The sequence below is a fragment of the Balaenoptera musculus genome, chromosome 10 (assembly GCF_009873245.2).
Source record: "Balaenoptera musculus isolate JJ_BM4_2016_0621 chromosome 10, mBalMus1.pri.v3, whole genome shotgun sequence".
In the NCBI taxonomy this organism is placed as follows: Eukaryota; Metazoa; Chordata; class Mammalia; order Artiodactyla; family Balaenopteridae; genus Balaenoptera; species Balaenoptera musculus.
In genome coordinates, this window is record NC_045794.1 from 69652496 (window position 1) to 69796674 (window position 144179).

Consider the following 144179-nt stretch of genomic DNA (forward strand, 5'->3'; position numbering starts at 1 on the left):
ACATTTCATATGCCTAATAAACAGCTTTTATGTTAGCTTTTATGTTACTGAGATAACCATTTTAAGGCCAATGCCTTAAAACAAGATGCCAAATTTATCAGAAAATTCTGAATAAAATAATTTTTTATTCGTCTAATACTCCTAAATACAAAATGATACCTTCAAGCCCTTTTATATAAATGTGTAACTCTCTGTAAATGTAATAGGAAAATATGAAAATTGTAGAATATTGTTCCAGTGAAATCAATAAAAAACACAAAAGCCAGCTAATCTGCCACTATAGATTTTAAGATCTAGCCTCTTAGCAATTTTGAAGTATATAATACAGTACTGTTGACTATAGTCACTATGCTATGCATTAGATCTTCAGAACATATTCATCTTCTAGAGGCAAGATTATACTCTTTAACATCTCCCCAATTCCCCCACCATTATTGATTTTAATACATTGTATGAAAACACTGGAATAAATGTGAATCTATCAATCATGTCTCTATGAATTTACCAAAAATAATCCAAATTACCTAAATAAGTGTCTGAATGTTTTTAACATACTATATAAAAGGTGTTTTGGATGAGTTTTTGCCATAATTCCATCAAGCAGTCAATATTTTTGAGTACTTACCTGTGTAGACCTGTACAAAGAAGAGTTATTAAAAATGAAAAAAGTTAAAGAATGATAGAGAAACAGAGCACAACCATAAGAAAGAAAAACACAAATGGCATTATTAAAAAAAAAGATTGAGACTGGCATTTGGAAAGAATTAGAAATAGAAAATAGGAAGTTATGAGATTAGAAAGTTTAAAAGGTAAAAACAATGAAATCCAAATTAGAACCAGCTTTTCCAGAATGAAATGAAATCCAAGTTACAAGAGGGAAAGAAAATTATGAAACATGTTTATAACAAACTGAAATCCATCATAGGGCACTTAAATTTGAAGTCCAGTTGACATAAGTGCTTAGTAGACAGATGACTGTAGTTAAAATTGGAAAAAATAATTAAGATTGAATTTAGTTAGAATATAAGTGTAAATAGACTCATAAAATAAAATCAAAGGTAAGGGGTCTATAACAAGTTGAAATAGATCGGGCTTGAAGTATACCACTTCCAAAAAGCACAAATTGGTATTTGACAGTGTAAAGATATTTCTCACTAGACAGATGAAAGAATACCATTTGACATTTGTTGCTTTCCAAAATTCATCCTTATTATAACATATTTCCCTAGTCTCATGTATAAAACTTAAATAAAAAACACACACTTTTTTTTTCATTTTTTTTAACATCTTTATTGAAGTATAATTGCTTTACAATGGTGTGTTAGTTTCTGCTCTGTAACAAAGTGAATCAGCTACACGTATGTTCCCATATCTCTTCCCTCTTGCATCTCCCTCCCTCCCACCCTCCCTATCCCACCCCTCTAGGTGGTCACAATTCATTTTCTGTGAGAACTTGTGATTCATATATATTTGGAATGGAGTTATAATTTTTTTAGCCTGTAATGTTAAAGTCTTCATTCCCAGTCCTAAGAGAATTGAATGAAATTTTTTATCTTGAACTTGCAGAAATGAATAGTCAAATAATAAAAACAATAAAATGAAATGTGTTCCATTTTGAAAGAATCTTAGAGACGTCTTGGTTCTCACCAAAAAAAAAAAATTATTGGCATTTATATGTGCTCCTACTATCTCCTAGTTACTACTGTCTACATATGATTCATGGACCTGCCTTAGATTCCATTATCTAGAGTAGATAAACTATGTAATAAATGATGTAGCTTCATTTTTCAGTGTGATTTTTAGATAAGAGCAATGTAGCAAAGAAAGATGGTAAGGGAGAAACTTTCAAAGATAAAAATGAAAGTTATATTTACTCTAATTGTTTCTTTTTTTATAATAACTGAAGTAAGTTATCACTATTCTAGGAAATAATAATAAAAATAATAAGTGTTTACATTTAAATTAGTAACTAGGCTAACAGATATTATTGCATATGTAGTATATCTTATATAGTACCCTATGCTGCTAAAGAGGCTGAGCTCTGGGGACAGATGTTTTGTTCAAATCCTGTCTTCAAATGTTTTATCAAATTATTTAGTTTCCTTATGTCGCAGCCTTATATCTGTACTATGGGGATCGTGATGTTACCTTTTAGGTTTATTGTAAAGTTAGTATATAAAAAGTGCTTATAATAGTGCTTCCTATGTTATTACCATTATAGTTATTTGTATATAATACACAAGGAAGTGGAACTCAAAATTAGAAACTATGAATATTATGAACCATTGAGTGTTTACTTATCAACCTTTTCTGGTCTCATTATCAGCATGTGATCTTTGAAGCCAAGAGTAAGAGATGAGGCATGTGGAGGGATATCTGCAACCACAGAGGATTTTTTTTTCTCAAAATAGATCTGCCTTAAAGCTATATAAAGCTACAAAATTAGAATTCAGGTCACGGGTGAAATTGAGAGGAGAGGTAAATCTTGTCTGTCACCCTCTCATCCTCAACCTTTGAAAGCCATTTGTCCAGGATCTAGACTCCTGAATGACTCACCCAGAGGCTGCCTGATGACAGTAACTATGACAGTATTAGGCTTTTCTCTAGATGTATATAACACTTTCTGAAGTGTTAGTTCCATTTTTGTGTGTGTGTGTTAATTTGGTGACGATTTTGGGTTCTCTTTGTGTGGTTATTTATGAACTTTTCATCTCTTCATTTAACAAAATAATTTGTGAGCCTATCATGAACCTGGCAAAACAAAAGAAGAACAAAGTACACTTCCTGGCTTCACAATAAACTGGGAAGAAAGCCTGAAACTCACTGGGGAGAAAGTCTAAATTTTTGAAAAAGAATAGAAGGCAACTCTCCAGCTAGGCTTTCTTGAAGGTAGGGTTTACTTAAGAACTGGGTTTCAGGTTAAGGTCTAAGATGAAGAGAGTCTACTTAAGCAGAAGCCCAACATTGTGAGAGAATGTTTTCCCCTGGGTTCTTGGAGATCTTAGAAGCAACAGCCATGAGAATCTCAACAGAGTAAAGAGAAAGAGAAGGAAATGTTTCATTATTTCTATGTTGCAAAATACACAAATATTCTTAATTTAAAAGAACCTAACTAATAATTTGCTAACTTTCCACTTACTTTATAGCCCTGTTGGCATTGGTCTCACTTGTTTCCAGTAGCTTCTCAATCTTTCCCTGCATTCATTCACATTCTACATGAGAAGCCCCAAATGTCATCCCTGTCCGTGATCTGTGTTCATCAAGAAATTGAGCGTTTATCTACCAAGATCATTTAGTCCCCAAATTGGAACAATTTACTTTTTTCTAAATACTTCCCATGCTTGATCTTATGTGTGACCCTTCCTCACTCTTCCCTCATTTCTCCCCAGCCCTACAGGTTAATCCTACTTACACTTCAAGGCCTGGTTCTCCTTCTGTGCTCTCAGCAGCCCTCTGTTCCTTCTTTATGATACCTCATATTGTATTTTGTCATAATTTATTGTTACCTGTTCCATTTTTATGCACTCTCTACCAGATCTATTCAGTAATTACATTCCTACAAAATTCAGTGTCCATTAAAATTATGCAAAACTGTCCTTTGTGTTTATATATAAAATGAACGGAGGTTCTAGTCTCAAATAATTATAAGTGAGTTTTTCCACCTGCAAGATTGGCTATGGAAATATTTAAAAGTCATTAGGACACAGGAAAATTATTTTTTAAGTGGGACTCTCTCCCACATTCCAGGATTTCTTGCACTCTGATGTAAGAGTTCTGAATGATAGCAGTACAAAATGATAGTGACACCCAAAACCCTACTCCACAACATTCCAACTCCTGCCCAACTCTCAGGAGTTAATGTGATTTTTAATGTATCCTATATTAAGATTAATTTTACTCAGGGAGAAGTACCCTACCAACACCATCACCATCCAGGATATAGTGAAAATATTTCTTAGTGATGGGAAAGTGTTTGAAGAACTCACTCCTTCCTGTTCCCTAGGAACTAATTTTTAGACGATTGTTTAATGGACCATGAAGGTATAATTTGACAGAAAAATACCTAGGGAGGAACACAAAGAATGTGGGGCAGAACTCCAGCACAGCTTCCCGAATTATGTTCCAGAAAAGAAAGGAGAGAAGTGGAGTCCTGCTGTTGGTGAAGAGAAGGGAAAACGGGGCTTGCATTTATTTATGTTTATTTTTAATTTAGGGGCAGGTTGTCTCTGACCTGCTATCCAAATGATCCAGGTCATAAGACATTTGATCTGCCTCTTCCAGGCTGACAACAGGAGGGAACTATTCTTCCAAACCACCATATCTCACCTGAGAACTGCACACCTGGGAAGTCAGGCAGCCCAGAAGATTTTGCCCTGACACTCTCTGTCTACCACTGAGTACATATTCCACAATGTATGAGAATGCACATCGGCCTAAAATGAGTTTCTGAGTGTGTAGCAGTGCAGTTCTGGTGGGGTACAATTCCCATATCTGCCTTTGACAGAGAGTGCTAGAGTGAGTGAATTGAGACCTTGGAGGTGGTCCTTATAATTAATAAGGATTATAAGCCCCTTGAAGGTGAGATGATCATTTATCTTTGTAATCCCACCCCTACCACCACAACCACCACGAGATCTTAACACACTCTGCCAAAGATATATTCCCAACACATTTTTTAATTGACTCCTATCTCTTTTTTCATTATTTACTATTCCTTTGCAAAGAGGGTATGCTTTTAAAGTGTTGCCTCTTCCTAATACTCCAGGATTTTTCTAAACCCAAACTGTTTATAGCTTTCAAATTTATGTGTGTATAGTATGCAACTAATAATTGGTCACACCAACTGTGCGTATGTACAGGTGTTATATTTGGAACACAAAACGAGTACCTTAAGAAATATTTGTCGAATTGGATTTAAACTCATTACACTCACTACATCCATGATCCTTTTTTCTGTTTTTTTCCCATATTTTGCATAATTAGAATCGTTGAGGTTTGTCACTAAGTGCTTTGCACAATATTGTGTACATTATAGGATTAAGTAAAACTTATTGAGTGAATTAATAAATGAATGACTGAATAAAGTGACTACTAATTGTTAGGCAAGAGGTGTAGCCAGAGACCCAAAATGATCTGCATTTAGCTTCTATCTTGTCAACTCTGAATTGATTACTTTGATTTTAACCATTCTTGTAATTTTGGAAAATAAGACTATGGGATTTTGAAGCTGAGCGTGGAGTCTTGTCTTCTTTCCTATAACTACTTGTGTTTGCAATTACATCAAGAACAACAAATACACAACCATCTTTTCATCTTTTGAGTGTGGTCTCCTGTGCCACAAACTACGTAAATAAATCACAACTGGATGGCCTAGGTCAGGGAAGAGCACACAGGCACCAGCTTCAATTCTGTTTAGCCAGTCTAGGGATCAATGCCTCGTATATGCCCTGTCAGTGTGGGCAACCTCTGCAGCTACGGGGTTGCTGAAGTGCTGTATAATGGAAACTGTAGACCCTGTTGGACCAAAAGTAAACAACGATGAAATAGTGAGCTCTTGAGAGACCACAAGTGTACTTAAGTAGAAAAACAGCATCCCACCATGTGATGACTTTAGCCAGCTGTGTGAATTTTCCTTGGGCTGAACCAGACTTTTGGCAGTGCCAATTCCTCATTAGTAGAACTCTGGGCATGCACCTTTTGGAGCCAAGAAAATGAGATGGGGTGGGGGGAGGGAGACTCTGAGTACCTGGGTGCTTTTTGGCAAGCAAACCAACTGGACACAATCATAATCTAAACTTTGCTTGGTCATAGCATAAATGTTGGGAATAAACGTCTAACTGATTTGTTTACCCTTGCTTGCTTGAATAATAGAGCACTAAATCAGCCATCAACACCAGACAATGTTTCTCTATCCGGAGAAATGTAAAACAGCAATTATTCATTACATTATAGCAATGCAGAGAAGCTAACATATCTTTATACTCCCCCCTTTTTTAAGAGTCAACAAATATTTATTACCCATCTACTCTGTGCTAGGAGGTGTTATGTTTGCTAAGTACATACCTCTGAAATAATACCACTGTCCTTAAAAAATTTATGTTCTAAGAATAAACTCAAAAACAAATAAAAATTATGTATGTGTATACATGTGGAGAGAGAGAGAGAAGGGGAGAGAGAGAGCATAAGGAATATATAAGCTAGTGTAATAGGCTACTGTAATAAAGAGGGATGAAGATAGGAAGTTTGAAGGTGGGTACTTCTTTTACTGGGGCAGTCACAGAAGACCTCTCTGAAGTGCCACCTGAGTTTATATGTTTTCATTCATTTATCAAACACATGCTATGGTGTAGGAATTTCCTATCAGTTTGGCAATATCTGTGAACAAAGATCCCCTATATCACTACCTTCTAGTGATGGTAAAGAGGGGTGAGAACAGAAATTGATTAGTAAACATAATAAATAATGTGATAGAATGTGATATGTGCTATAGAAAAAGTGATGCAGAAAAGGAAGATCAGAAGAGCTAGTGGCAAGTTCTCATCTGAATGGGGTGATCAGAAGGCTTATTGAGGAGACAATATTTGATCAAATACTTGAAAAGGTAAGAGATCTGCTAAGGGATATTTGGCGTGAAATTATTCCAGGCTGAAGAAACATTTAGTGCAAAATTTGGGGGTGGTTTGCTTAGGGATTTTCAGAAACAACAAGGAAGCCAGTTATGACCAGAGCAGAGTTGGGGAGGGGAAGAGAATTGGGAAATGATTTCAGAGGTCTCTGGGTTTAGTTCTCAATAATGAGGCTGTGACAATGTGTCAGATTTTTACCTCACCAATCGGTACTTCTCTGTTTGGGAGGAAAGAAGCTTTGAGAGAAGGAGGTTCACCTGCTCCGAATAAAACTCTCTTCTTTCTTGATCTGTAAAAAACTTCCAACCCTAAACCCCATCCACCTGCCTCCCCAACACACACCTATACCTGTGTGCACTCTGGGCAGAGAGAAGCATTTGTCTAAGCCCGTGGTTCGCCACCTTAGCAGAGACTCAGAATCAGCGGTGCAGCTTATTAACTGCACAAATGTCAGTGGCCCACTGGGTGATCCAGATTCAGATCTGTGTTATGGCACAGGCCTCCCTTTTGGTGTAGAATCTCCCCGAGGTAACTTTGATGGGCAGTCAGGCATAGAATCCGGTGCTCTACGTGTACTCGGTGTGTGGTCTGAGCAATGTGAGTGTTATCTGGGAGCTTGTTACAAATGTAGACTCTCAGACCTCATCAGAGAACTGTGGAATCACAACCTGTGTTTTAACAAACTCGAGAGATATGTATGCACATCCAAGTTTGAGACACACATCTCCACATCATTGCCTTAATTCTCTATTCTCTTATACCTAGTCTGTGTAGATATGCCCAAGTACTTCAAACCTGTTTCTTAGAGGGAAGTAAGCATAGCCCAACGAAACAGAATAATCTTCCCCCCAAGAGAAACTCTTCATGGGACTTCCTGTGTAAATCTGTTCTGCTCACAGTATTTTTATAACCTGGAAACAATTTGTAAAATTGTGTATGTAGCCAGAAATCCATCATACTAATTATATGTAATTTGATATCATAATAATATAAGTATTCGTTAATTCATTGGTTAAACATTTTTTATAAAGTTTTTCAGAAGTATTCTTAAAATTGAAAATGTCTTTTCTCTCAGCTTGAAAGTATGAATAGGGTCTTCTGAATGTGTGAAATTAGAAAATGATCAAATTCATACAAAAAATTTATGGGGTACATTTTCAGGGTCTGGTAAACAATATAAGTTTTCTTTTTCAGTTTTTTTCTCTCTCTCTTTGCTTTTAATAAGTGGACATGAGTATTAAAGCTATGGGCTCAGAATTTCTTTATGTAAGTTTTTAAGAATAAATAATAGCCTATAGATGAAATAAAATATTTTTAATTAGAAAATAAATCAAAAGTATTTAAGGTCCTTTCTTCATATATATGTGTATACATATATGTGTTAAATGCAGTAACACATCCAACAGAAATAATAAACTTCAAAACCACATATAATTATGCCCACATAATTTCCACAGCAGTAACAGTAATATCTCATGAACTCCAAAACCACCACCAAGGAACAAAATAAATACATCAAAGGATATTTTTCTCTTTAGGTTCATGGCAAAGAAGATTTATAATTCGATTCAAACATCACATCTGAAAGTGAATGTATTGCAGAAATAGGAACCTGCAGTATCAGCTGTGGTTGACAGTGAATTGAAGCCATTCCCAATGACTCATATTTTTTATTCTGCACCAGCAGTCAGTTGAAAAACTGGGTAGTCTATTTAATATCTAATTTTGAAGCTAGATGTGTTTCCATCATTAAGGGTCCATGCTTTATGGCATGGGAAAAACTTCATTTGGAAAAGGGCAAAGCTGATTTGTTAAATGATATTTAGTCCAATTCTGTATGGTACACTAAAGAATATCAGCCTTTGGTAGGGTCACCTCTAATGATGAAAGATCATTAATTGAGCCACAAATCAGCAAAACAAGTCATTTGTTCAGGAGAGCAAAGTAAGTAAAATACTTTGCAAGGAACATCAAAGCACTGTCACAAATTTTAACAACTAGGCTGTGTCTTCTAAATCTAAACTTGACTTAAACCTTTGTCAGATAAAATGTACTGCATATAAAAAGTGTTATTGGAAAACAATTCATAGATTTCATGTACAATATTTCATTTCAGCTACACTATAATTCTGTGAATTCAGAAGGACAGAAGTTTGATTGCTTCTCAGAAAACCATTTATTAACAAATCTTCCATCTAAATGTACACATTTCTGAAATAACTCCCTTCTCTAGTTCTTTCCACATCTTCTAAAGATCCAGTGGTATAGGAGGCATGGAAGGATGAGAGAAGGCATAACAACTGTAATATGATCTATTGGCGTACTGAGGATTCAGGAGGAAATGCCACTATTCCATTTTTAATACTACAGAAATTGTTCATTATAGTTAAATTAAATTACCCTTATTTTAACTAAAACCATCAGAAAGTCTAAGACACAGTCATGATAGCATAAATTAGAAAAAATATGCAGTTTTCAATATGCTATTAAAGTAGCTTGGATAATTCAGGCCAAAAAAAAAAAAAAACTTTTACTGAATTATCTTGGTAAAAGAAAAATATGGGTTATATCTGTTTTCTTGAGTTGCCTGGAAATTGGAGAGACTAATTAAAGATGACTTATTTTTAGCAAATCTAAACAGTAATATCAAATCTTTCTTCAAAATGGAGCCATTGCAAGATTAAAAATATATCAATTTGAGTCAATTACAATCAAAAGGCTGTCATCTGGGGAACAAAATTCTGGAAAGAAGTTCAAATATTTTGAAAACTATTTTTAAAGGAAAACAACTTCTTAGGGACACCCTCATCTTTTTGTCCTATTTCAATAATTCCCAAACTTGGCCACACACTAGAGTTACTCGTGTTATTTAATAAAAATACAGAATTCAGAGGTTAATCCCTGGAGATTCTGACTCGGTGGAGAGAGTTCTGGAAGTGAAAAAATTGTTAAAAGGCCTCAAGAGACTTGGATGGAGCTAGTCTAGATACAAGGATTTAAGATCAATGCCAACAGATACAAATATACAGGATCATGTTAAGGAGACTATAAACAAACCAATCAACAACAAAAACAAAAACAGGTAATAGGTAAGGATTGGCTAAAAGTATACCAGTATTGTATTTAAGTGCTGTTACTAGTCGAAGATTTAGATAAATCACACTTTTTCTATAAACTATTAAATCTAACTTGCTTTAAGCATTTTATTGTCTCAGAGATCAACCATATTGACCACTAAGTGCAACTGGGCATCCATACCAATGTCCTGTGGTAAACAGAATCATTTCAGGCAAGAAGAAAACCTCAAGTAAATGTCTCGGCTGTTATTATATTCCACGCTCCATTATGTCATGTTCACTCTTACTAGTCTTTCCTATGCGAATGCTTGGGAAATAAAGGAATAATGTGATTGCTGTAGAGATTTTAGGGTTGTTGAGAAAAAGTTTATTAAAAACTTTTCCAGATTATTTTCTGGTTTGTGGTATTATGGGTGATTTTATTTACTTTTATAATTTTTCAGTATTTTCCAAGTTTATATACTATATATAAATTACTTTCAAAATTAGAAAAAATAATATTTCAAAAATATACCAAATGGGAATTATAAGTGGAATGAATATTGTTATAATGATCAAAGATATCAATACCAGTAGATTTACTCAGTAGCATGATAATATATTGTGTTGATAATTTGTGCATTTTCATTCTTGTTAATTTCTTTTTATTAAGTCATGACTTCGGGCTCAAAAGCAAAGCAAAAGTTCCTTGCAACCCTGCTATCCTACCCTTCTTTCACACAGAAATTTTAGTTCATGGAGGGTATAGACATTCAGGGCTTGAGGAGAAAGAAAGCAGAGAAAGTGTCTTTGCAAGGGGAGAGAATAAAAGAAAGCCTGTGTGGTGGATCTAAGGAAGCCAGATTCTTTCAACACAGGTGTTTCACAGTGTGCTGGAGCTAAGAGCATTTGTTAAAGTTTGAAATAATTTGTGCATCTGAATTAGTGGAATATGACATCTATTCACTACACTGTTTGCTTCATATATTTACACTCGATGGAAGAATATTTCTCATAGTAAATGATGCAGATCTTTTGTATCCAGATCTGCAAAAATATTCATTAAAAATAATGTCGATCACTGAGTCCTTCCCAGACTTATTAAATCAGAATATCTGAGGACTAGAAAGTAGTAATTTAAATAAGCTTCCTAAGTCATTTTAATCACAGTAAAGTTTGAATACTATAATTATAAAGGCATAAATTAATATTTATTAAAGACTTTTATATTTAGAAATTAGCATTTATCATATCATTACACATCTAATTTTAACACTGGGAACAAATCTCTCATATTTCCCTCAAACAGAAAGTCTCCTTTGGTCCACAACAAGATGGGAAAAGGAGGATCAAGCAGTGAATATGTAACTGAGACACCATGCTTCTCCCTTCCCTCATTCTTGACCCACCAGAGAATTGATTCTGATGGACAGAAGGATAATAAGTCCTTCTTTTACCCGGTTCACTGACATCCATTTGCTTCTATCTAATCTAAGGTAAGTAAACATTCTTTTTTCTTCCAAAAGGACTTTTTGTGGAAGCAGATACCACAAAAGACAGATGCTTGGAAAATGCACAGCAGTTAGCACTATTTTTCATTGGCCCATAGCCCTCTGAATATGGTTTTGGAATTGGGAAGAGGATCGTAGGCGTGACTGATAACACTTTGGTATCTACAGGATAGGCAAAGTAGCCTAGAGAGAATAGAGTGTGTTTAATATGAATCTGGACGACAGTCCCCCTGAATGATTATTTGTCAGGGTATATGTGCATGTAAACATTTTACACGAATTTTCCACTAACAACCACCCATCTCCAGTCCATCCTAGTAGAGAGTCCTCAGAGGATACTGAAAATCAGAGCACCAAAATCTGACCCAGACCTGTGAGCTACACCTAAATTCCCATGTCTCACCCACAACAGTTCTGTTAAAGCCTCTTCTACACTTGCTATTCATAGGTTGTTTTAAACAGAAAAACAGACCCGTGATATTTACTCAGGTTCTTTTATTGAGTCCCCCATATTGCACTAGTGGAGGGGAAGAACTGATTCTAGAATGAGACTGGAATCTACAGTTTTGAGTGGAGTTTTCTAAGAGGGGGCTGGAGGGAATGGACCCTAAAAAGGAGAATCTCTCAGGAGATGGACAAAGAAACAGGGTTTGACATAGGGGAGCACGACTTGCTTCCGGGAGTCTGGCCATGGGAAACGGGATTCTTCTGAAAATCTCTTGGTTAAATAGTTTATAGTAGCATGAAAGTTTCCCTAATACTCATCATAAAAAGAAAGACATTTTTCTCTTATTCTCACAAGGTAGAGATGAGATTAGGAATGTCTGATTATTAACAATAACTTTAATATCTGCGTGAACTTCAGCAAAAAAAAAAAAAGATAAATTAACCATAATACAAGCAACATGTAATGATTCCTTGCTATTCTAATGTTGTTCTTAGAGAACAGAGAGGGACCACATGTTCATTGAATCCATCTCAATGAAGTGATAGAATTATGATTGCCTTTTATCACGACTCATTGTTTCTGCCCAAGAAGAAGTAATAAAAATGGCCAGAATCCCTCTCCCCTTTGCAAGTCACCCATTGTAAGCAAAATCCTCTGGGGACATTCAGAACTGCTCAGAGTTTTAGAAAAGAAAAGGAGTCATTTTAATTAGGACTAAGGGATGAAACCTATGGGGATAGAACCTAAATGTGTTTAATACTGTTTGAGGGTAAATAGTAAGAGGCACAGTGGATTCGTCTCTGCCTTTATGTAACCTGTTTATTTTAAAAGGACCAAATTAAAATTATATGCTGTCTGAGATTTGCTTTAAAATACTCCAGAAAAAAAAATAGTTGTGAAATAGATTAAACAAGATTGGCCAATCCTTTAAAATTATTCAAGTTGGGTGAATGAAATACATGAGGATTTATTATATCTTTCTCTCTTTTTTGTGTATGTTTTAAAATTATATAATAAAAAAATGAATTGTGTTTTAGCCCAGAAAATGGTGCTATCTCTGATTTTCCACACTGAACTAGAAGAAACTATATTCGGTGTGCAGTTTTTGTATTTTTTCTTCTATGCTTTCATGGTTAAATTTCCTGGTTAACCCTGATTTCTCAGTAAAGCCGTATTAACTCATAGCCTTTAATGGACAAATGCAGCACAGTAAAGTCTGACCTTTTGCATATCAACATTTCTGTTGAAAATATTGTAGCATTATCCTGGGGAGGAAATGGTCCTGAAACTTTAGACCATAATCAGCAAAGAAGTTGCGGTGCGTGGCAGTCCATTTTAGAAGTGGGAGAAAGTAATTGGTACACACACACACACACACACACACACACACACACACACAACATGCTTAGGAAAACATTTATAACTGCTACAGCGCTTGTTTTTGTAATAAGCCATGAAGTCATAGTTGACGTCAGGCCCTGACTTGTAGCATTTGCTGATTTTTGTGCTGTACATGCTTCCAAAGGCTGATTTCCAGCTTCCAAGGTGACGTCGCAGATGCAGAGCTGAGAAATGAACCACATGGTTCTCAGGAGCCCACATGCGCCTGCTCCAGCACACCCCTGCTTTCATAGTACCGGAAGCTGAGACTGTACCTTGCTAGTTTGCACTGGGCCATTTTGCATTCCTCATGCCACTCAAGCAAAAGGCAAATGGGATAGAATCCTGGTGGGGGTGATAAATCCTAATTAACAAGGATAAACTGTGGTTGTTGCTACACGTCGGGAACCTCTGGGATGCTCATTACTTCCATCCCAATCAGCAAAGTTAATGGAAAATTAGGGCAAAACAAACATATGAACAAACAAGTCGGCAAACAGACAGATAAACGAGGCAGGTCCACACATGATTTAGACCCCTTTGGAACAAACCTTTAGGTCACTAACAGGTAAAGAACTTCAGCCAGCTCAGATCCTGACAGTAAGCAAAGGGCAGTGGAATGCGCAGTGGATCAAGATCATTGACTATTAATTTTTGTGCCCCCCCAAACCTAATAGAGTTTCTGACACATTTAAGTGCTCCATACATCTTTGGCAACTGAATAAAATTTATCTACCTGGTTAATTATGTAAATTGTCTTTAAACCAAGTGCTGTTTCTGAACTAAATTATCAAGTATATTAATGACTTTGGGTTTGAAATTCCATTGTTTGTCCCCCATAAATGTATACTGAAGCATAACAAAATTGACCTAATTAACTTTGCCGTCTTGATAAAAATCTTCTGGGTAATCCTGATTAGAGATTCCCAAATTCCTCACTTTGCTTTTCATTATACTGATATAAGGAATTCTGGAGAAGTAAAAGCAAAATATTCTCCTTCAACTGACTTTAATAGCAGGTGCAGAGAAATAACAAACCGTTAATTTGGATACTGAGCTCAAAGAAAGAAAAACATCCATCCACCCGTGATAGATATGATTTGCTAGTTCTCAGTACCATCCTTGTCCTTCAAACCTCTCTCCAAGACTGCGGGGGAAGAAAACTAAAAACCATTTTTCCCAGACTCCCTCACCATCTGGGAGGTGAAGAAGGACAGGAGGAGAAGTTAGTATCGCACAGCAGCTGCAGACAGATATGTGGGCATGAGCAGTCAAGCAGCAGATGAAGGGTATTGTCGGCAGCCACTGGAATTTCTCCTGAGTATATTCATTTCAGTGCTCTATGCCTTTAAGATCATTACTGGAAGCTTCCCAAGGCTTTCCCGAGCCATCCCGAAAAGAACCCACTGATACGGCAAGCAGCCAAGATCACTCGTGTTGATTTCCCTGTTCCTTCATTTCTCCGTTTCCTGAAGGTGTCTTTACTGACCGTCACATCCTCTGCCCTTGCAATGGTTTGGAAAGCCTCTAGTTACCCATTTAAATGCCTTTCCTGTCTCACACTAATGTAGCATCACCTCTGAATAATACACCATCCTATCCCATACTTTCTTCTTCATAAATGGCACGATGGAGAAGGATGAAGCAGAAAGAAGAAGCGAAAGAGAAGGAAGCAGAGATCAATATTTGTTGATTTGTCTTTGAAACTAATGCAAAGATTTCCTAGGCCCACGGATCCTTAGAGAAGGATTAGATGAACGTTTGTCAGAAAATACTGAAATAGCGTATTTCTTTAGGAGTCTAGTAGTCACTTCTAAAATTACTTTTAATGCTACAATGTTGTCTAACAGTCACTTCTGAAATTACTTTTAATGCTACAATACTGTAATTCTATGAACCATCAGGTAGCAACCAAGGAATGGGAGTTCTGAATCATTATGGAATTATTATCAAATTATCTAAAATGTGATAGAATAATAGCAGCAATCACATTGATAGCGCACATTATCACTTAAAAATGCTTCAAGGTACAAGCCTGCATAATTTCCTCATTAAAGCATTCATTATGGAAGCTTTATTCTATAATTATGTCCACTTTTCTAATAATTTTCAAATGATATAAAAATTATCAATCAATATATATACAATATACATTGAATATGTAATGTATGCCAGACCCTATGCTACGCATGTACTTTGGAACATACCAAAGAGCATAATTTATATGCTCCCTGATTTTACAGAGAACCTGAGTCATCCTTAATCCCTTCATTCAATCCATCAGCCTGTAGCTGTAGGTTCTGGCTCCAAAATACATCTCACATCTATCTACTCCTTTTCATCTACATCACAGTTGCATGGGCTAAGCAGTCAGTTTCTCCCAGGAAACTGCCTCTTCACTCCTGCTTCTGCATTTCCTCACCACCACCAATCCAATCTACACTCAGAACACACGGTGTAGTTTTTAAAACATAAATCAGGCCATGTCAATTACCTGTTATACAACTTTCAGGACTTTTTCTTTCTTTTACAATAAAAATTAAATGCCTTTAGACAGTGAAGCCCTGCAATATACAGCTCCTGCATCCTTTTCAAGCCTCACCTGGTACATACTACACCCCTTCCCTCACTGTGCTAAGCCACCCAGCCATTCTTTCTCTGGCCCCCTTCTCTGTTCTAGTGCCTTAGCTTTTACTGTTTTCTCTCCCTGGAACACTCTTCCCTAGTGGGTTTTTTTTTTTTTACTTTTGATTTTAAAATAATTTCAAACATACATAAAAGTCATTGGATAGTATTAAGAGCTCCCATGTACCCTTTTTCCAGATTAGGACACTTGCTTTCATAACCCTAGGAAAATGATTACAATCAGGAAATTACCGTTGATCAAATATTGATTAAATATTACTATCTAATCCACAAACCTCATTCAAATTTCACTGATTGACCTAATAATATGCTGTAAAAGACTAAGATCCAATACAGAACTTTATGATGCACTTAACTGATATGTTTCATTAGCCTTTTTAAATCTAGAACAGGTCCTCAGGTTCTTCTTGTCTTTAATAGATTTAAAGAATAGATTACAGTTACTTCATAGAATGTTTTACATTAACTGTGTTCTCCTCAATACATTATATTAGAAAGTACACCATAGATAATTGCTGTATTACTGGTGATATTGACTGTCATCATTTGGTTAAGATGGTGCCAGTCTTCTTCACTGCAGTTAATTACTTAATGTATTTATTAATAATAACTTTAAAGTATTTTGTAGAAATATACTTTGATTCTTCATGTTAATATTGTCATTAGCACTCTTCAGATTTATGTTCTTCAAGAATTTATGTATCCCCCAAATCATTAACTACCTGAAGATTTTTTAAAAAGTATAAACTTACAACACTGAAAAATATTGCATACTTGTGAGCAGATTATACGAAATGTGAGTAAATTTATGTTAGTAGACTATTTCAAAAAAGTACTATTTATTTTTTAAAATAATTCATGGAATTCTACACACACTAATACACACACATGTAAAAAATGTCTAAACAATGATGGAAAAATTGGCTAATATATTTTAACTATTGTTATTTTAATAAAAGAAAAATATTTTACTAAAGTCCAAAATTGTTACTGGACTATCAATATATAATTTTCTTGATAGTTGCTTTAATTTAGGAAAACAAGATTTTTTTTTTAACATCTTTATTGGAGTATAATTGCTTTACAATGGTGTGTTAGTTTCTGCTTTATAACAAAGTGAATCAGCTATACATATACATATATCCCCATAGCTCCTCCCTCTCGCATCTCCCTCCCACCCTCCCTATCCCACCCCTCTAGGTGGTCACAAAGCACTGAGCTGATCTCCCTGTGCTATGTGGCTTCTTCCCACTAGCTATCTGTTTTACATTTGGTTGTATATATAACTCCATGCCACTCTCTCACTTCACCCCAGCTTACCCTTCCCACTCCCCGTGTCCTCGAGTCCATTCTCTACGTCTGTGTCTTTATTCCTGTCCTGCCCCTAGGTTCTTCAGAACCATTTTTTTTTTTTTTTTTTTTAGATTCCATATATATGTGTTAGCATACAGTATTTGTTTTTCTGACTTACTTCACTCTGTATGACAGACTCTTGGTCCATCCACCTCACTACAAATAACTCATTTCTTTTTATGGCTAATATTCCATTGTATATATGTGCCACATCTTCTTTATCCATTCATCTGTCAATGGACACTTAGGTTGTTTCCATATCCTGGCTACTGCAAATAGAGCTGCAATGAACATTGTAGTACATTACTCTTTTTGAATTACGGTTTTCTCAGGGTGTATGCCCAGTAGTGGGATTGCTGGGTCGTATGGTAGTTTCACCTCACACTGGTCAGAAAGGCCATCATCAAAAAATCTACAAACAATAAATGCTCGAGAGGGTGTGGAGAAAAGGGAACCCTCTTGCACTGTTGGTGGGAATGTAAATTGATACAGCCACTATGGAGAACAGCATGGAGGTTCCTTAAAAAACTGAAAACAAGATTTTTAATGATTGTTTATATGTATTTTGTTTTGAAGAATCAATTATGTTGGTCTTTTTATATTCTTATAAAGGTTTTATTTCTATAATTTTTTTTTTATTTACATGGTAATAGAGGTATAAAAAAATAGAGGTATAAAAAAGAAAGCTTTAAGCCATAAAAACAAGATTTTAACATAAACATATGCCTTCCAAAGCACCAATTATTACTGTCAATTTAGTGGAAATAATGTGAATGAAAATAGTTGAAAACCTTCTATTGATATAGAAATGTACTACTGCCCCCTTATGGAAAATACTTTAATGACCCTCAGTGGTTTTACACATCTCTTTTGAAATGGAGAGAAATAGTAACAAGATTTTAAAAATGATTCAATTCACAAAACAACACAAATTTTTTTATTTGTATAATTTTTGCCTTAAGCTAACCAATATAGAATTTCTACAAATTCCCTTCTCACATAGTGTCCTTTGAATTTGTATCAGAATGACCGTAGTAGTATATTTAATGGAAAACTGAAATATAATAATTGACCATTTAATTTTGAAGGTGGATAAAAATACTCATTTTAATATTTAAACTATTATTGGTTAGCATGTCTGGTTAATCTAGATGGAAAAACTGAATAAGAAAATGTTGAAAATAATAGTTAACACTATGTAACATGTACTATTTAATATGCGTTAGTCTAGGTACAGAACATTCTACATATATTAACTCACTATATCCTCACATCAACTTTATGAGTTAGGTACTGTTATCATCCCTCATTTACAGATGAGAAAAAGGAGGCATGGAGAAGTATGTGAATTACTCAGTCACTTGGATACTAAGTAGCAGAGCTGGTATTTGAACCAGGCAAACTGGTTCCTTGTTTTTAACTCCAAAACTCTATTGGTCTCGATGATCAAGATAATTTATTAAAAGATTTTATACATTTATCCATGATCCCTGAAAAAAACCTAGAAATTGCCAGCTCATTATTTGTTGGATCTTTTTAGCAAATGGAATGGGTAGACTAGTTTGATCCTATTTAATAAAAGTGTGGATGTTTAGATATGGCCTTGTTTATTCTCCTCTAATGCTTCTTCCTCCTTCACTATCTCCTTCTCACCTATTTCTCCTTCCTTAAAAAAAGAGGTGGGGGGAAGGAAGAGGAGACAGAGAAGAAGGAGAGAAAGAAGAAGAAATTGCATGTCCATTCTGTGCCAAGCACTATGTGAAGTCCTGGAAATACAGTTCTAAATAAAACAAAACATCTAACATTTGGGAGTGTATAAGCTAAGGTGGAAAACAGAGAATCTGAATATAGTGTGATGATGTTATTCCAAAGATGACAGAGCACATAAGCAGGGCAAACAACTCCACAAAGGAAAATTCCTTCTAAACTGAGAACTGAAACCTATGTTGATTCTAGCCAAAGATAAAGAGGAAGATGGGGAGGGATGGAGAGCAATCCGGATACATAGAACGGTGTGTGGAAAGAAATGGATTAGGAGGGATTCAGAACATTCGAAGTATAAATACATCAGTTACATGTGGCTGGGGTGTAGAACGTGCCAGGAAAGAGATGAGCCAGAGGCGAGGCAGAGACGTATTGCAGAAAACCAGGTCTGTCTGCCGTCGCAAGCAGTCTGAACTTTATCCTGAGGGAAATGCAGAGCCTTAGACAGATTTTTAAGAGAATAATCAGAGCAGAATTACGCTTTTAAGTGCTCTACTTATCTGCCTTTTTCTCTAGAAATGAAGGAAAATAGTGAAGTCTATACTTTGTTATTACTCTCAGCAGCATTAGATTTATATTCACCAGAGAAGCCGAACATAAATGAACACAGCTTCAGCCTCCTTCGTTGTGGGCTGAATGAAGTGTGTTCTCCAAAAGGCTATGTTGAAGTCCTGATGCCTGGCACCTGTGAATGTGACATCGTCTAGAAATAGGGCTGCTGCAGATCAAATTAAGTTAAGGTGAGATCATATTGGACCAAGGTGGGCCCTAATCCAATAAGACTGCTGTCCTTATAAAAAAAAAAGAAAAAAAGAAGATACACAGACAGGTGAAGAGAGAACACCATGTGACGATGAAGGCAGAGATTGGAGTGAGGCATCTTTGCCCAGCACCACTGGAACTAAGAAAAAGACATGGAAAAGACACTCCTCTAGAACCTTCAGTGAGAGCGTGGCTTGATTTCAGACTTGTAGCTTTCAGAACTGTGAGACAATAGATTTCTGATGTTTTAAGCCACCCAGTCTGTGGTACTTTGTTATGGCAGTCCTAGAAAAGTAATACACCATTCCTCCTAGGTCTGCCCTTAGGCCTTCATACGGGGGTCACTACAGAGCACTACAGAATTCACCAAGTGATAGGCAGTTGGCTTATGAGAAAAGGCCATCATTATATTTGGCAAGACATTTTTACATATTTTCCTCTCTCTAAATTTTCTATATGGGTATGTCTTTAGGTAAATGCAATTGTCTAAGCACCCAAGAAGTTTCCTAAGTTAAGTGTAGTGCCTTCTCATTCACCCACCAAGATAATAGTGCATGTAGAAATACTCCCTGGGCAGGTGATTCCCAAGATTTTATATGGATGCCATGACGGTAGTAAGAACAAATGAGTTATTGCATGTGGATGTGGTAGCAGACTGGCAGCTTGTTAGCAGAATCTGGCTCTTAGAATGTGTTATTTCATTAGAACATATGTTTCTTAATTTTTTTAACAATCGTTTTGAATGAATTTAGATGAGGAGCCCAGTTTCCAACATTCCCTCCTGCTCTCTAGATTCTCAAATGTGTTTAACTTGAAGGATCTGAGTTTGTCACTATACACTGTCCACCTTGCTTTGCATATATTTACCTGCCATCTGGCTATATTATGCTTATAGGGGGCAAGAAGGGTCTGCACTGATCTGGTTCTTCTAAGGCAGTACAACCAACCATTGCTATCCCCATGTGAAGAAGATTTGGGTATCCCTGTTCACAGTCAAAGTTCTGGTCCCTCAGGCTTCATTCTTTCCTTTGCTTCTTAGTTCCCATTTCTTCCCTCGGTCCCTGACTCTTGACTTTTGGACTACATTGTCTATATTCAGCCCTGCATTCATTGATTGTATCTTATATTTGGCTCCTCTAATTTGGCTGTAATTTACAAGAGGCATAAGCTTGGTAAATATATGTGGAATAGAACAGAGGAGAAGTATATAATGTCTTGGCCATTTCTAAATCAAGAAGCTTAATTTGTCTTGGCATCTCAGGGCCAGTCTTACACACAGGAAAAATAGGAAGTACTTATATGTGGTTTGATTTTTGTGGGTTCTGGAAAGCCTCAAGCTGGTAAAGAATCATCTTCAGCTTTTGGAAAATGCCTGAATATAATGTCCACTTAATATGGGCCAGCAACTGTGCTGAGCATTTTATCTCATTATCTTCTTTAATTCTCATAAAACCTCTATATGATAGATATTGTTATTAATCCCACTTTACAGATAAGGAAACTGAGCTCAGATTGGCGTGATAAATTATCTAGAGTCACATAGTATTAAGTGGTAGAGCTCATATGAAGAAAAAATTAAATCCAATTCCAGGACCAAAGTCTTCTTTTTATATATAGGTTCTTATAAACTTAGAACTCATTTTTTAATAAAATGTTACCCAACCTAAAAACAGAAAAAAGTGATGCTGCTTTAGTTGAATAGAAAGGAGGGTGGAGTAAGTAAAAACCTAATGCACTGCCTTCCCAAATACTAGGGCTCTGTGGATTAAGGGTGGAATGGATTTAAGGCTGCACTCTCTATTAAACGGTAGCTGCCACAGAGAGTGGAGCTAAAGCCTAAAACTTCTCCTAGTCATTCATTCCTTGACTAATAGCTATGAATTAAGGAGAAAAGCACAGAAAAGAGCAGAACACTGCAGCTGGAAATGGGCAAGGAGGGAGGAAAGAGCCGAGAGAACCTGGTTGACATGAAGCTTAAGGCTACCCAGGTAAAATTTATAAACACCTAGCTTAAAGGGTGTTAATAAAGAGCAGGGATGCAATAGATAAACTCTCTATACCTAGCTGCCCAGACCTCAATATTGGAGCTCTTAACAGAACTGATTACATTTCACTGTTTCAAAAGTTTGGACTCTAATTTTCAGTAGCCGAGTCTCCAGATTTTCAAATCCTAAAACATACTGTGCTTCTTAAAACATGAGTAATGTGCGGAAACTACTTTTCTTTTTTTAAAATTAATTAATTAATTAATTAATTTTTTTGGCCACACCGTGAGGCATGTGGCAGGCATCTTAGTTCTCCAACCAGGGATCAAACCCTCACCCCCTGTACTGCAAGCACAGAGTCTTGGACCACCAGGGAAGTCCCTGGAAGCTACTTTTCTAAAATTTCCATAGTTTATGCTAAGCAATAACCCTCTCCCAATTAGTTCCTTTGTGCGTTTTAAGATGGGGCTGCTGTTAGGGCTACATTCTAAGGTGAGAGTTCCTAGTATTTCCTTTGTGTGAAATCAATGAGACAAATCTGAAACCTGTACAGCACAAGGTTCCAAGTCAGCCTTGAGAGGTAATCAATAAGAGCAGGTGAGGCTGCCATGCCTGGCTGATCAGTGAAGGATATCACAACCTGGGAAAGGAACACAAGGTCCCACAGTCCACTCCTCTACCTAGTGCACACAAGTAAGCTCTTTGGCCAGAAACATCTCCCTATTTTTTTCTGAACAGACCAGAATTGTTATGCTTTCTTTAATGATATTACACAGGCAATGCTTTTTTTTTCTGTTAAAAGACAAAAACTCATTCACATATAAATTACTTTCCTCTCTGATGACTAGGATGATGACGTAAAGACAGAGATTTAGAATTTTATTCAGACTATTGTTAAATAATTATCTTCATCATTTTCATTCAGAAATAGGATCATGTAATGACAAAAATATTTTCTCTCTATCCCAAAAGCATTCTTAATGGCCTTGACATTACCTGAAATTATTTGGTCACAGTAAAGAAATATGTATGCCTTAATCATACACAACTATTGAATTCCTATGAAACAAACTACTTGTGAAATTTCAGGTACTTTTTCATTTAATCATGACGAAATCAAGGCAAAATCTCTGAACTAGTGCTTGTCATCACTATATGCATTATAAAGTTTAGTTTTGTAATAAGAACACCAAAAAATGATGCTTCTATCTATCACCCCCATTCTAGAGGTGTTATGCTCACTCATCTGCCTGAAAATAGAGAACCAGTTTTAAAAGCCTTATTTTAAAAAGTTGGAAATGTGAAAAATTAAAAACTTCGAAAAATTCAAGTGGAGGATATGGACTACTGATTTTTAAAAGAACACAGAAAGGTGTTCTGAAAGAACACCACAAAGTGATGACAAAAAGGGTGTGTTGTTTTTGCTATTGAAATTCAGCTGTAAAATTCAACAGGAAGGTAGCTTAATGTACTTGTTGGGATTGGGATGTGTTTGAATATAAATATTTTATGAAGAGTGGCAAAAAAATAAAAATGAAAAAGTTTTGAATGAGAAAATGCTCTCTGTTTAGTGGATATGAGCTATAAGGATGAGTTGAAGGTAAAAATAAAATAGTAAATTTCATATCATGATACTACAGTGTATACTATGTAAATAAGCAGATTTATTCTACTGAATCTAAGTCCTAGAACCAGTTTATCAATGACCTCACTTGGCTAAAGAAATGGGGAATAGCCGTTTCTATTTAGAATGGCTGGTTGGTTGTTCGTTTAGTTGTCTACATCAACATTGCAGTACTTCATACAGTAGCTCAGAAAAAAGGATTGAGATGACTAAATCTCATAGGATTGTTTATAGAAGGGCTGAATAAACATAATTCTACCTAAAAGTGTATTAATAAAGTATATAGTGGGATTAGGAACCAAGATGGCAGAGTAGAAGGACATGCTCTCACTCCCTCTTGCGAGAACACCAGAAGCACAACTAGCTGCTGGACAATCATTGACAGGAATCAATAGCAGAATAACTGAGGCAGAAGAGTGGATCAGTGACCTGGAAGACAGAATGGTGGAATTCACTGCTGCGGAACAGAATAAAAAAAAAAAAAGAATGAAAAGAGATGAAGACAGCCTAAGAGACCTCTGGGACAACATTGAAGGCAACAACATTCGCATTATAGGGGTCCCAGAAGGAAAAGAGAGACAGAAAGGACCAGAGAAAATATTTGAAGAGATTATAGTCGAAAACTTCCCTAACATGGGAAAGGAAATAGCCACCCAAGTCCAGGAAGCGCAGCGAATCCCACACAGGATAAACCCAAAGAGAAACACACCGAGACACATAGTAATCAAATTGGCAAAAATTAAAGACAAAGAAAAATTATTGAAAGTAGCAAGGGAAAAACGACAAATAACATACAAGGGAACTCCCATAAGGTTAACAGCTGATTTCTCAGCAGAAACTCTACAAGCCAGAAGGGAGTGGCATGATATACTTAAAGTGATGAAAGGGAAGAACCTACAACCAAGATTACTGTACCCGGCAAGGATCTCATTCAGATTCAATGGAGAAATCAAAAGCTTTACAGACAAGCAAAAGCTTAGAGAATTCAGCACCACCAAACCAGCTCTACAACAAATGCTAAAGGAACTTCTCTAAGTGGGAAACACAAGAGAAGAAAAGACCTACAAAAACAAACCCAAAACAATTAAGAAAATGGTCATAGGAACATACATATCAATAATTACCTTAATGTGAATGGATTAAATGCTCCAACCAAAAGACACAGTCTCGCTGAATGGATACAAAAACAAGACCCATCTATATGCTGTCTACAAGAGACCCACTTCAGATCTAGGGACACATACAGACTGAAAGTGAGGGGATGGAAAAACATATTCCATGCAAATGGAAATCAAAAGAAAGCTGGAGTAGCAATACTCATATCAGATAAAATAGACTTTCAAATAAAGAATGTTACAAGAGACAAGGAAGGACACTACATAATGATCAAGGGATCAATCCAAGAAGAAGATATAGCAATTATAAATATATATGCACCCAACATAGGGGCATCTCAATACATAAGGCAACTGCTAACAGCTATAAAAGAGGAAATCGACAGTAACACAATAATACTGGGGGACTTTAACACCTCACTTACACCAATGGACAGATCATCCAAAATGAAAATAAATAAAGAAACAGAAGCTTTAAATGACACAGTAGACCAGATAGATTTAACTGATATTTATAGGACATTCCATCCAAAAACAGCAGATTACACTTTCTTCTCAAGTGAGCACGGAACATTCTCCAGGATAGATCACATCTTGGGTGAAAAATCAAGCCACAGTAAATTTAAGAAAATTGAAATCATATCAAGCATCTTTTCTGACCACAGCGCTATGAGATTAGAAATGAATTATAGGGAAAAAAATGTAAAAAACACAAACACATGGAGGCTAAACAATACGTTACTAAATAACCAAGAGATCACTGAAGAAACCAAAGAGGAAATCAAAAAATACCTGGAGACAAATGACAATGAAAACACAATGATCCAAAACCTATGGGATGCAGCAAAAGCAGTTCTAAGAGGGAAGTTTATAGCTATACAAGCCTACCTCAAGAAACAAGACAAATCTCAAATAAACAATCTAACCTTACACCTAAAGGAACTAGTGAAAGAAGAATAAACAAAACCCAAAGTTAGCAGAAGGAAAGAAATCATAAAGATCAGAGCAGAAATAAATGAAATAGAAACATAGAAAACACTAGCAAAGATCAATAAAACTAAAAGCTTGTTCTCTGAGAAGATAAACAAGAATTGATAAACCATTAGCCAGACTCATCAAGAAAAAGAGGGAGAGGACTCAAATCAATAAAATTAGAAATGAAAAAGGAGAAGTTACAACAGACACCGCAGAAACACAAAGCATCCTAAGAGACTACTACAAGCAACTCTATGCCAATAAAATGGACAACCTGGAAGAAATGGACAAATTCTTAGAAAGGTATAACCATCCAAGACTGAACCAGGAAGAAATGGAAAATATGAACAGACCAATCACAACTAATGAAATTGAAACTGTGATTAAAAATCTTCCAACAAACAAAAGTCCAGGACCACATGGCTTCACAGGTGAATTCTATCAAGCATTTAGAGAAGAGCTAACACCCATTCTTCTCAAACTCTTCCAAAAAATTGCAGAGGAAGGAACACTCCCAAACTCATTCTATGAGGCCACCATCACCCTGATACCAAAACCAGACAAAGAATACTACAAAAAAAGAAAATTACAGACCAATATCATTGATGAATATAGACGCAAAAATCCTCAACAAAATACTAGCAAACAGAATCTAACAACACATTAAAAGGATCATACACCATGATCAAGTGGAATTTATCCCAGGGATGCAAGGATTCTTCAATATACGCAAATCATTCAATGTGATAAAACATATTAACAAATTGAAGAATAAAAACCATATGATCATCTCAATAGATGCAGAAAAACCTTTTGACAAAATTCAACACCCATTTTTGATAAAAACTCTCCAGAAAGTGGGCATAGAGAGAACCTACCTCAACATAATAAAGGCCATATATGACAAACCCACAGCAAACATCATTCTCAATGGTGAGAAACTGAAACCATTTCCTCTAAGATCAGGAACAAGACAAGGATGTCCACTCTCACCACTGTTATTCTACATAGTTTTGGAAGTCCTAGCCACGGCAGTCAGAGAAGAAAAAGAAATAAAATGAATACAAATTGGAAAAGAAGAAGTAAAACTGTCACTGTTTGCAGGTGACATGATACTATACAAAGAGAATCCTAAAGATGCCACCAGAAAACTCCTAGAGCTAATCAATGAATGTGGTAAAGTTGCAGGATACAAAATTAATGCACAGAAATCTCTTGCATTCCTATACACTAATGATGAAAAATCTGAAAGAGAAATTAAGGAAACACTCCCATTTACCATTGCAACAAAAAGAATAAAATACCTAGGAATATACCTACCTAGGGGGATAAAAGACCTGTATGCAGAAAACTGTAAGACACTGATGAAAAAAGTTAAAGATGATACCAACAGATGGAGAGATATACCATGTACTTGGATTGGAAGAATCAACATTGTGAAAATGACTATACTACCCAAAGCAATCTACAGATTCAATGCAATCCCTATCAAATTACCAATGGCATTTTTTACAGAACTAGAACAAAAAATCTTAAAATTTGTATGGAGACACAAAAGACCCCAAATAGCCAAAGCAATCTTGAGGGAAAAAAATGGAGCTGGAGGAATCAGACTCCCTGACTTCGGACTATACTACAAAGCTACAGTAATCAAGACAATATGCTACTGGCACAAAAACAGAAATATAGATCAATGGAATAGCATAGAAAGCCCAGATATAAACCCACGCACCTGTGGTCAACTAATCTATGACAAAGGAGGCAAGGATATACAATGGAGAAAAGACAGTCAGTCTCTTCAATAAATGGTGCTGGGAAAAATGGACAGCTACATGTAAAAGAATGGAATTAGAACACTCCCTAACACCATACACAAAATTAAACTCAAAATGGATCAGAGACCTAAATGTAAGACCAGATGCTATTAAACTCTTAGAGGAAAACATAGGAAGAACACTCTTTGACATAAATCACAGCAAGATCTTTTTTGATCCACCTCCTAGATTAATGGAAATAAAAACAAAAATAAACAAATGGGACCTAATGAAACTTAAAAACTTTTGCACAGCAAAGGAAACCATAAACAAGACGAAAAGACAACCCTCAGAATGGGAGAAAATATTTGCAAACGAACCAAAGGACAAAGGATTAATCTCCAAAATATATAAACAGCTCATGCAGCTCAATATTAAAAAAAAAAACAACCCAATCTAAAAATGGGCAGAAGACCTAAATAGACATTTCTTCAAAGAAGGTATACAGATGGCCAAGAAGCACATGAAAAGCTGCTCAACATCACTAATTATTAGAGAAATGCAAATCAAAACTACAATGAGGTATCACCTCACACCAGTTAGAATGGGCATCATCAGAAAATCCAAACAACAAATGCTGGAGAGGGTGTGGAGAAAAGGGAACCCTCTTGCACTGTTGGTGGGAATGTAAATTGATACAGCCACTATGGAGAACAGTATGGAGGTTCCTTAAAAAACTAAAAATAGAATTATCATATGATCCAGCAATCCCACTACTGGGCATATACCCAGAGAATACCATAATTCAAAAAGACACATGCACCCCAGTGTTCATTGCAGCACTATTTACAGTAGCCAGGTCATGGAAGCAACCTAAATGCCCATCGACAGGCGAATGGATAAAGAAGGTGTGGTACATATATACAATGGAATATTACTCAGCCATAAAAAGGAATGAAACTGGGTCATTTGTAGAGACATGGGTGGACATAGAGACTGTCATACAGAGTGAAGTAAGTCAGAAAGAGAAAAACAAATATCGTATATTAATGCATATATGTGGAACCTAGAAAAATGGTACAGATTAACTGGTTTGCAGGGCAGAAATTGAGACACAGATGTAGAGAACAAACGTGTGGACACCAAGGGGGAAAAGCGGCAGGTGGATGGGGGTGGTGGTGTGATGAATTGGGCGATTGGGATTGACGTGTATACACTGATGTGTATGAAATTGATGACTAATAAGGACCTGCTGTATAAAAAAATAAATTAAATTAAATTCAAGAATTAGAAAAAAAAAAAAGAAAGTATATAGTGAAAATTAAACATACAATAAAACTACCCATGCTGAAATTTGGGGGAAGTTTAGGTCCTTTAAAAAAAAAAAAAGTATTAATAATCACTGACTACATCTATGGTAAAAGTGCTTATTTTGGTTTACTTAGATAATGCTGCAGCTGGTGGAAATGATAAACGTTTAAACTGTTAACACTCTGAATGTATTGGATTTAAGAGAATAAACATTTTACAAAAATAAAAAAAAAAGAAAGTATATAGTGAATAAACTTTTAATTGATTTGTTTAGCAGAGAGATTGGGCTATCCAGATCTCCTCTTGCTCAGAGAAAATATCGTGTTTGTTCAATCCTACCAGATATTGAGATAACTGATCTCAAGTGATCCCCTACTGGTCCTTTTAATATTTACTCAAATTCAAGCAAAGCTTTAAAATGAAGGGGAAAACAGGCATATTCCTGACAAAGGAGACAGAGAGTATTCTGGGGGAATGAATATAAGCCAGGCATCTGCATCTTTGAATTCTGCTGACCTCATCAATAATGTGGGTAAATGCCAGTGACGACCAGATCAAATGAATGCCACATTGCAACCGTGCTTGAAAATTTCAAGGTTTATTCAGTCTTTTCAGATTGGAGTACAGTGCTGTATAGTGTTCTGCTTTTTTTTTTGCTTTTTATAAGCATTCCTTTAAAGAACAGTGAAATGACATATTGTTGCAACTCTTTTAATGGCTTTTTCCTGAGCAAATTATATTCTCAGAAATGTAAATATCAATCTCTTCTAAAGAACCTTTATCTTCCTTACTATGCAGTTGACTATCCCCTGAAAAGTTAATAAATAGAAAAGGAATAGCAGATGAGATATCATCATTAATCTACAAGGCATGGTTTCTTTTATTTACATGGCACCAAATATAGTATTGCATAGGCACCACAGGGATGTTTCTTTTGCTATTCATATAGATCAAGTGTTTTTGTTTTTGTTGTTGTTGTTGTGGTGGTGGTGGTGGGGTGTGTGTGCGTGTGTGTGTGTGTTGATGGTGGTGCTGGGAATGACTGTGATGTTTTAAAGTAATAGTAGAATCCAAAGGGCTTTGAATTTAGGACAAAATACTGTCCCAGTTCCTTTTCTCCTTTTAACACCACATGATAGACATTCTTAAGGCAATGTTTTAGACGAGAATTATATTAGGACAACTAGGAGATCAGCCATTTTACAGTCAGTCATTTGAGGCAAAATAACATATGAAACATTTTACATCAGTCCTAAGTTATGAAGGTAAAAATTTTCTATACTCAGCAATGGATAGCTTAGAGGAAATGTTATTTTTAATAGTTCCAATATTTACCTAGAGTTTTTTCCCTTTTTGTCAAAACTTTTTGTCTCAAAAAACCTACAACTAAAATTTATGGAAAAATCTATGTAATGGCTATAATTGATATTGATTTTATTCATATTCAGTTGACGTAGATATGTATCTCTTTTGGAATTGTTCAGAAAACACAGTGACCAGAAAAAATATCAAAGGGATAAAGATATTTTACTTTTTAAGGAATTTTTTTAAAATTATGAATTCCAAATTCTATCTACCCAAATTATTTTCCTCCCTAGATATCACAGATACTGAACTTTAGTTTTTATTCTGTTTGAGTCAAGACAATTAGAATTCATATTTTACTTGATTTCCTCTTAATCTTCTTCATACTCATGGTTCCTAACCAAGAATGCACATTAGAATAAGTATTAAAAGACATACTCATGTCCTGCTTCTAATCCTAAAAGGATTCAGATTCATTAAGTTAGAAATAAGGTCACAAGTGACTCAAATTCATATTTATAGTTAAGAAGCACTATGTCTTGATTTTAAACATTCTGGAATCACATACCCATTTGAAGAGCCAATGAAAAAAGATAACTTCTTCCTAAAATAATGCACTTAAATACAAACATATGGAAATGAAAATATACTTTCATAAAATATACCCTAAGACATCGTTTCACCAAGATATTAGACTTCCTCATTATGACTCTAACACCTAAAAGTGAGTACATTTTCTCCCTCTTCCTTTTATTCCACTCTGAACACTTTACTAGCCCTCCTTTCACACTCCCCAGACTGCTTTCCACTTGAAGATAGACAGTCTTTGGCTATGTTACATCTAGGGGCAAGTTTAGGCCAGAGTTTACAGAAATACTGGAAAGTAATACAAAAGCAAATAGCCTCAAATTTTGAAGTACAGAGAAGGATACTTCATACTACTGTTTATTGATTAAATACTACACTGCCTGGGAAAAAGCAGGTAAGGGCACTCCCAGGCAGATGTGAGAAAGTTGGGAAAAGATGAATAGTTTACGCCTCAATTACAGTGGTGTCTGGGATAAGTGCTAAGAATAAGGCAGATTCTTGGTGAATAGATGCTGAAAGAATGGGTGAATAAGTGAATGAACAGCTGAAGAACTGACTGAAAAAAGCAGAAAGGAAAGATTGTTCATTCCCTTTCACTTCTGTGGCCTTAGTTTCCTCATCTGCTACATGGGCGCATTAGAAGCTGTTCAGATTCTCTTCCATCTCAGACAATTCCTGTATTCTTCGTATTACTCTGTGAATGGAAGGGCGAAGACCTATTCCGTAGTGCAAGGCAGGTATCCAGACTGTAAATTAACAGCCCTCATGGCAAGAGAGGGAGTGTAGAGGGATGGTGCTATTTGGCAATGTATTATCATGTTAAGCTAAAAGCTGGCGGGTAAAGTAAGTAAGTATTTGCTACAAACTTTCTAACATTGAGTAGCTTATGGAAGAAAATACTGCTTCAGTGTGAAAATAAATAAAATTTATATTACCTCAACTTCTGGAATAAAGAGGCAGATTTATGTGCCTTCATGTGAAACACGGTCCAAAATCAATTTTTTCTCGAAATAAGTAAGATTGAGGAGAGAATACCGAATGCTGTCATTATGTAATATGTATACATGGAGCATCTCTATAAAGACACATACATTTGTAATTGTGGTTGCCTTCGAGGATGGGAAATGGGTGGCTAGGAGAAATTTTGAAAGGAAAATTTAATTTACACTGAATTGGGATAATTTTTGAGTTTGTATAATGTGCATATATTGCCTATCTATAAAATATTCTTAAACTTTAAAGTACTACAAAATATAATATTAGTGAAGATGCAAAAAAAAAAAAACAGCCTGAAAGTTTGTCACCAGTGGAATTACATTTTAAATGCTGTGATGCAGTCTGTTAATAAATGTCCATAGCAGATGAAGAATATTTGGCCAAAAAAAATCAATGGATACAGAGTGTATACTACCTCCCCTATTTTGCTGCTTTATCCACCATTATTTTTAAAATGTGACCAATATAGTGGTAGGACAGTTAAATAAAAGCTTTTTAACTAGATGGCACTCAGTGGAGTTCTGGTTCATCCAACGTCATATATAGAACAGTTTCATAGAAATCATCATAACTTTTTACACTTCAGAGACAGTACTGACCCAGCAAGCAGTCATCTGTACACATGGTTTCCTGGGAGATGATAAGTATTTTTCCAAGAATTCTGGGACTACATTAGAACACCATTTAGCCATAATACTGTCTTTTTCCTTTGTCTCTAAAGTGGTGGTAACTCTATTAATCAGTTTATTAATCCCTCTTGGAATGTGAAGATTAATTATTATGAAATGCCTAAGTGCTGACAGAAGTGCAAGATAATCTAGTTCAGGTGGCACAAGAAAAGTCAATGAGAAAAACAAACATCATTTTTTAACTTTGTTTATTTGTAGCTTAAAATGTAATGCCATACAATTTTACCAATCACTTAAAAAAGGATTTATATTTGCAGAAAACAGAAGCAAAACAGAAAGATATGAAATAAAATGCCATCTTGCTTCAAGTTTTCAAATCAGTACTTAGAGTACTAATATACATCTATATACATTGCAAGTATATTTTACAAATATACTATGAGTAATCTTGAAACCGCAATAAATATCAAGTAGATTTTTAGGCACACGCATAAAAAAATGCGGAATCTGCATAATTCTTGAGAGTGCTGAGTGACTCATTCGTAGATCATTTTCACACATATATTTTACACAAAATATACAGCCATCACACACATGATCCCCAGTCACCTCAGAACCTCACCTTTCATCCCAGCATTAGTGCCTTCTTATTCTTTGATACTATTGCTCTATACAGCTATTACATAAGAAAATATTTTGCAGTTTTCTTCAACTAATTGCCTAAGAAGGTATCAATGCTACCAAAATAAGTACAGCCTATCTACACAATATATTCATGGAAGTGTGCTGAGCAGCACCAACTTACAGAACTGGTCATTGTAACCCTGGGGGTTACCCTGAAGGCAAACATAAATTTTGAAGTATACCATTTTTGAGTTGCCCATACCATGACATCCAGAAATTATTAGAAACTGAGGTAAAACCAGTGGTTTTTAGAGATAGGAATCCTTGAAAAAAACACCAAAGGTATTTTTGAAAATTCTTACCAACATGGACCTCAGTTATTGTACACTTTGTCTGTGGCTCTTTCTGTGCAAATGTAAACCAGAGAATCCAAAGGAATGCTCATGGTGAATTTACGTACACTGCTAGGATTAAAGGTCACAGCCATGGAACACCTGAGATCGCCCTCTGATAAGCGAAGTCTAATGCTTCTCTTAGTAGAGCCAATGTTCATTGATAAAAATGAACCAGATAAGATCCCACTGATTTTTGCCCCCCAGCTACAAGTCAGATTCTGGCATATCTGGCATATCTGCCATCAAGTACCCTATTCCATATCGTCCATTGGGAGCAGTATCCAGAGTGGGTGATCCACTCTGTTTTCGATAAATATTTTTACCAAAATTTGGAGAGGACATCTCGCTTGATGTCTTTCCATGAATGAGGCTTGCATCATCTCCCTCTAAGTTTATAGGCTCCTTCAGAACCCTTCCTCTCTTATAGGTCACAGACGCTAAATTACCAGAACTATCGTCTATAAGGTTGCAGCGACGAATGATGAAGACAATTGGGACGGGCAGTATTGCCAGGACCATCAGAGAGATACAGACAACCATTCCCCATGTTGGGTAGCTCTGAAATTCCTCTGATGCCTGTTAAAGCCAAAAAATAATTATTAATAATCTCTTTCTCTGCAGGGACATGAAAAAATATATATTTGTCTCAGGTTTTTAAGAAAAGAATCTGGGCTAGTCTTATGATTTTGACTAATGAATTGCTGTGGAGGTGACAGTAAGCAACTTCCAGGGCAAAGCCTTAAAGGCCTTGCTGTTTCTGCCTTTGTGTCCTAGAATGCTACCCTGAGTCCATAATGCCTGGAAGAAACCAAGAATGAAAGCTCACATAGAGCCCAGCTCTCCAAGTTTAATCAACTGTATGAGTTAGCTCACACAAGACCCAAAGAAGAATCATCCAGCTCATCCACAGAACCCTAAGAAATAATAACTCATCATTGCTTTCAGTCATTAAGTTTGGGGGTCATATGTTACTAAGCAATAGTTACCTGTTACATGTGCCACATTATCTTTCTAAAATCTGAAATTAAATTTTGAACTACATCTAGCCCCAAGGGTTTTGGTAAGGGATAACAGACTTATTTGTTTAGAATAGTCTTGAATTTAGTTGCTATTATATAGAATTACTAACCATAGAATAAAGGTCAGAGGTATCTGAAAAATAAGCATTCTGATTTTCTAACTGCTAATATGTATTTTAAGATTGCATTACTATGTAGCTAAAGCAACATGAGAACAGAAATTGAAATAGTCATGGCTAATATAAAACAGTTATAGCAAAACTTTACTTCAATATTTACTTAAATTATGTATACATGGCTAATGCATAGTTTCATTGTTAGAGTATCTCGGATATAAGTTAGTAAATTTATACAGGAAAAAATATTTCTGGTGGTTTGATCAATATGTTTTCTAAAGTCAAAGGCCCAACTGGTTCATCTATGGTGACATGAATAAAATTACTTTAATGAGGACCAAGTCAGTACTTCTCATGTACTAAAAAAGTCCACAACGTATAAAAAAATCATACATATTTGGGGCCAAAAAAACATAAAAATCTCAGGATCCTCGCATAAAAGCAACACCATTCATTTAACAGCAAACTATGCTGTGAAAAAAGCAAAAAAAACCAAAACCTCTAAAATGACATTTTATGTATATTTTTATCTACCTTCCTTATTTTGCATTTTACCTTATCTTCAATCCATGCATTATAGCCAGGAGGACTTAATCCCATATTCACAATGCTAGCAATTAGCAGTGATAATAGCATTAGAGGAGAAATATATTTCCACATATAGTAGTAATATCTGTTGGGAGCAAAGCCCAGCATATCCTTTAGGTCTTCCATAAACCTAAAAAGAACGAAGGAATTTAATTATTCCTCGAGTTAATATAGCTATATTAAAATATGGTAAATTAAATGTCCTTTAAAATACGCATTATATCAATGGTTTGACGGGGGTTAACCATGATACCCTATGACATTTTACACTGAGTCTAAAAGTCATATTGGAAGATGACTTATAAATTAAGAACATTTATAAAGTAAAATGGAACCAGTTTACTGTAATTTTCATTTGGAGAAAGTCCCCGTAAGTCAATTACTGGAAAGTCTCCTCCAACTGATGATTTCCACTCTATGAACACAATATTTGCAATACATTAAAATTTCCTTGTTTCTTTTTTTCTTAATTAGCCATATGTAATATCATCCAATCCAATTGGTGTTTATATTATCTGACCTCTCATCTTTCTGTAGTCTGTTTTTTTTTAACTTAAAGAAGGTCCGTACATTGCAGTTGATGTATGTGTTTCTCAGACCATTTTTCATCTCTAAGTTCCGCATACATCTCTTCATCGTTTCCTCTGATTTTTTGTTGAATCAGCTGGTCACTCTGTCCCACAGTCTGTATTTGGCTGATTGCATTCCCACAGTTTTGCTTCACAAGAGCATTTAATCCTCCTATTTCCCATGAATTAACACTTAGACCTAGTAATGATTAGACTTAACGTGTTTTTTTTTTTTTTTTGAGTCAGGTTATTGAGGTGCTTTTTACCTGAAGTAAAATTCACCCTTTTTAATTGTATGATGTTAACACTCTCAGGAGCATGTAGACATTACATACTAGTCTACATCCCTTAATGTTTATCTCGAGATAAATATTTACTGCCCACCCACCAGCCCTTGTATTAATGTTTCTGCAGACTTCGTGGTTGTCTAAACCTAGTTCTCTCGTACATTCTTCAAAAAGGGATCATAGTAACTATATTTCCTAATTTCTTGCATGTTTCTAATTGTTTGTCTGTGGTCACTATACCTGAATGTCAGTTCAGCTGAATTTAAAATCTGTGGCTTATGTTTTTTCCTTGAGAATCATACATATGTCTAACTACATAATATTGTTACAAAAATTTTGTTGACTGTTAGATTTTTCTCTCATAAATAATCTTCTTTGCTTTGTTTTGTTTTGTATTATTTTTGCCTGGATGCCCTTTTTTTTTTTTTTTTGTCTTGTAGTAACATCCTAGGCTATGTCCTCGTGTTGGCCTTTATGTCTATTTCTCCAAGTATATTGTTTGCCCTTTCAACATTCAAATTATTTATTTCAGGCAAGTTTCTTCAATTATAGTTTTTAGCATTTGTTCTGGCTACTGTTTTTAGAGGTCTTCACTGTACATATGCTGAATCATCTTTGCTTAACTACTGTGTTTATTTATTTCTCTTAAATCCTTTGTTATTTCTCCTTGATTTTCAAAAGCATCCCTCCTTTCTAGCTTCTAATTCTTCTGAAATTAGGCACTGTGCTTATCATTTTTAATTTCTTTTTAATTTGATCTTCATTTTTTAAGTGTTTTTCTTTTATTTACAATTATTTCCTGAGTTCTATCACCTCTGTTTTCAAATCTTCCTTTTCTCTAATTATTATAATTCTCAATTTTAAAATAACTGATTTCTGCTCTTCTTTTGTGGCTTCTATCATTTTTAAACATTTATTTCAACTCATTTTGAAGTATTGTTAGTTTTCCATCTATTTTGCATGTGTGCTTTTGTTGTCTGCAGAGATTTTACTCTGCTCCTTTCCTCTTTAAAAAAAAAAAAAGAAACTTTTCTTAAGATTTGGCCACAGTTAAGTGAAATGAATTTTCCTGTGTGTTTTAGGAGAGAGGGATGGGCCTTTCCTCTCTATTTTTGCAAAGTAATCAAAAAAGGTGGCTTCAGAATTTCTCAGTTCTGTTTACCTCTGCTCTCCTCCTCATACTGACCTGGACTTTCTTTTCCATGGCCCCTACTACCTCTCTCCTACTCAACTCAGGTTTTGCTCCCACCACTTTTTCTTCAGTGAAGAGCTTTATCTTGGAAGAGAACTTTGGGTTATTCATTTCAAGAGTTTTTAGAGACCAGATTGCTCCAGCACTGATGATCTTATTGTATTTTGGTCCCTCTGCACTCTGCAAAATGTGGGCAAAGATCCTATAAAATTTCTCCCAGTTTAGCTCACTGTCTTCCGATCAGGAGGACCTGGGGGTGACTGAAAAGCTGTCAGAAGCCCAGCTGCATATCCTCTACCATCTCCCACACGGAAGTGATATCACGCAGGTCCTGTGGCTGCCAGTGGTTTGCCCCAACCTTTCATATTTGAGGGTTCACAGGACTATCTTCTTGCCAGTGTTTATGGGTATTTAGTTCTGCTTTCTAGTCATCCCTTTTCTCTTTCATTTTTAAAAGGAGACTCAGGAAAATACAATCTACGCAGCCATCATTTTCAGCTTTACAGGATCCTCCTTCTCATTTTCTCTCATTCTTATTTCTTCCTAATCCCTAACTTGCTATGCTCCAATATTTCTTTTTCTGCATTTGAATTTACTGTCTCAAAAGTTTAGGTTTTGAAAGTCTTCTTTCTCTCAACTCTGTGTCTGGAAATGTAGGTAAATGTGGCAGAAGACAAAGAAGAGCTGAGCTCATGACACTGTTGAAGGGGAACAGGAAGAATATAAGGTTGCTACGACATTTAAAGGAGGGGAAAGTAAATAAATGAGAGCATTTTAGACAGGAGAATTCTAATTCTGCTCGTAGGACAAGATATGAGCTTTAGAAACCAACAGACCTGGTTGCAAATCATAGCTCCATCATCTTTTAATGTATATCTTAGTCCTTCTGAGCTTAATTTTTGGCATTTTCAAAAAAGATAATACCTATCTTGGAGGGTTATTGTCAGACACATAGACAACATATGCACAGCACACTACCTCACATACAGCAGAAATTTATAGATGCATGTATTATTAGTAGTATTATTCTTCCTGTTGTTATAATGATTATTATTTAGGAACTACTAAAAAGAAATATTTACTACTATGCCTATTGTAAATGATGAAGTGTCTAAATGGAAATCTAAATTATGATCTTATTGATCCATAGATCAGTCCAATAACAATGTCAAATTCCAACACAGTGCAGGTTAGGAGTTGGGGGTAGCTTGGTAGAGTGTAGAAATATCTGGTTTTGAAATTAAAGTCCTGGCTCTGCAACTAACATACTGTGTTCTCCTGTACAAGTAGGGCCAATTTTCCATCTAGGATATGGATAATATTAGTTACCACAGATTGTTATAATGACTAACATTAAATGCGTGTCATACAGCTATTACTACTATTGCTATATAGTACATGATCATTAAATGTAAGTTCCCCTATCTTTCCTTGCCTGGAGCTTTTGCCAGTAATAAAAACATTCTTTAAACTTTGTCGCAAAGCTCACTCAATACCAATAAAGTTCTTTATGTTGTTTAGGAGGACTCTGGTCCACAATGAACTTATTCCTACTTCACAGAGACCTCTAATAAGCTTGATGGTCTTATTACCTTTAGTTAATCCATATATGTTAACTAAAGACAGCAACTTTAAAAAATATTGGACAAGGCCTCTGGAAACTTTTTTTATTCTGAGACTACTCTAATGCTTCATTTCACGCCAAGTATATATACTTTTCAAACTGAGCAGGTATATAATTCAGAGGTTTAAGTATCTCATGAATTCAAGTCATGACTCCACATAAATATGAAGTTTATGTATAGCAAATGCCATATATACCTTGGAGCATCATATATATATACCACTTCCCAAAATTGGCCTGCTACATAAAACATTGTGTAAAATGATAAAATAAGGCATTTTGTAGCATAACAAAATTAAATTCCTCTTGTAAAACAGGGTAGTAACGTAATTAGAAGTTTCGTCTTTAGAGTTAAGCAAAAATGGCTATGAATCCCAGGTCTACCTCTGTTCAGGTGTGTGATGAGCAAGTCACTTGGTGTCTCACTAAGCCTGCATTTTCTTATCTGTAACAATAGCTCAAAACAACTTAACAAGGTTCTTGGAACTTAACCAGTATGCTCTAAACCTTGGAAGTTCCTATTTGATAGCCAGAATTAAATCAAAGCTCCAAAATCCTAAACTACATTACCATCTACACCATTCTATCTAACCATCTAATAAGGGGATATACTTCGTTAAAATTATTGAATGGAGTCTTCAAAAGATTTGATTTTTGTGACAAGGAATTTTTCCCTCTAGTCACTTCCCTCCTCTTCTAAATGAGTTATATATTAACAATTGGTTTTTGCAAAATAGAGATGAAAAATGAATGCATAAGAGAGAATATACTTACTTATCTATGCCGTAAACAAAGGATACAGCAATATTCTCCAAAATGACTACAATTAGCAGAGGCAGGGTAGCAGAATAATCATCAAACATTGTAACAAAGTAATTTCCAGAGCGCTGCACAAACATCAGGCCAATACAAAATGCCAGAAGACAACAGATAACTGGACAAAAGGAATAAATAACAAAATTAAGCCCTACTCAGAGTCAAGTCTTTTAAACTTCATTATAAGTTATTATATGCAACAATAATTTTGTTTCCACTTTTATAAGTTGTCAATGATACAAATAGGATACCTTTCCTGATACCATGGAATATAACATATTGGGAATTAGTTACCTGGATTTAGCCCCAGATTTAATATGAATTCATTGTAAGACAGTAACTCAACTCATCTCCTCGAGTCTGTGGAAACGTGTTTACTAAACACAAATAACAAATGAGGCAAAACTGAGGATATATTAAAAGTATAAATCTCCATACCCCTCTTCTCATTATTAATAGCAAAGTGACCTTTCCAGGCAGCAAATGTTCGTGGGTCATTTCTACTTTTAAGAATGTTTTATAGTTTTGGAAGCAATACTGAATTTTGAAATTAACAATGAGATTAATGTAGCTTAAAATAAGACTATGATAACATGTATTTTTCTATCTGATTGAAATATGGTTATTGTTAAAGCATAACTGAAAAAAATCTGACGAGACCTTGCCTTAGCAGCAATCTGTATCTCTGTCCTGATATTGCCCAAACAGATTAGTTGGGAATACAGCTATGACAGGGTTGGGCAACCTGATTCTCCAGGTAACTAAGAAGAACCATCTAAAAGGAGTTTCTGCAGCAGTACTGAAGAAAGATGCAGAAACTTCTAACCAGCTACCCTTAATATAAAAACTTAGAATTCTGGAATCCATATAATATTCCCATATTTGTGTTAGACTCTTTATTCTCTCTTGCACGTTGGTAGAGAAGCCCTCAAAAATAAAAGATGGCTGTGTTCTCTTTCTCAAGCAGCTTTTAGCAGAGGTGAGTAAAAGTGAAAGAAGTGGAGCAGGTAAGGGCAGTTCAGAAGGGGAGAAAAGACATCCCGGGGGTTCCATCTGATGGGGGTTCCCTAAAAATCTCAATAAGTATGGGTTAAATTAAGCCATTTCCTCCATCTCGTAAGCGCTATGCTAGTGGTATGAGTTACATCGTACGTAAGTGAATATTCTATATAAACATATCATGTAGAAAAGGAAAAGTAGCGTTCACTTGGAGTCTAACGCATATTGAAATATTTGAATGCTTGTCACAGCAAATTGTACTCAAAGTATCAGGATCCAAGTAGCAGAGCTTGGATTTGAACCACAGCCTGTGTCACTCTCACTCTCTCCTAATTACATTATAGTATAAGGTAGATAGGAAGAAAGTGTATTCCAGGTGGTAAAGACACTGAGAGTTTTGCTGACGATGTGAGAGGAACAGATAATGAGTAAGTCACTTATCTAAGTCCTACTGTCCTATCAGAGGAGATGAAAACATCTGACAAAGGTGATGGGGTAACATTTAATCTAAGTATATAAAACATGACTCAAAGTAGAAGTATGATCCCAGAATACAGGTAACAGGGGTAGAGAGTATATTCCTCTTTACTCTGACCTAAAGGTCTTCCACTGGGAGTTACCAAATACTCACATGTGTGTTTCTCCCTCTACACTGTTGTTTTCCCCTTAATTTTGCAAACCCTCTTACCACAGGAGGGTTGGGATATGGGGCAAAGACGAGGAAAGCAGCAAAGATGACTGTTATTTAGTCTGCATGTCAGGCAGGGTATTGATAGCCTTAAAATAAATAGAAACTGCAGAAGTAGAGACTGACTTTCAGGAAAAGATAGAGACATTTCTTATTTATGTTCAGCTGAATTAAAGATATTTAGATGTAAATATCTCACAAACTGCTGAAATTGTTTTACACACACACACTTAGCAGAACGGTGAGTGATAAAGATATATATGTATTTGAGAGTTATTTACACATAAATTATTACTAAATCTTTCAGAGCTAAAAACAGCCTTGGGGAGCTTGTGTACCACTGCCCAGCATTTAAGATCATCTATATATTTTTTCCCATTAATTATTGCATCACTTACCAGCACTGTTACTGCACTCTGGTCTGGCTGGCTTCCTCGCTGCTTCCTTTGTCTCTACTTGGCTATGTAAATGAACACTATCCTCTGACCCCTGAGAAGACCCCTTCCCTCTCTAATTCAATTTCCATGGCTTTCGCTGACACTTCCCTCATATATTTAGATGACCTCTGCTGCGTCTTAATTCGTAGAACAGGTAAAGTCCCTATCATGCTATCTATCAGTATATTACATGGTACAAGTCTTATCTACCCACCTTGATTTTAACTATCAGTCCTATTCTTTTTAGAGGAGAGGCTCTCCTATATCTCTGTATCTCTGTTGTAATTTCTCTTATATCCTTGATATCCCTCAAATGCGAGGACGATGCAACACACAACCAGTATTTTAATAACTACTTGTAGATTGGACTTCTAACAACCATCAGTATTGATAAATTGTGTTATTGTCTTTCCTACCTAGATATATTAACTTCTATCAGGCTACAATTGCTCTTTTATATGAGAACTCAATTTAGGTTTATCAATTTCAGCTATGCACTTTTGGAAAATCCAATGACCTGAACTACTATTTTTATAATTATCTGAGTTGAATACAAAATTATACATGAACATTCTGTGACTTTGTTCTAGTGCCGGTAATTCATGATAATGACATTATTCCTAATAAAGAGTAATAGAATAAATGATCACTAATAATTAATAGAATCTGTATTAAATGTCATTTGCATATTATATAAATAAATCCCTAAATAACAAATACTAGTATTATTAGTAAGTAGACATTAATAATAAACACTTTTCCTATTGCCATCTCTGATCTCTCACCAAGGGTAAAACAGCCCGCCCACATCAGTTCAATGAAAAGTCAAATACATAAAAACTAACCAGTGAGAATTTCTTTCCTCACTTTGAATGTGTCCACAATGGGTGTGATGATCCCTTCAATGGTTCCAAACATGCTGCCAAGCCCTAGATTTACCAGCATGAGGAAGAACATCACTGACCAGAAGGGAGATGCAGGGAAATGTGTCATTGCTTCTGTAAAGGCAATAAAAGCTAAACCAGTCCCCTGAACAGCCTGTAAGATATACAAAACGGCCACGTTAATACAGAGCAATATGAAGTGCTGGCTATATACATCAGTTACAAAGGGCAGGAGAACTCTGAATAATGCAGCGGAGTTACTGGAGATAAACATGCTGGTACCATGTTGTCTCCTAAGAAACTGTTGCCTCTAAACAAACTTCAAGGTGATCGTGTTATCTCATAAAAACAGCAGATAGACCAAAATTTTAAAAGAACTTTAAGAGTAAGTTAGTAATTAAATCTTTCCTTACAGAATTCAAGATTTTTATGTTAATGATGGCTTCATCCATAATTTCCTGCACGTGATTCTTTATGTTTAGTCTCAAATACAGTTAGCTATCTTAAAGCAAGTGATTAACAGCCAATTTCTCCATTATATTTTCCTTTTTGCCAATGTAAAGAGAGGGTAACAATTAATGCAAGGCTATTTATTCATGTTCACCTATGTCGTGTTTATTAAAATGTATGACAGTGGCTAGAAAAAGGACTTAATCATGACTTATTGAACACAATTATTAAGATGATATTATAAAATATCATTCATGTGTCCAAACAACCATACAATATGTAAATGATAATTGTAATTCAAGTTTTGTATTAAATATTATACCAGGAAAGGTACCAGACTAATTTCATTTTCTGGGATGAAAATCACCTAATTTATATCCATATTTTAAATTATTGTGGCTTAATCAGTGAAACTACTTTTCAAAGTAAAACAGACTTTTTTGATTTAAGAAAATGTGTTCTCTGAAGTAAAGAATGTGAATTTTGAAACAGCATGATCTTCCACAGGCATTTTAAAGATCATTTTCCTAAAAGAAGTCTTCTGGGTAATGCATATTTTAAGTTAATAAGAATTATTTTATCGCATAAACATAGCCTACTAACTTTATTTAGCTCATCTTCAATTTGACAGGAATTGAGATGAAGAGCAGGAAACTCTTCTTCTTTCACTTTTTGAATGATGTCGTAAACTAAATGATAATCTTCCGCAGTAACAGCTGAAAAGTTGATATGATGGGGAATAATATCTTGACTAATGTTGCCCATTTTCACAAGTTTGATGATCATTTCCAAATTTCTGAAAAGTAAAACAGCATTAATGAACACATGGGTTTGGGAAGGAGATTTTTTAATATAATTATGCCATCAAAAGCTAAAGAAAATTAACAACCATACTCTGCAATGCATTTCTCATTTATGACATTTGCTTTGAAGCCCAGAACTGCAAACACCACCAATGTTGCCAGGATAGAAGTAAAAAAATTGATGAAGGACACCAGGACGGCATCAAAGTGGCAGTTGTTGTCTCTCTTGTTGTAGCTTGAAAAGGCAATGACGCCACCAAATCCCAGACCTAAGGCAAAGAACACCTGAGCTGCAGCTTCTCTCCAGACCTTGGGCTCCAGCATCATTTCAAGCTGTTTAAAATTAAACAGAATATAAGTCAGCTGCAAAAAATTATTTCAGAATAATCTACAAGGAATCGGTTCTATTGTTTAAATACATCATAATGACACTTATGCACCCAAAGATTATTTAAAACAGGGGGATAGTCTGTTCTTAAGTAGAAAGAACAAATTTTTCATTTAGGAATAATACAAGGAATATGAATAAGAAAGGCTATAGACTATCGAAACTTCAGATGGAGATGTTACTTAAATACACGGAGAAAATACTTATATGGGAATTTTTAAATATCTTTAAGACAAATCATCAAAGGAGTATTTGAGAGAGAAATGAAATATCTTCAGTTATTCTTATTTATGTCTTTGTTTTCTTTCCAAAGCAAAATAAATCAGTTAGCCATAAAAGTTAAATAATTGTTTAACAAATACCCTAAGTTTTGTGTTTTCTGGTGAAGTCTAACAGCCAAAGCAGATAATAATTATAAGCTGGGTAGAGCTGAACTATTTGTACTTTGCATATTCAGATAGGTATTATTCATTCATTGAGTAGTTTCCTGAAAGCCTTTTCTTTGAAAACAGAAGAAATTCAACCATATCATCGCTAAGACCTTTTCAGATCCAAAGTTCTAAAGTTTGGAATCTGTGCTGAACATATATTTCAAGTAACTGTGCTTCACTTCTTAAGCAATTATCACTGTATATAACCAAACCTTTTAAATGGAACTATTAATATTAGCCATACCTGGCACAGACCTCAATAAACAGTTGTCTGATTTCAGTAGCAGTAGTGTTTAAATTGGTATTCTATCTCTTTTCACCATTGCAATGAAATTGCCTTTATTGGGAACAATGCCAAATGTGGTTAAGAACATGAGTTACATAGACACTTTCAGATCCTGATTCTGCCACTTAATAATCTAAAAATAGTGCAACCTAGGGCAGGTGGCCTGTCCACTCTGAGTTCAAGCTTTCTCAACTGAAAGATGAGAGTAACAAGACATGTACTACTTATCACATTGGCTGCCGTCCTCAAAGTCCTCAATAATTGCTAACATATGGACTATAGTGGCAGGCACACTGATAAGCACCTTATATGGATGACCTCATTTAATATTCACAACAATCCATGAAATTGTGGCTAATATTATCTGCATCTTAGAAAAGTTAAGTAACCTGCCTCAGGTTACACAGCACTTCTGGGGTAGAGCTGACATGAACACAGGTAGATTTCAAAATGCATAAGCTCTCAAACATTAGGATATGTTGTTCAATTAATTTTAGTGATTATTACTGAAATTTGTGCAATGTTATCATGAAACATAATCATGATTATATTTATAATTTATTTGCAATTAACTAAAATATGCATACTGTTTACTGACTATCGCTGCTACATTACCATTCTACGGTTGATACCCATCTAATAAAATACACTCATTCAACTGTCTATCTCTACTTTGCCCACTAGATGGCAGACAACACCTATGTAATAAAGACATTCTGATTATTTCCAATTCAGGAACTAAATCTCCATTCACTGGGAATATTTCGTGTGCTTAGGTACTTTCTCCCTTACATAAATAATGTAAATTAAAAAGTTATTGACAACTTCTTATCGTTATTATATTAACTATCATCCTACAGTGGCCTAATACAGAATCTTATCAACAGTCCATGAAAAGTGAGCTGAAGAAATAATTAACTATATTTTAATAGTTATCTCCAGTTCTGGTTTAAAATGTTAACAGTGCTGCAGTTTTAAATACGGGGACCATGTAAAAGCATCATATCAAAGTATTTAGAGTCTAAAGTATCTAGTTAAATTAAATATTTAGAATTATGTCACAAACAATTGCCAACACAGAGAAAGGTGATACTCCAGGAATTCACAACAAAGCTAGTTGTTTTTAACTCAGAGAACTTTTTTTTTTTTTGATATTGCAAATATAAATATTTTGGTCACTAAGTATGGCCCATCTGAGGCTGATTTAAATTATAATGTAGCTGAAATTCATAAATCTGAACTAATTATTCACTGAGGAGTTCCAACAACTCTAAATGATAAACAGAACTTTTGAACTATTCGAGAAAACCAGATCACAGTGTCAACATTTTTGCTACTCGAGAATGAACACCACGTTGGAACCAGATATACAAAGAACACAGCTTCTGTGACACAGTATCAAGGCAGCTGCCAGGAGTGACAGTTCCAAGGAGGCTAAAATCTTCTGCCCACATCTCTCAGCACCATGCTTGGCTGCACAGTCATCGTTCAGACAACTTCCAATTTCTGAGCTAATTTTGAAATTGTGTTTTTATAACTCGTTGTCTGCCTATGATAGAGTTAGCAAACTAATGTGAAGTGTAATGTCAGTGTATAACCAAAATATATGTACACCTCAAACTTGATTTTTCCTGTCAAATCAGTATAACAAGTCCACAAGGATTGATTAATCAAGTCAGCTCTAAGTTAAACAACGGAGTCTAAGTTCCTAACCTTTTAGAAAACCTAATGAGAATTTTCCTAAAATGCATACGCATTTATAAAAGTTACAGAACTTCCCAAATGCACTAATGTTAAGTACTATTCTAGAAAATACAAAACGGCAAAACGAAACAAAGTAAGAAACCTTGAATTTCTCTGAGACAGGATTTAGAGGGCAATAGGGTTCTTAACCTGGGTCCATGGATTTTAGGTGATCTGTCAACCTCCTGAGACACTAAGCAAATTAATATGTTCATTATTTGTTCTGGTAAGAAGATTCCATTATCAGTTTTTTTTCAAAGGGGTCCATGTCAAAAGGTTAAGAACCACTGAAATAGAGGAGGAAGAGTAAAGACTGAAAAGTTCTAAAATGTACCAGTGTAAAAATAGGAAGTTAATTTATTATAAAATAGGAATTTTTGAAGTTTAAATAGTGACACTCACTAATGGGGCCTTTAAAATCGGAGAGAGATGGATATAATTATAGATGTCCAAAAGCTCCGGTTTTACTAGGCTGGTTAACATAACAGCTATAATTTAATAGTCTAGTGCACATAGGTTAGAACAATTATCCCTTAAATCTAACTGTGGGAACATTTTAACAATAAACATAAGGCTTTTGTGATCATAAGCCTTAACTAGAAATACAGTACATACCTCAGGGGTAAACATGTGACGGATGCCATCAATTGAACCATTTAAAAGGAGTGCTCTGATTAGGAAGCATATAAGTACCACGTACGGGAACAGAGAACTAAAATACATGATCTGCAAAGTAAGAAAGATTAAAAAAAGGTGAGACATACTAACAACTATTTTCTTTTTCATAGTTAAGATTATGTGTTCTGTTCTATACTGTGAAAGTGACACTTTTTATAATATGATAAATAATACTTTTAATACCTTGCATAGCCATCGTATCAGAGTGGCTTAATAGCCTTGATTCAATGTGACTAGTTAAGATTCTATTTGAGATATAACAAAAAATAAGAACATTTTCCTTATTTAAACCCCTTTTAAATAGTCCATAGGTATGGTGTAATTTGAATAGTGTTGATTCCTTGCAGTTCACAAAGCAAGCAATATTTAAGAGAAATGAATGGACACTAATTCGTTAACAAATTTCTACTTTATTGTTTTAGGTAGCAAAAAAAAAAAAAAAAGTCCTTTTTTTGTTTGTTTGTTTTTAATTAAGCAAAGTTCCATTATAATTCTATAAAGCTTCTGGAGTAGAGAGTGGTCCTGTTAAGGCTCCTACAGAACTTGAATAATAGTGTAGAGATGTTTACTTTCTACTTCAGAAGTCTCATCATTAAAGTTAAGCAAATGTTTATCATAGAAAAGCAGTTGTCCTAACCAGACATGTACTGCCTCCTTGACATCTCCATGTGGTATCCAAAACTTTCCCGATTTTCCCCCAAAGCTGTCCCCACCCATCTCCATCTCCCACCACCCATCCATTTGCTAAAGTCAAACATCCAGAAGTAGTTCTGCACTATTTGTAATATTCTAGTTTCCAAGCTACCACTCAGGTTATCTCATTCCCTGCTTAACCCTCTCCAGGGATCTCTAATGCAGTTGGAGTAAAATGCGAATTTCTCCCTCTGTCCTGCAAAGCCTTAGACTAGGCTGCTTACCTGCCTGCCCCACCACTCTAACCCCAGCTGAGCTTCAGCCCCGAGGGAAACCAAGCTCTTGAGCTTCAGGGCCAGAGCAGGCTGTGCCCTCAGTCTGAGCTATTCATCTCCCTCGTCTGTCCAAGACTCGCTCCTCTTTGTTATTTTACGTCTCATCTTCATTTTCTCAAGACTACCTAGAACACCCAGAATAAGGCAATGCCTTTTTCCCATCCCATATACCCCCATCTGCCCTCCTCTATGTCCCATGAACCTTCAATAATATTATTTTGTTTTGTCTTGACAGCATTTAACACTGTTGAAATTATCTTGCTTACTTGTTAATTTTCAGTCTCCCCTACTGGAATGTAAGCTCTGTGAGGGCAAGGACTTTTTCTCTCCTGTTCACTACCAAATCCCAAATACCTAACAGAGTTCCTAACACATAGTACGTATATAATACTTATCTGTGGAGGAAGGAATGGAGGAAGGGTAGGAAGAATGGAGAAAAAACCTGCCATAGCAGAGGATGGCTCAGGCAGGTTAGAGATATTGAATCCTATAGTAACTGTAGACAAACAATAGGCAAGTCAACACAATAATTTGCCCCTCTTCTACTGTTCTGTACACCTTATAATTATATTAAGCATTCTAAGAAAAAATTAATATTACAAATAAAATCTCAGCATAATTAGAAACCCACATTTTTCTAAAAATAATTATATTTTAACTTAATTAGTTGTAAAGAAATATAATTTTTTGATCATTTCAAAATGGTATAATTTTTAAATTGCATCCATTCATCCACATTTCTTGATTTCTTTTTATCAGAATGCTTTTAGATGGAGTACTTTTTTTTCATTCTTTCTGCCTACTTTTAGCGTTCTTTAAATTTGTGGGTCTACTATATATCTATTCAAGTAGCCTTGATCTCACTTGATTACAGCTATTCATTTTATGATTCTTCACAAATCTTGGGGCTAACCAGAAGCATGGATTCACCTTTGCACAATAGCTTTTTTTGTTTTTGTTTTTTTTTAACAGAACTCAAATTTGCTGCCTTATAAATGACTTAAAGGACTTCCATTAATGCATTTATTTTAAAAGTGAAAATGAAGGCTGCACACTGAAATAATCTGGATAATTTGATTATGATTCTTTCCAATAAATACGGTATACCCTCAGTATATTTTAAATATAATTTCAAATTAGAAGCTAAAGGAAGAAATGATTCTTCCTGTATGTGTATTTGCCCAGGTTAAACAACTCTAACACACCTGAATATGGTCCTCTTCCCCACATCCCATAACAACTGACCAACAAGTCCAACTGACTCCAAATTTCATCTGTCCCTTCGTTTTCATCCTCAGTGATGTGTCACTTTTCACTATTAGCTTCCTCCTCATTTTGCTTCTCGATTTTCCCTGCCAGCTCTCCTCTTCATCCCTGAAATTCATCACCCACCCTGCTACCAGAAAGATCTTTCTAAGGATCTGATGGTGTAATGAACTGCTAAAAATCTTCAAATATTTCACACCATTTGTTAAGTAACAGCCAGTCATTTTACCAGTGTCCATAGATACTTTAATACCTGCAATCAACTTACATTTCCAGCCTCATTTCCCACAAGCTGCACAAATTGTATGTAAAAGTCACACGGGGTTACTCAGCAGAATTTGGGCTTTGCACATGCTGTTTTACATGCCTTCAATGTCCTCTCTCTGAAGTTTCTGGTGAACTCTTCTTCAACTGTCAAACTCTAGCCCAAAAGTTACCTGCTTTGTGAAGCCCTCCCCCAGTTCCAGGTTAATTTCAGTGACTGCCTCTGTGCTCTGTACTCTCAGACACTTTTTATTTGTACATCTTACTGCATTTATTCTGCTGTCATTATTTGTCTCACCCATTAAATTATGGGTTCCATGAGGATAAAGATGGTAGGCTATTAACCTTTGCACATTCTTAGATACTCAAAAATATTGTACATTAAGAGAGAATTCATAGGAAGTTTTCCTTTCTGTACACATTCCCTAAAAAAAAAAAAAAAAGGAACAAACAAAAAACCCTCATCTTTATTTTACAGTATTTTAAAAATTAGATACTAATTATATGATGAGACATTTCAAATTTCATTTATTAATTCAACACATATTTGAGTTCTTAATACTCATCTGGCTTCAGTGATAAGACTCTGATAAGATAAGGATAGCTTCCTCCAAAAAGGAACAGGAAGATTTCATGTTGGATGTAACATGGAGGAAAGTAACAGTCAAGATTTTAAACACTTAAAAACTTAAGTAGTAATAGGTAGGGTTCACACCTGATTTTTTTTCTTCTGTGAGCAGGTAACGGACAAATATTTAATCATTAAATTCTGAGATTTAAAGATGTGTCTTAGGTCAGCATTTTACAGAGGTATCCATGTTGTGCTTTTAAACACAAATTCATTTTATTTAATCATATGGGTCTCATAATAATAAAATTATCAGTTGAGTAATATTATTGAAAATAGTTTAAATTCTACCTGACTATATGTAAAATGCTACCCCAAACACTTTCTCCTTATTTTATTTTTTGCATTGCTACCTGATATTATTTTATGATTTGTTTATTGTCTGCCTCTGCCACTAGAATGGACATTCCATGAAGACAGGTATTTTGTCTGCCTTGTTCACCACTGTACCTCCTGAGCTAGAGCAGTGCCTGGCACATAGTAAGTGCTCAATAAATATGTGTTCAGTGAGTAGATGAATGACCCTTAAGTATTATTCTTAAGAACTTGCAAGTGAAACAATGAAATATGTTTCTTTGGCTGATTTTAAGACTCCCTGGGCCTTAAAAACTGACATGCCTTTCACAGCAAGTATATTCAGTAAGAGACACAAGTTTATCAATCAAAATGTTGCAAGAAAATATTTTCATTCTACTCAACTATTGAAAAACAGAAACTATATGAAATCATTTAGTTGTTTTTCTCTCTTACATGTTAAAATGTTTATTTTAAACATACCTTCAGAAAGAGTCATTCTCTCTGAGGATTTCATAGCCTAGTTCTAACTCTGCCACTTATCAGTTGTTTAATTCTGGCCAATTATTTATTTTTCCTAAGCTTAACTTTGCAGTAAAATGGGGATAAGAACATGCAAATCATCTTGCTGCTAGAAAGATTAAACAAGCTAATGTATGCAGAGTACTTACTTAGCACAGTAGTAGTACTAATGGCAAAGTAGTACTAGTAGAAAATATTAGAGTTAGAAGAAAGCCTAGAGCTTCTCATTTCTATCCTTCCCCTGGGGCAGGCATCCCCTGCATAGAGGCTCTAACAAAGGGACATGCAACCATACCGCCTCTGTTGGACCGCCTCCAGTAGTGCTGAGCTCTCTACCACTGTGCAACTGATTTCATTGTTGCCAGGCTTGATTCCTGAAAGGTCTTCCTTTCCTTGAAGATTTACCACCATCCCGCCACTCTGCATAATTCCAAATATTTGATCATGGTCCTGTTCTCTGTGACCACACAGAATAAGGCTTATTCCTCTTTTTATTCAACTATTGGAAGACTGTGATCACAAAGCTGAGATGGCTCTTTTCCATAACAAAGTAGAAAATAAAGATTTCAGTAAAATCCAGTATTACAGGTGCGGTTCAACTGGCATGTGCCTACCTGACCTAAAGGAGAATGACACTGTCATACTCCTGTCTTAATTCATGCAGTTTCAAATTAGCATTGTGTGTGTGTGTGTGTGTTTTGGCTAGGCATATCACAAGTTGACTTTTCTTTCAGCTGCTAAATTCTCTAAGTTTTTTTTTTCACATACTACCCTTAAACTTCATTACCCTTAAACCATATATCTCTATACTGCATTTGTGTGATTGTTTATTTGGAAGCTTTTTTGTTTGGCAGGCTAACAGAGCTTTACATTTATTCCTAATAAATTTCTTATTATATTTAGCTCATTGTCTCAGAATGAGGAATTGTCACAATTTAGACTTTCATAACTTTGTTCATATTACTCACAGCTTTCTCCCCATCTGTGCCTACTAAATTTTTTCTTCAAAGTCTGCTGAAAAGCTACCCTCTCCCTGAAGCCTTCTCGTTGAAATAATAAACTACATGTAGTCTATAAATTGTATTAAATTTTTCCAGATAAAGTTATATTACACGACATAAGAAAAACATCCCCAATGTTGTGATAAGAAAAGGATGAATATTTCTTTAAATGATAAGACACATGCTCAGACAAAGAAGAAATAAAATGTGGTGGTAAGACTTGAGCAGAGAGATTTTTGGACTTCTCGGGCTGACCATAGTTGGTTCTCGTTCTATCAAATGACATTACCTTAGGAAGCATATAAATGTGGTTAGATTTGGCTTAGGAATCTAGTCCTTTATTTATAACTTGACTGTAATGGGGCTCTGACATCGTAGAAGACACACCAAATGGAACCAATTAATTGAACTTACTTAATCACAGAATACACTAACATTCACAGAATATGGTGTTATCTACCACATTCATTTCTACAAAGGAAAAACGGTATAGAAGTTCCATCAGGAAGGTAAATGTAAAATCAGCTGTGAATAACAAGTTTAAAAAAATTGTCAAACATTTCTAATTAAATATGAAGTAACAGGAAGCAAAGATGAATTAGACAGACTTCGCCTAAAAGAGTTCACTTTTTGGTGGGAAAAAATATACCACAGTGAGAGACGTTATAGTGTTGCAATTAAATAACATGGGCTTTAGATTTAGACAGAGCTGGGTTTGATCCAGGTACTAGCATTTACTAACTATGATTCTTTGGGCAAGTTACCTGTTTTCTCAAACTTGTTTTTTTATCTGTAAAGCAGGTCTGAGAGTAGCAATTACTTCTTAGAGTTTTTTTTTTTTTCTTTTTTTTTAAGATTTAATTGAGATAAAGTATATAAAGCACTTATCACAGTGCCTAGAACAAAGTAAACATGTAATAAATTTTGCCTTCTGTTATTGTTCTTGTTCTCATCATTATCAGAATCATCTCCATCATCATCATTTATTACCACTAGTACTGCTGCTGCTACTACTACTACTATTCCCACTCTTACTAGTATATGATGGTAAGTGGCAATATGTTAGCCTGGAGAGATATATGATCAGATCTATGCTTTGGAAAGAAAAAACAGTAGAGGTGGGTTATTAAAGGGCAGAGAGAAGACGAACCAAAATTAATTCTTGCTATGGTCCATACAAAAGAAGTAGAGAGCTTTAAAACAATGGCAATAATTATGGGAAAAAATGTAATATGAAAGCAAAATAGTGAATAACAATTACTTTCCTAATGCATCCTTTTAAAAAATTATCTGATTGACTTCCTGGGGTATCTAGAATTCACTTACTGTCTTTCTCAAGCACAGCCTTATAAAATTTTCCATTTGCCCTGGCAGGCATGCCCTTTAGTCTTTTATATTACTCTGAGTTCCTTGTTGAGATATATCATAACTACCTAATGTTCATATCTTTAAGAAACACTCCACACTAGACTATTTTAAAATCTTTTATGCAACTTTTCCCTAGAGCACCTATAGTAGAGAAAAATGAATGATATAACACAAATAAAATAAACAAATTCTTTATTCTACCACTTTTCCCAATTTCCATGATTGGAACTAATCAGAGAACTAAAAACATTAAGGTCAGCTGAATACCTGCAACAAGAAAGGACTTTTAAGTATTGACAAAAAAGCTCAAAACAGATCTTGATAAAATAGGGAAAGATTATAAACGACTTTAGATTTCATTATAAAACACTTATATCTTTATTTATGTCCTTTCCTTGATTTAAATACATTGTTTAAAGCACCACTTTTTACCAATCTTTAACTGCTGAGAGTAAAGTGCTACCTGCAGTTTGCCCACACAGATTTATAGTGGGTGGGGGAGATAGTTTCCAGGAATGGTGATGAGGTGATTAGCAGAAAAAGGAGGGGCTCTAACATACTAACTTTTCCAGAAGACTGAATGCCTTTGATCATAGCCAAGCACACCACAACCCAGGCAGCCAGCAAGCAGACGGTCATCTTCCAGTTTAAGCCCCCACTTTCCGAAATGGAACTGGAAATATTCAGTGCTTCTCTGTACCAATAATAGGTAGTGGCAGAACTTTTTTCGCATTCTGGCTCTACAACTGTAGAAAGAAAGGTAACACAATCATTTCAGACTATAAAGAATAATGAGGCCATTTTCCCCCCAGTAAGCCTGTAAATCAATTCTTAACTTTTCCTAGAAAAGTACTACTATTCTACAGAAGCATTTAAATCCACAATGAAACCTCAACTGTGCAAAAATGTGAAAAAGTCAACAGACATGAATCCTCTTTGACATTTCTTATTACACATTTCTAAAATAGGAATATGTGAGATTTTTATCAAGGTGATTAAAATGTATTAGGTTTATAGCCCCTTCTGCCCCCAGAATTATCTGATTGACTTCCTGGGGGGCAGAGCTGTCAAAAACGCTAGCTTCTAGCCATGTGTGACTTTTGAAACAGAGCTGGTTTGGAGTGACTGGTGCTGTAAATATAAAGTACAAAGGGGCTTTTAGAGACTTAGTGTCAGAAAAATAATGTAAATTATTACATAACTAATTTTTATATTAATTATATGTTGGAATGTTAATATTTTGGATATATTGGATTAAATAAAATATTTCACCTGTCCCTTTTTACTTTTTGTAAATATGGCTACTAGGACATCTTAGACTACATATGTGAGTTTCATTCTATATTTACTGGACAGCGCTAGGGAATTGTTCTTTATGTTCTAGGATATAAAAATAAATGATAAGAAAACCATAGAAAAACAACCCAAGACATAAAAACAATTCCTTCAATCTAAATTCTTTTTGTCCTCTTTTTTATTTTAATGAAAATGTAAGGCATCAATAAAGATGTACAGAATAAAATATTGTCAAAACTTACAATTGAAGGCTTATAATTGTTTACCCTAACATCATGGGGCACAATAAAATTACTTGGAAAGAGCTAGATAAATTAAATGATGCCAAACATCTATCTTTCTGAGTATATCAAGGAAAGTTTGTTATAATAACAATTTTGAAAGATTTTTCCACATTATTAAAAAAAAAAAAAAATCTTGAAAGCGCCTGCCTTTACCAACTGTATGATCTTTAGATACAAAAACACTACATGGTACATATCTTACAAGTGTGTGAAGCATTTTTCACCAAAGGACACTGATCCCAAGGTAGAGGTTGCTGAAAAGACTGAGAAAAATAAAACAAACTCCAGCCAATGATGACATTGTAGTAGAGAGCCACAAAAAAGCATACCTGCAAAATAAAATAGTGTGATTACATTAAACCTCTCATGCCCCTTCCTTTAAAACAATGAGATGAAATGCATAAAACCCATTTAATACTTTAAAAAAAAACCTCCTCATTTTATTTTTATTTCAAACACATTATCTTTTCTGAAATGATGACTCTCATAGACATTAAGAACATGTATTAACAAGATTGAACTACATTTAAATTTACAGCTTGTTTTGTGTATTACTGCAAGCTCCAGTAGTGTTTTTTTAAAACATGATTAAAGAGTTGAGTAGAAGTACACACTCAAAGGTTTCATTTAAATTCAAACTATATAATTACAAACCCTGTAAAAAGTATAAGGCATATACCATACCAGGAAACTTACTACACAACTTGCAAATCCAATCCCTCCCAGTTTAGGGCTTATGTAATTCCACACACCAATGCTTCCTCGCCGAATTCTTTGACCCACAGAAAGTTCCAGGAAAAAAAGGGGAATACCTATTACCAGAAGCAGTATTAAATATGGCAAAAGGTAGGCACCTACAGAGACAAGAACAAATAAAATAGATTATATTTTCAACAGTCACAGCAGAGAATACACTAATTCTGATTATCTCATGAAAAATGATATTTAAACTTCTATATAGTATAACTACAAAGGACTTTAAAGAAAATGCAGTTTCATTACTTTAAGCTTTCTGGTATTTGAAACTTGAATTTGACTGCTACAAAGAGTTTCTGATAAAAAATAATTATTGAAAAGGTAAGGATATCAATGAATAGTTTTAGTTTCATTTTATTGAAACGGTAAACCACCTTTATTTTTCGTAAAAATAATTGCTTCCTTAAAATTAATTATTTTCTCAAATAGGTTTCACTAACTCCTGGAAATCTTATTCATATGACGTTAATGAAGTCATTTATTAAATTTTATTCAAACTCATCTAAATCATGCATTTCAAATCTGATAAGTCAAAATGAATGGGATGTTATGGTATTAAAACTGACTCTTCTTAACTAACAACAGGGAAGAAGAAATGGCTGCTTAGACTGAAAGAGAAAAAAAAAAAAAAAAGAAAAAGAACTTCTACCACAGACAAATGTCATTTTTTTCCCATATATATATGTATATGTCATATAAAAAGTTCACTTCAGGAAACAAGTAATATTTTGCTTTCCAAAATTCTGTTAAGGGGTAGGGAGGACTGACTAAACTGAGATATTTAATAGCTATTGTAAAATATATGTGCTATTTCCCTTGTAGTAAAGTTTTCATACTTAAAAAATATATATATTATTTTACAGCTAAATTTCAATTTAAGATATATGATTAGTGACTTTAAAATGTACTGAACAGTTTGACAATGTTAATATTAGACTCTCTTAATTGATAAAGTCAAATGTGAAACCTGTACTCATTTCTACATGAGAATACATACGCAAATTATTCATTAAATGACTTCTAAAATGGACTTGCTACATTCAGATTTCCTGTCTGGAGTTTTGTCCAACCAGATACTGCCAAGTGGGTCATGTAATCGATGGTACTAATTCCCTTTTTAAAGTGGAGGCCATTTATTATATTTTCTCCTTTTAAAAAAGTGTTTAATGGTATTGAATAGATTTTGGAAACTATTCAAATTGTTATGGTACCTAGTCTGCTGAAGAAGTAAATATTAATGATTTTTTTTCAAATCATTTATCTCAGTATCTATATATCTCTGAAATAATTACTATATACAAGAATTTCCCAGGACTTCCCTGGTGGTCCAGTGGCTAAGACTCCATGCTCCCAGTGCAGGGGGCCCGGGTTCGATCCCTGGCCAGGGAACTAGATCCCACATGCCGCAACTAAGAGATCGAATGCCACAACTAAAGATCCAGCATGCCGCAACTAAGACCCGGCACAGACAAATAAATAAATAAATGTTTTTTTTAAAAAGAAACTGAATTAAAAAAAAAAAATTCCCTTAACATGGTGGTTGGTAGAAAATCTCTACTCTCTTACAGCTGATTTTCAGTCTTTGAGACATGAGTTGATCTACAAAGGGGTATGCAATGTAAAGCATCAATGCATGAGATTATAAAACAGAATTATCAAAATTCAAATTCTAAAATGATTAATAACATTCAGGCACTAATGACCTGAACATGTTTCCTGAAGGACCGAAAGTGCATTTTAACACGTCTCAAATCCTGGGGTGTGAATTGGTTTATGTGGGTGTGAATGACTAGGAGAAAAAAGAATGAATTAAGACTGGACTCATTGGGAGCATTTCCTCAGTTATGTGTACATGACATACTATTAGATACCTGGCCTTTTCTTCCAACTCAAATTTCTCTAACACGAGCCTCCATAACAAAAATAGTCATAGCTAAACTACAACTGAGAATTTACTATTTGCCAGGCACATTTCTATCCACGTTACATGTAGTTACTCATTTATTCCTCACAAGAATCCAATGGGGCAAGTACCATTATTTTCCTCATTGTACAGGTGTGGGAATTCAGCCAGAAGAAATAAGTTAACCTGTGAATGGTCACCTGGATAATGTGGGAAAGAGCCAGGCTTTATAGTCAAACTGACTTCAAAATTTGAGCTGGTAGCTTCTACATTATAACACTTACTAAGCTTAACCATTGTGCTTTCAGTAATATCTTCAGACAAATCAACTTATATTGGTCTATTACTTTTTATTCTATTATTCATAAAGTGCCTCAAATGATGAATAAGATTTAGGTAACCTGAGACTGTTTGACTAAACAGTCAAATACCTAGACAGCTCAATGCCATACTGCACGCTGAGTACTGCCTTTTGAACTCCAACAGCCATCTTGAAACGATAAAGCCCATTGGTGTTTCATAATGTCACTCTCTAGCATTTGTAATTAGAAGAGAGGAAACAATACTAGGAAGGGCATCTTGACTCTCTTTACATATGAAAGAAAGTAAAGAGGAGGAACCATTTTTGCTAACTGATTACTAACTATGAAATCCTTTAGAGCTCTCCACCAAGACAAATACTGTATTAAATGGAAAGCAACCTGAGTTTTCAGCCAAGATAGCAGTCTTCCTTAATAGTATCGCCAGTTAGGCTCATAAGGTGAAAGGTCTGAAAATCAGAATTCATCTTCTGCCAGTCTTGCAAATGGGATGATTTGTGAGAAACAGAAAGCAGGGCAGTACATGGCTGCTTGTAGCTGATTTAATAAATAATTCATCTGTGATGTTAAAGACTAGCTAGAGGAGCTTGCCGTTTCAGTGGAGTGATGGGTAGTGCATCACCAACTTCATGTACTGATTCTTACCTCTCTGGCAGATTTGTCAGACAGGCTACTTTTCCCCAAACCTGTTGTTTTGTCCCTGGTTGAATTAACTAAGCAAGACCTTAAACATATTTTGTCACCATGACACCTTAGCTTTTTATCTATTAGTGACTGAAAAGAAACCATTTCACATATGAATGGTTTTATTATTTCATTTGATATATAGTTTGTAACTACATCAAAAATAAAATAAAACCATGTTTTTGTCCAGTCAGCAAAACTATCACAAACTGGAATCAAAGACCAAAATATTCAGTCTTTCCTTTACGTGCCGAAATGCTGCTTACAGAATATTTAGTGTTTAATCACACTTGTTTGAACAGCTTCCATATATGTATATGGTAAAGATAGTAATGGTAAAGAAAATAAAGCTTAATATTAAAGTTATTTTAATTTAATAACCCAAATGTTAGTTAACTTAATGTTCAGTTTGACTTTGGTGTACTATTGAGCTTGTATCCTACATGAACAATGTATTCTTTTGTATATGGTTTTATTTTCTTGATTTTAAGACAATTTCCACTAAATAACACCTGGTAATTATATGCACAAATACAAAAAGCTAAATATCATGTTGATCTAGATAATATGTTTAAAATTAGGAATGCTAATTATCATCTTAAGGATGCTAGTACCTAAGGATGAAGACTTTCTGGCATTATATTAAGTATCTGGTTAAATTCCTTCTACTAGGATATACAAAGTTCTGGTCAGCATTTGAAGACTATAATCATTCTAAATTTTATGTACTTTTTGCTTTTTTGAAGAGGGAAACAACTTAAAATTCAGAGTTAGTAAATTGTGGACAGAAAATTCTCCCTTGTCTTGTTTACCAATATCGTCTCATATCAAAAACTTGAGGACTTTTCTCCAAAGTGAATAACTGATAGGCACAAGGGATGGAACACTGGTTAGAAAAGTCAGTAATTTAGAGATGTTAATAGCATCCACAGAAAGAATTTGAGAATTTATGACCTTAAGCAATCCTTGAGTGTTCATAGCAAGCCATCTGCTCCTATGGAAACCTCATCTGAAAACAGAGCTGAAATTACTTCCAGCAAAAGTGTCTCCCTAGTTTTACAGTGGAATTCATAGTTTCTAAAATAGTGAGACTACAGCAACAACAGGGGCTATTTGACATAATCAACTGCAATTTGCTCAGCAATGTATCACTCAAAAAAAAGCAGAAAACAGAAACTTACCACCCCCATTCTTCTGACAGAGGTATGGGAATCTCCACACGTTCCCTAATCCTACAGAAAATCCAACCTGGGCCAGGATGTATTGCAGTTTACTGTTCCAAGCTGGTCTTTCATCTTCGACTTCAGATCCTTCTTCAACATCTGTGTCTTTCTCTTCTTGGACGTCAACAATTAGTTCACTTTTCTTAAAGGCATCATCAGCTGAGTCTTCATTGGAAAGAAGGTCTTTGACAGACTCAATAACCTCATCGTCTAATTCTCTTTTTACCACCTTGCTATTCTTAGGCATTGGAAAGTGCGGGCAGTGGTATTTTTTTAAATTCCCTTTTGGTAAGTTTGTTAATTCTTTTTAAAAATATGTTAGTTGATAGGAATAAAAGATGGAGGAGGATATCAAAGAAATCTTTGATTCAAGGTGATAAAGTCTTATGGATCCTGGATCTCTATGTCCAATATTCTGTGGGTACCTGTAAAATTTTAAGTTGAAAAACAATAATATTTAATAAGGAAAAATATTTAAAATACCAAAGACCCTTTCTTATTAATTTTTATGATGCAAACTCTTTCTACAAAGTGTAAAACATATGACTGTCCTTGACCTTTCAGAGCTTATTATTTCCAGAAGTATAAGAATTGTAAAGTACACAAAGGCTTCACACACATTTTCTTTTAGCTAACTTCTTCCTCCTTGCAAAAATCTACTTTGATCTCAGATATACACCACTGCATAATGTTTACTCGGTTCATTCGTAAGTAAGTAGAATTTTGAGACCCTTTTTCTTAATTCTTCCTTTTTCCCTCTCTGACTAAAGTACATCCCTTATTTTATTGCTTATAGAATTATATACACAATTGCATGCCATCCCTGTAAATTTGTCTTACACAGAATTTCTTCTGTTGGCATAGTCATCTACTTATTCATTTGATATTAAGGGAAAAGACATTAAGGGATATATTGGGGGAGGGGAAATTTCTCCTCTTTCCCCTCTTAGTTCTTTTGGTTGGTAATTAAAATGACATAAGACAGACTAACAGGAGAAAAAAAGTTTATTATTTTCATACAGGAAATCCACATAAATATGAAGAATTCCAAAGACAGCAAGGCAAGGTGAGATATATATATATATTATTCTGGACTAAGAAGGAGGTAGGGATCTGAGGCTTTAAGAAGAAGTAAAATAATTCAAAGGAAGATAAAAAGAGTTAATGTTTGGTAAACAAATGTTTGCTGGGTCATCCAAAGACAATAGGACACAGAGAGAACTTTGATCAAATGGGCTTGGTTAGGTTCCTTCCTGTCTACCACACCTAATACTTGACTATAGTTATCAGTGGTGATAGCTCCTTCCTGGGACAGGCATCCTATCTTAAATTCTTTTAGGCAGTAAGGGGGGAATTCAAAGGTTCTTCCTGAGTCTTTTGGGCTTTCATTTTTTCAGCTCAAAGTAATCTGCATGCTGGAGTGGCACATCTTGTGGCAACCTACCCTGAATCCCATCAGACACAAACATTAATGAAACATACAATATCTGCTTTTAACGAGCTTATATCTACTATAGAGAAAGGCACATCCCAAATAACTGCACTACACTGCACAATGTAAATGACCCAACATCCTTACAATAGGAGAGACCAGGAACATTGGATAAAAGTGAACTTAGAGTTGAGCAGAAATGGAGTGGGCCACACCAAACATAAGGAAAAACATAAACAGATTCAGGAAGTGGTAAACATTTGTGATATTTGTGTGTACATTCTCTCAAACAACTCAAGAACAACACTGCCATCACCTTGGCATTTTCCCCTTTCTCCATTTCTGGTTGCATTATATCTCATCTCCTTTCTCTATTCAGATACAGACCAAGTAAGTGTACAAGGCATATCTACGAACCAGTGAGACTATTTTTTTTTTTTAATTGAAGCAGAGCTGATTACAATATTGTTTTAGTTTTAGGTGTACAGCACAGTGGTTTTGTTTTGTTTGTTTTTGCAGATTATATTCCATTATAGGTTATTATAAGATATTGGGTATAATTCCCTGTGCTATACAGTAAATCCTGATTGTTTATCTATTTTATATGTATAGTAGTTTGTATCTGTTAATCGCATATGCCTAATTTGTCCCTCCCCCACTCCCCCTTTGGTAACCATAAGTTTGTTTTTCTATGTTTGTGAGTTTGTTTCTCTTCTGTATTCATTTTGTATTATTTTCAGATTCAACATATAAGTAATATCATTTGTTATTTGTCTTTGTCTGACTTACTTCACTAAGCATAATATTCTCTAGGTCCATCCATGTTGCTGCAAATGGCAATATTTCATTCTTTTTTATAGCTGAGTAATATAGTGTGTGTGTGTGTGTGTGTGTGTGTGTGTGTATACCACGTCTTCTTAAGCCAATTGTCTGTTGATGGGCACTCGGGTTTCTTCCATTTCTTGGCTATTGTAAATAGTACTGCTTTTGAACATTGGGTTCAATGTATCTTGTACAAAGTAGAGTTTTCCATTTTCTAGATATATACCCAGGAGTAGAATTACTGGATCATATGTTAGCTCTATTTTTAGTTTTTTAAGGAACGTCAATACTGTTTTCTACAGTGGCTGCACCAATTTACATTCCCACCAACAGAGTACAAGGGTTCCCTTTTTTCCACACCTTCTCCAGCATTTATTATTTGTAGACTTTTTGATAATAGCCGTTCTGTCCAGTATGAAGTTGTCTATTTTAAAAAGTGACTAAACATATGAGAGGTTTCTCCTCAAAATTGGATCAGGAAGCTTTAAAAATGATATCCCAAGAATTCTGCCCATTCATTGCTAGAAAAAAAATGGAATTCTTTGATGGAACTCCTGTTAGATTTACATTAAAAAGTCAGAGAAAACAGTCTGTCATACTTTATCTTATAATCTTAATGAAAAAGACAGGGTGCTGAGTAATGCAATGAAAAGAAAAATTCTTTAACTTAACCATATAACTATTAGTCATTTTTAGGTTTGTATGTGTTTCATTGTTTCCAAAATTAAAATATATACTCTAAGAAATACACTCGTTAAGATTTGGTGAAAATTAACAGGAAGACTGTGAAGGAAATTCTGAAAGAGAAGCATTCCCAAAATATTCTGAATAATAGACACACTCTAGAATAACTGAAGAACTTCTCATGGTGACTATTTTAAAGAGGCCAACAAGGGTTGGATACAGAAATAGTTTCATGAGGTTAGAGATTATGTATGTTTAATTTATACTATTTCCCCCTAGAGCTCAGTAATTATTAGTGAATAGATGATAAATATAACCACTGAAAAACTGAAATAAGCTAGTTTTCCAAATAGTTTTTGCTGGAAGAAAACAATCTGACATATAAGAAATTGTGATTTGTGAGACATGAATTATCTAAAGCTCTACATTTTTTGGATCATCTAATGATAAACTGTTTGCATAATAACTTTACTGATACATGGATAAGAGCATTTGTTTTAATCTGACAAGCTTGGAGTTATGCCATAGCTCTTTTACTTAGTTGTGTAACTTCTTGTAGTTATAATGACTCTTAACTTAGTTTCCTGCAATAAAACATGGTCTGTTACTCCTTCTTGCTTTTTTCCATGCAAATAGAAGGTAAGGAATGTAATTGAAGTTTAAAGATATTATTACAGTAAAATCACCCACCATTTCATGAAGAAAAAATTTAAAAGACAGTGTTATTCATGATCCTCCCTCAAATTAATTATCTCAAAATTGTTGTATTTCTTCTATAGATTTTCTAGTCTTTGCAGGAAAAAAATTAGAAATAACATCTTTGGCCACTGTTGCATGTATTTTACATATCCAATGAATAATCATACATAGGATATCTTTTGGCATAGTTTAGGTTTAAAGATTCTGTCAGACTACCCAAAGTTCACATTCTTATGAAAAAAAAAATCAATGTCTAATGGAAACAAAATTTGAATGCAAACTTCTATTTTAAATGCCTAAAATATACTTAACTACATATACAGATTTATAATGCAATAATCTTAGGCAACCTTTATAAAATTTTTAAAACTTAAAAAGTGATGCTAAATATGTATTTGCATGCATTTAGAGTTCCTTTTCTATTATAAGCAAAAAAAAAAAAAGAAGTGATAGTGATAGTACATTAATAATATCACAAGTAAAATAATTTACACTCTCTTATCTCACTTTGTTTCTCCCACCTCCTGCTCCTATCTGGGATGGTTATAGGAAAATATCAGGTGGGGTTGCAGTTAACATTGAAGTTTCCACAATAACACATAAGTCTTGGGGAAAAATGTATATCTCTTCTTCAATAGGCCATAAGCTCTACTTGGAGAATGACATTATCTTACCAATCTCACATTCTCAATGTTTAAATTTGTCTGTCAAATAAATGAACTGAAGTACGACAGAATAATATTGTATAATAACTACAAGTATTTTGCATTATTACACATTTGGTTGTTTTTTTTGTTTTTTTGCCTTTTACCCCAAGTCCCTATATTTACTGAGTCAGAGGCATATCTTTCTTATATAGCTGCTGCATATAGCCAAAAGATATAAATTGAGTTTCTGAGTGGATTTGTAAAAACCTAGTATATGAGACAATTTGGAAGCCAAATTAATTTCAAACTTTCAAGATCTGACTTTTTGAAAGAGAAATCTTTAGGAATGCCAAAAGCTTTCCTGAAGAACTTAGCCCGTAAAAGTATGCCATAAACAAAGATTTAAACGTGTAATTGACTATTGCCAAAAGTATATCACTGTTACTACAAAGCAGGAATGTCCAGGGAGGATGTGAAGTAGTGGGTGATAAATTTTTCGTATTCTACAGGTCACATGGGCAGTAGGATAATCAGAATCAATTAACTGCACAGTCTCTGCCAAGTTACCACCATCCACTCCTGGGAGAGTCAACTTGGCGACAAGCTATCATACTGCTCTTCACCTGTACCTAGGAGTTGCATTAACTGTCCTCATCACTAACTGATAAGAGCCTCCTGTCTACAACAGAGTAACAGATAGGCGAGAGCAGGGGTCAAGAAATACTGCCCATGAGCCTAATACAACCCACGGTCTGATTTTGTAAATAAAATTTTATTGGAACATAGTCATGCCCACACATTTACATATCTCCTATGGTAATTTTGTGCTGCAACAACTGAATCACTTTGTATGGATTGCAAAGCCTGAAATATTTACTGTTGAAAAAATTTGACAACCAGTGTTCCAGAGATTAAATCCGAATTGAAGATGCAGAGTGCCCCAGATCACTCCATCTATGCTTCATTTGCACGGCACTAATTTTTTTATCACATGGTGTGACAAGATAGAAATCTCCCCCTTCAAAAAGGAGATTATTTACTATGAGATTATGAGTAATTATGAGATTAATTGCTAAGAATGAAAAGGTTTTACATAGAAACAGGGAGATGGAGGGGTAGTAGTTGAGAGGGAAACAAAAGCAAAAGATAAATGTAGAATATATATCAGGAAACAGAATAGAATAAAACACAAAATACTAAAAGATAAAATAGCAGACTTTTGCTAAGACTTGTATTATCTAATAATAATAATAATAATAATGTAGAAGGGTCAACACTGAGAAATTACTGGTATAGAGATTCCTAGGGATTTCAAGCAGAAGTAGAAAGGAGAAATAAGCCCAGGATATTCAATCACCTCTATAAAAACTAAGAGAAAAAAATACTTGATCTTAAATTTTTATACTCAAGTACTTTGTATTCCAATTATAAATGTCACAGGCAAATATTCTCATCCATAAGAGATCTGATGAGCCCTAATGGGGAGAAAGAGGGACAGGCTACATGATCATGAAATTTAGCCAATCGAGACAGAGACCCATGTTAAACGACAGAAGTGAACATTAATTTAAACAAGGACATAAGGTTCAAAATCTATAAGAATTATGTTGAGGAGAAAAATATAAATTAAAACCCAAAAATAACCTAACTAACAAAATCAGGAATTTAAACGGGAGAAAGAAGGAAAGAAAGGTATGAGAACGTCCTCATCTTTCATAGCAGAAAGCAATTTAGGATGCTGTCTAAATATGAAACTCATAGTCCAAGAAAGGATAATGATCCCACCTCTTCATGTTTTTATATAATCCTTCTTATTTACTTTTAATGAGATCTTGTAGGAATTAATATTTATTGCTGTGAAAAGACATGTGTTGGTGCCAAACATTTATTTATTTATTTATTTTATTTATTTATTTTTTATTTTTTTGGCTGTGTTGGGTCTTCATTGCTGCGCTCGGGCTTTCTCTAGTTGTGGCGAGCAGGGGCTACTCTTTGTTGCAGTGCACTGGCTTCTCAATGCGGTGGCTTCTCTTGTTGCGGAGCATGGCTCTAGGTGCGTGGCTTCAGTAGTTGAGGCATGTGGGCTCAGTAGTTATGGTTCGCAGGCTCTAGAGCGCAGGCTCAAGTAGTTTGTGGCCCACAGGCTTAGTTGCTCCGCGGCATGTGGGATCTTCCCGGAACTAGAGCTCGAACCCGTGTCCCCTGCATTGGCAGGTGGATTCTTAACCACTGTGCCACCAGGGAAGGCCATGGTGCCAAACATTTATATCTAGGTTCTAGAGACAGACTGAGTTCAAATCCAAACTCTATCACTTACGGTTTTATGACCTTGGCTAAATTACTTAGTTATCTAATAATAAAGTGCTTGGATAAACGCAAACACATTGAGAGTACTCAATGTATGTTTTCTTTTATTACTATGATTATCGCCCTCTTATGTTTGTATTATATTACAACTTCATTCAGTTAAGGATAATGTGAGTCCAGAGCCAATGCTACATGTTTCAGGTGTCTTAACACCACTTTTTTATAAAACCAGTTTTCTATCTCTGCATAATAAATTACCTCAAAATTTAATAGCTTAACAAACAAAAACTGTATTTGCTCATGATTTTGTGGATAGCAATTTGAGCTAGGCTTAGATGGTCAGTTGTTTTGCTTCTCTTGACTTGGTCACTTCTGCTCTGCAGTCACCTGTCAACTCGAGTGGAGGAGGATGGTCTCAGAGGGTCTCAAATCACATTGTGGCAGGGGACAAGCCTATCAGCCAGAGCACTTTGGTCCTCCTACACGTAGTCTCTCCAAATGCTAGCTCCAGCTTGTTCACATTATAAGCTTAGAGTTCCAACTCTAGCCAAAAGGGGTAAGCCCAACACACAAGTGCTAGTAAAGCTGTTTGTGTCACATTTGCTGACGTCTCACTGACCAAAGCAAGTCACACAGCTAAGTCCAGATGACTCAAGAGTAAATAAACTCCATGTTTTGATGGAAGGAACAACAAGGTCAATTTGCTAAAGGTATGAGTAGAGGGAAGAGAGAAATACCTGCCACCATTTTTGAGAATAATCTGCATTTGTCCAGTTAAAATTTCCTCTCCTGGATTTTGGACCTTGAGGAGAAGAACAAAGAGATCAAAAAGTTGGCATCTCATTTAATTCCAAGGCATTATGCCCAGGCTGTAACTACTTACCATAGTCATGGATCCTGGTTCCTAGTTTTCAAAACTGTTTTCATTCTTGCCCTTTTCCATCTTATTGCCAAGCACCCCCAATTGTTTCTTTGAGTCCTTGCGACCCTGCCAATATTTCTTTTTTTTTTTCGCATAGCCAGCATCAGTTTCTGCAGCTTGCAAAGAACCTTATTATACACCTATTATAAATACAACCTATTATAATGTAAACAATACACCTATTATAAATATAAAACAATTGGTGTCTTCCCATTTATCTATTCTATATAGGGACTTACATTAAAAATGCTGAAAATGTTACATTATTTAAATTTGGACTTATCTTTATATTTTTCTCATTCTCCCATTTTTGTATTGCTTTAATATCTTCATGTGTAACTTTTCAGAAAAAAAATCTATTTTAAACACTTAAAGCTAGATTCAAACCTTTTAAAATCAACATATAAATTTTAACTTGTGGTTCTCAACCCTAATCATTTTAATGTGTTTTTCCTTTCTTAAGATTGTTTCATTGCCTATCCACATAAATTTTGAAATCAGCTTGTCAATTTCTACCCAAAAAAAACAGCCTGCTGGAATTTTGAATGGGATTACATTGATTCTATAGGCCCATTTGTGGAACACTCACATCTTAAAAAATTGAGTTTTCCAATCTATGAACTTGGTATATCTTTCCATTTATTTGTATCTGCTTTAATTTCTCTCCAGAAAAATAAAGTGATTTTTTTTTTAATACAAGCTTTATATCCTGCAACAATGCTAAATCAAGTTGTTATTTTTTAAAGATTCCTTAGGATTTTTATATAGACAATATGTCATTGGTAAATAAAGATAGTTTAGCTTTCTCTAATTGTTTGCCTTTAATTTCTTTTTCTTGAGTTATTGTTCTGGCTAGGACATCCACCAAAATTTTGAACAGAAGTGTTAAGAGCAGACATCTTCATCTATGCCCCAATGTTAGTGGGGGAAGTACTCAATATTTTACTGTTAGGTACAATGTTAGTTATGGATTTTTCATCAGGTCCCTTTTATCTGTTTAGAAGTTTCTTTTTATTCCTAGTTCAGTGATTTTTCTTGAATCATGAATACCTGTTGAATTTTGTCACATAATTTCCTGCTTTTATTAAGATAATCACATAACTTCTTAATCTGTTAATATAGAGTATTATATTGATTGTTTTGTATCTTTTATTATGGGATAAACCCCACTTACTCTAGATGTATTACCCTTTTAATATATCAATGAATTTATTTGCTAATATTTTGGTAAGGATTTTTTTTCAACTATATTCATGGGAACATGGATCTGTAAAATTTTTTTTTCATATATTTACTTCTCTGGTTTTGGTGGACTCCTTAATAGAGTTCTGAAATGGCCTCTTTTTTATTTTCTGAGAGACTATATGTAGGATTGGTTTTATTTCTTCCTAAAATGTTTGGCAGCATTCACCAATAAAGCCATCTTGGGCCTGGAGTTTTCTTTTATGGAATATTTTCAATAAAAAATTCAATTTATTTTATTGATATACAGCTACTTAGGTTTTCTTTTTCTTGCTGTGTTAGTTTTGGTAAGTTGTGCTTTTCAAGGAATTTATATCATCTAAATTGTCAAATTTATTGGCACAAAGTGATTCATAATAGTCCTAGTGTTTTTTAGCACCTGCAGGATTTTAGTCTTATCTCATTTTTTATCCCTGCTATTGTAATAGGTGTTTTCTCTGCTTTTGTCTTAATTATTCTTGCTAAAAATTTCACTATAGAGTTAACTCAAAATAGAAATAATTCACTATAGAATTAACAGAGTTCTTACTCCATCTTTCCAGACTTTTAAACTACTATTGTTAAAACATCTTTTGAAATTATGTTATGTTAGACATTAATAAATGCTTCCAGTGAAAATATGCAAAACCCTAAAATAGCAGGCAGGCACTTGCATCTTAGATATGAGAGATGACTCAAACAGACATGCCTGTGCTGGCTAATTACTGGCATTTTCCACAATCTTAATATTCTCTAATAAAGAACTAGAACAACAGTAAATTATCTCCCTGACTTGGACAAATTCAAATTTTACTGAATAAAGTTTTCTTTAAATATGAACCAATTCTGAATATTGAATCTGAAATTCATTGTGAATTCAAACGAAATATATTTTTTCATATTCTAATGTATAAGGAAAAAGTAAAGACTAGTTGAACAAAAATAAAATGTTGAACCATATTGAAATACCCAAGAAAAAAAAGGCACATGTTAAGAAGTTTGTAGTTATGAAATAATCGCCATAGAAAAAGACAAAATTTGGTAACATAATGAAATAATGATTTTAACAAATAAACAAAAAATTTTCAACCATATAGAATTCCATCTAAGCATTTATTTTGCAAATTATATCTCTTTATATAAAATGTCTGCATTAAGCAAAAAGATAACAAAAAAAATCACAAATCAATCAAAAGGAGGAGAACATTTTTACAAGTGAAATACAAAGTCACAACTTACACTTGGTAACATACGTTTTGCCCAAAAATGTGGACTATAACACATCTATCAGAATGGCTAAAATAAATAAATAGATAAATAAATAAATAAATAATGACACCAAAAGTTGGTGAGGATGTGAAGAAACTAGATCAATCATATACTGCTGATAGAAATGTAGAATAGTATAGCCACTCTAAAAAATAGTTGGCAGTTACTTTTAACACTAATAATAGAGTTACCATTGTGACCATCATTTTGCACTCTTAGGCATATATCCCAGAGAAATAAAAACTTATTTTCAAGCAGAAACTTGTACATAAATGTTCATAAAAGCTTTATTCATAATAGCCCCAAACTGAAAACTACCCAAACGTCCTTCAATGGGTGAATGGTTAAACAAACCAGAGTACGTCCATATCATGCAATATCAGCCATAAAAAGGAAATAACTATTGATACATGCAACAACCTGGATAAACTTTAAGGGAATGATGCTAAATGGGGGAGAGAAAGCCAGTTTGAAAAGGATACATATTTCATGATTCCATTTATATTACATTTGTGAAATTAGATAATGACATAGATGAACCACAGAACAGTGGTTGCTAGGAGTTATGGTACAGAAGGACAGGTGGGTGTGCTATAAAAAGGTAGCACAGGGGAATCTTGTGAGATGGTACCATTTAGCATCTTCATTGTGATAAGGGTTGCATGAGGCTATACATGTGATAAAATTGCAAAGAACAATACATACATACACACACATACAGAAAAAATGACTGCATAATCTGGAAAAGCTCTATGAATTGTACCAATATCAATATGCTGGTTTTGATATTGTACTGTATTTTTATATAAGGTTATAAAGTAGGGGAGGCTAAGTGAAGGTTACACAGGACCTCCCTTTGCACCTTCTTGTGAGCTTGCAATTATTTCAAAGTTAATTATAATTATACATCAATTCCCAGAAATTGAAATGTATTTTTGTTGACTTCTATAAACCAAGGACAGATCTTAAATTTTATTTAACTAAGTCTTTCAAAAGGCCTCTTAAACATTTTTAAAATACACAAAAAGTCTTTTAAACGTTTAAAGTTTTATTGAGAACACCTCAGATTTAGGCACTGTATTCATTTCCTGAGGGTTCTGTAACAAATTCAAATTTAGTGGCTTGAAACAACAGAAATCTGATCTTTCAAAGCTCTGGAAGCCAGAGATTCGAAATCTGTTTCAGTGAACCAAAATCAAGGTGTTGTCAGGTCTGCAGTCCCTCAGGAGGCCCTAGGGGAAAGTCTGTTCTTCGCCTCTTCTAGCTTCTGGGGCTGCCGGTGTTCCTTCACTCATAGCCACATCACTCCAGTCCATACCTCCATACCCACATTGCTTCCTCCTCTTCTATGTGTGTCTAATCTCCTCTGCCTCTTTCATATAAGGACATCTGAGATGGCATGGCATATAGGGCCCATCTGGACATTCTAGGATAACCTCTTCATCTGAAGATAATTTCTGCAACAAGTCTTTTTCCAACTAAGGTAACAGTCACAAGTGCCAGGAATTAAGAGGTAGACAAATCTTCAGGAGCTATTATTAGCCTCCTGCAGGCACATTCTATTGTATTACACTTATATATATATTTGTATTATCATGCCTTATGGAAAAAATGAATTTGAAAGCATTCAACATGTTTCATTGTCATCATCATAGAATGTCAAGTATGATCTCTCTTAGATATTTCCTATAATAGATAGCAAACACAAATGTTAACAAACTCTCCCAATGCTGTATTATCCCTGTTACTCATCTCATTAATAAGATGGAGTCTATTTCCCCTTCTTTTAATTCTGGGCTGGCCTTGAACTTCCTTTGACCATTAGAATGCAGAAGTGACACTATGCAAATGTCACTAGGCCTCAGGAAGCCTGGCAGTTTCTGCTTTGACTCTTTTGGAAGCCAGACACAATATAAAAAATGTCCACCTGCCCTGTTAGAAATCCCACATGAAAAGTGAGAGAGAGACTCTATCAGCCATCAATTGTACCAGCCATCTGAGCTAAACCCACAGGCACAAGTTGAATAGCCCCAGTTGAATAGCCAGCTAATATCAACTAGAAATATCAACTAGAACAGACGAAGCACCTAGCTGAGCCCAACCAACACAGAGGATAATGAAAAATAATAAATCATTATTGTTTAAAGTCACTACAATCCCAGGAAAGTAACAGAGGGTGAATGCTTCAATATAACATTGTTTCAAACCTACTAAAAAAAAAAAAAACGCATAGTTTGTTATGTAGCATATGTACTAACTGCCTAATGGGGGAGATAAATTGAATAGTCATTGAATTTAACTGAACGTAAAAATACTTAATTAAATTTGAAATATTGTCCAAGGAACCATTCACAGTGGGGCTAGACCTGTGTAAAAAAAGGTGTGGTTTAGGTTTTTAAATCCATGCAGTGATTTTCTTTTAACCACAAGATAAATATTAGCCTTGAAAGACACGTTTAGTTACCCTAATGTAAAGCTCCATAAGGTCGATCTTATGCTTTTGTATATCATTTTATATATCAGAAACGAAACAAGGATTATAAGAAAACCTGCAGACATCAAAATGACCATAAGGAAATACTAGCAAAACTCTACACACGTAAATCTTGACAACTTAGTTGAAATAGGCTAATTCCTTGAAAAACACAAACTACCACAACTTACCCAACATAAAACAGGTCATTTAATATCCATATAACTATTTAGAAACATGAATGCATTATTTTAAAACTTTCACAAAAGAAATCTCCAGGCCCAGATGGTTTCACTGGGAAATCCCACCTAACATTTAAGAAACAATTAGCACCAACTCTGCACAATCTCTTCCAGACAATAGAAGATGATAGAACACTTTGCAATTCATTTTATTAAGTATTACTCTGAATCCAAAACCATACAAAGATGGTACCACAATAAAACAAAAAACTATATATCTATATCCTTCATGAATAAAGACAAAAACTTCCTTAACACAATATTAGAAAACAGAATTCAGTGCTATATAATAAGAATTGTACCCCATGACCAAGTGGGTCTTACTCTAGGTACACAGGCTTGTTCAATATTCAAAAACTAATAATGTAATGTTTTCTCTGAAGCTCAGGAACAAGACAAGAATGTCCATTCACATACTTTTATTCAGTGTAGTACTGGAAGTTCTAGCCAGTGCAGTAAGGCAAGAAAAGGAAATATAAGGCATATAGATTGGAAAGGAAGAAAGAAAATTTTCCATTTGTGCAGACATCCTGATTGCCTATATTGAAAATACCAAGGAATCTACAAAATATGAACAGTACTTTTATATTGAATACTTCAAATGATGAAAGAAATCTAAGAAGATCTAAATATATGGACAGACATACCATGTTCACAGACTGAAAGACTCAACACAGTAAATAAGTCAGTTCTCCCTAAATTGGTATACAGATTTAAGGCAATTCCTATAAAATCCCAGCAAAAATTTCTGTAGATATAGATTAGATTATTCTAAATTTATATAAAACATCAAAAAACTAAAATAGCTACAACAACTTCAAAATGGAAGAATGAAGTAGGAGGAATCTTTCTACCTTATTTGAAGACTTATATAGCTACAGTGATAAAGACTGTGTGAGGTTGACAGAAGGACAGACAAATAGATCAATGAAACAGAAGAGAGTACCCATAAGCAGGCCCACACAAATATATCCAACTGATTTTTGACAAAGGTGCAAAAGCAATTTCAGTAGAGAAAGGATAGCCCTTTCAACAAATAGCTCTGGAACAATTGGGCATTCCCAAGCAAATGTAGCCTGGACCTAAATTTCATACCTTATACAAAAATCAAATAAATCACGGACTTAAATGTAAAACGTCAAACTATAAACGTTTTAAAAAGAAATCATCAGAAAGAATGTTGAGATCTAGAGCTAAGCAAAGAATTCTTAGACATGAAACCAAAAGCAGAATCCATCAAAGCAAAAATTGGTAAAATGGACTTCAAAATTTAAAAATTTGCTCTGTGAAAGAACCTATTAAGTGGATGAAAAAAATAAGCTAAAGACCGGGAGAAAACATTTGCAGACCACAACCCCAAGAAAAAAAAAGCAGTATTTAGGATCTGTAAGAACTCATAAAAGTCATCAATTAAAAATAATTTAGAAAATGGACAAAGGACATAAAGGGACATTTCACTGAATATGATGTCTGGATGGCAAATGAGCACATGAAATGAGGTTTGACATTATCAGCCATTAGCAATGGTAACTAAAACTACAATGTGATGTCATTACATACTTATTGGGATGGCTAAAATAGAAAGACAACGAAATTCTGGCAAGGATATGGAGAAAACTGGATCATTCATACATTGCTGGTGAGAATGTAAAATGGTACAGCTCTCCAGAAAACAAAACATGCAACTACCATATAATCCAGCAATTGCCCTCCTGGGCATTTATGCTGTAGAAATGAAAATTTAGGTTCCATAAAACCTGTAAACAAGTTTCTATAGCAGCTTTGTTCATAACAACCCTAAACTGGAAAGAACTCAGATGTCATTCAATGGGTGAATGCTTAAACAGACTCTGGTAAATCCATACCATGGAGTACTACTCAGAAATAAAAACAAACCACTAATACACACAACAGCTTAGATGAATCTACAGACAATTATGCTGAGTTGAAAAAGCCAATTCCAAAAGGTTGCACATTATATTCTACTTACATAACATTCTTGAAAAGACAAAACAACAAACATGAATAATAGGTTAGTGGTCACCACGATTTAAGGACAGGTTGGGGACAGGACTGAAGTGGTTGTGCTTATGAAAGGGCCACACAGGGATCCTTATAGTGATGGAACTCTGTAACTTTGCTTTATCAATGTCAATATTCTGATTATGATGTCATAGTATAGATTTGCAAAAGGTTACACTTGCAGAAAACTGCATAGAGGGCACGCAAGAACTCTGTGTTATTTCTTATAATTATATATTATCTTATATAATTATTTCTTAACAACTACATATGAATCTATAACCATCTCAAATTTTTTTTTAAAAAAACCTTAGTCAACTCACTAAAAAATGTGCATTTTTATGCTGATATAACCAGTTAATTTTAGTGAATCCACTAAATCTCATCTGCTGCTCTAATACAGTTTTATTACTAAGAATATTGAATGTAGGAAACTTTCCTGTAAATTCAGAAACTACAAAAATCATGGACCCAAAATATCCATTGACTTTTATACCTTACTCATTTGATGGCATCTGATACCTGGCTACTTTTCTCCCAAGAGTACTTTTTATATGGTACTGTTTTCACTTTAGAATATGTTCAAATTTATATTTAGAAAAAATAATACAGTAATATGGTGGGTATAGAGTGAAAAATATCTTCCCACTCTTTCCCCAGCACATCTAATCCCACCCCTATCTCTCTATAAGTTACCAAAGTCCTCCACAGATATTTGGTATATATTCAAGCGAATATGTATATTCAGGCTAATATGTGTTTTCTTTCCACCTTCCCAACCTTTTTCTTTTTACACCACTGTTACTATATACTATATGATGCATAATTCTGCATCTTAGTTTTTCACTTTAAAAGTCTTTAAAACCTTTTGCTCTCAATACAATAGTTTATTGTGTTTTTTTTAAATGATCATATGGGTATGTCATACATTACTGTGTTTTTTGAAATGATGGTATGAGTATGTCATATATCGGTCATTTCTGACAGTTTGCTTCAGTGTTCAAGCAACTCACTTTGTATATCTGACAGTTACATATCTGTAGAATAAATTCCTAGAAGCGGAACTGCTTAATCAAAAGTTATATGCTTTTATAATTTTGGTAAATATTGACAAATGACCCTTTATAAAAGCTGTCTCAATTTGTACTACCACAAGCAAAGTATGAAAGTGCCTGGTTCCCTCTGCCTTCTTCAATACAGTGAGTAATATTTTTTTTAACATCTTTATTGGAGTATAATTGCTTTACAATGTCGTGTTAGTTTCTGCTTTATAACAAAGTGAATCGGCTATATGTATACACATATCCCCATATCTCTTCCCTCTTGCGTCTCCCTCCCACCCTCCCTATTCCACCCCTCTAGGTGGACACAAAGCACCGAGCTGATCTCCCTGTGCTGTGTGGCTGCTTCCCACTAGCTATCTATTTTACATTTGTTAGTGTATATATGTCCATGCCACTCTCTCACTTCGTCCCAGCTTACCCTTCCCCCTCCCCGTGTCCTCAAGTCCATTCTCTATGTCGTCTGCGTCTTTATCAGTGAGTAATATTTTTGATCTTTGCCAATCTGATAGGTGAAAAAGCTCCCAGCTTAAGCATTCTGTTCAAAGATAACAATCAATTAATCTTATGTGAAAGGATACCTTAGCGCATCAATCACAAGGAAATAAACTGACCTTCGAGACTGAAAACAGCTCTATCCTATATCAAGTGGTACTGTGCATTTAATACCACCCTGTAGCCCAGTCTCTAGGGCTTGCTGTTCACCGAGAAATATGAGACAATCATTACTGGTCAAAGTTAATGTATAAGCAGATAAATTTGTTTATTAAAAAAATTATTTGCTCAATATATCCAAAAGAGTAGTTAGGACTTGCTTTAAGTTATAGGGCAAATTGGAAATAAATCTAAAGATGCCTGCTATGTAACCTTGAATGTTTTCACGCATCAGACTACACCCATGGATTTTTGTTAATAATGCAATCTGCTCAGAAACTATTTTAAAATCGACTCTGCATAGGAATATATTATTACAGCCAATCATGCATATGTATGCAGTAATAAAGGGGTTAACACACTCTCCAAAAGAAGTTGAGAAGTAAATTGAGAAGTAAAAGCTTTCCGTCCTTTCGATCACCAACAGTCTGTTTCAGGCCTATCATTCTAAAAGTCAATGATTTTTTAATTACCTGGATGATAACCCCAGAGTTCAAAAGAATGCAAACTTCTTACCAATTAAGACAAAAGTTTTATGTCATGACAGGACAAGCATATTTTCTAACATGTACAAAATAAAATTTGAACTGTGATCACTGGGTAAACTAATGCTTATCAAGTTTAGGTTTTAGTAATTATTCTAACTTATTTTAAAATTTCAACAACTGACAACTAAGCATCTCCACCTGATTATTGGTAGCTCAAACAGCTATTATCCAATTTAAAAATTCTTTACTATTTGCTATGGTTTGAATGTTTGTGTCCTCCCCCCATCCCATATATGTTGAAATTCTAACCCCAATGGGATGGTATTAGAAGTTGAGGCTTTGGGGGGTTAATATGAGACGCTGGAGAACTAACTAGCCCCCTCGACCACGTGAGAACACAGTGAGAAAGCACCCTCTATGAACCAGGAAGCAGGCTCCCACCAGACACGGAATCTGCTGGCACCTTGATCTGGGACCAGCCTCCAGAAGTGTGAGAAATACATTTCTGTTCATTATAAGCCACCCAGTTTATGGTAATTTGTTATAGCAACCTGAACTAGACTAAGATAGTATTTCTTATTTACTTTATTAATTGGATAACAGAGCACTTATTTCCTAAAAACATATGTAAATATCTTTCTTAACGCCATTAAAATACAGTATCTTGAGTTACATATATTGGAATATAAAGTAATTATTGAATCAAATATATAACGTGCAATCAGAAAAAGAAAACTTGTGAACAAATGATGACATTCTCTTCCTTTCACAACAACATTAATTCCTATCTTTCTACAAAAAAAAGAATACACTGAATGTTCTTTTCATTTGGAGGAAAATGGTCAATGAATTCAGTAATATATTGATAATATATTTTAAGCTAACAAATATACATGGATCGTTGGTCATGTACGACACAAAACCCACTCGTTTTCGCAAAATAGACAATTTTCATGGTTGAATACTCTGAATTTAATGAGAGAAATACACACACTCTTCGGTCCATCATCAAGTAATTTATTAAATACCTCCTACAAGTCAAATCCAATACTAGGCGTTGAAGACAGAAGCAGGAGTGTATCTCAGCACCATTCTTGCAGAACTGAGGCTGGGTGGGGTAAGGAGCTCTTCACGGGGTTGTTCGTCAGAGAATGATATTTCTTAAAGCAAACACATTGTCCCCCGTGTTTCGGGAAAGCAACCAGGCAATGACAGGTATAAAACAGCTTTAAAAACGGGGAAACGAGAAGCCCAAATGTAGCACAGAACGCAAACGCTTCGGTCCTCTTGTGTTTCTGGGCAGTGGACCAAACAAACGGTGCAGACTGAGACTGGGTCTACCTTTAAGACCTGGAGGGGAAACGGCCGGCCTAGGAGAAACGGTTGCAGTCTCATTTGCATAAGCACCCAAACACTGCTGACGTCACCGCGCCCGAGTGCGGACCCCGCCCCTTCTTACTCCACTGTTTCCCCGCTAGGGAAGAGAATGGAAAGCGGAAAGGAGAGCTCAGCACCGGAGAGCGCGAACCTGGGGGCTTCCCTCTCCGCGAACGAGCGGCAAACGCCGCTTTTCCGCTTAACGGAAAAGCATTCCAGCCACTGCGGCCTCTGAGACCGGGTAGGTCATAACTGTCCCCAGGACAGCTCGAGCGTTTTTGATCCATTCGTATTTATAAGGCGCGTTACTGACTGAAAGTCTACCCCTATACTCAAAACGGTCCTCTGCCCAGGCCACGCACAAACGAGCCGAGTTCATGAAACGTAGAAACGGTCTCCCATCGTCTCCTTAAAATCCCGGCGCCAACACCCTCACCGCCACATTCTCAAATCCCTGGATGCGCAGAAACACAGGCTGTGCTTTCTCCGGGAGCCTCGTGCCTTGTGCGGGAGAAAGGCCCACTTCAGGACCAGTTAACGCAGGATACCTCAGGCAAAAGGGAACTGGGGTCACGTGAAAACACACTGCCTTGGGCAGTCGCCTTCGGCAGTTGCAAAAGCAACCAGAAGCAAACGAGGAATGAGGTTGGCTCCTCTCCCCGCCCCACCCTCACCTGCACGAGGATCAGCTTCCAGCTCACCGAGAGCCCTGGAAGCGTCTCGCTCCGTCCGGACCCTGGCAACTTTCCGACTTGCCTCAGGCGGACCCCGCCCTTCGGCCAACCCTGACTGGACTTGGAAATGACTAGTCTTTTGGGGATGCTGTGGTCACGACAGGAAGGAAGGATGGCGGCACGTTTCGACCCATGTGCTTCCCGTTACACACCGCTTCTAGGCCCCCCGATTGTGCACAGGTGCAGGACGCAGAGCCCGAAGGGTCGCCCGCAGAGCCCAGCTTCGCCCTCCTGGGGCTCTGGAGCCGCCCTACCTCCCCTCACCCCCCGGACACAGCCTGAGTCCTTCCCGGGATCCCTCCATCAATTCCGCTCCCTTCCCCGGCCCCGAGCTCCAGGGTGCCTCGCGGTGAGCCCCACCCTACCTCCACCGTGTCCTTAGCGGTAGGAGCGTGTCCTCACCGTCAGGGTGTCTTGGCCGGCGCCTCTTGCTGTGTCCACGTCCCGACAGTAGCAGCAGTGGCCAAGGGGTCGGGTCCAGGTGGCTGACCGAGGCCGCGGGGAGCTGTCTGGAGAGAAGCAGCTGCTGAGGGCGGGCGGGTCCTGGGGCAGGGTGGAGGGGGTCTCTGCCCTGCGGGCTGCAGGGGACTCCTCCTGAGCGCCTGTGTGTCCGCCAGGCGAAGAGCACGAGATGCAGGCGCGCGGGTGCGTGCGCGCGCGGGTGTGTGTCAGTGTGTGAGTGAGGGTGTGACGGAGGCGCCCACGTGCCCGGCCCGCCGGAGCTGCGGCCTCCGACAGGCTGCGGGGGAGGGGGGAGGCTGCGGGCGCCTGGGGGACGCGAGCCAGGTCTCCAGGCCCGGCGCCGCACCTCCCCGCCCCGCCGCCCCTTGACGCAGAGGCCGCTGCGGCTGCCTCGCGGCGTCCTCCCTGCGCTCCAGGCGGGGGACGGGAGGGACTCCGGGAAGCCGGCTCCAGAGCAAAACAAAACAAATCCCCCGTGCCATCCCGTACTCCCCCAACCTACGCAACCGAAAGGATGGGCACCACTTGCGCGCCCCCACCACTGCCACCCCGCCTTTGTCTCAGCCGGGATAACAATAGAAATGGTCCTACCTCACACCCTTTGAATATTCTCCGAACGTCGGGGACCGGACTAGAAGCAGTGAATGACTCCAAGAACCCTTTCCCCTAGCTCTCTCTCCCAGCCTGCCATTTGCATCTCTCGCAAAAGGAAAGCACTCTGGGCATTTGCTTCTCCATCAAACGGTGGCCTCATAGCGCTCAGTGATTCTGGCCAAATTATGAAAGGCTCTTTTAAGGAGCCAGTCCTCACCCTATGTTGGTCCCTTAGCATCCCACTCGTCTCCAAGGGGTCTTATTACAAAATGAAGCCTGACTCACCTCTTGTAGCAATGAAGACATACTCATTAAGCCACGTGGAGAATTCCTAAAATATACATCATGGAGCACAAAAGCTTAGACTACTTTTGAAAATGGCTGAATCTTCCCGCAAACAGGGCATTTGCTCTAGAGATTAAATTTTATGTCCTTGAAAGTTTAAAAGAAATGCAAAATGAACGTAAAATATATTATAGCGGAAAGTTTTAGTGACTTGGTGAAGGACATTTTCACTTCTAGATGATTGATATTACCATTAAAAAAAATACCTTTGTGCACTTTTAGGCCTTCCAACAATCCCTCAGATTTTGACGGTTTGTATCCAATTAAGATTGAATTAAATAATAAGGCCATTGCAGACAGGTTTTTCATGCAGTGAAAAATCTCCTGGAAAGAAATCACAAGACCTAAATTTCAGGTCAGAACATTGCTACTAATCCTCAGCTTTTAATGCAGCCAAGAGAGCTTTTTCTCAGTCTCTTCCAAACCCACCTTTAAAAAAAATTTTTTTAAGAAAAAATTAAATTAGATTTGATCCTCTGGATGCCCTTCTCCTGGCATGGGTAAATAAATACTCTGATAGATGCCCCACAGGAAAAGCTAAAAACAGTTACAATAAAAGTCTTACAGAACATCTTGTCTAATTTGCTTTTACTTCACATATTGGTGACAGACACATATTTATGTTAATATGTATCATTTTATATATATTGAAATTGAGACATAGTAAAAATAATACCAATAACAACTGAGAAGAATTTAAGAAAATAAGTAGAGCTCTGTCCTCTCTAATCAGGATTAGGCTTATCTGTGGGAAACAAAGTTTTCTGTATGCTTGCAAGAATTGTTTATAGTAGTACCAGGAAGGCCTTCTGGCCTACCAGTATTCCCCCCTCACACTTTTTCACTGATGTTTGACACCTGTCTCAAATGCATGTACAAATGTACAAGTGACAAATTATTTGTGGAGTAATGCCCTCAAAAATGATCGATACAATTTATGTCTTGATGCCAATGAGGAAAAATAAGAGAAAGTAGGTACTGAGTTTCCCCCTAAGCACCTGGGGCTTTAAAATAGTTTATTTAATCTTCTCAATTAATTAATGATGTGATTTTCCTAAGTTAGAGATTAGATAGAGGTGATACCCAGAAAAAAAAATGCGGGACTTTCCTGGTGGTGCAGTGGTTAAGAATCCACCTGCTGATGCAGGGGACATGGGTTCAAGCCCTGGTCCGGGAAGATCCCATATGACGCAGAGCAACTAAGTCCGTGCGCCACAACTACCGAGCCCACCTGCCACAACTACTGAAGCCCGCACGCCTAGTACCCGTGCTCTACAACAAGAGAAGCCACTGCAATGAGAAGCCAGCGCACTGCAACCAAGAGTAGCCTCCGCTCCACGCAACTAGAGAAAGTCCGCGCGCAGCAACAAAGACGCAATGCAACCAAAAATAAATAAATTTTAAAAACTTAAATTAAATTAAGTTAAAAATTTTAAAAAAAGAAGAAAAAAGGAAAAAAATTGCAACAGTCACACAGGGACGTTCAATGGCAGAATGGAGATTTAACCCCAGATCTGTCTGGCTTTTTTTTTTTTTTTTTCCCATGCATTTTTGTAAGCCTTTAGTGGATGTATAGATTTTAACAGAAGGAAAGTGTAGAATTACCACCAGGACTAGGCACCTTAGAAGATAAGAAGTGGAGTAGGGGTGCAAAGGTCCTAAAAGGAGATCCTGGGTACTTCCAGTCATGGAGGTGTACAGTACCGTTTAAAAATTTTAACAACAAAATCTTTCAAAGATTGACTGTTCAACTGCTAACATCTTTTAGCTAGCAATTACTGAGTGCTTTCTCTGTCACACGGTAGGAAAATGGCCACCATGTGGTGGTGTTGGTGCAGCGGGAGGAGGCAGCACACAGAAGGGAAGAGCAGAACTTGGAAGAAGATTTCTCCCTACAGGTAAAGGGAGACTCATCCTTATGCCCACGCTGTACTGACGTGTACTTACATATCAACACGTATTGATGTGATGCTGAGTATGTGCCTTTGCAATGTGTGGAATAATCCATATGCTTGATTTTTCTTAATGCTTACACCAACCCTATGAGGTAGGTACACTGCAGAAGAAAAACCTGAGGCTTTGGTTGTCTAAATTCACACAGTCAGGAGGCATCTCTTAGATACAGTAAATAAATACCTGCCTGTATCTAAATCACCTTCTGAATTTGACACCTACTTTTAAGCAATCAATATTATACTTCTCATTAAAAAAAGAAAAGTAATAGAAGGTCTGAAAGAGAAGGTAAGTGAGTATTCCCTTAAGGGTGTGTGGGGTGTATGTGGTGGGAGGAATCTTGACTTGCCAAGACTTTCTACCATAGTATTTTTTAAAACCAAATCCCTCAAAATGACAATATTATGCAAAAACTCCCAGAGTTCAGAAAAACAATTCAAAGATTCTTTTATAAAGTTTTAAAAGCATGATACTAAAGGAAAATATTGAAATCATTTCACATCATGAGATAATATTAATTCATGTTCAAAATTCTGCCTTTTGGCACTTCTGCCAATTAACATAGGAACAATTGTTTAATTAATCGTTTAATTAAAATTTTAATAATTTAGAAATCTTTCCAGTTCAAAGGATCCCGTGCATTGTCTGGCCATTGATGAGTAGGATCTTAATAGCAGCTCAAACCAATAAGCCTTTTTATGGTTTAACTAAGGATGTAAGAGGTGTCCCACAAGACAGTGCAAAGGATGCAGCTCTCACAAGATCCAGAAATTTCACTCCCAAGGATAGTCTGAGAAAGTAAAGGTCTTCATTGTACAAGGGGAAACAACAATTCAAAGGAAAATATTGAAATCAATTCACATCATGAGATTATATTAATTCATTTTCCTATTGTTGGGGAGGAAGAAATTTTTCTCTACCCTTCTAGGTTCTTCTGGCTGGTCTAATAATTAAATTGACATGAGATAGATTAACAAGAGAAAATCAAACAAATTTTAATAGCATGTATACATGAGAGAGACCCAGGAAAACTGAGTAACTTACCAAAATGGCCCAAGCCCTCACCTTAAATACCATCCTCAGTTAAAGACAAAAGAGGATGTTGAGGATGCTGAGAGTCATTATGGGAGGTGACCAGGGAAAGCATAGTAAACAAGGGTGATTGTGATGCATATTTAAGTCATTGCCTTCTCCACTGGTAAGAGTTTCTAGAGATTTGGTCATCTTCCTCTTCCATAGACAGTGGGAGACACACTTACAAATGGAGATGTCCCTTATAAATGTAAATGCTTCTTACAAAAAGGCAACTCCTAGTGGTTTTCAGAGCCCTTTCCATGTCTGCTGTTTCTCAGGGGGAAAAAAAATTTTTTTTAAACAGCTTAAATTCACTAATATGACAAAGAGACCTGTTTTAGGGTGGCAAATTCTGCTTCCCAACACCATAATATTCAGCATATTGTGGAGATTCTATTTTTCATTCCAATAAAAATTTTTATTATATGACCCTCTATACCAAATGTTATTTGATATATAGTCTCAAAATGTTTCTAAAATAAAGTCTGCGCAATCCCAAAATGCCTAGTGAATATTCTGTTGATCCTATATATTCATCACTGATGAAGGACTGAGAGGTAAAAGCAAGGCAATTAACCAGGTTGTCTGATCTCTGTATAAGCAGACGATGGTTTAACTGAAAAGATAAATGTCAAAGCAATCAAAGCAAATTTTTAAACAATTGACTAAGATAATGAATCATTCAAAACAGTAGACAAGGATCAAATTTGCTCGTGTTTCTGCATTTTGTAGATAAAGCCATAATGGCTCTGGTACGTGAAAATACAAACAAAAGTGATAACTTTTTAAAATTTTTTGGCTGAGCCACGCAGCGTGCAGTATCTTAGTTCTCACGCCCCCTGCAGTGGAAGTGCCCAGTCTTAACCACTGGACCACCAGGGAAGTCCCTTAAGTTACTTTTTAATTATCAATTTCTTTTATATAATAATAGATTATACTTCTAAAATACTTTATATATGTGGACAAAGAACATCACCTGCCATTTTAGTAAACAAAGATTATTGCCTGCTAATACAATAAGCAACATATGTTACCCACCATCAAGCCATCAGCCACTGCAGCAGCTCCCCAAGTGGTGCACCCTGAGGGGAATTCAGGATGGAGAAAAATTGGAAACATTCTGTGCTGGATACTGGCTCTAGTAGTTAAGATGCATATCTAAGGAATAATTTCAATGATCCCAGACTCTTGCATCCTCCCATACTTAGAAAAGCACTAAAATCATTCACTTGAGATGTCTGTATTTTGTGATTAGCAGTAATCTTTTGATGTTTGACTACATGGTTTTCTTTCAGCAAAAACTCCTATATATCCTGGCTCCTCCCTTACCCCTTTGAAACAGTTCTTCAGTGCTATTTGAGAGGTGTCTCCCAGGCTATAGTGCTCTGTTTGGTCCCTGAATAAAACATAACTCACAATTTTTAGGTTGTGCATTTTTCTTCAGTTGACATATATGTCAGGTACTGTGCCCAAGCATTAATCTGGGTCTACAGCTATGTAGAGACGTAAAAACAAAATGTTTTATAGTATTTGTTTTGCATGTCATGCCTTTTCTGCTTTTTTCTTTGATTCATTTCAAAATCTCATTACCGATTTATTCAAGTTCCATAGACTCCATAATCTAATCTAAATTCTAAATTATTATTTTAATACAACAATGATCCCTACTCATTGAATAAATGTCAAAGTATGAACTTGTACATGGTAAGAAGTTAAAGTCCCTGTGTTTAAGTTTCTTTGCCTTTCTGTCAATTCTACAAGCTAATATTTAATAGTTAAATATTGTTAACTATTTGATATGTATTCTTACAAAATTTCCTTTCCTTCTCTCGCTCTCTCTTCCTCTCTCTCTCTATATATGTCTATATATACATGCAATATACAAATATATAGTTTTGTTTGTTTTTATTAGTGTTGTTGTTTTATAAAGTGTTACAAATGACTGTTTTCTCATTGAAGCATAACCAGAACGACTCAAGAAAACTAGGTTGATACTGGGGTTCTATTAAATTAAGATGATAGTTAAGTACTTAGGGCACCTATAGGCCTTCTAGGGTGCAATCAGTGGTTCTCTTTTATAAAAGTAAATGCCTACAGTTTTCTTCTGAAATCTTAGCAACCCCTTATCTATCTTCTTTATAAATGTTGATGGCTTTAGGGTTCTGTCCTTGGTCCTTATATCTTTTTTCTTTCCATACTCTCCCTGGGTGATTTCATTCACCTACATATTCTTTCATGTTTGATTCAAATAATGGTGATATTAAAATATTTAATTTTATGTAAGTAATAATCTATAATTGGCACTGACCAAAGGAAATTGATCATAGAGAGAGCCAGGGTTCCATGAAGGGAGCAAGGGTGACTGAAGTAGCAGAAAGGAGGCACTTGGGGGACTCAGGGCACAAGTATTTCTCCAGAAGTAAAAAATTTCAATTTTCCTTCAACTGATACAGCTGAATAATGTGGGATAAGTGAAAATTATTCTGTACATTGAAGTGGTTTTTTGGACATATGCTATTTGTTATGTTAAAGCAATTCCTTTTCATTACTAAGTTTTTGAATCATGAATTATTTCATTCAACAAATATTTATTGAGCACGTACTAAGTAGCAGGCACAGTTCTAGGTGCTTGAAATACATCAGTAACCAAAACAGACAAAGATCTCTGCTGTCATAGAATTTATACTTTAGTGGGATGGGATGAAGGAAGGCAGACAATTCACAATAAACATAATAAATAATTAAATCATATGGTATGTTAGGAAGTAAGTGCTATATAATAAAAAAGAGAACCTAAACCAAGCTAAGGGAGTTCGGAGGGTCAGGGGAAGGAGAGTGGATTTCAGTTTTAAGTAGAGTGGTCAGGGTAGGCCTCACTGGAGTTTTCTGGAGCAAGCACTTGAAGGACTTGCAGGTGTTCTCATTGTGAATGTTGGGAGGTGGGTGTGTTCCAGGCAGAGGAGTCAGTCAGTGAAAAGACACTAAGAGAAGTTTACCTGGCATGTTTGAGGAAAAGAGAGGAGACCCAGATATATCAAATGCCCGTATTACTTTATAAAGTCAAGCTTATGTTTTTTAAACTTTAAACTGTTATATAAAATTTATAATCATAGATTTTCTGTTGTTTATCCATGCTTGCATTCCTGGAATAAATGTTTTCTTGACTATGATATAATATTATTCTCTGTATAAATTGATGGATCCAACTTTTTCATATTTTATTTAGAGGTTTTTTTTTAATCTAAATACATAAAAAAATTAATCTGTGATTTGTTTATACTCCCCTCACAAAATTGTTTCTCAAGGTTATTCTAGCATCATAAAATGATCCATAGTTTACACTCCTATTCTAGTCTCTCAAATACTCTTTTATAAGATAGAAACAGTTTACTACCTGCCTGGGACTTTGAGAAAAATAGGAAGGGGATGGTAGATAGAGATACTTTATTATTAATTCATTTTTTCTGTTTGTCTATTTAAGTTAACTCTTTCTTTTGTTGACACTATATGCATTTAAAATTTTTTTCCAATTGTATTCAGAAATTATTGGCATATATCTCTGTATAAGTTTAAAGCATACAGCATGATGGTTTCATTTACATATATTGTGAAATGATTACCACAGTAGGTTCAGCTAACATCCATCTTCTCATATAGATAACAATAAAAACAAAAGAAAGAAGAAAAGAGTAAAAGAAAGGAATTCTCCTTGTGATGAGCACCCTTAGGATTTACTCTCCTAACAACTTTTCTGTATCTCATACAGCAGTGTTAGGTATAGTCGTCATGTTGTACATTACATTCCCTAGTGCTTATTTGTCTTCTAACTCCAAGTTTGTACCTTGTGACCACCTTCCTCCAACTCCCTGCAGCACACTTGCCTCTGATAAGCACAAGTCTGATCTCTTTTTCCATGTGTTGGGATTTGTTTTTTGTTTTTAGATCCCACATACAAGTGAGGTCATACAGTCTTTGTCTGTCTGATTTATTGCACTTAGCATAATGCCTTCAAGGTCTATCCATGTTGTTGCAAATGGCAAAATTTCAGTTTTTTTATGGTTGAGTAATATAGCATCATATATTACTCAACCATAATTAATATGCTTTGACTTCTTTTATGTGCTTACTACAGGATTTTCCCATGGGGTTACCGTGAGGTTTACATAAAATATCTTAAACTTTTAATGCCCTGTTTTAAAATGATAACAACTTAACTTCAATAGAATTTGTACACTTTACACTTTTAGTTGGTTTCCTCTTCACATTTTAGGTTATTGCTGTTACAATTTACATTTTTTATTGTTTTTTAATTGTGTAACTAATAACAGGTTATTGTATTTATGATTATTTTTGCCCCACTCATTTTTTTTTTTAAATGAGAGTTGTGAGTTATGCATCACAGGGTCTGTACAGCTTACTGTTTCAGGACCTGAATCAGGCCTGAGGTTGCAATGAATTCCCTGGTCCAGTGAGGCCACCGGTTTTGCTCTGCAGATGGGGGAAGCCACAGCCTGTGTTCTCTTTCAAGCGCCACTGTATGTAGGGCTATCGAATGGGCTATATGGCTTCCCTGGTTGGACAGGCTGAAGGCTACATTCAGAGGTGAGTGGGACTATGAATTAGACGCCCTGCTGAGGCACAGTTGGAGAAGCGTCTCTAAAACTGGCAATGCTCTTTGTTGTCTTAAGTCAAGCCAACCCACAACCCAAGTTCCCTGGCCAAATAGGGCCACTAGCATTGTTCCGCAGACTGTCAGCTCTGTCTGCTCTTCTCTTGTCTTGAGCACTGCTGGGCTGCACAGCTTCCAGGAGTTGTCACCAGTCCTTCTGGTCAGATGGGACTGGGAGGCGCTCTCCACAGGGGATGGGATTGTGACTCAGCACCTTGCCTGGGGGTGGGCAAACCAGGTTCTGGGTCTGACAAAACTCCTTGTTTGAGGATCCACATCAGGTAGATCTGCACCCCACTGAGTTCCTCCAGAGCATACCCCTGATTAGTTCTGCAGATGAGCAAAGCCACTGGTTGGAATTACTACTTGGGCACCGCAGGTATGAACTCAGGCTGCCAAGATCCACGTGATGGTTTTTGTAAGCCTTCTTTGTCACTGTCAAGATTCCCAGCGACTGAGCCCTGCAAATTCTTAGTGTGAGGTCAGAGTAGGGGCTCCTGAAAAGTGACCCACAATGGGGAGGGGGAGCTGGTTGTACCTCCTGGATTCTCTTCTTCCACTGGATGAACCAGTGGCTCGGGGGAGACCTCTCTGTGTGATGCTGTGCTGTCCTGGGGGCGGGGAAATGCAGTCAACATGTAGCTGCTTCTGTTACCCTTCTAATGCAGTCTCTCTTGGTCTCTGGGGGTGGGGGGTTACTTCAGCCTCACTCTCTTACCCTAGGATTCTTGCGTCTTGTTCTTGAATAGGTGTTAGTTGTTCTTCTTGTGAGGGTAAGTGAAGTCAGGAATGACTTACGTTGCCATCTCAGTGTCATCATTCTCCTAAGTTAACTGTTTCTTATTGAGTAAATTTTGGTAATTCATTTCTTTTAAATTATTCATTTTTCTAATTTTTTAGTGTGTTGCAATAAGTTTGTTAGTATTATTTTTAATTTAAAATTTTAGATTATACTTGTAGATATATGTACTTCTCCATAATATTGTCTATTTCAACCTTTTCTCTCTCTTTTCTAATCAGTTTTGCTAAACATTTGTCTGCTAGTCCTTTCAAAGAATCAACTTTTGATATTGTTGGTGATGTAACTTTTTGCTTTTTGTGAATTTTCTTTTCCCACATTATTTATATATTTCTTCTACTTGTCTTTTTCTAGCTTTTGGATTTGAACAACTATGATTATATTTTAGTTTGTAAATTGCTTCAAGATTATAATTTACTCTATAAGTACAGCTGTAGTTGCAAACTACTAACAACCTCACTCTCAAGCAATATAGCAGGTAGAGAGTCCCAAGCTCACAGGGAATTCCAAGAAGCCACTGCATTAGCTGTGTGAACTTCTGAGAGTTGTGCTTCCATTTTACTCTGGGTCTTCCAAATACATACATGTCCCTCTTATTGGCAACGCTAAGAATCTACAGGGAAGGAGATTCTTGGAAATGCAGTGCTCACCCTTACAAGGAAGCAGTCATGATAGCATATTGAAAACAGCCAATCCAGCACATAGCATTCCTATCCATAATTGAATTTTTTATGAGTTCCTTTGTGTATGTGTGATATTTTTGTTAGGTGTTATTATTATGGTTACACTGATTTTACAAAATGAACTGGGAAGATTTTATATTTACTAAATTTTGGCTAGTATGACTATATCTCCTTGGACATATCTCTTCTTTGAAAGATTGAAATGAATTAGCTTGTAAAGCATCCGGCCCAATAGTCTTTCATAGGTAATTCTTTCACATTATTTCCGAAAGCTTTTAAAAATTCTTCCTATCTAGGTTTTCTTCTTCATCTTTATTTGTTTTGGAAAAAATTTTTTTTCAGAGACTATTTTTTATTTTAACCAAATTTTAAACCAGGGTTGTGCATACTAAAGCTGTATTTATAGAATACTTTTAAAATCTGTTTTCTAGCTATGCTTGTAATAAACAGTCTTGCTGCACAACTAACCATCCAATAATCTCAGTTGCTCACAACAGCCTTTATTTCTCACCATATTACACTTCTGCAATTGCAGTTTGCTCCAGTCTACTTGACTCTGTTCGACTTTGTTCCATGTGTCTTCTCATTCTGGGACCTTGCCTGAAGGAGCAAACCTTATATGGAACACACCTATTCTCTTAGAAAAAGGGAAGACAGGAGGCCAATGCAATTGAAAATACAACTTCTGTTTAGATGTGGTGTGTGTCACATCATTTACTTTTCATTGTTCAAAACAAATCAGACCCAGGAGTGGTTCTTCTTGATCTGAAGATCTGGAGGAGGAGAGGTGGGAACCCAACCTTTCACACATGCCCACAACACAAATCCAATGTATAATGGTGGAATAGGAACAAGACAACTATAATAAACAATGCCATTCAGAGCAGTCAGTCATCCAAAGCACTTCTGAAATCTCACTGAGCTAACTTGTAATGTGTTCCTGTGCTCAGTGAGGAAATGTTAGTTAGAGGCCATAGTTCTCCTTAAAAGTAATGCCCTTGTCATTTGTTCTCCATGGCTTCTGAGTCCCCCCACTCTTTAGTTAATGTTTCCTTTTTCAATATCACCCTTGGCCACATATGAAATGGAAATTTTGGTGCCTAAAATAGTGTGTCAGTTTAATCAGACTGGTGGTACTTCTAGAAGTACAGCTCTCAAAACAGTTTAAAAAATTATTTGCTTCCAATCCACTCTATGTATTAATAGGCACATGCACAATTCTTTTCAAAACATGCCTTTCTCTTTAGATTTAATCATAGGTACTTTGAGCTTACCAGATACCTGTGAGATTATGCCTTTGGTCTCTTTCCCCAGAGATGTTGTCCAACTTAAAGGATCTGATGGGGGACTGGCAAATTAATTAAATCTGAGTTTAAAACAAAAGATGTGGTGGCCATGCCCTCACTTTGTTCACTGAAGTTGCTCAAAACATTTTTTTGTTTTGTTTTGTTTTGTTGCTCCCATTTACCAATTAGAGAAGGGAAAACATTATATCTCTAAATCCTGCAAGTTCTGGAATTTCTGAGCTTTTTTTCTTTTCTTTTTTTTTTTTTGTCTCTTCTTGAAAATGAGCCAGTTTTCTCCTAACTCATCTCCTCCTTGGCACACACCTTATAAAATGCAGCTAACACCAACAAACGCATACTAATAACATTCTGTTTAAAAAAACCCTCTCCCAGAACCACAGGTTCATTAGATTCATTTTCTGTTTTTTAAATGATTTCAGGTGACAGTTTTATCAAATATTTCACCACTGTATAATGTCGGTTGCCATTTTCCAGTCTCTACTAACGTTTTACTGTTCATTCACTATCTGATCCCAAGCCAATGCCGTATGTGTTAGTTTTCTGTTGTTGTTGTTGATGGTGGTTTTTTTTAAATGACAGAACCCACTTGTATCAATTTCCCTATTAGTTAGACTTGTGTCATAACGAGCATGTTTCATGTGGCTTCTCATCCCGGAAGCCAGACTGAAGGAGCAGATCCTATGCAGAACATGCACATTTTCAAAGCAAAGGGAAAGGGCAAGAATATGAATCAAACTGAACAATCATATTTAAAACTGTTGTTCAGACATGGAGAATGGTTTACTTTGTGAAAGACCCAGCTCTTAAACTTATTTATATATTCTACTGATTTTTTTCTATTTCTTAATTTGCTAAGTTTGGTTTCAACTCTGTTATAGTCTTCTGCATTTATCGATTTGCTTTGTTTTTCTGTTTCTAGCTTTTTAGATTAATGCTCAATTAGTATTTCCCCCTTTTTTGAATAAGAAAAGGACCTCACTCGTTACAAAGTGATGCTGTATTCAGCCTCTTTCCTACTGTTGCTCTCAGTGTTAGAGATTTTCCCCAGTTGCTCCTCAGCTTTCTGGAAGTTGCTGTCTGTTTTCTGTATGAATTCCAGTCCAGCTGCTTTCAAATTTATACTGTTTCACAGTGTTAAAAAAAAAAGAAAGAGTGATAAACTCTATCCCTGTTCATTGAGGACTTTACTCCTTGCTCTACAAATTAGAGTGCATTTAAGATGTTCTAAAAAGGTATACCTTTATTATTTTGAAGTGATACAACATTTTCAAAGAGAGAATATTCTTTGTGTCTCCCTTCATTATACCTACTTAAAATTCTTGAGTTTTTTTTTTAAAAGCATCTTTCTTTAGTTTCAGTTCATATCCAGAAACTCCCTCTTTGAGATTCCCTTTGATAATTGCAGTGGGATTCAAAAAGGAGGAGTTAATTGCCTGTGTTCACATCATTATCTACCCAGGAATCTTCCCTTGAGGATACTATACATGTATAGTATATGGCAGGATTTGAGCTATGTGTAATATATTGATGTTTTTGGGAGGCAGAGTCTTCACTGGTTGGGTTGGGTGATACAAATATGCAGTGTTGGAAGTGAAAGAAGTTAAAAAATGTAAAGAGAACACGCTAATGTTGCAGTGAAATTGGAAGTATCAGAATTAGCTCATTTTTAAAATATATAATTTAAATATATGTACATATTAAATTCATGAAATTCTACTGAAAGAGCCTAGAAGCAAAGACACACAGAGCAATGAGCACATCTAGAAATAAGGTCTCAGTTTCTAAATATCATTCTGCACTGAAAAGAATCAGTGTTTCTGAAATGGCTAAACCTAGGTCTGAGACAAAGAAAATACACGATGAGCTTGGAAATATCTTGTGCCAGAAGTGATCAAAAAGAGATAGGGACATAGCAAAGGGAAATAGCTAGCTTGAAAGACTTCCAACTTGCTAAATATGGGGACTTTCTTTTTTTTTTTGGGGGGGGGGACTTTCAAACTTGAAAATTAAGAATGACAGTAATGTAGTAATATAGTATAACAGTAAATAGAATAAGAATACGTATGTCCATACTCATAATAAATAAAGCAATAAATATGAAGAAGAAAAGATCTTTCTTATAGTAAAAGACCAAATACTGAATGTAAATGGAATGGGGATTTGTAAAATTACCATCTTGCAAATAGCAGAGTAGTAATTAATTTGAGTAAGATAATCTATGGTTTCTAAAACTGGTAGTTAAATTTTTTTCCAGTACTTGTTATGAAAAATTTCAAACACACAGAAAAGTTTCAGGAATTTTCTAGTGAATACTTATATACTCACCATTTAGATTCAACCATTAACATTTTACTACCCTTGTTTTATCACAGATCAACACCTTTCCACCATTCTACTTGTCATAAATCCATCTTATTTTATTGAAGCATTTCAAAACAAATTTTATACATCCGTACATTTTCCCCCTAAACACTTCAGCATACATATAATTCATTGGAATTCAATGTATATTTATAGTTCTTTTTTTTCTTTTGAGGTAAAATTTACATAAAATAAAGTTAACAAGTCTTAGATATATCATTTGATGAGTTTTGAAACAATTGTGTAACCCAACCACCTGCCAAGATACAAAACATAACCAGAAAACATCACTCCAGAAAATTGCCTCTTCCCAGGTAATACCTATATCACCCCTCCAAGGCAACCATTGTTCTTATTTTCTCCAGCATACATCAATTTTTACTTCTCTCAAACTTTATACGAATTAAATCATACAGTAGTACTCTTTTATTAAGACTTCTTTCACTCAGAATAATACTTTTAAAATTCATCCATGTTAGAGGAGTAGTTCATTTCTTTTTATTACTGAAGAGTATTCTTTTGTATGAATATAAGTATACAATCATTATCCATACTCCAACTGATGGATACTTAGGCTATTTCTAGTTTTGACTATTATGAATACATTTGCTATAAACATTCTTTCACACTTATTTTTATTGACATATCTTTTCATTTCTCTTGGGTAAATTTTTAGGACTAGAATTCCTGCACCACATAGTAGGCATATACTTAGTTTTATAGGAAACTGAATAACATTTTTCAAAGGGATCTGGTGTCAAAGTCTGTGCTCTTAACTACTGTGCTGTACAGTTGAAATGGGACTTGCAGGAAAAATAGGATTTTCCAAATAGAAAATTGAGGGAAAGATATTTCCGATAAAGAAAGCAAAGCGTACACTCGTGAATTTTATTCATGAGAGGGAATTGAGGCATGTGTTTGATGAGATTTCGAAGGTAATTAAGTTATGTCCTGGAGATCTGCTTGATCACAATGATAAAGATTTACGGCTTAATGCCATAAAAGATGGTAACTCATAGGAGTTTGGGGAGGGAGGAAGTAATCATTCATTCATTCATTGATTCATTCTCTACAGTAAACATTTGCTGAATACTAAGCATGTTCAAACACCTCAGTGGTCTTGGTGGTGTTTTAAGAAGATGTGCTAAAGTTTTGAGACAGCACGATGTCAGGAAAGGAAAGAACATCTTCGAGAAACACTGAAAAGACAATTCCAAAGGATTTTTTAGTTAATTTAATTTAGCTTCCTGAAAGAGAGTAAGAACTTAACAGTAGTCAAAGCCTGAATAATTGGGAAATTTCTATTGCTTTTAACCACAATAGGGAAGTTCAAAGACAATCAAGTTAGGGCTACGAAGCTGGAAGCAGAACGTTTTTGAAGGCACACTTTCTAGGGAACCCAGTACTTCTGTTATAATACCAAGTACAAAGTTCTAAATGTAACAGAATTTGTGTTCTTGGGTTTTACATAGAAAAGACCTTAAACTACTCTGTAACAAACATAGGGCTATTTTAATTCTAAGTTGGTATGCCACGGTTTACTTATATTTATAAGTTTTGTCAAATAATTTCTTAGAATAGTTTTGTTTGTTGTAGGAAATATAGCCAAGAAGTTCAGATTTCCTTTGAAAGTAACAATATTTAGGGATTTAAACATTGATTTCAGGGCTTTTGAAATTTAATAATGCATACATATTGGTGCTTTTTTGGATTTAAGCCAAACTAATTTGCAGAACTTAAAGTTAGAGGGAGATATAATAGTGTGTCTTTCAAGGGAAAGCAGTGTACAATCATATTTAATAATATGTTACTATAATGTTATGCCAATAAAGCATTTAGAGATATGTGTAAAACACGAGAATTCAGAGTGAATCAGAAGAGAATCTACAGTCTTAGAAAAGCCCTACCAGCAATCTTTCTCTTCCATTACTTTCATACAACCTTACCCTGAGTCTAATTGTCACATTGTAATCTCTTAGTTATTTGCACATGCTTCTCTTGTGAGTAATATTTGAGCATTATATTTCCAGCCCAGCTTAGTAGATTTTTATATTAAATTAAGTTCTGCTTTTTTTTTCATCATTTAGATTCTCTTTATATTTGATAACACTGGGGACCACCATTTAATGGTCCCTCTCCACCTCCCTGCACAGCTCTGTCAATTTCTGATTATAAAAGGTATGATAAAAGTCACAATGTGAAATAATAGCATGACAGGAATAAATTGGAGGTCCTAGGGAGATTCAATTGGAAGATAGTGCTAATTCAAGTATAAAGTGAGGGGCACTGAATAAGTCAGTTACTGTCACAAAAATGATGTAAAACCAAATCAGTCCCAAGCTCAATGGCTTAAAACTATGATTACTATCCTCATCACATATCTATAGAGTGGTCAGGAATTACCTTATCTAAACTGGCCTGGCTCTATTGGTTCTAAGCTTCATTCAGGGCTGCTCCACATGTCTCTCACCTGCCTTGGACCATTAACTTCCAAGGCATGTTCTTTTCATGGCAAAAGGGCCAACAGAAACTTGATGCCTCTTAAGGACAGAATTAGAACTGGCACATTATCACAACTGCCCACATTCTATCAGTCAAAGCAAGTCACTTGGCCAAGCCCCATATAACGAGGCAGGGATGTTTATTCCTCCCATAATGTTGGGGAAAGGACTAAATATCATGAACAATAATCTATAAAACCCAAGCACTTAAGCAATCTAAAATATTTTCTGTAACTAGACTTCTCTTTTTTGAGTTTCACACCTATACATTTCCATACCTAGCTGTCCCCCAGGTACCTCAACTTCTCAGTCTTTGGCAATTCCAGTCTTGCCCAATGGCATGTTTTAAGTACCTTTTATGTGCAGGCACAGCCTCACCCAGTCCCTGAGTCATCAATAATGAAGAAGGCAATTTATTAGTCATTCCATTTATATTAAGTCTTGCTGTAGAAAGTGAATATCATTGTGCGTGGGCTGGGACTCTAGGCTTGCTGAGCATTGACCTTTTGTTCTCCAAAAAATGTTTGCAAGGAGGTGGGTAGCTTTTAAACTAGGATTCTGTATCAATTTTCCTAAGTTCCAGAAAAGAGGTAGCAATAAGTTATTATAAAGAATGCATTGTGTAGAATGGACATTTTAACAAGATTAATTTCAATCCATGAACATAGAATACCTTTTCATTTATTTATGCCTTCTTCAATTTCTGTCATCAATGTCTCATAGTTTTCAGTGTACAGACCTTTCACTTCTTTGATTACGTTTATGCTTAAGTATTTTATTATTTTTGATGCTGTTGTAAATGGGATTTTTTTTTAATTTCTTTTTTGGATAGTTTGTTGATAGTATGTATGAACGCAACTGATTTTTGTATATTAATTTTGTATCCTGCAATGTTACTAAATTCATTTATTAGTCCTAATATACTTTTGGTGGACTCTTTAGGGTTTTCTATATAAGATCATTTCATCTGAAAACAGAGACAGTTGAACTTCTTCCTTTCTCATTTGGATGCTTTTTATTTATTTTTCTTGCCTGATTGCTTTGACCTGAATTTCCAGTACCATATTGAATAGGAGTGGTAAAAGAAGACATCTTTGCCTTGTTTCTTACCTTAGATTAAAAGATTCCTCTTTTTACCATTAAATATGATGTTAGCTGTTGGTTTGTCATATATGGTCTTTATTATGTTGAGGTATATTTCTTCTGTACCTAATTTATTGAGAGTTTTTATTATGAATGATGTCAAATTTTGTCAAATGCTTTTTCTGCATATATTGAGATAATTGTATGATTTTTATTCTTCATTCTGTTAATGTAGTGTATCACATTTATTGATTTGGTATTTTGAAACATCCTTGCATCTCAGGGATAAATCAGTCTTAATTATGATGTATGATTTTTTAAAGGTACCGCTGGATTAAGTTTGCTAGTATTTTGTTGAGAATTTTTGCATCTATGTTCATCAGGGTCTCAAGAAAGCTGGAAATATATATAAATATATGTATACATATGTATAAATGTATATATATATATACACATATATATACATTTCTATACAACCAAACAACATAAATGAAATTAAAGTCAATGAAAAATAAAGAATACATTGTTAGTACAATGACAAGGAAAGAAACCATTCTCATTCTCATTCATTTAAGCAGTAAGTATATATTGAGAATCTAGCTTGTGCTAGACACTCTTCTAAATTCTAGACTTCAGAGGACTGAGAAAGAAGCATTTAGACAAGAAGTGGACCTTGAATCTGGGAACAAAAGGAAAAGCAAATGACAGTGTCAGTAGTAAAATAATTATTTGTTTTGATTTTTCAACTGTAACACATCTGCTCTGCAGCAAGCTATATATTATTCCATATCCAAGTCCACAACACCTAAATGCAGATTAGAAAAAAATAATATCTATCGAAAATATCAAATTCATGCTCATCTTTGCATATTAAGGATTTATTTAATTATTGTAATTGATGGGAATAAGATGTTCCTATATACTTTAACTTAGAATATTGGTGTTTTATAATATGCTCAATGCATATTTGAAATGTCTATGTATTAAATCATAAGTAAATCTTGCTTTATCCTTCCATTTTTAAAGTCAAAAGTTATCTCTGATTGCTTTAGAAATAACTGAATTCAAAGGTACAACCAATTGTGTTTTACAGGAAAATGTATACTGTTCAGATAAAAAGTAAATATAATATACTTTATTCCGTGTTTTAAACCTTATGCTAAAGGTTGAGTACATTTTTCTCTTCATTCTTAAGGATGATTACTATACTCCAGGGCATAAAATTGGGAAAGTAGGTCCATATACACATAAATATATAGACCAATAAACCCATCAGTAATAAGAATTACCCTTTGCTCTCAAAAGAACAGTCATTCATGGAATAAAAATAAAGTAACTTGCACTCTGTAAATAACTGGATACGTTTAATAGTTTCTTAGTTTGTGGTTTGCAAAAGGTTGGCTTAGGCAATTAGAAGGAATAATTAGCTGCAGCATCAAAAGTGGCATGTTTATTTTGTGGTACTTTTTCTAAAGAAATGATTAAATATACTGCATTTAAAGTGGTAGTGCAAAAATATGCCAACCTCACTATATTTAATTAGTAAAAATGTATTATTTTATAATAATATTAGTTTAAAAAGTAAAATGTACCTTTCAATATAGCACATAATTAAAAACTATCATTCTAGCAGAAAGCTTTTTCTGCTTCATAAAAATAGTTCTTAAATATAGTTCTTTAATATAATGGGAAGTGAGCTAAATAAATAAATTTGATAAGGCATTTCACCATTTAAAAATAATTTACTCAAAAAATTTTAAATTTTAATTTTGTAGTTAAAAATTGATTAGGACGATCACTAATTTGCATTAAAACTGGCTCATTATCATACCAGCTGCTGAAAAATTTGTGAAACAAGTTTCATGTTGGCAAGCAGAACTACAGGCTGTCTTAGATGTAAAAATATCTGCAGGCATGAAAGATGTTCTATGCAATTAGAGAAGAATTACAGACCCAGATTTCTGAGGATTTCTCTTGTGGATGATTTTCATTCTCAGTGAAGATGGGAAGTTATAAGGAAAGGTTGCCTGGCAAAAGTGGACATCCTGCAACTAAACTGACGTATTCTCAAATAAAAGTATTATTATAGTTAAAGGTACAGGATCATATAAGCATAATGAATTGGCTTGCTCCCAGATGTACATTTGCATTAAACACTTTTCATAATAAACTGGAATCAATGGGTGTTTCAGAATTTATTTCTAAATCTTTATATTATTTATTTCTGAGCGAGTCAAGAATTTTGAAAAATCTCCACATTGTTCCACTTGAATTATTTTCCACAAGACAGTGTAATAGTCAAAGATGAAAATATCTTAATCTACAAAACTTCTCAGTTTTTTTATTTTTATTTTAAATTTTTAAATTTTTTGCTTTCAAATTTTGGCAGGCCAAAAACAAACAAATAAGAAAAGCCACAAGGAAATAGTTTTGTGGTTGCACCTTATTGTCAATTTTATAGAGGCTACTAAAGGTGATCTTTTTAGAAGAAAAATATAAAATTATCCAACAAACTCAGATTTTGGAAGAGCAAATGCTTCAAAAGTATATTTAAACTGGACTACTTATGTTTCATGAAGTTCTACAAAAATTTATCACTAACCATTTTGCCCTATGTCCTAAATATCTTCAATCTATCATGTATAGTTGCTAATGTGCTTATTTTTTTAGCTAGAAAAACTCTGATTTCCATTACATTGAGATTTAAATATTAATGTAAAGGTGTCTGTAGTCTGAGCTTTATATAGGCAAAGTGTGTTTATCTCAATAATGCAAGCAAGATTCTTTGCTTCTCTATCAATTAGACATGTTATGTCAAAGTACTTTCTGCATAATTCCTTACCCATTTCAATTTCTTGGATTATGTACCTTCACTAATATTATGGACTTTAGATCAAAATAACAAAAGAGAAAAATTAAGCTTAACATAATTAAATGAATTTTCACTTTATAAATTTAAGTCATAATTTGTGTTGAATATATATATATTTTTTTACTTTAGGAAAATGTGTATTCCCCCAGATCATTGTTGGAATGCATATTGCCCTCTATAGAAAATAAAAACAGGGTACATATTTTCAATTTGTTTTCAGATTTGGAAGCTATATTACTTGGTATGTTTCACTATAGCTTAAATTATAGAGGTTATTGGATATTTCTATTTTATACTAAAGATTGACATAAACTTTAAGAGGTCAAAGGTAATTATATTTATTATACTAACTTTCATGTCTTTATGGAAAAAAACTGTATCAAAGCACACTGTGTTCACTGTTCCCAGGAATATCCCATTAACTTAAATTCTCATCTCTTTCGTGGGGCAGAATTAGGCTTAAACTAAATTTCACTCTTTCCTTCTTTTATTCACTGGTAGTCTCTTTTGTTTTTTTGATTGCATATTTGCATCAAGAATGCAAAGAATATTAAATTCTCTTGCCACAATAATATAATTGATGAAAACATTAAGTGAATTAACATTTGTCATCATGCTATTTTATTAAAATAATAATCAGCATTTATTGTCATAAAACATGTTAGATCTCATAAGTTTTTAATCACAGAATACTTAATAAACAAGATAACTAAACAAAATTGGAAATTTTCAGAAAACTTTCTCAAATCTTCATTTAAGAAAACTAACCCAAGAATATTTACTAAGTACTTTGTACAGTTAAGGCAGAGTGATACATGAAATTTGCACCCTATACTCGAGCAATTCACCATCCATGTGCGAGATAATACAAATATACCTGAAAGGAACAGTAAATGCAATGTTTTGAGTAAGTGTTTTAGCATTACATGACTATTTTAACTGTCACCTCTAGTTGAGTTCTTATAAGAACAAATTAAATGAATTAAACCAAATTAAAACATTAAACCTTCAAAATACATCCATAAACGGACTACTTCTATCTTCTCTCCTTCCACCTCCCTTATGTAAACCACCATCTATCCCTTGCCTATATTATTCCCATTGCCTCTTAGCTCGTTGACCTAATTCTGGCCTTGTCACTCTTCACTTCATTTCTTTTTTTTTTTTTTTTCACATACACACACTGTATTTTATTTTTACAAGAGATAAATAGACTGACACCAAGCATTGTACATGGATGACCACAACAACACTTCATTTCTAATAGTAGCCAAAATAATACTTTGAGAATGGAAGTCAGATCCTGTCACTCCCATGCTTAAAAACCTGAGATGGCTCCCCATTTTATTCACAGTAGAGTCAGAATCCATAAAATAGCCTACAAAGTTTTCCATGATCTGCTCTCCACCCCTTAACACCCTGCACAAGCTTATGTACAATTCTCCCTTGTCTATCCCCTTTGCTCATTCAGATCCTGCCATGCTGGCTTCCTTCTTGCCTCAAATACCTCAGACATGCTTTACCCTTAGTAGTGACTTTGCAGTGGCTGTTCCCTCTGCCTAGAACACTGTTGCTCCAAATACCTGCAAGTCAAGTGTTCTCATCTCCAACTCTGCTCAAGTATTCTTGACCATCCTCTCTTAAATTTCACCCTACTCCTCAGCCCTGGCATTCTCAAGTCTCTTTACCTTGCTCTAGTTATTGTTATTACATTCTGATAAACTATAATTATTTAATTATTTATTATGTTTATTCTTTTCTTTTTATGCCCATGAACCTAAGATTCCTTGTATTGCCCACTGATGTATCTCAATCATGAAAAGTGATACAGGACTCACAGTGGGCACTTAATAAAAATGTGTGATGTAAATAAATGACCATGTGAACAAATAGAAAATGCTAGTCTTATTTTTCTATTTCTATTAAAATGAAAGCTAGTTATATTGTGTTTAGATGTTTGTTTATTTTTTATTCTCTTATTTCCAACCATGAGCTTTTGCTAGAAAGACTGAAACACCACCACCAATGCATGTAGAAGAAGCAAGAAATAATAATAGAAAAATTATCAAGGAGCTTCTCTTTGTTATTATTGATCAAATATAGAAGTTCAAAGTTAATGTCTAATTATTTGGGGCACTTGCTATTCAAAAGGAAATATCTCTTGTCATGCTAAATTATTAGTCTGATCTTCTAACAGGCAGATCAAAGTCTGGGCTTTGGTCTACTTTCAGAGAGCGGGACACCTTTGCAGGTTTATAGAAAAAGAATAGACTAAATATCTTCTCCTCTCTGATGAAACCAGACCTCTGCACACCTGCTTTGTTCCCATTACCCTTTCCTTGGTGCTGACACTCATTTCCCTGCCAGGACTTACACCATGGATATATGCTTAAGGCTATAAGCAGAATTATGTGAAATTTCATCTGTATGTTAACTAAAGCACTACTTCTCTTCTATGAAAAAAGAGCATATTGGAATGCTAATGTAATGAATAATTTTATATCTAATCTCATTTGTTTTCATACAGATATTTTAAAATTCACAAACACTGTTTCTTTGCCTACCTGTAACTACAAGGTAATAATATAAGATAGATGAAAAAGCAGCACTCAGTTTTGACACTGAGTAAAGATTTACTAATTGGTCAAATTCTAAGCATGTTTTTAGAAGAACATATGAAAGTGTTGGATTCAACTGCTACATACTGGCAGCTGGCTTGAACTTTTATTGATTGATTGATTCATTCACTTGTTCAACAGTTATTGAACCCCATGACTCAGACAGTATATTGATCACATAAGAGAGTTCAAAGATAAGACATGGTGCTTGCTTAAAAATGGAACAAAATCATCAACTAGTAAGAGAGGGAGAGATAAAAAAACAATTAGAGTACAATATACTAATTTCCCTAGACAGCCAAGTGTAAGCAAAACTTCCATAGAATAAATAGATTGAAATTTTCTCCCCTCTGAAACTAAAGAGCCAATATTCACTAAAATTTAGCTTAATCAGTTCCATATTTAGAGCATTCTATGATTTTGATTGTGTGATAACTTTTTTTGCCTTAAAATTACACAAGAATATGCATTTATAAATGAAATCCCCCATGCTGATATCAACATGGCATTTCTGGAATATACGTCTAATTATGTGTCTCTATGCTTAAAGCCCTCCATTACCCTCTCCCCCTGCCACTGACTACAAAGACTTTCATAACTCAAGCCCTAGCCTTTACCTTTCATGTTCTGCCTCCACATTTTGCTTTTCTAAAATCAGCCTTCTCACTTTTCCTCGCACTGCACTACTTCTTGATTCAACAATGTGGAACCTCTTATATCTTCCTCAAAAACAAGCCATGATTTTTCATGCTTCTGAATCTTTTTTCATGCTGTTTTCCATGTCTAGAATACCATCACAACTTTCCTCCCTAGTAAACTCTACCTGTCCTTTAGAACTTTCTTATATCCACATTCTGTGAAGCCTTCCCTGAGGCCACAGTTATTGACTCCTAATTGTACACTCGTAATTGCATTTAAGTTTTCCTTTTATATGTATATATATATATTTTTGGTGGTGAGCACACTAGGGCATAGAGAAGTAGAAATAGAATGTTGCACATGAAACTTACATAATGTTACAAAGCAATGTAATACAATACAAATACAAATAATACAATTTGTATTTGTAATAAATACAAATGGTAATAAATACAATTACCTCAATACAAATAAGATTTTTTAAAAGTTTTCCTTTTGTATTACATTTTATTTTTTATTTTTTTAAACTTATTCATTTTATTTTATTTTTGGCTGCATTGGGTCTTCGTTGCTGCACACGGGCTTTCTCTAGTTGCGGCGAGCGGGGGCTAGTGTTGCAGTGCTTGGGCTTCTCATTGCAGTGGCTTCTCTTGTGGCGGAGCACAGGCTCTAGGCACGCAGGCTTCAGTAGTTGTGGCACGCAGGCTCAGTAGTTGTGGTTCGTGGGCTCTAGAGCACAGGCTCAGTAGTTGTGGCACACGGGATTAGTTGCTCCGTGGCATGTGGGATCTTCCTGGACCAGGGCTCGAACCCGTGTCCCCTGCATCAGCAGGCGGATTCTTAACCACTGCACCACCAGGGAAGCCCGTGTATTACATTTTAAATGTTTGCTGATTTCCTTCTGTCTCTACCTGGCTGGAGCACTTTGAGAATAAGAGACTTAACATTCATTTATATTTCCATTCTCTCTCACAGTATTGGTATTCAGTAGTTGTTCAGTAAATATTAACTAATTAATTAAAATGAGTTTAATTTGACCATTTTATGTTACTGTTGTTTTTTGTTTGTGCCAATGGAAATGTTTTTTAAGCATCCACTTTACCATTTGCCTCTTAATAAGAACTAATTTGTCAGATTCTTCTAGCCTAAACTAATCCATGATTTTATATTGGACTTATATTAAAAACTACATTAATACATTAAGGTTACTCTCCAAAACAGGAAGTGCACCTCAGAGAATGTGATCTCAGTATAGCTAACTTATTTTTTAAGCTCACAACCTTGAAATATGTTATAGACAGCTGACTCTCTTTTACTATATCTTCATTTAGAATCACTTTTTAAAACTATCAACATTTATCTAACTTTCATTCACAACTCCAAATCAGGGAACTATGTATCTTTGTTTCCCAGTAAAGTAACTACTAGGTACTCCATGAAACATATACACTTTTCAAATGGTGGAGACTGAATCTGACAAAGAAAATCTGTTACTCTAAAAGGGAAATATTAATATTTCTATTTATTAGAAAGTGATACTGATACCTGAAATGTCATTTCAGGTCAGGTATCAATTATTTCAGTTGGGAGGGGAAACAAAGAATTCAGTAATATTACAATGAAAGTTCATCCTAGTACTCCCCGTGTATTGGCTTATCTCAGTGTATCACAATTCTGTCTCACTGAATTAACACATTGGTCCAGATTTGTGTATCGTGAATTTTTGAGAAATGATCCTATATTGGTTGCCGGATATTATTTGAACCATTTCTCAATATTAGGGTAATTTACCTGTCATTGAGAAATATTTTTATTCTCATCAGATCATACTGGCAAATAACATAATTAAATTAGAGTGTTTATTTCTATGCCAGAAGGTTTCTGTAGTCATTGCAGTGATTTGTCTGGGTGGGAATGGGGAAGATAAATTTTAAGGAAGAATTATGTCCTTAATGTCCACATATTTTAAAATTTGGAAAAAATCCTAATGTTCCTAAATCCTAGGCTAATTTTAATTCAAATAAATAAAATTAGGATACTAATAAGTAACACACAAAATCTAAAGCTGAATAATAATGTCACCAGCACCAAAACATAAAGACAGAGGAGTTAGCTCTAGAATAAACTTTGAGGTGATTTATTCTACACTAGTTTAGTTTGGAAACTAATTTATAAAGCGGATAGTAATTATGACTTTTAACCTACTTTTAATTCACTAAAGGACACGTATGTATCTGTGATAAAGGAACAGCAAACATTAGGACATCTTTTACCCTTAAAAGTATTCACCTTGGTTCTTGGAACTGAAAGCAATGTTTTATGATGGTGGACTTGTGGCTGGAAATGAAAGCGCAGGACTGTGTTAAAAAGCCAGTTTCACTGATCAACATAATAGTACTAACTAGCATCTGGATCCTGTGATCCTTGTACTATGTTAATACCACGATCTCTAAAGTTTCCTTCATTTGCATCTGTAATTCTCAACTTTTGCCGCCCAATTCCAAAAGGATTCTCTGCATACTCTGTGTTCCTAACCTCATGTTCTAAACCCAGAGGCTAGAGTGATTTTATGATCTCATTCCCAACACTGTTACTGCCTAAAACTGGACACTGAACAATTTTATACACAGATGTTTGTAGATAGTACAACATGGAGATATTATTTATCTGGACAATACAGTAGTAAAAGATGGATATTATAAAATCCAGCTTTGTTACCAGCTTTTAAGTCAGAGTTAGAAAATAAACATGTCTTCTCATATACCCAACACAAGTCTCCATATCCATTGCTGGAAATACATAGAAGTCTCTCTGGTAGGAATACATATTGTCCGTTAGAAATAAAACCTTGTAAATGATATTTTATGAAAACAAATTAGGTGATTAATAATCTCCCAGGGATAGGAGTGGGGGGTGGAATATTGTTATAAATTTGTTGCAAGTCCTGTATTCCTCTGAAGGATAGATTTATTAAAAATACCACCTACTGCTTTTGCAATGGTTATTTGTAGCCAAGATCTCCAAACATATTTAAATGACCTACTGTAGGCACCTTAACCCAGTGTTGTACTAAAGCAGCCAAATGTGTTCTGTCTATACACAGATGCTGGAAGTACAGAAGGCATGGAAACATGGTGAAAGTATAATACCCTTCCTGAAACAACATCAAAAAATTGACAAGTACAGTTGTAATTTTCATTTTGAAAATCAGGCCACTCTTTAATAATGTTAGTTAAAATCCATTGCTAAGAATGTTAGGGTTTATAGAATACTTTGTATAATCAAAAAATGCAAATTGATCAAATGAGCACAATAAAACCAAATAAAGCAATCTATCCATACAGTAACTTTCCATGTTTATACCATTTATATATTTTAATAGTTCTTTATTGGAGTATAATTACTTCACAATACTATGTTAGTTTCTGTTGCAGAACAAAGCAAATCAGCCATATGCATACACATGTCCCCATATCCCCTCCCTCTTGAGCTTCCCTCCCATCCTCCCTATCCCACCCCTCTAGGTCATTGCAAAGCACCAAGCAGATCTCCCTGTGCTGCTTCCCACCAGCCAACTATTTTACATTCGGTAGTATATGTATGTCGACGCTACTCTCACTTCACCCCAACTTCGCCATCCCACCCCATGTCCTCAAGTCCATTTTCTATGTCTATCTCTTTATTACTGCTCTGCAACTAGGGTCATCAGTACCTTTTTTTTTTTCTTTTAGATTCCATATGTATGTGTTAGCATACAGTATTTGTTTTCCTCTTTCTGACTTCCTTCACTCTATATGACAGACTCTAGGTCCATCCATCTCACTACAAATAACTCAATTTCATTTCTTCCTATGACTGAGTAATATTCCATTGTATATATGTGCCACATCTTCTTTATCCATTCATCTGTTGATGGGTATTTAGGTTGGTTCCATGTCCTGGCTATTGTAAATAGTGCTGCAGTGAACATTGTGGTACATGTCTCTTTTTGAATTACGGTTTTCTCAGGGTATATGCCCAGTAGTGAGATGGCTGGGTCATATGGTAGTTCCATTTTTAGTTTTTTAAGGAACCTCCATACTTTTTCCATAGTGGTTTTATCAATTTACATTCCCACCAACAGTGCAGGAGGGTTCCCTTTTCACCACACCCTTTCCAGGATTTATTGTTTCTAGATTTTTTGATAAAGGCCATTCTGACCTGTGTGAGGTGATACCTCGTTGTAGTTTTGATTTGCATTTCTCTACTAATTAGTGATGTTGAGCATCTTTTCATGTGACTCTTGGCCATCTGTATGTCTTCCTTGGTGAAATGTCTATTTAGGTCTTCCACCCATTTTTTAAATGGATTATTTGTTTCCTTAATATTGAGCTGCATGTGCTGCTTGTATATTTTGGAGATTAATCCTTTGTCTGTTGTTTCATTTGCAAATATTTTCTCCCATTCTGAGGGTTGTCTTTTTGTCTGGTTTATGGTTTCCCAGCACCACTTATTGAAGAGGCTGTCTGTTCTTGCCTCCTTTGTCATAAATTAGGTGACAATATGTGCGTGAGTTTATCTCTGGGCATTCTATCTTGTAAAATTGATCTATATTTCTGCTTTTGTGCCAGCACAATCCTGTCTTGATTACTGTAGCTTTGTGGTATAGTTTGAAGCTGGGTAGCCTGATTCCTCCAACTTCATTTTTCTTTCGCAAGATTGCTTTGGATATTCGGGGTCATTTGTGTTTCCATACGAATTGTAAAATATTTTATTCTAATTCTGTGAAGAATGCCATTTGTAGTTTGATAGGGCTTGCACTGAATCTGTAGATTGCTTTGGGTAGTATAGTCATTTTCACAATATTGACTCTTCCAATCCAAGAACATGGTGTATTTCTCCATCTGTTTATGTTATCTTTGATTTCTTTCATCAGTGTTTTATAGTTTTCTGAGTACAAGTCTTTCACCTCCTTAGGCAGGTTTATTCCTAGGTATTTTATTCTTTTTGTTGCAATGGTAAATGGGAGTGTTTCCTTAATTTCTCTTTCTGATTTTTTGCTGTTGGTGTATAGGAATGCCAGAGATTTCTGTGCATCAATTTTGTATCCTGCAGCCTTACACAATTCATTGATTAGCTCTAGTAGTTTTCTGGTGGCATCTTTAGGATTTTCTATGTATAGTATCATGTCATCTGCAAGCAGTGACAGTTTTACATCCTCTTTTCCAATTTGTATTCCTTTTATTCCTTTTTCTTCTCTGATTGCCGTGGCTAGGACTTCCAAAACTATGTTGAATAAGACTGGCAAGAGTAGACATCCTTGTCCTGTTCCTGATCTTAGAGGAAATGCTTTCAGTTTTTCACCATTGAGTATGATGCTTGCTGTGGGTCTGTCATATATGGCCTTTATTATGTTGAGGTAGGTTCCCTCTATGCCCATTTTCTGGAGAGTTTTTATCATAAATGGGTGTTGAATTTTGACAAAAGCTTTTTCTGCATCTATTGAGATGATTATATGGTTTTTATTCCTTAATTTGTTAACATGGTGTATCACATTGATTGATTTGCGTATATTGAAGAATCCTTGCATCCCTGGGATAAATCCCACTTGATCATGGTGTATGATCCTTTTAATATGCTGTTGGATTCTGTTTGCTAGTATTTTGTTCAGGACTTTTGCATCTGTGTTCATCAGTTATACCAATTATATTAAACGTTGCATTTGAAATGATTTACCACACGAGGAAGTAAAAAATATCACTGCAGTAGACTTAATGTAAACTTAAAATGGAGTGATATTGTGTTTGTCAGATTGTGCTGATACTTTTTTTTTCGTTTTATAAATATGTTAAAACATTTTTTTTAATTAAGGCATAAACCCAACCCAACAAATCTGGCACACATTTATTTTAAAATGCAAATCATGCTTCCAGGCAAATTTGTACAAGTTCAAAAAGTTCAACCAAATGTTAGAAAGGATTAAGAAAGCCATAGTTGAGTAAAATTAGTTTAATATCCATATCCTATTATAAGGCATTTATGGGAAACAAAATTAAGATTTCTAAATGGGTTGAAATGTTCAAACATTCTTACGATATGGTGTACTTTCTTCTAAGATATACGTCCTTTTCAGCTTAATGTATGCTCGATATTATGAAACTTATTTATAGTAATAGAAATGCATTCCTTTATTTATTCATTTTTAAGATCATATTTATTCATTGCCTTCTTATACCCTATATTGAATTGTTTTTAGGAATGCAATATATAGTGGGTATCTGACTTTTTTTCTCTAGACAGTATAAATTTCTTTGAGAGAAATGAGCATTTCTTATACCATGTGATTCTGGTATCACAGAGTTTGAGTGCAGAATCCGGGTCAACAACAACAAAAAGACTTCATTCCTCTAGCTAGCTGATTTCATTTTTTTTAGGGTTTGATAGATGCCGAGACAGAATGCATCTCTTTCTCTCTCTCTCTGTTTCTCTCTCACACACATACACCTAGGAATAAAAGCTTCATAGGTGTTGTAAACTTGAAGTTGCGGTTATCTGAGAGACGCTACTTTGGAATGAAGTCTACCTACACAGGGGTAAGCTTAAACAAGCTGTGCAAAAAGCAATTACATCCACTTGTAATCAGACGACATAGAATTTAGTAAAATTTGAACCCGATCTTGAGCAATGAATGGGATACCAATAGTTGTAGATAGATGGGAATGATAGATCATGCCTGGAGAAACATAGATACATGTGGAGAGATAATTAAGTGACTGACCTCCTTCCTTCCCTCTCTCTCTTTTTCTCCTTTTCTTTCTCCATTCCCTCCCCCTCTCTCTCCTTTTCTTCCTACCTTAAGCATTTTGGGAACAACAACTATAAACCATTATGGATACTGAGAATAGAAATAAAGAGTCCCTGTCCTATCTAGGACCATAGAGTCAAAATGTAATACCTTTACATTTGTTTGATGGAAGTGAAAATGATCTATACAAGAAAAAATTTTTGTGTCCCTCTGAGAATTCAGATAATAGAGCAATTCTAGAAATATGTGTTTTTAAAAGAATACATTTTATGTAAGGTGGTTTTAAATCCTTGAAATATGTCGACAGCATAAATTATAAATTGCCCTAAATCTATTTAGAACATGATACCTTAGATAAGAAGTAGAAGATAAATAAGTTGCTTTTTACAGGAAATATGTGAATTTGTTTTTAACTGTATGATACAATTAATAAATACTAAGTCTTCTGACTCTACTGCTATGCTACATCATATGCATCTTGAAAATAATGGTTTTAGAACTTTATTAAAAAACTGTGTTGCTGATTATTTTTCATATGGCTTAATAATTATCAAATGAAACTTGTGAGTACAAAATCAAATAGAAAGACAAAAAAGGACATTTTTGTTTCCAAAAAATGAATAATTTGATGAATAAAGGACAGAGAGATAATGTATAAATAAATTTTAAAATTACACACACACACATACAAAAACACACAGGGAAAGTGTTCTTACATTGTTAAGAGGATAATCTCACCTTAATGTGATAAAATTTAAATTTCAATTAACTTAATGATTCTGAGAAATTAAATTTATTCCTTGAAACAAGACTTCTTCAAAACAGTGGAGTCATTTCTTTTTATATTGCCAACTATGAAACTGCTTACATTTTATAGCCAGAAAATACTGCTGACAGATAATTTAAATGTTAATTTCATAACTCTTTAAGACAAAATGGAGACTGGCATTAAGATTTGAGATATTCAAAGTTATTCAATACGCTTTACTTCTGTTCAATACGCTTTACTTTCTGTTCAATACGCTTTACTTTGTTGTTTTCCCAATACGCTTTACTTTGTTGTTTTCCCAATTTGATCTTGGGCTATGGCCAAAAGTATTTTTTTCTATTATAAACTGTACTCTTAAAATAAACATTTTATAATTTTTGCCTCTATTAAAATTGAAAAAAAAAGTTTCTACATGTATTACTCTAATTACTTAAATTACCTAAATTAAATTAGGATAATAAAATGAAAACTTTGCAATTATCCATCTTATTTAGCATAGAATTTGCACAATATTGTAATGGATGTTTTATTCCACTTTACATTGTCTGTTTAGACATAACAGTAAAGCAAATTTTTTCAGGTTTGAACTGGGGTATTTTTTCTAAAGACTTAAGATAAAAATGGTATTGATAACAGTAGAAATAGGATTATTTATTACAGTGGAAATAGAATTATTCTATTATTTAATGGAGTGGGAGAGGGCAAGTTATAAAACTTACTGTCTTTTTTTTTGTGAAGTTGAGTATGATGTTAGCTGTGGTTATCATATATGACCTTTATTATGTTGAGGTAGGTTCCTGCTATGCCCACTTTCTGGAGAATTTTTATCATAAATGGATGCTGAATTTTGCCAAATGCTTTTTCTGCATCTATTGGCATGATCATATTGTTTTTACTCTTCAATTTGTTAATGTGGTGTTGTATCAAAACTTACCATCTTTAATCAAGATTCTGCCATTTTTCCTGAAGTCTTGAAATTCTTTGGTTAATTTCCCCATTTCTAAAGAGGTGATTTTTAACAATCATTGATATTTTTCTCACAGCTCTTATGGAGAAATGGATTTTTATTATCCTTACTGCATCATTCCAGAAATACTATGTTCCACCCACTTTGAAGGGCTGGTTTCTATTCTTTTTATCAACTTTACCTCCAGTGGAAATTTGATGTTAACACAGATGCTATCCCCTTATTCTAAATGGTTAGAGCCTTTCCTGTGGTCATAACTAGGTCAAGATGGAAGATCTTTGTGTAGCTGCTGGGATCAATTACAAAGAATATTTTTAAGATTATGGCATTAAATGTGCTAGACTATATATTATTTAAGTTTGCATTGGCAAAGAAGAATTCATTTCTTGTCTCAATATTTTGGGGAAAGAAGGAACTGAGATAAATGGGGAATGCTATTTGTCAGAGCACGTACATAAATCAAGAATTCTAAATGACAGGAGATGCTGAACTCAAAAGCTAAAGAGTAAAATAAACGCCATATGATGTCATCAGAGCTCCATTTCTTCCAGTCTTATGAGGATGAGCAGAAAAAATTTGTGGGTGGAGAGAGCCACTCTGTATCCATCATCTAGAATAGATAGAGTCTACCTACTGATTAACACAAACAGTATAAAGAAATCGTATAGCTGTAGTAACATACAGGCAAGGAAGGCAGTTATAATCAGAAAGGAATAAAAGATTTCCCCAGGGAAATCCTGAGATTCAGATTAAAATAAATGATAGTAGCCCTATATATTAACCAAGGCAATTAATGCCAGCTTCTGCAACAGAAAACCCCGCAATTTTAGAGGCTTACTGCAAAAGGTGTATTTCTCCTTCACATCACATCCAGTGTGACTCAGGTGGCTCATCTACAAGAACTCTGTAGGTTCTTGATGACTGAAGAGCCCAGGTTGTTTCCATCTTGCTTTCCAGCTCAAAGAGGAGAAAAGAAAATGAAGTGGAGAGACCCACACACCCTTGGCTGCCTTAAACCAGAGTGACTCATCACTTCACTTCCCCTTCCAATAAACTGGTGATAAATCACCACCTTTACCCAGTTAGACATGTGAGGTCTCTGAAGTATAAGGGAACACCTGGATATTTGATGAACGCTGGTAATCTCTGCCAGACTCTCACAACCTAAAAACCAAAGAACAACCAACAATGAAAGGAATTCTTCTATTGTGTTCCTGATCTAATTTGATAGTTCCAACTTCCACCTTGTCATTTCTGGGAGTTAGGGTCAGTTTCTGGCAGCTTTCTCTTCTCAGTTAAGAACTGCTAAAACTTTTAAAATATCCACTTAATGTAGCTTGATATTTTTCTATATAAATGATGGAAATGATCATAAATATATGTGCAGTTTTACTCTAGTAGAAAAGTCATAGGAAATTAGATGTCATTTTAAAGGATGAAAGTAAAATACCACTCTAGGCATTTGGTAATCTTTTTATCTTACTATATTTAATGTTTATCTTATTATCAATTGCTATTTGACTAAATCAACACTTTGCACATGCATTTCACTCTTCCTTACTCACCTGAATCTGTTGGGTGATTTATATTCAGGTAAATTCATGCCACATTCACTGAAATTAAGGCTTATTCAGCAGATAGTTTCTCTTTAGATAATACTGCAGTAATAAATAGTTTCAATAGACATTTAACTCTTTATGCTGAACAGATGGTAGAGACTCCAATGAATCTCGACTTGATAGCTGCACTAAGAAAAGTTTTTTTCATTGAGCTTAATTTTCTTATTAATACAAAACTGGATTGTCAGCCTTAAAAGGGCAGGGATAGTATCTCTTTTTAAGTTTTTTTTTTTAACTGTGGTAAGAACACTTAACGTGAGATCTGTGCTCTTAACAAATATGAATACTCAATACGGTATTGTTAGCCATGTACAACAATGTTATTCATCTTGTGTAAATGAAAATTTGAATAACTCTCTGCTTTCCCCCTCCCCCAACCCCTGGCAGCCACCATTCTACCTTTTGCTTCTATGAGTTTGACTATTCTAGATACCTTCCATAAGTGGAATCATGCAGGATTTATCCTTCTGTGTCTGGCTTATTTCACTCAGCATAATGTCCTCCAGGTTCACTCATATTGTTGCATATGACAGGATTTTCTTGTTCTTTAGGGATCATTCCTCTTTCCCTCACCCTAAAGCTTCTTACATCTAACATAGTGCCTGGCATGCAAAACTCATTCTGTAAATGCTTATTGAATAAATTAACTTTTGCTAGATTAAATATGAATACCACAATCAGCTCTCTCTATTATTCTTCTGAGTCATTGTTCACTCTTCATCCCGTTAATTAGCTGAATGTACATATTTTCGTTTTTCCAACTGCAAATTTCCTTCACCATTTTTCCTAATCTGACTGATGCTTGCTGTCCCTGTCTACAATGTCATATCATGAACCACAAATGTCCTGTGTGATAGAACAGTAGCTCGTGTGCACACCCCCACTTACTATCTGGAGGCACTGAACTTGACAGGCATGAACTCATTTAATCCTCCCTATGTCTGTGAGATTGGTATTATTAATATGTCCATTTCACAGATATTGAAACTGAGGAACCTAGACACTGGTAATGTGCCCAACATCACACAGTTAGTTATCAGTAAGGCTGAGATTTTAATTTAGCCTGTCAGACTCCAAAATGTATATGCTAACACAGCATCTAGCCACTGTTATGTTATGCTGCCTCGCTGCTGTGCAGTGACTAAAAATGATTTATTTACTTTCACAGTCAATGTAACTCCCATTGGTGTAATAAGGGCCTTTCCTTAAAGAAATATCTTTGATATTTATATTTCCAATTAATTGCCTTAGAAGTTAATGCCTATATATTAAAGTTATATTTTCCTTCTATGAAATTTGAAATCAGGCAAATTTTAGATTCGCCTCATATCAAATATGCCCTTTTCAGTAAGTTACTTATTTTTACCTCTTATAGCACAATTTTTAAATCTGTGACATAGCTAGTGTGTAGGGCTTCCGTGATGTTAAATAAGACAAACAAAAATGTTTTAAAGTATTAGCACAGCGCACAAAATATAGCAGCCTTTCAATAAAGGTAAGTATTAATAATAGTTCTTTAGGACTTCATCAACAGGTTTTGGTTTTACAATATTAGGTAGGGGAAGTGTTCCCCAGAATGACATAATATCCATTCCCATAAGGTTTGTAACATCATAATTCTTTCTGTAGTTATCTTCCCATATTTAGCTAAGTTTTGTGGTTCAGTATCCTAAGTAGCCTATTGTTAAATCTCATGGTTAAATAAATGGTAGCATAAAAAGGTTACCTATTGCTTTATTAGTTAATTGCAGTGATACACTTTTATTTCAAGGAAGATGAATAAAAGACCTCCAAGTAAGTTTGTCTTTAGATATGAAACATTTACATGAATGCATAATATTGAGTATACTAGATCATTGTATCGGCTCCTTAAAAGTACGTATGCATCAATACTGCACTTCTGGTTTCATTTCCACTGATAATCTTATTTAATGTCAGATTTCTTCATATTTTTAAATTAAGAAAAAGGGCATAGAAAAGGCCTTCATTCCATTTTATACTCCAAAAATTGTCAACAAAAAAGCTGTGTTGTACAGAAAATAATACATATTTAAATAATGAATGCCACAGGATTTATTTCAAAATTGTAGACTAATGTTCAGTTATGAATGTACACTTTGAGGATTAGCCTGTGGGTACAGGAAACAACATGTTCAAGAGATCTCCTTTTCAGAACAATAAAATACCTAGAGCATTATGAGGCTTAATTGACTAAAATATTACCATATACACACATTTATAAGCTTACAACTCTTAACAAGTTAAAACTTCATCAAGAATTCAACATCAAATAAAAATTAATTTCTACCAGCAATGTTGCGTGAAACCCTAATCCAGATAGGATGATATTACTAACACCTACATTATTTTTCCAAGTCACAGTTGCCCCTAAGCTAATTTAAAAATGTGTTTCTGTTTTCTTCATTCTCCCTGAAGGAAGTATCATAAATAACTGGCATGACATTCTCAAGAGATTGTTTTCCAAAGAATAAAACTTTTAAAATTCTATTTTCCTGGAAGGGAACTTAATCATCCAAGAGTGTAAAACATATACATACGTAACTACAAAATATTCTTAGCTTTTCATAAATTAACAGTAGTAATGTAAGAATAAATATACTAGCAATATTAAAAGTATTTTTCTTTATGTAAATTTAGTGCCTATACAAAATCTTCTTGAACAAAGCATGGCTTATGGCTTAGACAGTCATTAAACATCAGTTGTGTACCCAGTATGTGAAGTGCATATTACTTTCTTATTCATCAAAAATAAGGAGAGGATGGATTAAAGCAGAACCTAGTGAGTTTATTTGTTATAGATTGTGATTTTATAGATTAAGGTTTTAAAGACTAAGGTATTTTACTCAATTATATGATTAATTTTAAAAAAGTATAATAACTATTTTAAGATGGATATTTATGAACTAAAACTAATGATGTCAGTATGGTTTTAGTAAGTGCGTACTGTGTCACCCTGATTTTCCATGAGACAGGTGATTTTAAATATATTCAGTTGTTTGTACCAAAGTGTTTTTCCCCCTTCTGTTTCTATTCTGTTTTGATTGTGTATTCAGCTTAAGATTATACATGCTGAGAGAATAGAGTTATTGTGACTTTACTTGTCTTACTTGTCAAATGATTTGAAGCTCACTTTAGGTCAACAGCATTTAAAATTCCAATTGAATTGTGAATAGCTGAAGGAATTTTCCAAGGAGGATGGAAAGAAATGAGTATACTCATCATAAATCCAAGCATGGAAAAAGCAGGCTGTGAAAAAGGCCCTATCTTCCTCATACCTTTTTCTTTATTTTTCCATTTTAGAACCTATTCAAAAATCCCACTCTTGCTTTGCTCCTTTGGTTTTTAGAAAGAACAAGTCACTTAACCTCTCCTGTGCCTCAGGTTTTTCATCTGCAAAATAAAGGGACAGGATTAGAACATGTGATTCACAAAGTTCAGAGTAAGTAAGAACCAATACGGGGAGCATCTGAAAGGAGTCCCAAGACTGGCCTCAAAAATTCTCATTCACTAGGACTGGGTAAACCTTTGACTTTGCTTTTTTAAAACAAGCCCTTTGAGATTTTTGAAGCAGGTAGTCTGCAGACCCCACTGTGAAACCCTGAACATATGACAAATTCTCTCCAAGCCTCCTCCCACCTCTCATAAATCCCCAAGATACTGTTTCCTGTAGATTCCATAAAAAGAATGAAAACTGATTTTCTGGCTTACAAAAGTGAAGTAGCAGAATTTTGACATTATTTAAGTATTCCAATTCATTGTTCAATTTTTTAACATCCATGTGGAGGTGTTAAACCTATGGAGAGGCAGTTCTACAAGTCAACAGAGTATTGCAAGCAAAAAATACCTCTGCACAGTGATTATATTGTAGCTTATGGAGTATTTCATTGAACATTGCAAAACTATACAGGGATGCTGTTACACTATCAAAGCAAGCAGTCGTTTTTGAAAGTGTGCTGATCTCTTAATAGCTTCAAGGTTATGACAGAAATAAAATCAATACGCAGCTTGCCTTTTTCATTTTGTATTTCAGTTTGTGTTGGAACATCAAGAGGAATCAAAATTACAAAGTTTTAGAGTAGATTCCAGAGATTATTGCTCACATTTCTGTTCCCTATATGGCGTCATAAGCCCTATTATACCAATAATCAGGATGTATTCATGTTTGCATTCTTATTGCACAGTGCCTAGCTCATTGTAGACACTCAAAAATGTTCACTAGCGAATGAGTGAATAAATGAATGGAATAGAATGAATGAATCCCATTTATTGAAGTACTTACAGGAAGGCTAAGTAAGATACCTAACATCACTTACTTGGTAAGTGGCAGAACTAGGTTTAGAGTTTATTGAGATCTCCTGAATCCCAAGAGAGAGGCCTTTAAACATTAGTACTGTGGTTCTGTAGACAAAGAGCTCTTAAGTTTTCCAAAAAATGGGTTGAAACCTGCCTCTTGCTTCTCTTCACTCATCTTCATTCCCACCTTGGGCAACATAAGCTTGAAATACTCAGGGTAGTGAATTTTACATAAGAAATCTTGCTCCTCATAGCCTACCTAATTGAAAACCCAGATAATTCCAGATGATTTTTTTCTGATGATAGTATGTCTTTGTAGCCCCATCATGTGGCAATGATGTAAACTCAGTTTATAAATAATAGTCTGAAATTATGTGATTCTTAAGAGTTATTTTTATCTGTGGGATTTGTATCACAAAGTGAGACTTGGTATTTTATATCACACGACCTCAAATTCGTATGATTCAAATCTGCACAAAATGCAACCATACAGCACCATCACTTTAATTCTGGCACAGAGTCTGAAAACAAGTGGGCTAAGGCTTTCTTGGCTCTCTCGTCAGGCCACTGGCTTTGTACACCGCCTTGTTTGAAAGCAACGTGAGTAATCAGAGTGGGTAGTTATTGATAGTTAATTAACTTAGTCATTGGCCCCTAAGGAAAAGGGGATATTGTAGTCTATTTTGTCATAGTGTATAAGAGATGAGATTTTTCATGTGGATATGCTTTAGGTAAATGAGATATTATACATGAGGTAAAAACTCAGGAGCCAATTATAAAATGTTAATTGATTACTTAAGGCCCTAGCAGAGGTAGATTTGCTTATTTGTTTGACTGAAAAAAAGAAACAAATTCAGTACATTCAAGAGAAGGCAAGATTTAGGGGTCCTTAATGTTTCAGTTATCTATTGCTCTGTAGCAAACACCCAAAATCTAGTGGCTTAAACAGCAACCATTTAGTTGTATCTCAGGCTCTGGGGTTGGTGGGACCAGATGTGCAACTTTCTGAACTGGTCTTACTTGGAATCTTCACACAGGTACTGTCAAACGGCCACTGTGACTGGCTGTCTGGCTCCTCAATGCCCCTTTATGTTGTTTCTCTTCCTCAAGTAGATCTGCCTGAACCTTTTCCATGTTGGGATCCGTGCTCTAAAAAACAGAAGGTGGATTTGCAAGACAAGTTTTTTTTAATTTGGGGGTTCACCAGTCCTAGAGCATCCTTTCCTTCACACACTGTTGGTTAAAGCGGCGATAAGCCCAGACAACATTCAATGGGAGGGGACACAACCTCCACCTCTTCATGGGAAGAGCAGCAAGTGGGAGAGATGAGTGGAATTGTTTTGTGCTACCTTTGGAAACCAGCTTCAATATTCGTTGTTATTCTAGCCAAAATTTGGTGCACCCAGATTATTGATGATTTTGATTTCTGGAGATAATCGAATGCTTTATGAAAGTATTTCTGTGCTTTTTATCTTTCCCTGGACCACTTCTATGGTGAAACTATGCTATATCATATTATCTATGTACTTTTACAATAAATGGAGACTAGCATTCACTGATGTGTGGAGAAGATAAAGGAAAAAAGCTAGGAACCCACACAGCAAACCCCAACCCTTGTTGATCTCACAATGGAAGATTCTCCTGGGTGCAGGCATTCTTCCTCTCTGAATTGACATGACTGACAGAAATGTAAGGAATTTTTACACAAGGAATGTTTACCCAGGTCATATCTTTTCCATCCTAGGGAGAGTTTGAAGAATAGGGTAGAGATTAAGACATGATCCATCATAGATGGATGGAAGACCAATTAGAACAGACCTAATTTGTGATGGGACATTATAAATTTTAAGATTTCTCCCTGTCTTCCAGCAGTTCTTATTAATCAGATGAAACCCGTTCTAAATGGTCTCCCTTTAACAAGGCTATGCTAACAGAAACTGAATCTATCTATCTATCTATCTAATCTATCTACCTACCTACCTTTCATAGATTTACTTCTTCCTGAGACCAATTTGGAGATATTGGAAGTATTCTGTATTTTCTCAACTCTTATATCATATGTAGGGAGATAATTTTGATAAATCAGAACAACCATCTGGTGTGGTTTAGTTGATAGAATTGTCTGTTTTATTTAAAACACATTTTGAAGCAAATTACGTTTGTTATCTACATCTAATCACTAGTATTACAATTTTACTATATTTTTCCAAAGAATGCAGATTTTTGTAGAGGAAAAACGTCTTCAAAGCACAGGCTGGCAACTAGCTTTACTTTTTAAAGAAATCCTAGCCACCAAGAATACATAGTCCAAAAATTACTTAAGAAATATAGTGTCAGTCCACATACACCTGGGCATAATCCTTTCTTTGTATCATAGAGGAGACCAGCAAGCTTTTATTTCTATAGTAGAAAGGTAAAAAAAACCCAAAAAACTCCCAATCTGCTCTGAAACCTTGGTGCCATGATAGAGCTCCACCACATAGAGAAAATAAAGAACTGGATCATGACCTCAGTAATCCCTGGATTTTAGAGGACCTTCCTATAACCAGTACATCGAACAAGTGGGTGTCATGAACAACTCAATATTTAGAACAACTCAATTTTTAGAACATCTGGTTCTATGTACTAGCCAAAGCTGTTGATTTCATTCAAGCTTGCAGCCAATCTCATTTTGCCTTAGGTGCTAGCTCTCCTTTTAATTACAGCTCTGATTCCTCAGGGTTGAAATAGAGAGTGAGGGGAGAAAGCCAGGTCTTACTTGGCTGGTATTCTTGTTTCCCAGATTCATTCTTTATGCACGTACCAAATATTTAAAACTGACAATGTCCCATTTAACTGTGTTTGTGCATTCTTCAGAGGCTCCCTTGTTCATATGTAGTTCCCTCAATCTGAGCAATTGCTTCTCTCTTCTCTTTTGTAGCTTCTTGCTTAACCTTGCAAGCCCTGGGATATAGTGATATCTACCACTGAATACTGAGGTTCTTTTGCTCCTCTAAAACTATCCTGCTGGCCAAGGCCTAATATTATCTGCATGCTAGCTCTCTTTTACATGCGGTCCATATGTGGCCCTCAAGAAACACTTAGACATCCTTTGCTCCTGTAAGTAATGAGGAGGAAAGTTGATCCTAAGTAAGTGGCAAAATCCTTTTACCCTTGCCTTTGGAGCAGCTGCCTGGCCCATCTCTGCCATTTAGATTCACAGCTGAGAGCCTGGAACAAATCTAATATACTTTCTTAATCTTAGGAGACAGATATATTTTCTGAGAGACTCATCAAAGCTTCTCCCTGTCTTGATTTGAGAGGAAGGTTCCACCCAGCTCCTCTGAGGAAGGTTCTAGCCAGGATCTAGTCCCTCAGTCCTTTCATGTTTTTGGGCCCAAGTTGAGTGAGGGGGGGGGTGTTCAAGATTCATAGAACTGGTTTTTGGTTATATTCCCTTTGAAATTCTTCAGCATGATCTGACTTACTTTGGTATCTGAAAAACAGAATAGTGGAATAGTTAAAAGCACAGACTCTGGAGTTAGATTCTCCAGCTTCAAATTCTAACTTCCTTAACCTTGCTAGCTTGGTTTCTTCTTCTATAAAATGTTCTTACCCGACTGGTATTAATACTGCCTACTTCTTAGGTTCATTGTGATGATTAAATAATTTAATAATATAGGACACTGAAAAAAGTGGCCCAGAAGTCAAGACAAGAAGAATCTTATTTTTACATCCTGTTAACATTCTCATTATCCCTGGAAATGTCAGTCAAAAACTAGAATATGAGGGCTTCCCTGGTGGCGCAGTGGTTGAGAATCTGCCTGCCAATGCAGGGGACACGGGTTCGAGCCCTGGTCTGGGAAGATCCCACATGCCGTGGAGCGACTAGGCCCGTGAGCCACAATTGCTGAGCCTGCGCGTCTGGAGCCTGTGCTCCCCAACAAGAGAGGCCGCGATAGTGAGAGGCCCGCGCACCGCGATGAAGAGTGGACCCCACTTGCCACAACTAGAGGAAGCCCTCGCACAGAAACGAAGACCCAACACAACCATAAATAAATAAATTAATTAATTAAAAAAAAAAAGAATAAAGAGACTTTATTAAAAAAAAAAATACTAGCTCCCTCCTTCTAAAAAAAAAAAAAATGAAAAAAAAAACTAGAATATGAAACACATAACAGAAGTTAGCTGTACAGAAGGTAGGAGGGTGAATACAAGGATATTCCAACTTTGATTCAATTAGCCAGGAAACCTGGTCCAAGGCTTAATACTGCCACTGAGTAACTAGTATAATCCACAGTAAATCCTTTAGTAATGTGTATGTTTGGTTTTCTCGTTTATATGTAAGAACCAAAGTTTTTCTCATTCCAGGACATGAGACTTCTTTGTCAAGGGCAATTGATTCATTCAACTAATACTTATTAAACATATACTATGCGCCAGGTACTCTAGGCACTGAGGATACAGCAGTGAACAAAAACTGAAAAAAAAATCTCTGCTATCATGGAGGTTATATACTAGTGGCAAGATCCGAACAACAAACAAAATACGTATTATATCTTATAGTTGTCCCACTGCCCTTAGAACCACATGAGGACTTGAGATGAGAGGAGCGGGAATAGACTGTATGTCCTCACCTCCTTGTTGTGACCGAAGTAATATCATGTTTAAGGGATAATAAAAGGAGTTCTGATCATCTCTAGGTAGATGGTGATGCTGAGGCTGTGAGTAGCGTTTGGAAAAGGGAAGGAGACTTACGCCAGGAGCATGCAGAGACTGGGCTCCCCGTCTTTGCTGGACAGTGGTGACGTTGAGGCCAGCAAGGGCTGGTCTTACCTAGAGCACACAGATCTTCTGGGCTCCCTCTTGAATCCTGATAGAGTCTAGAGGCTGAGGAGGGGCAGCCTTACCCATAGTTCCTCATCCCCGTGTTCCTTTGTGATTCTTAGTGCAAAAAACCTCTAAGATTGTCTGTTGTATCCTGCAGATGGGGGCATAAAGGAAGAGGAAAAAGAATCATTGGTTTCACAGGGTTATATGTGTCTTGGAATTCATTCTAACCAGAATGAAACACTGTTTCTGTGACCTATAAAAGAAAAACCTAGGAACACAGGAGTCACTTTTAAACTCTTATATCTATCAGAATGTCTAAACGTAAAAAAAAAAAAAAAGACTGACAACATCAACTGCGAGTGAGAATGTAGACCAAACTCAGCCCTCATACATTATTGGTGAGAATAGAAAATGGTACAATCACGTTGCAAAAATGTCTGGCAATAATTATAAAATTAAGCATATACCTACCCTGTGGTCCAGAATTTACTCAAGAGAAATGAAAACATATGCTCGCACACACACAAAAATATACAAGAATGTTTACAGCAACTTTTTCATAATAGCTCAAAACTAGAAACAGCCCAAATGCTCACCAATAGGAAAATAAATAAATAAACTGTGGCTTATTCATACAGTGGAATACTGCTCAGCAATAAAAATAAATGAGCAATATGAAGGAATCTCAAACACATACTGCTGAGTGAAAGAAATCGTACACAAAGAGTCCATAGTGTGTGATCTACTATGAAGTTCTAGAACAGGAAAAACTAATCTATGGGGGAAAAAAGAATAATGACTATTTCTGCGGTGGTAGGAGCAAGGATTGACTGAGGAGACATGAAGGACCTTTCTGGGGTTATGGTCATCTTCTGTGGCTTAATAGGAATTTGGGATTGCGCAAGAGTATGTACTGTGAATGGTACCCAAGCTTACTGAATGGTACATTGAAGGTTTTTGCATCTCATTGTATGTAAATTTACCTCAAACGAAACAATAATTCTGTAAAATTTTAGTAAATGCTATGCCACTTAAATATTTGGGAACATACTGAGGTCTGAACTTATTTGGAAAAGCATTCAAAAATAAGATGGGTGAATAGATGGATAGTGGGATGGTAGATAATTATGTGATCAAGCAAGTATAGTAAAAGTTAATCATAGAATCTAGGTGGTGGGTACATGTTATTTACTATAAAATTCTTTACTTTTCTGTAAGCTTGGTAATTTCAAATAAAGTTTCAGGAAAAAAGTCTAGTTTGAGGTGGAAATATGATATTTTATTAATCATGGCTCACTATTGTAAAAATTCAAAAAAACTATGAGTATCACATAGCTTTATTATGTACTTTTATGAGATAATAGAGATGATAGAAGATGCATTATTTACTCAATTATTATTTAATGAGCAACTCATTGTTAGCCTAATAAAAACAGGCACAATAGTCGTTCCTGCTTTTATATTGTAATGGAGGAAGAAAAGATATTATTTTATAAGTTTCTGCTAACAAATAATGTATCACATTGGTAACAATAATTTTAAACAAACTAATTCCCCTTTAAAACTCCAAACACTGCTTGGATATTTTACTCTGCTTTATTTGAAATATTTTCGTTAAAGAGTAATGAATTCCTATGAAGAAAGTTCTAGAATAGGTTTTATGGTTGCTTCCCATATTGAACCCAACAGTTAGTAAATTATCTCCAATTAATAGTCTTCACATCTTTCATGTAAAGTATAGTTATAAGATATTAGGTTCTGAATATTACTTAATCCAAAATAAAACCCAGTTGAACAAGTAATCATTAAGAAGCATATTTAGGAAATTTTGTAAAATCAAAAGAATTTTTTTGTCTGAAACATGAGCCAGCAACATCACAAGATTTGTCCTTAATACCTACATAATGTAAATTATATCTGCATGTCTCCTCACTAAAGCCACAATGCCCAGAAATAACTAAAGTAAATAGCTTTTAAGCAATTTAATTTATAATCTCATCTAGTGAGTGTATATGCAGCTGTCAAAAAACATTAGCTTTCTAGTACTGACTTTAAATACAAATCCTATTATCTCTGTTATTGAAAATGCTAAAAGCCAGTTTTGGACCAGTAGGAACTTAAGTTCAGTCCTCAGTCTTCTAGTCTTTGTCTCTATTCTTTTCTTCTGTGAATTTACCCACCTGACATTTTCCCTAAGCTCCAGTCTTATTTCTCCTATAGAATACTGAATATTTTTCTTTAAACATTTCCAAAACTGAACTTTTCATCTTCCTCCCAAAAGTCATGCAACTTCCTGCTTTAATCATAGCTGTACTATTTTCTCATCATCCAGATGCTAAATCTACTCCATTCTTCTCTTAATCTAGTGTAATAAGTCACTGAATTTTGTTAGTTTTTTCCTCAGAAATGTTCTCATCCTTCTTTTTTTCTTTTTATTCTCATTGCCACCGGCCTAGTTCATTGATCTCATACTGAACTACTGCAATAACTTTTAAAAGTAGAATTTATTGTTGCTCCTTTTCCAATTGTTAAGAAATCAGAAAATAGAAAATTTTTAAACATTGAGAATGTAATGCATGTAATTTTGGTGCTGCTGTAAGCTAGTTAAAGCAGCTGTTCACATCTTATTGTAAATTCTTCTAATTGCTTCTCACTTTTCTTTGAACATGATTCGTAATTGCATTATATTACTTTCTCACAAATACACCAAAATTTATGCATTTAATCCCCACATTTGAATATTTGTTTCATTACTAATTTCTCCTTATTATAGATAACACTGATATGGACATCTGCATATATACATGTTTATGTGAATCTCTGACTATTTCCTAAAGATAAATGCCAAGAGGTGGAAATAGTGAGTTAAATAGCATGAATTACCAAAACTTTAAAAATAATCTTGCCAAATATCCTTCCAAACCTACTTCCAGCAATGTATGAGTATCTGTTTGTCACCCTTCAAAAAATTAGCATTATCATCAAAAAAATTATCAATTTTATAGCTTGCAATAGTATCTTGTTTTAATTCTCAGCCATTTGAATACTGATAATCATTTTTTTTTTATGTTTACTGGCCGTTTATAATTCTCCTTGTGAATTACTAATTCATGTCTTTACTCCATTTTCTTTTTTTTCTTCTTTTTAATTGAAGTATAGTTAATTTACAATAATATTTAGTCCATTTTCTTTTTAGAGGCTTTGTCTTTTGCCTACTCATTTCACAATAGTTTTACAATCAGTACATTTGTCTCCAGCATCTCAAAATTATAAATATCTTGTGCTTTAATTCAAAAGAAATATAGCTAGTACACCATTTGCTTATCCAAATGATGAATGGCTCTCCATTCCCTACAGAATCAAAACTTTAATGTTCAAGAATTCTAATTTCTCTGTCTACCTAAGCCTATCGATAAGTATCAACAATGATGTGTCCAACTCCGATGTTCACTGTTACCAGGCATGTACAGATACCCTGGCCGAATGGCCCGGACCTCTCTTCTCCACCTAAACCCGAAGGATCCTTCTGAATCATATCCTGTGTAAACCTTAATCAGTTACTCCAGCTCACGTGACTCTTTCCTTTTCTAGTTTACTCTTCCATTATTCTACCTATGTGCTCCTGCCAGAAATCTGGGGCCCTTTGCTCATACTTTCCTCTCCTTCATCTCACATATTCAACCCATAGGGACTCTTAATTCTACTTCGTAAATGCAATTTAAATTCCCTTATTTATCTCTACTAACACTGTCACTATTCTGACCACGTCTTCATTCTGTACTACATAGACTATGGATAGCCCCCTCCGCTACCTAAAATTCTTTCTCCCTTAGTAGTCATAATGACATTTTAAAAGGCAAATTTGATCACAGTACTTACTCCCCTGCTTAAAGCTCTGTCGATAGATTTTACTGCACTTAGGCTAGAATCCAAAATCTTTTATGTGGCCGACAACATCCTGTGAAATCTGGCCCCTCTTCATCATCATCTTTCACTCCTCCCCTCACCCTCGCCCCAATCCTTATTCTTCTCAAATGCCCTAAACTTCTTAGTCAGTAATTTCCCCTATCCTTCTTCCTCTGATTTACTCTCTTCTCTTCTCTGCACCCACAACTTACTCCTCCTGCGGTTGCCAACTTACATGTAACTTTCTCACGGTACACTTCTCAACTCTCCAGACTAGGCTTCTTTACTGCTGAGGCTCACATCATATGGCACTTATCATTGCCTAATTCTTGCACTTATTTGTTTAATATTTATTCCCTTTCGCAAGGGTAAGGACCATGTCTATATGTTCCAGCGTTGTATCCCAAGCATCAAGCAGAATGCCTTGCAAAAACAAGAGACTCAATACTGTTTTGTGGCCTGGAAAAAACATGAAAGCCTGCTTTGTCCTATGCATAGAGTACTTACTGGTTGTCCTCCAAATTGTTCTCGTGGTTAATTTTTTCCCCCTAAGCATATTTTATCTTTTTTCAAGTCAAAGACCATGCTCTATGCTTCTCTATAATATTCGCATAGCAAAGAACAGTTCTGCAAAACAGCAGACATTAAATATACACCAGTTGAGATAAATGTGCAGCTGAATAGTTACAACACTGACCTTTTGAAAAGAAATTGAGGAACAGATGGTCAAAACAAAATTTGGTATTGAGAGAAAACAGAAGAGGGGGATAAAACATCTCTACTGAGGGTTGATTAATAATCAAATTATTAAATTGAGGATGTTTTTAGCTCTCCAGTTGTGCTATGCTTATTTTGCTCTTCACTGACACGAGGAAATCTGTTAATACAGAAAAATTAAATTTTCTTGAATGCAATTCAAACAAGAGGTTGAATTCATTTGAAAAATTGCCTTTTTCTTATACATAATAATAAGTATTAGAAGCTGTTTTTTATTATCCCATCAACTGATCCTTTTAAGGATCAATTCAATCAAGTAAAGAGGCATTAAGGAGAGGGTGATAAGGTCAAAGAAATAATAACATGGTATTGCATGTTTGAAAGTTGCTAAGAGAGTAAATCTTGAAAGTTTTCTTGACAAAAAGAAATTGGTAACTCTGTGTGGTGATGGATGGTAACTAGACTTATTGTGGTGATCGTTTCACAGTGTATATGAATATTGAATCATTATGTTGTATAACTAAACAAATATAATGCTATATGTCAATTATACCTCAATTAAAAAATCAAATTTAAAAACAAAAATATAGTTAAGTCTGAATTATTTAGTGGCAACTTAACCCAGTTAGGACACAGGGCAGATCCAGTACCTTCTTATTGCCATGATTAAGCACAGGTAGCAGCCAATGAATGTTGTTGGACAACACGCCACAACCCAGACTGGAGAGTAAAACCTAGCTTTGAGATTCAAGTGGAGATGAGACTAATGAGAGACATCCTAAGATGTGGAGCCCAGAGCTTAAGCTTCATCTAGAGCAGAAATGCCAGGGGCTAGCCTCCTCTCCTCAGCTCCTGACTGGGGCCTATGTCAGCATCAGTTAACCACAGCCAAATTATTCAATGTCTCTGAGGGTGTGCTTTTCCCAGGGTCTATTGTATCTCAGATCGGAATTCATCCTTTCTTCTTTCCCTCCACATCTATGCATGAGCAAAAGTTGTCTTTTTTTTTTTTAATATATGGATACAGTGCAAATTCTTCTTTTGAAACAGTGTAGTCATATGTACCCCTGGTCCTAGGTGCTGAGTTCCTTGGTGGGTTTCAAAATGCAAATTTGAGTTTAGGGCCAAGGGAACCAATTTGCTCTTCAGGATTGAAAAAGAATCACACATTCTGGGAGGGAACTTTAGGGATAAGAGATAAAGGCCAAGCTAGGATTCCGGAGGGAAGAGAGTGCAGCTATGGCGAGCGGCATGGAAAATTGCCACCTGTTCCAACAATGACTCCTTCTCCCAAATCTCCAGTTGAGTGCACTGAAGCCCATAAAATATGTAGTCCAAGTGGACTGTTTGTGCAAACTATTGAAGGGGCTAAGACTCATGTCTAAGTTAACCTGAGAAGGGAAGGCAAAAGAGACAGGGTCCCTGGTAGAAGCAAGACTCTCTAAAGAGTGATTCCCGAAGAATAGAGTGTTGTAAGATCTTTGAACTTCCACAGTTTACACTAAGCTTAGGTGGCTGCACAGGGACCACCTGGGGATGTTAAAACTAACATCCCCAACTAAAATCTATGTTTCATCTCCTCTGAGAGAGAGCAAGAGCATTTCTTAAGGAAAATAATGAAATTGTAGGTGAATTAGTTAAAATAACAAAGAGGCTATGTAAGAGGAGCAAAATAGAATCATCTAAATTATTTTTAAGGGAAAATTTTCTATAAAGTAAGTCAGTGCTTCATTGAAAAATTATGCAAATTACAGAAATATGAATTATAATCCTATTTCTTCAAAGCTGTTTCAAAATCTTGTTCAATCTATCTTATTTATAAATGTGACTGATAATATTTGCAGCATGTGACAGGGCTGGATGATCTCCTAAGACCATTATATCTCTCAGAAATATGATTCTCTGAATAACTGAATTGGATATTTAAATATATAATTTATTCCCATTATTTGCAATTCAATTAGCTAAAACAAGCACATACAGATTAGTAAAATGAATGTCACTAAATAGTTCAATTTTCCTAATTTTAGTTAAGGACTCATAGAAAATGATATATGGGTAGGCAAGGTAAAATAAAAACATGGACTCTAAGAGAGTTCTAAACAATATTATTATTCCCCATAAATCGATAATTGAGAAAATTATTCTATCTTTATTTTACATGCCTTTATTTGTTACATTTTGAGATACCTCCTTCAACTATATATAAAAACAAATATATGTGAACATTTATCTGTTAGATAATATTTCAAATTACGCTATTAGGCAATACTTTAATTTCAAAACTTAAATGATGTGTTAATTTGTGGCTTTTGTTTGTTTTTTCATTTTCATCTGATTCCATTTTTTTCCAAATGGATACTACCTCTGGTAAAGTCCTAAAACAATAAACCAGCACCTAACAACAACACATATGTATGTGAAAATGTATCATTTAAAAGTATATTTACAAGTGAATGTTCCAAACCCCTGTGTTATTGTTTTTTGTTGTTTTACATATGAGGAAACTGAGACTCAGAGAGGTTAAACAAACTCCAATATCGTATTAGACTTGCAGTCAGTGGGAAAGGAGAAATTCAAATATCGATTTCTGATTTAAATCCATGTTTTTTTGACTTCACAAAAAAATGGAGAACACAAACATAATACAGAAAGAGATAAATGGTACCCTCAAGCCAAAATCATTTTTGTGTCCCCAAATATTTAGAGGTTTCAGATGATTCTGTTTTTTAGTAATATTATTAATTCATATCTGCAATAGTGATGTAAAAATTGGGTAATATCTCAGTGAGTTAGATTAGGCGATGTGCTTCATTCTCTCTCTTTAATTAGCTGAATAATTGCTTCAGCTTTTCAATTCTCTTTGTCCATAGAGGCTTAACTTGAGACTCAACTTTGCATGAAAATCACATTCAAATTTTTCCAAGATAATCTGTTCAATTTTGTTCACCTAAATGATTGACAGCTGTTCAGAAAGAATAAAATCCAGACAAAGTCAAGCAAAAACTCTGATCCCTGAAAGAACAGTTTTTCACTCTGTCAAAAAAACCCCACAGATTTATAATTTAATAATATTTATATCATTTTATATATGTATGTATTTATATAATAAATGTCATCTACTTATGTATATTTATATTTTTGCGTATGTATTTCTGGCTCTCCAGTAGTAAGTATTTTTAAAAGAATGTGGGATCCCTAAGTCTGAAACATTTTATTCAAAGTAAAATCAGGAGAAAGACAGCATGCCCAATACAATGGTCTATGCAGAGATATAGAAATTAGACATTCAAATGTAGTATAAACTTGACCATATCCTTTTTTACACATGATCTTGTATATTACATATTTTATATGTTTCTTATTGTCTTTGAAATGAGGTTTAGCCTAGTCACAAAGGTAATTAATTGCTTTCATAATAACATAAAGCGGAAATCATTTTATTTAACTGGATTCAGCCTAGTATTTTAAAGGTCGTGTGGTCACATGGCATGTAAAATCTTAACACTTAGAGGCAACTGCCCTTGAATGGTTTAAGCTGTTTCAAACCATCATGTGTTTGTGTGTGTGTAACATGTGACGTACAATAGCCAGTTTTTTCCATCTGTAGTGTTGCCCTTAGCAACAGAAAACATGTGACAGTGCTTATGTGACTCTGCTGGCCTGCAACAGTGTGTAGAAGGATTTAAGCAAAATGAAACAGACAGAAATATTGATCCAGGCAACTGGAGTTTTCAAGTGTGTTGCAATGATTATGCAGATTGTTAAGGGAAGAAAAGAAAGAAGCAAAGAAAAGCAGAGAAAACTGGAGAGAGAGGCTGTGGTAACACAAAGGGGTATGTTTTCCAGAGGTTGTTATGAAGTTGAATTTTAAAATATACATATGTGATCATTCTATTCCTTTGTCCCTGTCAGTTATATTTATATTTAGTAAATAAGGTAAACCCTTTTCTACTGTGTGATATGAAAAAGGGTAATTCTATAATCACAAACATCTGCTGTATGATATGAAAAAGGGTAATTCTATAATCACAAACACCTTCCTCTGTTACCATCACAATTAAGAACAAGAATGAGAATTTTTTTAATATCACCATGCTCATTTAAAGATAGCTTGTGAAATACATTTTCAGAGGAGATTCTTTTTCTGGAGTCTACAGGACAGTTTAAATTGAATAGAATTATAAGGTCACGTATATGGAATAACATGATATAATCATGTCTACTGTAATCCATAAGATTTTTTTACACACAATCTTTTTATTTGAGTTTGGGAAACTTAATAAAACTAGGAGAGTGAAGATCCTGTAGTACCCATTATAAAGTAACCCAATTTACTCACTCTATTAAGAACTCTGGCTATACATATATCTTCAATCAGAAAAAAAAAAATGCAGATGTGACAGCATAAGGACCAGTGTTAGAAGTGTATCATGTAGACAAATATTCTTCTGGGTCATGTAATCCTTCCATGTAAATTGCAATACATTTAATAGTCTATTGTGAAAAGTATGATATTGTGAAGAGAACTATGGCAAAGAGAACAAATCTCAAAAGGGAAAACATCTTCACTTTTACTATTTTACGTTTACTATAGTGAAGAAGAGAAGAAATACATGAATTTTACACTACCAAATTGTTCAATTGATTAGAGAACCAATGAATACTGAGTACTTGTGATATTTAAGTTCCTTTATATGATTTAATTGCAAAAGCAGTATAAAGTACATGGTGTTATACCCATTTTACAGGTGAGAAGCTTGAAGCTTTAATAGCTTAAAGGAATCTCCCAAGGCTATTACTTAGGAATTAAGTGTATTTTTGCACCCAAGACTTATACCACACCCTTGCTTGCCACTAAGCCACTTAGAAAGAAGAAAGTCTGTGTGCATGTACAATGCATATCATAAGTCTTGTACAATTGCAAAAAGTGAGCAATACCTTTTAACTCTGAACTTCTGAAAAGTCAAACCAATAAAATAAATACATGATAAGTTATAATTCTCTAATTTTTTTGATAGATAATTTTTCTGTACCTCCTCTGTGTCAGACACTGTACTAGGCACTAGAAATACAATGGAGGGAAAACAGACATAGTTTTTGCCTTATATATTAGTTGGGGTTCTCCAGAGTAACAGAACCAATAGGAGAATATATATATGTATATATATATATATATATATATATATATATATATATATATATATATATATATATATATTCAAATGCTAATCTCTCTGTATACACATATGAATAAATGAGCTTTATTAAAACTGTAGGAGTTCAGAACAGACCTCCCTAAAATATGCTACTTTGGCATTTGGATTATTTTGAGCTAAAGGAAATGGAGACCCTATAGGCTCAAGAGAAATTACTGTCCTTCCCTAACTACTAGAAGAATTTAAACTGGGGCTTTTTCCCAGGAAAAGAGTTTTACCAGAAATAAATTTTATCTAAGTGGCCCCGTCTATATGGCAGGGCAAACATCTAGTTACCAAATATCTGCTCTTCTTCTTATCGTCCTGTGAATGACCCTCCTGTCTTTGGAACCCCCAGGCTCCTATCCCATTCCTTAGCTCAGGGTGACATATACAGCTCATTTTACCTTCTGCCTTTGAATTTCCTCATATTTGTGGTGTCTCTGATTCTCTCATGTATGTGGAGTTCTTGCACATATGAAGTAAAATTTGATTTTTTCTACTATTAATCTGTCTCATGTCAATTTAATTCTTAGACCAGCCAGAAGAACCTATAGACGGTTAGAACCTATAGAACCTATAGAACTGTATAGAAGGGTAAAGAAAAATTTTCTTGTTCATGACATAAGGAATTGGCTCATGTAATTATGGAAGTGAAAATGTCCCGTGATCTGCCATCTGCAAGCAGGAGACCCAGAAAGGCCAGTAACATGATGCCAGTTCTAATCTGAAGACCTGAAGACCAGGAGCATTGAGGGCAGAAGACTTATGTCTCAGACAGAGCACAAACACCCTTCCTCTGCCTTTTTGTTCTATTGGCAGATGCTCCCCTACACTGGGGGTGAAGGGTGGGAATTTACTTTGTTCAGTTCACCAATTCAAATGCTAATCTCTTCCAGAAACGCTCTCACAGACACACCCAGAAATAATGTTTAACCAGATATCTGTAACCAGTGGCCCAATAAAGCTGACGAATTAAATTAACCATCACACCTTATGTGTTCTTGCCTTGCCTCTGTAATCATAACTTCATAGAATTACAATGTGCTGCTTTCTTAGTCCGCATTGAAATGGCAAAATAAAACATTACTCAAGTGTTACGTTTATTTTCTGCATCCCCAATAAGAGTACCACGGCTATAATTTATCCCCTAGAACAGTGACCTACTTCACAATTATGTTTCAATGAATGATTAAAGTCATCACACCTAAATATATAATTTATGTATTTATTTATTTATTTACTCTAGTTGTGGTGCATGGGCTCTCTTGTTGTGGCACGTGGCCTCTAGAGACCAGGCTCAGTAGTTGTGGCACACAGCTTAGTTGCCCCGTGGCATGTGGGATCTTAGTTCCCCAACTAGGGATTGAACCCGCCTCCCCTGCATTGGAAGGCGGATTCTTAACCACTGGACCACCAGGGAAGTCCCTATAATTTATGTATTTAGTTTATAATCTATATAAACTATGGAAGGAGGTATTTGGTTTTATAAAGTAGGAGGGAAAGGTGGGTCATCAGATAGCCTTAGGAATGAGAGAGACTGGAAATAGCACTTGAGAAAGTTTGGCTACAAATGGGAAGAACGATGAGGTAAGACAGTAGCTAGAAGATAGAGTAGAAAAAAGGCAAGAGTTTTAATATTTTTAACTTTTGTCGAGTAGGAAGAAATTCTCCTCTACACTTCTAGGTTCTCTGGCTGGTCTAAGAATTAGATTGACATGAGACAGATTGACAGGAAAAAAAAATCACACAAAAGTGAAACGGAGTTCCAAGCATGACCCTGGGAACCTTCCCGGGTACAAAAGACCCTTCGTGTTCCCTGTTTCTTGTTTGTAGGAAAAAGACTTTAGTTTCCTAGACCTTCCCCAAGTTCCAAAGAGCAGCACAAGCAATTACTAATTAGGGAAGTGAGGGAATGCAGAAACAAAGGAAAAGCAGTTAAGCAAGAAAAGCAATGGCAATAGCTCTGCATAAAACAGAGTCCTAGTTCCTCCTCAAAGGATATACATAACAATTGGGCACGTAGCTTTGAGTGGTTCTGGAGGAACTAAGACCCCTCACCCAGGTGGAGGATGGTTGGAACCAGAAGGCTGATGATTAAGATTCCCAAAACATCACCCTGTTACCTCACCACCAACCGATCGGAAGAAAGTCATGCACCCTGCAGCCCTCACTACAAATGTTGCCTTTAAAAACCCTGAAAGCCATCAGAAAGTTCAGGTCTTCTGAGCATGAGCTATCTGTTCTCCTTTCTTGGTGCCTGCAATAAATACTGTGTTTTCCTTTACAACAACCCAGTGTCAGTAAATTGGCTTTGCTGCACAGTGAGTGAATGGACTCAAGTTCCCTTTGGTAACAAAAATTTAATTACATGGATATACATGGGAGAGACCCAGGACAACTGAGCAGCTCACCAAAGTAGCAGAAATCCTCACTTTAAATACCATCTTCAGCTAAAGAAAAAAGGGGATTTGGTGGGTAGTGGTTAGGGACTTCAAAGTGGAGGAAAGCAATTCACATGAAAATGGAAAAGCACTTGTATGATAAACAAGTGTTTGCTGGGCCACACAGAAACAATGGGACATAGAAAGAAATTTTAACAAGCAGGTATTGCTAGGTTCCTCTCTGCCCATCTAGTTCATACTATAGTTATCTTTGGTGATAGTTTACTTTCTGGAATAGGTCCTCTATTTACAATCTTCTAGGCAGTTAGGAGGAAGGTTAAAGTCTCTTCCTGACTCTTTTGGGCCTTGATTGCTTTTAGCTCGAAATAATCTGCATGCGAGATGCATTTTGGAGTGGCAAATTTTGTTCCCCTACACTTTGCTTTGTTTTGTTTTTTCAAGATAGAAAAACTTGAATAGACCTAGGTGTTGGTGAGACGTGTGGCAGACTGCTAATTGGCTCCTAAAGTTTCTTCTCTTTTCCCACAGAAATAGAGTTTTAGCTGAGCACATAGCCACTCAGTTGGAGACTACATTTCTCAACTTCCCTTGTAGCTAAGGGAAGTTAGACTGACTATGACTGAGTAAGCTGTAACCAGTGGTATGTGAATGGAAGTGATCTTTGCAACTTCTGTAAGTCTCAAAGTGGAATTTTGTACCCTCCACTTGTGCCCTCCTCTTCTTCCAAAAGGCTGGAATATGGAAGTTTTGATGACTTAATTCAACCTCATGGAAGAGCAACAATATGAAGGGAAATTGGTTCTGTGAAGGAATTAGAAACATCTGCAACTCGTCTCCAGACAAAATAGCTAAGAGAGAAATAGCATTTATCTCATTATGCCTTTTTATTTTGAAGTTTCTTTTTCCTAATGGCTTACCCTATACTTAACTAATATAGGGAGGATCCAGTGAGAGGGAGAAGTTAGAAACCATAGTAAAATGAAATAGGTAAGATTCATTAGAAGCTGTAAGAATTAAGAATTAAGAATGAAACTGTATATTACATATGAGTATGAGTACACATGTGCGTATATAATAATATATAAAATCAACCAAAAAAAATAATGCAGGAGGCTGCAAGGGTAAAGATCTTTAAGAGTAAAGCTCTTTTAAGTATATATTGTAGATCTGGCACAGTATGAGGTGCTTTTGAATCTGCACCTCTGATGGGACTTGAGCCCACAATCTTCCAACTGAAACTGCACAACTTGTCTCAGAATTTAATGAAGCTCAGGTTCTTTATGTCTCCTCGCAGAAGGAGTTCAGCAAGAGGCAAAGTGATAAGTAAGAAGTAGATTTATTAGTATAGGACATTTGTGAAGGATACAGGCTGACAGGCAAGAGGGCTCTGCCCTGAGGACTAAGTGGGCTACATTTTTTATAATCAAAGGAAAAGTGGGGAGGGAGAGAAGACCACCTTCTTCCTCATCTTCGAGTAGACGGCAGGCTTACATCATTAGCTCCTCCTTCACGTTGGATGGGAAAGTTTTTGACCCTATACGGTCAAACCAGGACTGTTATTCAAATCAGCAGAAGGGTGGTAACATTTACTAAAATATGTTAAATCATCTCAGGTTTCAGTATAATGAGTGTCTTCTACTTTGGAATGTCACCTTTCCCTTATATTCCTGTCCTTGGTATGTGTAGAGGTGCATATCCTAAGGATCATTATCTTGCTGACCTCCACGAGCAGGATGCAAGCCTCATTTTTTCACTTAATGGCCTGGGGCACATCTCGTCTTTTATTTATGGCTTTATTATTAGGCGAGCCTGCCGGCATTTCCTTACTTTCTGATAGCTTTCCTGAGTGATCATTAACTTACGGTGGTCTCCCAAAGTTCCCTAAAGTTCCCTCTCTATCTGTAATCCCATAGTGGGATTTCTAAAACTACCTGTGTAACTATTCCACTCTATCCTTATCATTTTTACATAATGTTATCTCATTTAATATTGATTTAACGACCCTAAGAGTAGGTATTACTAAATTAGGTTTTTAGAAGCAGAGAGACAAAACGGCCTTTTTTTGTCCATGTCTCACAACTATTAAGTGGCTTATTTGGGGTCCGAAGATAAGGTGTCTAATTCCTAATTCCTTGCACATTTTATTATAATTGAATTCTTATTTGAATACTAATTCAAATATCTATCTACTTAAATATCTATCCAACTCAAATGTCTAATATACTACCAAGAAGTAGTTTAAAGGAATATATTAATGTAATACTAGCATATAAAGGATTACTTGTGCTATTCCATGCTTGTGATTAAGGGGAATTCTAATTAAATATGATTCTGCCTCAAGTCCAAGTCCTAAATCTAATTGCCTTTATTTGCTTGACAGGTTGTTCTATCCAATCAGCCTCTACTTTGTTTTTTAAAAAAAAGTCATAATCAGAGGCTCCTCCTTTTACAAACTTCTTCAACTTGCAAACTTTCATAGATTTGAACATACTTTTCAGAACAAAATTATTTTCACCTCTGCCTGTCCCCAATAAATGGCACTAACATTTACTAGTACAGTATTGCTATGGCATTATAAGCATATAAAATTTAGATATATATTTATATATAAGCATATAAAGTTTAGATGTAGCCTTTCATAATTTACCTTGTTCATAAGAAGAAGAGCTTTTGTACACTTTATAGTTTGTTCCCGTGTTTCTCAAATCTTACTCAACAAAAAGTCCCATGACCAATGGCTGGTTGGATGCAATCCTCAGAGTGTAGAAGAAGCAGAGCTTACTCTGTAGCCAGATTGCTTGTTTAAATCCCAGATCTTTTTATTTCCTAAATTCAGGTCGTTTTGCAAGTTACTTCGTGGCTCTCTGTGTCAGTTTTCTCATCTGTGGTTAGGGTACCCACCAGAAAAGTTTGTTGTGAAGGTTAAAGGAGATAATTTATGTAATTATAGTTGAAGAATATTCAGGATATAGATTGGTAAAAATATCCTAAACTTGGGAATGTAAATTGATACAGCCACTATGGAGAACAGTATGGAGGTTCCTTAAAAAACTACAAATAGAACTACCATACAACCCAGCAATCCCACTACTGGGCATATACCCTGAGAAAACCATAGTTCAGAAAGAGTCATGTACCAAAATGTTCATTGCAGCTCTATTTACAATAGCCAGGACATGGAAGCAACCTAAATGTCCATCAACAGATGAATGGATAAAGAAGATGTGGCACATATATACAATGGAATATTACTCAGCCATAAAAAGAAATGAAATGGAGGTATTTGTAATGAGGTGGATGGAGTTAGAGTCTGTCATACAGAGTGAAGTAAGTCAGAAAGAGAAAAACAAATACAGTATGCTAACACATATATACGGAATCTAAGGGAAAAAAAAAAAAAAAAGGCCATGAAGAACCTAGTGGCAAGACGGGAATAAAGACACAGACCTACTAGAGAATGGACTTGAGGATATGGGGAGGGGGTGGGGTGAGATGTGACAGGGTAAGAGAGTGTCATGGACATATATACACTACCAAACGTAAAATAGATAGCTAGTGGGAAGCAGCCACATAGCACAGGGAGATCAGCTCGGTGCTTTGTGACCACCTAGAGGGGTGGGATGGGGAGGGTGGGAGGGAGGGAGATGCAAAAGGGAAGAGATATGGGAACATATTGTATGTGTATAACTGATTCACTTTGTTATAAAGCAGAAGTTAACACACCATTGTAAGGCAATTATACTTCAATAAAGATGTTTAAAAAATAAAAAAAAAAAAATATCCTAAACTTTTTGAACCTCTTTCACACACAGTCATTATTCAATCTAGACATTTGTTTTTTCCTTAAGAACAAGTATTAACTCACGCTACCCAGTTATTAACAAAATTTTCAAATTAGGAAGCACTGTTAAAAACACCTTTGTAAATATGAAATACACTCCTAAAATCCTAGGAACAGATTTTAAAATTTGTAGAAAGTTGAAAACTCACATATAAAATGATATTTCTATACTAAACTTCAGCACTATAGTTATCTTTGTCATAGCTTAAACTTTTAAAATAATAATTCTAAAAACTGTAAATATACATACACATATGCTCATAAACACATACACACAGAATGTGTGTGAAACTGGAATTTTAGTTCTGTTCTCATTTATGTCCATTGATATTACTCATTGCTGTTGTAGGTTGAAATGGACAGTGCTTACACATGCAACTTCATCATTTCAATGCCTCCCAACAAACCTTAACACACCAAATTTGGGGGTTAGTTGTGGCTGATGGTTAGAATAAAGACTGAACTCTGTAATAAGAGACTAGAAACCAGAGTATCTTTAAAAAGTTCTTTATTTCTCTTTTAATTGGTAATCTGTGTCTCTGTTCCAGGGCTGGTATGCCATCTCTACTGTGTTAGAGATGAAGGTACTTTCTATCTGTTGCTCTTCCACTCCACAAAGATTGCCCTTATCCACAGAGCAAAAGGTAGTTCACCCTTTCATCCACGTTTCATTCCTGGAAAGGGGAAATGAGAGAGAGGGAGGGCATGAACTTTTCAGTTTTACAGGTTAGCGTGGTTGTTGGAAACATCAATTCCATTCATCTTCATCGACCAGAAACTAGTTACATCACCACCTTAGCGGCAAGAGACGTGAGGAAATTTAATCTTAGCTAGGTGGACATGAGTCCAGCCAAGACTTATATATTAGAAGTGGAGAGAAGGAATTAGAGGAACCAACGTTGGTGTCTACAACAGTTTGCCAAAGCCCAATCCACGTGAATACAAAGGTTCTAAATTCACTGACCATCTGTTTGCCAACTTCTTTACTTCTTCTGAAAACTGTGGGTTCACACACAGAATGATGAATTATGACTCTGAGGAAAAAATATTTGGAGTTTATTCTTTCACATAGCTTTTAATGCCATATACTGCATTTTCATTGTAAAGGGAAAATAAAGCATAAATAAAGCTAGTTTGGGGGTTCAGTGTGGGAAGTTCCCTGGGTAGGGACAGCAAGATGTTACTGTGGGCTTAAGGAAGAGGAAGTAAGAAATAATTCTCAATATCTTTTCAGTATTGATAACAATCCACAAAGGATGTGTTGTGTATGACATCTTGCTCTCTTTCCTCTACTGAGAGCAACATCAAGTGAAACAGAGAAAAAAATAAAATAGATAATAAGATGCAAAAAATATGGACAGATAAAAGTATAGTAGATAACTTGTGATTTTTTTTTCTGTTGAGGAGAATGCAAGCCACTTTTTCTTTCTGTTTAAAAAAAAAAGACTGTGGTGCTTTTGAAAAGCATGTGACTTTTGAGCTTTTGCACAGCAAAGGAAACTATAAACAAAACAAAAAGACAACCCTCAGAATGGGAGAAAATATTTGCAAACGAATCAACGGACAAAGGATTAATCTCCAAAATATACAAGCAGCTCAATATTAAAAAAAAACCACAACCCAATGAAAAAATGGGCAGAAGACCTAAATAGACATCTCTCCAAAGAGAACATACAGATGGCTAAGAGGCACATGAAAAGCTGCTCAACATCACTAATTATTAGAGAAATGTAAATCAAAACTACAATGAGGTATCACCTCACACCAGTTAGAATGGGCATCATCAGAAAATCTACAAACAACAAATGCTGGAGAGGGTGTGGAGAAAAGGGAACCCTCTTACACTGTTGGTGGGAATGTAAATGATACAGCCACTATGGAGAACAGTATGCAGGTTCCTTAAAAAACTAAAAATAGAATTACCATATGACCCAGCAGTCTCACTACTGGGCATATACCCAGAGAAAACAATAATTCAAAAAGACACATGCACCCCAATGTTCATTGCAGCACTATTTACAATAGCCAGGTCATGGAAGCAACCTAAATGCCATCGACAGATGAATGGATAAAGAAGTTGTGGTACACATATACAAAGGAATATTACTCAGCCATTAAAAAGAATGAAATTGGGTCATTTGCAGAGACATGAATGGACCTAGAGACTGTCATACAGAGTGAAGTAAGTCAGAAGGAGAAAAACAAATATTGTATATTAACGCATATATGTGGAATCTAGAAAAATGGTGCAGATGAAACGGTTTGCAAGGCAGAAATAGAGGCACAGATGTAGAGAAAAAATGCATGGACACCAAGAGGGGAAAGTGGAGGAGGTATGGTGGGATGAACTGGGAGACTGGGATTGACATATATATACTAATATGTATAAAATAGATAACTAATAAGAACCTGCTGTATAAAAATAAATAAAATAAATTTTAAAAAATGAAAAGCGTGTGACTTTTGATTAATAGAATTTATAACATCAATCCAGACCCTGAAGCTCTAATATTTGATAGAATAAAACAAAATAAGGTTAATCTTTTTAAAGTTTAGTACCTTTTTTTGAAAAAAAAAGTGTTTGTCTAGGACTTAGATGTTACAAATAATTGTATAGTGGATTTTAATTTTAATTTCTATTTTTAAATTTTAGTTTCTTAATAAAACTTTGATTCAAAGAACATTTAGTGCCTGACAGCCTCTGCAGTCAGTCTAAGCTCTGGCTGCACTATCTAAAGAATAAGCACCTGTGTGGCTGCTCCAAAATGCACCTGTCTCCTGGGTTCTGAAGAAGTAACAGCGCATGCTGTGGAGGCAATGGGCTTCCTCCTCCATGTAAAACATGTGGGCACAGGGAAGAGCAGAAATAGTAATCAAAATAAAAAACACAACCAGTGAGAAAAATAAGAGATAAGATACAGCTCAAGAAGGAATTAGTGAGTTGGAATGTCAGATTGAAGAATTATTTCAGAAGGCATCAAGAAACAATAATCTAATAGTTCAAAAAATAATTTTAAAAAACTAAAAGACATATAGGATAGAAATAGAAGTGCTTGGGGTTTAGTATGGATAAATTATTTAACTCATAAGCAGGTAAACCAACCACATCTAAACGTATCTCAGAGTACACTTTAACTCGTGTGAAATTATAAAGCTGTATTTCCTTATGGGGAAAAAAAAAAGGACAGGAAAAGAAGACAATTTCTAAGGTTAGTGATAAACATAAAGTGAAAATCAAGAGATCAAAGAAACTGATGCTTTTTTAGCCAGAAAATATGTTTAAAGAATGGCATATCAAATGTCACTTCATTTGGACAAGATTCATGACACTGTTTCAGAGAGGGTTTCTTTTCTGGCAAAAGATAGTCATCACACAAGAGATAGAACTTTAGTGAAATTTAAAATGTGGTTAACTTTCCACGTGAGGCTATGATTAAATTTAAAAGAAATTCAAGAGTTTCTACAAATAATTTCATGAGGTAATAGGATGCTGAAGTCACTTGTACTGCCACTGAAATTCACTGTAAGTTGGTTTGGAAATTATATTTGCTTCTGAATAGACAATCGGAGCCATGAAGAGGTGGCCACAGCTGACGTGTTGCCATGGTAGCATTTCCTCCCCAGCTGAGGAAGCTATACAGAAGAAAGGATATAGGTCAGAAAGTGTTTACACTAACAAAACAACTGCATATTAAAATCAAATGCTTTTGTAAACATCATATGCCAAAAGAGAATTGTGAATCCTAGTTTCAGGCTATTAAAAACAGACTGATTCATCTTTGGGATGATGTAGTAAGCTGCGAGCACAGTGAGACAAGGGACATTCAAGGTCAAGAATACTCTCTTCCCTGCATATTGGCAGTTGAATTTTAAAAAATGGGGTCATGATAAAACTTTTTCCTATGGGTTTCTTCTGAGTTCCTTGAAATAGAGATATATTCAACTGAAGAATTCTCCCAGAAAGCAATTCATCTCACAATGAATTACCCCAGGGTAAGAAGGATAAACTCTATACTCAATAAATATCTGTGGGTTATTAATTCTGTACCCTTATTAATGGCCAAAATTTCTGAAATGTAATTGAAGTCAGATACAATTAAAGAGAAGGAGAAAATAAGGGTGAGAAATGAAGAAAGAGATTGAGTAAAATTAGTCAATAGCCCAGAAGTAGAAAGAGTGAAAGAAAGAAATAACAAAAGTAGAAAAGAAGAAGATGGAAGGAAAAAAGAAAAAGGAAGGAAGGAAGGAAGGAGGGAAGAGAGGAAAGACCTCAGGGAGTATCATAGTCTCCCTGAAGAATGATGAAGGTGGCATTTGCAAGGCAGTGGCTGAAATGAAAATTTGTAGTTTGCCTTCACCGCATCCATCAGTCCCCAAGCCATCAGACAACCCTAACTTTTCTCATCTGGGGAATTCACACTTTGCATTTTTATTAACTTTGGTTTGGATGGGGTTAACTGGATGCCCAGTTCTAAGGGTAGTATATGATAGGCTTAAGCAAATAGTATATCTCATTATTCATTGAACAAAGTGATTAATTCAGATAGGCAGATGATCCAATCTGAGTCAGTACTTACATGTCTTTTGGAGTTTCCAGAAAAGAAAAACTCTTTCAATCTTCTCCTGGAGTGGCAGTATGAAGATTTGAGGTCTCTCTGCAGCCATGTTGGGATCACTAGGAAAAAGCTTGAAGCTAGTAGAAGCCATCAATTGAAGCTGGGGATAGAGATATCACAGGGAAAGGTGAACCAAGGCATGGATTGAGTGACATTTCAGCCTTGAAGCAAACTGTACTGGAAGACAGAGCTGCTTGTATAGGCATGGGCTGTTGTTTAGTTGTAGGGACAATTACATTCTTGATTTTGCCTAAACCAGTTTGAGTTGGGTTTTCCATTTCTTGATTTGAGAAAGAATTCTGATAAAATTCCCTTTACTTCCCAAATCCTCCCCCTCTTTTGAGCCAAAGGAAGATAACTGAAGTAACTGAGCACAAAATAGTAGTTGTATCCTTGGGTTCAGAATCCATGAAAATCCCTGGAACATCCATTTGTGACTCCCTATGTGTAAGGCACTAGAAAGGATATGACTATAACAAGACAAAGTCTGTGACATTAAATGCACAGAAATGAGCAGGAGACTAGAATAGGTAACAAATACTTAGCAATGAGGTAGATATTTTATTTTCACCATTTACAAACAAGAAAATTGAGGTACTGAATCTCAGAAACTGCCTCAAGAGGTGACAGAAGTGATGTAGGATGGAGCTGTGAAATAAGGCACTTTGATTTTCACGAACTGTGGGCCAAAAAAATAGTAGCAAATATTATATGCTGTCTGTATTAAATTCATATACAAAATATACCATCTGTTTATTGTTATATCTATTAGTAATAAAAACCGTGTAACTGTTGTTACCGTTAAGAATTTGATTAGCTTTTGTCTCTGTTTCCTAAGAGGGAAACTAAATCCCTTGGGTTTCCTTAGTGATAGGAGCTTTTTGTTACTTATAGTGGGCCCTGATAGTTTATACTAGTAAGGTGACTCATGGTGGGCCCCTAATGATCTTACACTAAAAGATAATTTAGGATGATGTAGGCCACTGCAGAAAGATAAATTGTGTGATTAAAGGGTTGGAGCTTTGAGCCACAAGATATCAGCCAAAGTTCTGACCTCCAGGGAGGGGAGGGAGGTTAGAGAATGAGTTCAATCATATGGTCAATGATTTAATCATTTGTGCCTATGTAATGAAATTGCAGTGAAAATTCTGGGCATGGAAAATCAGTGAAGCTTCTTGGTTGGTGAATACACTGATGTGATGGGAGGGTGAAGTGGCCCCGATTCCACAGGGAAAGGACGTAGAAGCTCGCTGTTCCTTCCCAGAACATGAATTCCCTTCTGCACCTCATTTTGTAATAGGGACAGAGTACTTTCAAGATATTTTGCTTGCTGTCAAAATCAGCTGAGGTAAGTTGGTGGGAAGGAGCTGCTGAGGCTCAAGTGATTATGTGACTCCAGAGTCTATACGAAGTGGATCCAGAGTTCAACTTCAGGTTATTTAATTCTTAACTCTGTTTTTTCTGTCATAACATACTGGTCTAAGGATTAATGTGAGCTTTTGCCAAATCAATAAACAGGGAACACGTATTTGCATATTCATTATTTATTATCATTTTTATGGTTCCTGAAAGAGTACTTCCTCACTTCTCCATAA

At 35.4% G+C, this 144179-nt stretch overlaps 1 protein-coding gene across 3 annotated transcripts; it reads right to left on the minus strand.

Moving 5' to 3' along the window:
• Nucleotides 1-32080: 32080 nt before the first annotated feature.
• Nucleotides 32081-79989, minus strand: SLC6A15 (solute carrier family 6 member 15). Of its 3 annotated transcripts, none has more exons than XM_036866960.1 (12): nucleotides 79079-79989; nucleotides 59581-60047; nucleotides 55421-55590; nucleotides 54939-55065; nucleotides 53721-53902; nucleotides 46783-46893; nucleotides 43411-43652; nucleotides 43120-43312; nucleotides 42028-42220; nucleotides 39017-39176; nucleotides 34538-34700; nucleotides 32081-33423 (listed from the first exon to the last, which is right to left on the minus strand). In XM_036866960.1, exons 2-12 carry the CDS (start codon nucleotides 59867-59869, stop codon nucleotides 33052-33054), a joined length of 2202 nt encoding a protein of 733 aa, XP_036722855.1. In that variant the 5' UTR covers nucleotides 59870-60047; nucleotides 79079-79989; the 3' UTR covers nucleotides 32081-33051. The 3 variants fall into 3 exon arrangements, with proteins under 3 accessions (XP_036722855.1, XP_036722857.1, XP_036722858.1); XM_036866962.1 differs by having other exon boundaries at nucleotides 79042-79989; XM_036866963.1 differs by having other exon boundaries at nucleotides 55433-55590; nucleotides 79079-79988.
• Nucleotides 79990-144179: the final 64190 nt, after the last annotated feature.

Bases quoted from the DNA above. Each gene is read 5' to 3' on its own strand.
- SLC6A15 (XM_036866960.1), bottom strand. From the start codon at position 59,869: ATGCCTAAGAATAGCAAGGTGGTAAAAAGAGAATTAGACGATGAGGTT. The intron at 43,653-46,782 runs GTATGTACTGTA...AATTTTAAACAG, and splicing joins GTCACATGTTTACCCCTGAG to CTTGAAATGATGCTGGAGCC. The intron at 42,221-43,119 runs GTTAGTAGGCTA...TATATCTTACAG, and splicing joins TTGAAGATGAGCTAAATAAA to GCTGTTCAGGGGACTGGTTT.